This window comes from Oncorhynchus keta, chromosome 14 (assembly GCF_023373465.1).
Source record: "Oncorhynchus keta strain PuntledgeMale-10-30-2019 chromosome 14, Oket_V2, whole genome shotgun sequence".
NCBI classification, from domain to species: Eukaryota; Metazoa; Chordata; class Actinopteri; order Salmoniformes; family Salmonidae; genus Oncorhynchus; species Oncorhynchus keta.
In genome coordinates this window covers 62,985,268-63,129,446 of record NC_068434.1, presented here as the reverse complement: position 1 = coordinate 63,129,446, position 144,179 = coordinate 62,985,268, and the positions used below count along the sequence as shown (strand labels likewise).

The following is a 144,179-nucleotide window of genomic DNA, read 5'->3' as shown; positions in this document are numbered from 1 at the left end:
ACATTCATACACTACCTTTTGTCTGGAGGATGAACCTCTGACAGAGTTGTGACTGGTATTCAGTTATCCGGTGCCAGGTGAAGTATTCAACAGAAGAACAGGATATAGCCATTTAGATCTCCCTCTCTCTTTGTCTTCCCCCTCCCCATCACTCTCACCGGCCTAGCAGGATTCACAAGGTGCCTTTGTCAGGGTCCAGACCAGTAAGATGTTCAGCTGCTACCAGGGGTCACAAGGAGTAATTAGTGGAAAAACAGGTTGTAAATTGAGGCCTGTGTCACATCCTGTTTTAATTATCTAAATCAGTGGTATCACTTTTCTTTCTAATCATTAAGGGAATAATACTCTGGGTTCTGGGGTTATGAGAACAAATGCCTGTCATTTACATGAGTTTCCCTTTGGAATGTTTTGTCTGTCGACGTCTGAACAATTCCAATCAGACCCCTGCTGGATCCAACAGAATGACTTCCTCAGTTACAATGAGTTTTTATAACTTCTAAATCTATAACGCTGCAGCAATGGGAAATTGAGATACCAAATAAGAAATATATATATTTTTTAAATTAATTCATAATAATCTGGTAATGTATTGTGGCTCTGAACATTTACTGATTTGTCAGACATGGATATTAGCATTGCCGTTATTCATTTCTGCAGTGATGTTTGTGTTAAATCTCAAGACATTTATAGCTGGAGGTTGTTTGTTACGATGTCTCCTCCAGCACTCAAAATATTTACAGGCCTATGTAAAAATATATTTAGCATCTGTATGAAGTTAACGTGGAAGGGTTGGTGATGGATGAATGTATGTCCTGGCCCCACTATTTCACAACGTTAGTATTCTCCTCCTCACGTAACAATCAGGAACGTTTGGAATTTTAAACATCCTCTGACCAAGGGCTTCATGACAGACGCTTGTCGTTCTGTCTTTCACTCACACTTCTACTCCCTTGTTGACTGTTCATTCAGTCTCTCTCTCTCTCTCTCTCTCTCTCTCTCTCTCAATCCCTCCCCCCCCTCTCTCAAGTTTTTATTTATTTTATTTATTTCACCTTTATTTAACCAGGTAGGCTAGTTGAGAAGAAGTTCTCATTTGCAACTGCGACCTGGCCAAGATAAAGCGTAGCAATTCGACACATACAACAAAACAGAGTTACACATGGAATAAACTAAACATACAGTCAATAATACAGTAGAACAAAAGAAAACAAAAATTCTATATACAGTGAGTTCAAATGAGGTAAGTTAAAAAGAAATAAATAGGCCATGGTGGCGAAGTAATTACAATATAGCAATTAAACACTGGAATGGTAGATCGGCAGAGGAGGAATGTGCAGGTAGAGATACTGGGGTGCAAAGGAGCAAAATAAATAAATAAATAAATACCAGTATGGGGATGAGGTAGGTAGATAGATGGGCTGTTTACAGATGGGCTATGTACAGGTGCAGTGATCTGTAAGCTTCTCTGACAGCTGGTGCTTAAAGATAGTGAGGGAGATGTGAGTCTCCAGCTTCAGAGAATTTTGCAATTCGTTCCAGTCATGGGCAGCAGAGAACTGAAAGGAAAGACGACCTAAGGAGGAATTGGCTTTGGGGGTGACCAGTGAGATATACCTGCTGGAGCGCATGCTACGAGTGGGTGCTGCTATGATGACCAGTGAGCTGAGATAAGGCAGGGCTTTACCTAGCAGAGACTTGTAGATAACCTGTAGCCAGTGGGTTTGGCGTCGAGTATGACGCGAGGGCCAACCAACGAGAGCGTACTGGTCGCAATGGTGGGTAGTGTATGGGGCTTTGGTGACAAAACGGATGGCACTGTGATAGACTGCATCCAGTTTGTTGAGTAGAGTGTTGGAGGCTATTTTATAGATGATATCACCGAAGCCGAGGATCGGTAGGATGGTCAGTTTTACGAGGGTATGTTTGGCAGCATGAGTGAAGGATGCTTTGTTGCGATATAGGAAGCCGATTCTAGATTTAATTTTGGATTGGAGAAGCTTAATGTGAGTCTGGAGGGAGAGTTTACAGTCTTACCAGACACCCAGGTATTTGTAGTTGTCCACGTATTCTAAGTCAGAGCCGTCCAGAGTAGTGATGCTGGACGGGAGAGCAGGTGCGGGCAGTGATCGATTGAAAAGTATGGCATTGAAGCTCGTCTGGAGGTTAGTTAACACTGTGTCCAAGGAGGGGCCAGAAGTATACAGAATGGTGTCGTCTGCGTAGAGGTGGATCAGAGAATCACCAGCAGCAAGAGCAACATCATTGATGTATACAGAAAAGAGACTCGGCCCGAGAATTGAACCCTGTGGCACACCCATAGAGACTGTCAGAGGTCCGGACAACAGGCCCTCCTATTTGACACACTGAACGAGGAAATCATTTGAGAAACCAAGGCTGTCGAGTCTGCCAATAAGAATGTTGTGATTGACAGAGTTGAAAGCCTTGGCCAGGTCAATGAATATGGCTGCACAGTAATGTCTCTTATCGATGGCGGTTATGATGTTGTTTAGAACCTTGAGCGTGGCTGAGGTGCACCCATGACCAGCTCTAAAACCAGATTGCATAGCGGAGAAGGTATGGTGGGATTCGAAATGGTCAGTAATCTGTTTGTTAATTTGGCTTTCGAAGACCTTAGAAAGACAGGGTAGGATAGATATAGGTCTGTAGCAGTTTGGGTCTAGAGTGTCACCCCCTTTGAAGTGGGGGATGACCGCAGCAGCTTTCCAATCTTTGGGAATCTCAGACGATACGAAAGAGAGGTTGAACAGGCTAGAAATAGGGGTTGCATCAATTTCGGCAGGTAATTTTAGAAAGAGAGGGTCCAGATTGTCTAGCCCGGCTGATTTGTAGGGGTCCAGATTTTGCAGCTCTTTCAGAACATCAGCTATCTGGATTTGGGCAAAGGAGAAATGGTGGGAGCTTTGGCAGTTTGCTGTGGAGGGTGCCGGCAGTTGACCGGGGTAGGGGTAGCCATGCGGAAAGCATGGCCAGCCGTAGAGAAATGCTTATTGAAATTCTCAATTATAGTGGATTTATCAGTGGTGACAGTGTTTCCTAGCCTCAGAGCAGTGGGCAGCTAGGAGGAGGTGCTCTTATTCTCCATGGACTTTACAGTGTCCCAGAACTTTTTTTGAGTTAGTACTACAGGATGCAAATTTCTGTTTGAAAAAGCTTGCCTTAGCTTTTCTAACTGCCTGTGTATATTTGTTCCTAACTTCCCTGAAAAGTTGCATATCACGGGGGCTATTCGATTCTAATACAGAATGCCACAGGATGTTTTTGTGCTGGTCAAGGGCAGACAGGTCTGGAGTGAACCAAGGACTATATCTATTCCTAGTTCTACATTTTTTGAGAGGGGCATGCTTATTTAAGATGATGAGGAAGGCACTTTTAAAGAATAGCCAGACATCATCTACTGACAGGATGAGGTCAATGTCATTCCAGGATACCCCGGCCAGGTCGATTAGAAAGGCCTGCTCGCAGAAGTGTTTCAGGGAGCGTTTGACAGTGATGGTGGTCATTTGTTCGCAGACCCATTACAGATGCAGGCAATGAGGCAGTGATCGCTGAGATCTTGATTGAAAACAGCAGAAGTGTATTTGGTGGGTGAATTAGTTAGGATGACATCTATGAGGGTGCCCGTGTTTACTTATTTGGAGTTGTACCGGGTAGGTTCATTGATAATCTGTGTGAGATTGAGGGCATCAAGCTTAGTTTGTTGGATGGCCGGGGTGTTAAGCATGTCCCAGTTTAGGTCACCTAGTAGCACAAGCTCAGAAGATAGGTGGGGGGCAATCAATTCACATATGGTATCGAGGGCACAGCTGGGGGCAGAGGGAGGTCTATAGCAAGCAGCAACAGTGAGAGACTTGTTTCTGGAAAGGTGCATTTTTAGAAGTAGAAGCTCAAATTGTTTGGGTACAGACTTAGATAGTAATACAGAACTCTGCCGGCTATCTTTGCAGTAGATTGCAACACCGCCCACTTTGGCAGTTCTATCTTGGCGGAAAACGTTATAGTTAGCAATGGAGATTTCAGGGTTTTTGGTGGTTTTCCTAAGCCAGGATTCAGACACGGCTAAGACATCTGGGTTGGCAGAGTGTGCTAAAGCAGTGAGTAAAACAAACTTAGGGAGTAGGCTTCTAATGTTAACATGCATGAAACCAAGGCTTTTACGTTTACAGAAGTCAACAAATGAGAGCACCTGGGGGGTGGGAGTGGAGCTAGGCACTGCAGGACTGAAAAAGATGTAAAACTATATATACAAGGGACACGACAGGACAAAGACGTCTGACTGCTACGCCATCTTGGATACGAGATGTGTGGATACGAGAAGTGTGGTTTTAGATTAAAATGCACTGTAAAGAGCTGAAAATAGTATTTTAAACCTTTTACTATTGTCTTGTTTGCCATTGTCAGACTCTAGTGTAATGCTGCTTGATGCTGATGGGATTACAGTGAACAGTCAATCATCTCAGAGAAGCCTGTTAAATTAGATTTGGGATGAAAGAACTCCATCAGCAGAGTAGTTGGTTGTAACTGCGACAGACAGGAGAGAGTGAGGAGTGTGTCGTGGGTAGGCCTACCTACCTACATTGAACCCCACCCATTCTAACACACTGACTAGTTCACCCTCCAGTCAGCATTAAGCAGGCCTGTGATAGGCCCTTAGCACTGCCTCTTTCATCTCCGTTCCGCCTTTCAGCTTAACGTCTCTGAATACCATATTTACTGTACATTAGGAACACCGTCCTAATATTGAGTTGCACTCTCCCCCTTTGTCCTCAGAACAGCCTCAATTTGTCAGGGCATGGACTCTACAAGGTGTGGAAAGTGTTCCACGGGTATGTTGGACAATGTTGACTCCAATGCTTCCCACAGTTGTGTCAAATTGGCTGGATGTTCTTTGGGTGGAGGACCATTCTTGATAGACCTGGGAACCTAAACTGTTGAGCGTGAAAAACCCAGCACCATTGAAGTTCTTGACACAAACCGATGCGCCTAGCACCTACTAAGAAAACCTCTTCATTGGCACTTAAATATTTTTCTTTCCCATTTACCTCCTGAATGGCCTACATACACAATCCATGTCTCCATGTCTCAAATTGTCTGAAGGCCTTCTTTAACCTGTCTCCTCTCTTTATCTACACTGATTGAAGTGGACAAGTGACATCAATAAGGAATAATTTCTTTCACCAGGATGCACCTGATCAGTCTGGAAAGAGCAGGTGTTCTTAATGTTTTGTATACTCAGTGTATGTTTTTGTCCAATAATCCAATCATCATACTACAGTTTCCAAGACAGGATTGTGAAAGAGCTGCCTAGGTTACATAAGGACATGTCAAGCATACTGAGACAGACAGGCAGACAGGCGTCCAATCGCATCAATTACACAGGTGAAATGTTCTGCGGAATATGCAAGTCAGGGAAATGGCGTCTGGCTTACTTCATCTGGCAGGCCTGGCTATGTGGGGGCAGAGGAGTGGTGAGACACATCCCAAGCTGCATGGTGTCATTAAAAGAGCTGTGTGGCTTTGAGCAGTACCAAAAAAATCTCTGGCCACTGTTCATCCCTTACATCACAAGTTCTTCTACATCAACGTCACTATTAATAGCACTGATTTACTTCATGTGGTCCTTGGTCTAGGAAGTCTGGGATGATCTTCTTCCCCTCTTGTGACTTGTATATGGCTCTGAGACCTTTGTTTGGTTTCAATTAAGCTCATGTTTAATCCTCCCCTGTGTATATTTTCTAGTTTTCAGATGCACGTCCAATTCCTTACTTGGAGACAGACAATCTTCATCTTGAAGTCACATGCCAAACATTGTGGAATTGTTTGAAGAAGTGTGATTTAGAAAGATGGTTATCTCAATATCTATGTCAGTGTTCGTTTTGTAGATGACCTGGAAACGAGGTCACAGGCCAGCACATTTCTACATGTTTTGAATATTCCAAGTCAGTAGTACTGTAGTTAGATGAGGGATCTCAGCACTGGACTTGAAGCACATTCCATTGTTCAAGTAGAGATGTCTAGCTACTTGTTTTACAAAAATGATGTAAACACTGGTCTAAAAGAATCACTGCTGATACTAAGTAAAGTGCAAGAGGCAATTGCTTCTAGTTCGTACCATATATTTTGGGTAAGTTCAGAAAGCTAAGTGTACTGAATCTAAATAATTGTAGTAATCTGTAGACAACCGAAACAGCAGTATTAAGGTCTCTGCCAGTCAAGGCTTTAATCAGCATAAAAGCCTTCTAAGAGCACTGAGATGTGGGACATTAAACTAAATGACACAGGTAATGACTTTGTGTTACTGCATTACCTAAGGCGACTGGTGCCAACAGAACCCTGGATCTATAACACTGGCTCATTACGTGACCCATAATGCAATCAGACAACCTTTCCGTCTTAGGTCTACGTTCTATCACTCTGTGAAAGAAGGAAAACGGAAGAAGAGAAGTTCGTTGTCAGCTCTGATCTTGCTGTATCACACTGGCAGAAATGAATGCTGGTTTGTATAGTCCTGTGCCTGCAGTGAAGCAAAACTTCCTCCTTTGTCAGAGGAAAGAGGTATATTTTTTGAATTCCATAGTGTGCTAAAATGCCTCTTCATTTGAGTAGTATGACACTCTGTATGAGTCTTCCAGGCCTCTCCTTGTTATAACCCTACCCAAATAAGCATATTTTATGTCAGCTGCTGTCTCGCTGCAGTGAACCTGTCAACATTTTACTATGACTGTAATGTGTACCCATGATATGTTTTAGCACTTTTTTTTATTTCACTGTCCTACAGTCAATAGCTCTCTGTACTGAGTGCACTAGGCATAGAAAGAACAGTGTTTAGGAAAACACTGAGTTAGACAATGTTTGGGTGTGTCAAAGTGAAGTGGGCAGGAGGCAGTCAGGAGAACACTATTTTGATGTGAATCAGGTATAGAGAGTAACTAAGGTTTTTCATAACAGCATTACCGTAGGGAGAGGTGTGGCAGGGCATCACAACCCTTCAAACAGGCAAGCTTTATTAAAATATACCTTGCCTCTTGCAAGGTTATCAGGGGAATAATTTCTCTAAAAATAATCTATATTGTCCATACAGCTGACTGAACTGCAATTTCTCTGAGATTACAGATCTTGTCAGATGAAATGTCAGAATCCGCCCAAAACCCAGTATGTTCTGTAGTACTGGCAAGTATCTAGGTGTTTCTTAAAGATGGGAGCACATAATATAATACACTGATTTAATAAAAGTGCTGTCGCCACAGAGCTTTAAATAGTAATTTTCCCATGCGAGACATTTACTTTTTATATATATAACACAGTGTTTAATTTTAATTCAGTCTTTACTCTCAAGTGAATCTGTGCCAGCTTGCCATATTCATTGGACTGTTTATAAAATATCTGTAGATGAAGGAGATGAATGAGGACATTCTAGCACACTACTTAGCTCTTAACCCTGTCCACTACCACATCACATGCCACAAGGAGGGTCGGAGAAGTCTCTATAGATCCTCTATAGCTTTTCTTGGAAATTGTAACTAAATCAGTGGCTGAAAAAAAAGCAAAACCACCCAAAGGTCAGAATAAAGCTGAGAATTATTTCTCATTTTAAAAAAAACACAAATTTAACCAGGTAAGTTTACTGAGAACACATTGTCATTTACAGCAATGACCTGGGGAATAGTTACAGGGGAGAGGCGGGATGAATGAGCCAATTGGAAGCAACAGCAGCACTAACCAGCATTTCTTTAATATGAATGATGAGGATGATGACATTGGACACATAGCTAAGCCCAAACCCGAGGTATAAGGTTGCAGTATCACTGTACTGTGTAAACGGTTGATTTTTCAATAAAGTTCATCGCCTAACGCATTTCAACCAACACTTAAGTGACAATAATGTCCATTGATTATATGTCTTTGGATGAGTTACAGTAAGAACCTACACAATATTGTCATAGAAGGGTAGAAAAATAGGATGCCCTAGGACACCACTACTGTAACATACAGCATGTGTACTTAGTGTATTAGCTGCTATTTACATTGTGAGAGGTAGCTGAACCTGCAGTTATGTGCATGAAACAAAAACAAGACTTTGATTTGTATGTGCATCTGTAAGAAGCAATTTCAAAGAAGCCCGTAAATAGTGCTAGTGGAACCACTGGGACATAAATGGCCTCTTCTGCATAATTGCTGTGAGTCTTGAATTGTAGTACGCCTTGATTGCATGTTTAGTATGGGGTCCATTGAGACCTTCTATGTAATTTAGAAACTGACGATAACATAACATTTTTCTAAGACTATGAACTGGAGTCTTTTTTTCATGAGTCGGGAATAAAAGTCACCCTGTGATGGTGGCCCAATGAGGGGACCCATGTAAAATAGTGTAAAGAAAAATTACACTCTGAGGGGAAATGAAATTATATCCCAGGCTGCATCAGTAATTACACGCTGAGAGAGACTTTAGCATGTCGGAGGACATGGGGTAGATCCGCCAAGGAATGTCTCTGAAGCGCCTGGCTGTCTGCCTGTTTGGCTCTGCTCTGAGTGACACAGCGAGGGCTGGTCTTTCTCCGTGCTCCAGGATCAAAGATAGGCCTATCACATCATCTCAAGAGCACCAAGGAGGGAAGGGACAAAGGGGAGAACTTAATGAATATCAGGGTCTATGTAAATATGACAATAGGACATCTCTGGTCATCACTTTGGTCTCCCTCTCAAGTTGTCCCCTCACTTTATAATGCTCCCTACCGCTTCCCAGCTTGGTAAAGAAAAGTGCTGCTATTGAGCCTACAGCCAACTATTGGCAGGAGGCATAGTGTCTGCCAAAACCCGCTGAGAAAACCCATGGGGAATTTGGTGGGAGGTAGTCTGAAGGAGAAGAGAGATTTTCAAAGCTCACTGGTGCATTGATGCATCTCACCCCCAGCTGGGTATGTTGAGATAGACCACCATAAATAACCACAGGAGGGCCAGTATACCTGACTTCTGAAGATGGGGCACTGCAATAATCACCTGATAGTGATGACTAGGCTATTACCCTGCAATTTATGGTGCAATTCCACTAGAGGAACCAAACCGTGCTGGGTCGTGACGTGCCGGAACCAGCACTAACTAGCCTTGTTGGTTCTTTGTTGTTTTCCATTTGCAGTGGAACTGGAAACAGGACTAGGTTTAACTCATGGAAAAGATTCTAGTGACTGACATTTTTAAGTATGGAGGAGGGAGACATACTGTGGAGTTAGCTGGGCTATTTTGTGCCGTCCTTTTCATTTTTTTGGTTTGTGGGCAGCAAACGAGAGGAGACAGCTGAAAAGAGACAGAGAAACACACAACGTGTCATCATGCGAGGAGATGATTGCTTCAGCCGGTTGACAGACCAGTTTATGCGTCGAAAGAATTGCTCAAGGGAGGTATGTTTATCTGTTTGGCTAGCTGTGAATTGTTCAAAACCTTTTTGGAATGAGGACAGCTACAGTATTACAGTTTCTTTCAATAAGTTGAAGTCCTGCAAATACGGTATTACTCTTGCAGTATGCTGTGTTATAGGCCCCTAGGAGGTATGTAAAATGCATCTATTTAGCTAGTTACATCATGTGTATTTGTCTTTGTGACAGATACACTACATGACTAAAAATATGTGGACACTTGCTCGTCGAACATCTCATTCCAAAATATTGGGCATTAAGATGGAGTTGGCCCCCACTTTGCCTCTATAACAGCTTCCACTCTTCTGGGAAGGCTTTTACTAGATGTTGGAACATTGCTGCGGGGACAAGAGCATTAGTGAGGTCGGGCACTGATGTTGGGAGATTAGGCCTGGCTTGCAGTCGGTGTTCCAATTCATCCTAAAGGTCTTCGATGGGGTTGAGGTCAGGGCTCTGTGCAGGCCAATCATGTTCCCCCCCCCCCCGATCTCGACAAACCATTTCTGTATGGACCTTGTGTTGTGCACGGGGGGCATTGTTATACTAAAATGGGAAAGGTCCTTCCCCAAACTGTTCCCACAAAGTTGGAAGCACAGAATTGTCAAGAATGTCATTGTATGCTGAAGTGTTAAGAATTCCCTTCACTGGAACTAAGGGGCCTAGCCCGAACCATGAAAAACAGCCCCAGACCGTTATTCTTCCTCCACCAAACGTTACAGTTGGCACTATGCATTGGGGCAGGTAGAGTTCTCCTGGCATCCGCCAAATCCAGATTCATCCTTTGGACTGCCAGAAGTGAATTGTGATTCATCACTTCAGAGAAGGTGTTTCCAGTGCTCCAGGACCCAATGGCGGCGAGCTTGATACGACACCAGCCGATGCTTGGCATTGCACATGGTGATCTTAGGCTTGTGTGTGGCTGATATGCCAAGGAAACCCATTTCATGAAGCTCCGGACGAACAGTTGTTGTGCTGACGTTGCTTCTAGAGGCAGTTTGGAACTCGGTAGTGAGTGTTGCAAACGAGGACAGACAAATGTTACGCATTACGCGCTTCAGCACTCGGCGGTACCATTCTGTGAGCTTTTTTTGCTCCTAGACATTTCCACTTCACAATAACAGTGCTTACAGTTGACCAGGGCAGCTCTAGCATGGCAGTAATTTGACAAACTGACCTGTTGGAAAGGTGGCATCCTATGACGATGCCACGTTGAAAGTCACTGAGCTTTTCAGTCAGACCATTCCACTGTCAATATTTGTCTATGGAGATTGCATGGCTGTGTGTTATACACCTGTCAGCAACGGGTGTGGCTGAATTAGCCAAATCCACAAATGTGTATATATAGTGTACACATTGTACATACCTAGGCCTACATCATATACCCTATACTGCAAGAGTAATATTTCAGGACTGTGTAATAGCTAGTTGTCCTCATTCAATATTGCAAGAATAATTTAGTAGAGCATTCTTTTGAGAAACACTTCATGACATACATCAGACGATAATTAATCAACCCAATCAACTATATCAACTCTACCTATGCTATGGTGAGTTGATGTGTGTCCATTTGACAAAGAAACACAATGTTTAAAAAGATATATTTTTTCTTTCTTGTGTGTGATTTTCTCCCTCTCACAGGCACCAAACTCAACCAACACCCTTTGGACAACAAAGCGCCTGGACCAACAACAGAACTACTAGCATGACAGACCAAGCCTGGTACCAAGCTTAGGAAATATGTATATATAACAACATTTAACACATATTTAATACCTTATTTTTGTTGGCACCTCCATACATCCATTTGTTTCTGTGTGTGTTACTGTCAGACAAGTCCTGTGACACTTGTGGGGGTCGTAGAACAAAACGGAGAACACCATCGTTTTCGTCATAACCATTCGGACGCTACAGGCATTTTTGTGAGAAGACCGATTTTCGGGATGTCTCATGGTCTTACAACCATCACTGTATCTCGGCCACCTTCCAACGCAGATGCGGAAGGCCAACATACGTGGGTGGATGTGGTGAATTGAGATGCATGCTGATGTCTTTAGCTTGATAAAGTGCTACTATATACTCCTTTATGTTCATTTTACCATTAGACATACACTGTCACGCCCTGATCTGTTTCACCTGTCCTTGTGCTTGTCTTCACCGGTGTCGCCCATATTCCCCACTTATCCTCTGGGTATTTATACCTGTGTTTTCTGTCTGTCTGTGTCAGTTCGGCTTGATTGTTCAAGTCAACCAGGGTTTTGTCTCAGCTGCTGTTTTTCCCCAGTCTCCCTTTTCCTCGTCCTCCTGGTGTTTCACCCTTAACTGTCCTGACCCTGTACCCGCCCGCCTGACCACTCTGCCTGTCCTTGACCCTGAGCCTGCCTGCCGTCCTGTATCTTGACCTCTGCTCTGGATTAACGACTCCTGCGTGCCTTGACCTGTCGTTTGCCTGCCCCTGTTGTTATAGTTAACCTTGTTACTTCACACAGTCTTGGATATTACCTTGATTCCGTTCAAAAGCTTACACTCCAGGATGCTGGCCTTCTAGGCAGAGTTGCAAAGAAAAAGCCAATATCTCAGACTGGCCAATACAAATGAAATATTAAGATGGGCAAAAGAACACAGACACTGGACAGAGGAACTTTGCCTAGAAGGCCAGCATTCCGGAGTCGACCTCTTTTCTGTTGACGTTGAGACTGGTGTTTTGCGGGTACTATTTAATGATGCTGCCGTTGAGGACTTGAGATGCATATGTTTCTCAAACTAGACACTCTAATGTACTTGTCCTCTTGCTCAGTTGTGCACCGGGGCCTCCCACTCCTCTTTCTATTCTGGTTAGAGACAGTTTGCTCTGTTCTGTGAAGGGAGTAGTACACAGCGTTGTTGCCAGTTTCTTGGCAATTTCTCTCATGGAATAGCCTTCATTTCTCAGAACAAGAATAGACTGACGAGTTTCAGAAGAGAGTTATTTGTTTCTGGCCATTTTGAGCCTGCAATCAAATCAAAGTTTATTTGTCACGTGTGCCGAATACAACAGTGGACCTTACAGTGAAGTGCTTACTTACAGGCTCTAACCAATAGTGCAAAAAAGGTATTAGGTGAACAATAGGTAAGTAAAGAAATAAAACAACGGTAAAAAGACAGGCTATATACAGTAGTGAGGCTATAAAAGTAGCGAGGCTATATACAGACACCGGTTAGTCAGGCTGATTGAGGTAGTATGTACATGTAGATATGGTATAAGTGACTATGCATATATGTCACATTCTGACCTTAGTTCCTTTATTATGTCTTAGTGTTAGTTTGGTCAGGGTGTGAGTTGGGGTGGTTAGTCTATGTTCCTTTTTCTATGTTGTATTTCTGTGTTTGGCCTGGTATGGTTCTCAATCAGAGGCAGCTGTCGATCGTTGTCTCTGATTGAGAATCATATTTAGGTAGCCTGTTTTCCCCATTTTGGTTGTGGGTGATTGTTTTCTGTCTCTGTGACTCTACCAGACAGGGCTGTTTCGGTTGTTCTTTTTTTTACTTTGTGTTTCAGTGTTCAGTTATTGAATAAATTTAACTTACCACACTGTATTGGTCCGATCCTTCCTACTTTTCCTCAGAAGAGGAGGACTAAAATCGTTACAATATATGATGAACAGAAAGTAGCAGTAGCATAAAAGAGGGGTTGGCGGGTGGTGGGTGGCGGGTGGCGGGTGGCGGGTGGCGGGACATAATGCAGATAGCCCGGTTAGCCAATGTGCTGGAGCACTGGTTGGTCTGTCCAATTGAGGTAGTATGTACATGAATGTGTAGTTAAAGTAACTATGCATAAAGGATGAACAGAGAGTAGCAGCAGCGTAAAAAATAGGGGTTGGGCGGCACACAATGAAAATAGTCCGGGTAGTCATTTGATTACCTGTTCAGGAGTCTTGTGGCTTGGGGGTAAAAACTGTTGAGAAGCCTTTTTGTCCTAGACTTGGCACTCCGGTACCGCTTGCCATGCGGTAGTAGAGAGAACAGTCTATGACTGGGGTTGCTGTGCCTTCCTCTGACACTGCCTGGTGTAGAGGTCCTGGATGGCAGGCAGCTTAGCTCCAGTGATGTACTGGGCCGCACGTACTACCCTCTGTAGTGCCTTGCGGTCAGAGGCAGAGCAATTGCCCTAGCAAGCAGTGATGCAACCAGTCAGGATGCTCTCGATGTTGCAGCTGTAGAACCTTTTGAGGATCTCAGGACCCATGCCAAATCCTTTTGGTTTCCTCAGGTGGAATAGGCTTTGTCCTGCCCTCTTCACAACTGTCTTGGTGTGTTTGGACCATTCTAGTTTGTCGTTGATGTGGACACCAAGGAACTTGAAGCTCTCAACCTGTCATGACTTCCGCCGAAGTCGGCTCCTCTCCTTGTTCGGCGTCATTCGGCGGTCGGCGTCACCGGCTTTCTAGCCATCGCCGCTCCATTTTTTCATGTATCCATTTGTTTTGTCTTGTTCCCTGCACACCTGGTTTTCATTCCACAATCAATCGACAAGTCTTTGTGTAAGATTGTTTGTGTTACGTGTATTTTGTCTATTGGTGTGTTTGTTACGCGCCAGACATTTGTCTATGTTCCGTGTTTTGGGCACGTTGTTTGTGCTTTTTATATTTTACCGGAATAAAGTGTGCGCCTGTTCACTTCACTCTGCTCTCCTGCACCTGACTTCGCCTCGTGTACACATCCACTACAGCCCCGTCGATGAGAATGGGGGCGTGCTCGGTCCTCCATTTCCTGTAGACCACAATCAACTCCTTAGTCTTGGTTACATTGAGGGATAGGTCGACAGGTCGAACCCACAAATGCTGATGCTCAAGATACTCAACTAATCTCATCTAATCTAAAGAAGGCCAGTTGTATTGCTTCTCTAATCAGAACAACAGTTTTCAGCTGTGCTAACATAATTGCAAAAAGGTTTTCTAATGATCAATTAGCCTTTTAAAATTATAAACTTGAATTAGCTAACTCAACGAGCCATTGGAACACAGGAATGACGGTTGCTGATAATGGGCCTCTGTACGCCTCTGTAGATATTCCATTTAAAAATCTGCCATTTCCAGCTACAATAGTCATTTACAACATTAACAATATCTACACTGTATTTAAATTTTATGTTATTTTAATGACCAAAAAATGTGCTTTCTTTAAAAAACAAGGGTATTTCTAACTTTTGAATGGTAGTACACCGTCTTTTAAGTTTTTAGTTTTTATCCGCTGGGAACCCTACGACACTATTGTATATTCTATCTTCAACCAATGTGTGATTGTTGTTTAATAAAAGTGTGTAAATCATAGTATTTTAGTGTAGTGCAAATTTAAGTGAATAAAAACTATTTTAAGTATTTTACATAAGAACTTCAGCAAGTTTAGAATATTGAAATGTCGGCTGCTGGTGTCTTATGTTGTTTTATGGCTTGGACAAACTTTGCAAATACAGCTATGAAGCTGTTGTTAAACGACGCTGTCAGTCCCACGTAGCCACCCTGGCTGCCCTGTCTGCTGCGCTGGCTGCTGCCTCATCTTCACATAGATGATTGAAGTGCTGATCCTGCTGCTGACGCTGGGCCTCAAGTGTCTCCAGGTATGAGCCCTCAGTCTCCCTCATGAAATTCAGGTATTTGCTGGTTCTGCTTGCAGTGTGTTTTCTTTTCCTTAGGAAAATATATAGGCAGAAGTAATGGCATGTACAGTACAGGAATGATAAGGTACAGTGTCACGTCCTGACCTTAGTTCATTTTTTATGTCTCTATTTTAGTTTGGTCAGGGCGTGAGTTGGAGTGGGCATTCTATGTTTTGTGTTCTATGTTTTCTATTTCTAAGTGTTTGGCCTGGTATGGTTCCCAATCAGAGGCAGCTGGCAATCGTTGTCTCTGATTGAGAACCATACTTAGGCAGCCTGTTTTCCCACTATGGGTTGTGGGCAGTTGTTTTCTGTGTCTGTGTTTTCCATACAGAACTGTTTTGGTTTTCATTTATTTCTCTGTTTTTATTTGTATTCTGTGTTCAGTTTAATAAATACATTATGGACACTTACCACGCTGCGCATTGGTCCGATATTTCATACTCCTCGTCAGATGAAGAAGAAAATTGTTACATACAGACTCCAAAGCAAACCTGGGGGCAGCCAGGGTGAGTGCAGTTTTCTTTCTCCAACCATGTAGTGTCTTGTCAAATGTATTAAGTATTATCCTGCAAAGGCCAGCGCGGGGTCAACCAGATCTACCAACTAGATACATCAGTGATGCAAATAATAAAGGTCTTGGGTCAGAATATGATTAATTGAATCTATCAGGTATGAAGGTAAGACCCAGATGCAGACCATGTTGAATAAACAACAGTTTAATATCCCAACAGCAGGCAGGGGTCAGTAAACCAGAGGTGGGGCAATGGTACCGGGCAGCAGGCAGGGTCAGGGTGAGGCAGAGGTTGGTAATCCAGAGGGGGGCAAAGGTACCGGTCAGCAGGCAGGGTCAGGGGCTCATTTAGTATTTGGTAGAATTGTCTTTAAATTGTTTACTTGGGTCAAACTTTTCGGGTACCCTTCCACAAGCTTCCCACAATAAGTTGGGTGGATTTTGGTCCATTTCTCCTGACAGTGCTGGTGTAACGGAGTCAGGTTTGTAGGCCACGTTTTTTCAGTTCTGGCCACAAATATTCTATAGGATTGAGCTTTGTGATGGCCCCTCCAATACCTTGACTTTGTTGTCCTTTTGCCACAACTTTGGATGTATGCTTGGGGTCATTGTCCATTTGGAAGACCCATTTGCGACCAAGCTTTAACAGCCTGACTGATGTCTTGAGGTGTTGCTTCAATATAGCCACCAAATTGTCCATCCTCATGATGCCATCTATTTTGTGAAGTGCACCAGTCCCTCCTGCAGCAAAGCATCCCCACAACATGATGCTGCCACCCCTGTGCTTCACGGTTGGGATGATGTTCTTCAGCTTGCAAGTCTCCCCTATTTTCCTCCCATCAAAACAAGTATCATTTTGGCCAAACAGTTATAATTTTGTTTCATCAGACCAGAGGACATTTCTCCAAAAAGTACAATCTTTGTCCCCATGTGCAGTTGCAAACCATAGTCTGGCTTTTTTTTATGGCAGTTTTGAAGCAGTGGCTTCTTCCCTGCTGAGTGGCCTTTCAGGTTATGTCGACATAGGACTTGTTTTACTGTGGATATCTTCACAATGTGCATTGCTGTTGTTCTGGGATTGATTTGCACTTTTCACACCAAAGTATGTTCATCTCTAGGAGACAGAACACGTCTCCTTCCTGAGCGGTATGAAGGCTGGGTGGTCCCATGGTGTTTATACTTGCGTACTATTGTTTGTACTGATGAATGTGGTACCTTCAGGTGCTTGGAAATAGCTCCCAAGGATGAACCAGATTTGTGGAGGTCTACAATTTTTTTTCTGAGGTTTTGGCTGATTTAATGATTTTCCCATGATGTCAAGCAAAGAGGCACTGAGTTTGAAGGTTGGCCTTGAAATACGTCCACAGGTACACCTCCAATTGACTCAAATGATGTCAATTAGCCTATCAGATGCTTCTAAAACCACAACATCATTTTCTGGAATTTTCCAAGCTGTTAAAGGCACAGTCAACTTTGTGTATGTAAACTTCTGACCAACTGGAATTGTGATACAGTGAGTTAAAAGTGAAATAATCTGTCTGTTAACAATTGTTGGAAAACTTAATTGTGTCATGCACAAAGTAGATGTCCTAACCGACTTGCCAAAACTATAGTTTGTTAACAAGAAATTTGTGGAGTGGTTGAAAAACTAGCTTTAATGACTCCAACCTAAGTGTAATATAAACTTCTGACTTCAACTATATGTCACTCCCTTTGGTTCTTTCCCAAATCATTACTGTTTCTCTTTCAGTGTTTCATGTATGTACACTACTCGTCTTTCTTGTTTTATTCCTTGTGTTATTTTTTATTAAAGTCATTTCCTGTACTTGCTTCCAGACTCCCAGGGTACATATACATTTTTAATAAGAAATGATTCACTGGAATTAATCAATCAAAATAATAGTGATGACAGATGTGAACACATTTTTTATAAGGCCTACGGTTGAAATGGACATCGTTTTCATCAAGCCAGCTTCTTTCTATGGTGCTACCCTTTCCAGGGTTAGGATTTTCAGGACGACTTGAAAATGAGCCGCAGCTGAGAGGATCACCAAAACTGAATGTATTTTGGTTTCAGTGCATTTTCTTAACCAAAAAATGTATATAGACTATCAATGTGTAGGCATACTGTATAATAAAATCAAATAACTAAATAAAGGTTCAATTTAAATAAAAATAAATTGTGTACTAAAAACATTCATGTGTTTTTGCAGAGCATACATGTTTGCTATGAAAGAGGTTAGTTTTGCAATATCCTTATCATGTGTACGCAGCATTTGTGTGTTGGAGTCACTTTAAATTCTTAATTGATCTACCATTTCTATCATAGGCCACTGTAATCGATGGCGGCTCAGGGCAGTACCATTCTGCTCATTTGATGAAGATGCACATGGATCAGATTCAAACTTTGAAGACCGAGTTCGAGTCATTGAAGGCAGACCAGCAGAAAGAGAAACATTGTCTGAAGGCAGAGATACGGGCGACAGCTGATGCATTGGCAGAGAGCCACTCGTCATTGGCGGAGAGTCAAGCAGAGAATGACATGTTGAAGAGGGCGAGGAATGAGATGGAGTGACAATCCATGCCAGGCACACCTGTGAGCTCTGGAACGCCACCTCTGACAGGCAGAGTCAATATACGTGGCGGGTTCATCAGGTCGTCGGTTCACCCTGACATTTCCATTCCTCTTCTGACAACAGAACTTGACCAACTGCTCACCAGGCACAGCAAGGGCCGTCCGGACCGCTATGCTGTTCTACTATTCCAAGGATGTGTAACCGAAGAGAGATACCACGAGTGGACACAGAATACCAACAGGGATGGATCCCGAGGCAAATGTGGCTTGCCATTGAACCTCTGGGTGTTAATATCCATGACTGATGCAATCTGAAAAAGCATTAAAGACAGAGTTAATGAGTATTTGAGGTCAGAAGAAATTCTGGACATGGCCTGCTCACAGTTATGTCAGGAATTAGGCATTTTACCATGTTTACTACAGTATGTACTGTAGGCTATGTTTACTTGTCAGACTACACAGTAGCCTAATAAACAAATGCAGGCGGCTTCCATCTTCAAAATGCTTTAAATGCTTTATTATCCAAATGTTTAAAGTGCGTGTGGGCGACCTCATCTAACCCCAAACTGTTGGATAAGCATATACAGTACAGTACTATATTTATTCATCAGCAGCTTTATGCTTTCGTTCATAAAATAATGATAAAAATGCTGTTTCAAAATGCAGATGTTTATTTAGGTATGGATCCATATCAAATTACTATGGGAATAAATATCACTGAATGACAGAAATATTGGGACAAAGTAGGCTAATGAAGGTAACAAATTGTTGCTTACTGGAAAATCCTCTTTCAAACACACCTTGTACATCGCCATTATGGCTATAAGCAGGGCTATTACCAGGACCATAGACATGCCTAGAAGGAGGGTAGGGGGAGAATTCTATCATCAAATGTATTTCTTAGTTAGGTTGGCTGTATCACAACCGGCCGTGATTGGTTGCAATTTCAGTTTAATGCACCAGAAAACACAAAACAAATAATACATCAAATATTGTGGTTCAACTCAAATATACTAATTAAATTATTATTATTATTATTAACCCTGTTTTTCACAAGCGTAGCAGGTTGTGAATTCTGCATATAACATTTCTAGGATGGGCTATTGGCAGGACAGTATATATTGGACATATTGGTCATGGCTCCCAAGTGGTGCAGTGGTGTAAGGCACTGCATCTCAGTGTAAGAGGCATCACTACAGTACCTGGTTTGAATCCAGGCTGTATCACATCTGCCCATGATTGGGAGTCCCATAGGGTGATGCACAATTGGCCCACCGTCATCTGGTTAAGGGGAGGGTTTGGCTGGTCGGGATGTCCTTGGTTTCTCTCCCTCTAAAAACATATATCAATATTTTGGCCTTTATAAATATAATTTTGTTATTTTTTCAGATTACAATCACTCACTTACATTTTTTGGAGAATTATATAATCTCCAAAATATCGTTATATATAGCCTACCCGCTATTTCAGCATTGTTTCGTGCTACTCTGAGACAAGCATGGAGAAACAAAAATGTCCAATTATATTCCATGATTTCTTAAGATATATGTGTTGACTGAATATAAGCAGGTGATGTCTGCTTAATAATCAAGTTGATGGCACAGTCATATAGCCTTGGCACCTACATAAAGCTTAGTGACTCACTCATTCATGGCTTCAGAGACCTATTTCGGGTTAAGAGACCTATTTCGTTATTAGGTACAAGCACTCTGGTGAGACAGACTGGGAATCCTCTAATTCCCATCAACCGCACTCCTTTTTTCGTGATACTGCTGTGGGGAGCCCAGTCTAAGTCTCTCTGGGTGCTCATTGACTCTGGGGCTGATGAGAGTTTTATGGACTCTACCCGAGTTTCTGAATTAGGTATCCCCACTCAACTCCTCTCTGTTCCCATGGAAGCTAGAGCACTGGAAGGCCGCTGCATTGGCAGAGTTAGCCACTGTTCCTGTTAATCTGCGGTTTTCAGGAAATCACAGTGAGGCTATATAGCTTCTACTCATTGAGTTCCCCCATGTTCCTGTTGTGTTGGGATTTTCTTGGCTCCAAAAACACAGCCCCGTTATTGACTGGACCACAAGTTCCATCCTTTGTTGGAGTCCTGTCCTTCCCATTGCCTCAAAGCAGTGCAGACTTCCCCGAGATGGCCTCCTCAGGGCTTAAGTCAAGCTGCGCATTTCTCTGCCGCAGAGTACCATGACCTCTTGGAGGTCTTCAGCAAGGCACGGACTACTTCTCTTCCCCCGCATTGTCCCTACGATTGTGCATTTGACCTTCTCCCAGGCACCACACCGCCTCGTGGTTAGCTATATTCCCCATCCGGCCCAGAGACCAAAGCCATGGAGAAGTATATTGAGGACTCTCTGGCTGCTGGAGGCATCCGTCCTTCTGCATACCCTGACGGCGAAGGGTTTTTCTTTGTGTAAAAGAAGGACAAGACCCTGTGTTCGTGCATTGACTAACGGGGCCTTAATGACATAATGATCAAGAATGGTTACCCCCTACCACTCCTCTCCTCGGCTTTCAAACCTCTCCAGGGGGCTACCATCTTCTTGGACCTTCGGAATGTCTACCACCTGGTTCGGATACGCAAAGAGGATGAGTGGAAGACAGCCTTCAACACTGCCAGCGGACATTATGAGTACCTGGGCATGCCATTTGGACTCACCAACGCCCCCGCGGTCTTCCAGGCCTTGTAAACTATGTGCTCTGGGACATGTTAAACCGTTTCTTGTTCGTCTACCTTGACGACATCCTGTTTTTTCCCCGTTCTGCCCAAGAACACATCCTCCATGTTCGACAAGTCCTTCAGCGCCTCCTAGAGAACCAGTTATTTGTGAAAGTGGAGAAATGTGAGTTCCACCGTTCTACCCTCTCCTTTCTGGGATATGTCATCACTGAAGGAAATGTCCAGATGGACCCTGATAAGGTAAAAGCAGTAGTGGATTTGCCCCAACCTACGTCCAGGGTGCAGCTACAACGTTTCCTGGGGTTTTCCAATTTCTACCAGCGTTTCATTCGTGGCTACAGCACCCTGGTGGCCCCCCTCTCGGTATTCACCTCTCCCAAGGTACCATTCACATGGTCCCCAGGGATTGACAGAGCCTTTGTGGACCTGAAGCGCCGGTTCACTACGGCCCCCATCCTCGTCCATCTGGACCCGTTCCGTCAGTTCGTGGTTGAGGTCGATGCTTCTGACGTTGGAGTGGGGGCTATCCTGTCCCAGTGATCCATTCAGGACCAAAGGCTTCATCCTTGTGCCTTCCTGTCCCATCGTCTCAATTCTGCAGAAAGAAACTACGACGTGGGTAACCGAGAACTCTTGGCGGTCAAGATGGCACTGAAGGAGTTTGTCTTTTGTTACCCCGTACCCTCCATATTCACCCTAAGTTCCATGTGTCTAGGTTTAAGCCTGTGTCTCACAGCCCTTTGTCTTCTGTTTCCAAGCCCACCCCTCTGCCCCGTGTCATCGATGGCCATCCGATGTAAACGGTAAGGCACCTCCTGAGTGTTCGACTGCAGGGCAGGGGTTCCAGTACCTGGTTGACTGGGAGGGTTATGGCCCATGAGGAGAGGTGCTGGGTCCACGCTAGAGACATCCTGGACCCAGCTAACTCATCGCTGACTTCCACCGCCGGCACCCTGGTCAACCAGGTATGCGCCTGTGTAGGACGCCAGGTGGCGCCCCGGGGGTGGGGGTACTAAATTCTATTGTCTATCAGTTGTTGTCTATGTGTCTGGGTGGAGGAAATCACCCTCCTGATCTAGTCTAAATATCATTTATATGAGCAAATATAAGGTAGCAAATATAAGGCCCCCCAGGGCCAGGAGTTTTTTTAAACGATGTGATTAGAAAAAACTGTTCCCATCATAGCCCATACAAAAACATTTTATAAACTATTAATCACTGTCATACCTTATAGGGTCCAGAGTTTTCTTAGTGTCTATGCATTCCATGCCTATACCGTGGGTCTCCCATCCTCCTCAATGTTTCAAGTCACCAGCCTCCACTGATGTTTATATGACAAGTTGTCGACCCTGGTTCACGTCTCGCGCAGTGCTCACTCTCACACGCTACAGCTAGCTATGCTGAAGACATTGGTTGCTAGCTAGATAGTAATTTGTCTAAAAACAATGTATTACCATTCTGATCATTGCTGCTCGGCGTCATCATGGTTTCAAATATCTCTGTCTGATACACTTTTGTTGTTGTGTGGTCTTATGGTCTTATCTTTTTATATTCTTGTTTGAGTTTCTCAATTTCTTTTTAATACCTTTTCATCCCTGGTGGAAGAATCCAGTTGACTCTGGATGCTGGAGTCTGCCCAGGTGCGCATAAGCGTCTCCAACTGACCAATTTGCTGCTTCCATTATTCAGTTTTAGCTTTGGAGTTATTCATTAGTGTACAGTAGCTGTACCAAGTTCTGTCTGTGGCTGTACCGTTTTTTTTGTACTGTACCTATTAACAACATTATTGTGCGGGACCTATCATTGAGTACTGCCATTTGTAACCCCACCCACCGGCCTACTTGGTTTAAGGTCAGTATCCTGCTTGGTTCCAGGATTCAAGCTGGCCATGGGCACATGGAAATGAAAAGGAAACGCTGATATTCAAGGCCATTAAGAGCTACCGACGCATTTTTACTTCTCTCTCGTCTTTTAAGACTCTTAGCTGTAGTCATACCCTCTGGAGATACTTTGGCTTGGACAATTTATAATTTGAATTGCATTTTTTCCTTCTCTTATTTATGTAAATGCTACTGGAAGCCTCAGCTATTTTGCGTATTAGTAATATAAGCACATGAAAATGGATAATGGCAATAATAAGTATTGATTACTTTGCAATCACTGAACAATTTTGAGTGTCTTAATTATTCTAAAGCATAATTGCTCAGAGATTATAATGTTCTCCGCAAATACTAGGCACTTAGTAAATCATTTAGTGATGTCTAGCACATAATAGCAGCAGTTGAGAGCAGTTTCATAATTGTTAGTCTTTAAACTGTTTTTGTTTGATATTAAATACCTATTGCAAAGCTTATGAAAGAAATACTCATTGCTGGATGAGTTTATCTAGCATAATGTACCTACAACTAAAGAGAAACAAAGGAAGTGTCAGAGTAGGAAGTAAAATATATACGGTACATCCAGTTTTCTCCTATAAGCCTGATACAGGGTGTACAGAAAAATAAGTGTCAGCCTCTATCGGATTTAATTGAAAATCTCATAGCTCAGAGTACATCAACATTTTTCAATTTATATTTTAGTCGTTTAGCAGACGCTCAGTATTGAGTGCATACATTTTCATACTTTTCTACTGTACATGCAGGGGATAAGTGACAGAACTGCCCTTTATTCATTTGAAACTTGCCTTTTATTTCCTGATTTATTGATACCGCTAATGTGCCTACAAGGGTCCTTGTTTTATTTCAGGAGACGCTTTTCTGCAGGTTATCTCTCGGTATGAATTTTTTATTTCAAGCTGAGCGGATGCTCTTGTCCATAATGCACATATCTTATTAATGGAAGTTTTTCACAACATAGTTTTAATCGCTCCACATGCGGATGTTCGTCCCCCCCTCCCTCCATTCTGAGCCCAGTCCCTGAGAGTTATTGATGGCCATGGCACAGAAGGCTTTCAGCTGGTTTCCCCTACTGATTTGGGGACTGGACCTGAGCTACAGATTCTGCCCTGCAACCACAAACATCCCTGCCAGGGATTTAAGGCCTACAAATTAGAGACTACAGAATGTCTGAATATGAAGTATACACATTTTACAACTGTAATCAATGCTAACTCAAGACATAGAGGCTGACTAAACCTAACATTTGTGGAACGTCACCTCGTCTGCTATGCGAACCAGCAAGCGTACATTAAAGTCCTCTTCTAAAGACAAGAGTTGTTTGTGTGTTTGATTTATGTTCGTTACATGTGACTTGCATACAAGTTTAATTACAACTCAGATAAAGTGATGTGACTTTGTGGTACACCAATAGGAGTCAAACTTATAAGAAGGGATAGTAGGACTTCATCTCTGACTTCACCTTTAGGTATTAATCGATTTCTTTTACTGACACAATTCACCAAACAAGGATAGAAAAGAAGACACTTTTGGAAAAAGTGTACTCCCGCTCTCTCTCACTTTATCAGTCATGGCAGATGTCACACTGATCTGAGTGATAAATGTTGCCGTGCTGCCCACTCCAAAGGATGACATGGTAGAGCAGTCATTTCTCAGAAAGAGCTCTTACTGTGAGGAAGTTAGAGAGGACTCTCACCCCCCAACATATATCCAACAATTGGGCCGACCAACCAGTGCTCCCGCACATTGGCTGACCGGGCTATCTGTATTGTGTGCCGCCACCCACGACCCGCCAACCCCTATTTTTTACGCTACAGCTACTCTCTGTTCATCATATATGCATAGTCACTTTAACCATAGCTACATGTACATACTACCTCAATCAGCCTGACTAACCGGTGTCTGTATGTAGCCTCGCTACTTTTATAGCCTCGCTACTGTATATAGCCTGTCTTTTTACCATTGTTTTATTTCTTTACTTACCTATTGTTCACCTAATACCTTTTTTGCACTATTGGTTAGAGCCTGTAAGTAAGCATTTCACTGTAAGGTCCACTGTTGTATTCGGCGCACGTGACAAATGGGCCAGAAAAGATTCTACATTTTTTCAGGAATTCACAGGTTTGTAAGGATTTCATCTCTGGACCATGTTTAGTAACAAATAACTTTGTCATGAGACCAGGAACTATCTGTACATTACAGAGATAAGATATGAGGAATGAATATGAGGAATGCATCAGAGGAGGCCGAACCATCTGTTTCTTTCAGGTTTATCAGTATCACTGACCTGATGTTTCAGTGTAAATGTATTTCCCTTTTATGTCTCAGTGCCACAGGTTATCTATATTTTTGTAGCCTATGAATCTTGATGTTAGATGACTAGGCCTATATAATCTTGTATATTTTCTGTTAGACTGTGATGTAAAGTACATAAGTAAAAAATACTTTAAATTACTTTTTGGGGTATCTGTACTTTACTATTGATATTTTTGACAACATTTACTTTTACTCCAATACATACCGAAAGAAAATATGTACTTTTTACTCAAAGTGTGGAAAAATTTGCCTTTCAAATGTTCTGATTGGATAACATGGCCTGTGTCTCCAACTGGCTGCCCTAAATATAACTCAGGAAGAGGGACACTGGATTCAATTACAGTGGATGATGATGCACTGGTCTGTGCCAATCTCAAATTTTGTGAGGCTGCAGGCAGTATTCAAGTTAGACCCAACTAGATTATATTAGCATACAATCACTTTCACCATCTTCGACTCATGTGTCCATGTTGCATTTATACATCATCAAACACATCACAAAGGTCAATCTTCATACTGTCATACAGTTTATCCAACATGTTCTTTGAAAACTACAGACCAGGAGATTTTTTCTATTGAAAGTACAGGCAAGCAGGAATCGGTGATTAAAAGATAGAAAGGTCACTGATAAAAAAATAAAAAAAACAAAGACTGAAGTTCCTGCAATGAGAAAGTACTGTACTGTATGACGGCAAGCGCTCCAGCTCACCTTTGAGGCTGGGTAAGGCCCTTCAACGACCATTAAATTGTCTCTCCCTAGAAAACTATTTTGTCCACTTTGGTTGTTCACACATTGTGCCTGTTTTTGAGCAAATTGCTGTAGGTAAATAATGAAAGTGCACAAGATAACACCTCCCAGGAATTGCCTTTATTATTTATTATAACTTTTTCTGTCTTCAGAAAACACTGGTAAGTGGCAACACTGAGTTAATCTTGTGACTTGATGATGAATTCTCTACATTGATAAATGGATGTAGGTCATGCCAGGCAAGGGAACATCCAGACCTAAACTTAATTATGTCACGTCAAAGTTTGCTGCTTATATTCAATTTATAAGGGCACTGTTCGTTGTGATCACCAATACACTCAAGGCCAGAGTCATTCTTTCAAACTCAGTTGGCCACAGAGATAACACTTAAAGATTCAAAGGGGGTATAAAATCACTGCTCAACTGTGGTGAATTATTAAAGACGGCAGATTTTTGTGACTTCTGAACAACAACAAATATATTTCCCCCAATTGGGTCGGTGAGAGTGCATGGACGAACTTGCAATTATTTCACCTCACAGTTATGTAAGTGAATATAAGTTGGTCAGGTAGAAAATACTTTCCCCAGTGATTTATTCTTAAATATGCAATTGTCTAGAAAGTTAACTAACTTTTAAGCTTATTTTCTGTGGTATGTCTTAAAGGGCCAGTGTGTGGGTAATAATTAAGTAACTTACTGTAATCTTATTCTATTCAAATGGTAAAAAGTAATCAAAGAAGTGGATTAACCGAAGTTCATCACGAGAGTAAAGGGGACCAGTGGGAGACGAACTGTTTATTGTCAATGAGGTTTTGAACTCTTTGCTATTGGTCTGTTAACTTACACAGCCTGGTGATGTCACCAGTCAAGCCAAAACTCCACCCATGCAAAATCTGCTGATTTGAATGTCCTGTGTATATTGTATTTTCAAAATTATTATTATTGTTTTTAGTATGTAACCTTTTTTGAACTAGCCAAGCCAGTTAAGAACAAATTCTTATTTACAATTTACAATGCCGGCCTGCACCAAGCAACTAAGAAAGAAAATAAATAGATTATACCATATATCGAAACAATATCTCTTGCAGGTTATTGTTGAGTCATTACACAGCAAGGCATGACTGCATGGCCAGGCACGACTCCAACACCATCATCAAGTTTGCCGATGACACAACAGTGGTAGGCCAGGTCACTAACAACGATGAGGCAGCCTATAGGGAGGAGGTCAGAGATATGGCCATGTGGTGACAGGACAACATCCTCTCCCTCAATGTGATCAAGACAAAGGAGATGATTGTGGACTACAGGAAAAGGAGGCCCGAGCACTCCCCAATTCTTATCGGGCAGCGGTGGAGCAGGTTGAGAGCTTCAAGTTCCTTGGTGTCCACATCACCAATAAACTATCATGGTCCAAACACACTAAGACAGTCGTGAACAGGGCATGACAAAGCCTATTCCCTCTCAGGAGACTGAAAAGATTTGGCATGGGTGGTCAGATCCTCAAAAGGTTCTACAGCTGCACCATTGAGAGCATGGTTGCATCACTGCCTGGTATGGCAACTGCTCGGCCTCCAACTGCAATGCACTACAGAGGGTAGTGCGTATGGTCCCGTACATCACTGGGCCAAAGCTTCCTGTCATCCAAGACCTCTGTACCAGGCGGTGTCAGAGGAAGGCCCTAAAAGACTCCAGCTACCCTAGTCATAGACTGTTCTCACTGCTACCACACGGCAAGTGGTACCGGAGCGTCAAGTCTAGGTCCAAGAGGCTTCTCAACAGCTTCTACTCCCAAACCATAAGACTACTGAACATCTAATTAAATAGCTACCCAGACTATATGCATTGCCCCCCCCACCACCACGCCCCTTTATGCTGCTACTACTCTCTGTTATTATCTATGCACAAGTCACTTTAATAACTCCACCTACATGTATATATTACCGCAATCACCTCGACTAACCGGTACCCCCGCACGTTGACTCTGTACCGGCACCCCCTGTATATAGCCTCGCTATTGTTAGTTTACTGCTGCTCTTGAATCATCTTTATTTTTCTTCAGGTATTTTTCTCATAACTGCATTGTTGGTTAAAGGGCTTGTAAGTAAACATTTCACTGTAAGGTTTCACCTGTTGTATTCGGCGCATGTGACAAATACAATTTGATTTGATACAAAATTTCAAATACTGTTAAATGTTATTTTATTTGCATACCCAAAATGCCTATTATTTAGAACGCCATTGACATTTGTGAGTGGTTTAAAAACCAATGATTAATTCAACGCTGTATATATGACATATGCTTTGTATCAGATTTCAACATGCATTTTTTACATGCCAGAATAAAATGGCAGGACAATTCCTCTTCCTATCTGGACACGAGGGAGCCTGTGGTCCACTCAAACGGATCCTTTAAAAGTGATATTTGCTTTCAAAGTGGAAAACCAACAAGAGAGGATGAGTGCAGATTAAGTCCATCTCCTTCCATCTCTGTTTATTTATCCAAGTGTGCACAGCCATTCGTGGACAAGGCTGCAGAAGGAGCTGCATGGGGCAGGAAGCCTTCCCTTGGTAGAAATCTTCCGATTATACGCTTGTTTTGATTTTATGCCCCTAGAGCTTATACCTCTCTCTCTCTTTGCCAAAGGCCTGGCTACATGATGAAACGTATTTCAATCATGACACACTGATTGTTGAAATTGCGTGGCAAGGTCCTCCCTCAGAAGCTTGACAGTCTCATAAAAAGGTTCCCATTTCAAACGACGAAGCTGTTGTTAGGCAGTGTGCGTTACAGAGGGAATTAAGCCGATTGCTGTTAAATGACCATGTCAAAACAATCCGTTTTGGAGACATTTCTACAAAATCCCGATTTCACTCTTGACAATAACACATTTCTAAACTAGTATATTACCTTGGATTATTCTGTTTTTACAAAAAAAGATATCTGGACATCCTACAGTAGCTACAATTTCGACCATCGACAAACGCCAGCCAGCCCCTGCAGGTAGAATCAAATGGCTCTACTTCATTGTGTTCTTCATTGTATTCATGGTTCTTCTGATACGTGTTTGATTAAGGACATGTAAGATGGACATGTGTAACACATCACGTACCTATTATATTACCAATAACTATTATATCACTTCTTATGGGTCATAAGCTAATTTTGCTGTTTTCTTACATGACCGTGAGACATGAACACGTGGCACAATCCAAATATTTATATAATCTTAATTCCGCTCATCCAAATATTTAGATTTATCTATGTCTATTCCTTTACTTTAGATTTGTGTGTATTCTTGTGAAATTGTTAGATATTACTTGTTAGATATTACCGCACTGTTGGTGCTTGAAACACAAGCATTTCGCTACACCCGCAATAACATCTGCTAAACATATGTACAGTATGTGACCAATACATTTGATTTGATTTGACAAATCACAGTCGGTAAATATGTTTAGCTTCTAAATGTGGTCTTTGTCTCAGGCACTTAGTATGCACGTCATGATCGCCTTGGCATCACAGGTGAATCTTTCGAGCGTGGCCATTGATCACCTTGCGGTAGTTCCACCTGGGCGTCTCTCCATTTGTCTCCTGTCCCCTGCTGCTGATCCCCTGAGCCCAGTAGGGATATGCTGATGTGCTCTGCTCTACCCTGGCTCCCCTGGCCTGCTGGCCTGCTGCTGTGCATCATGACATCTTTGTCTGCCTCTCATCACTTACCTTTACACCCCTCACCGATGGTCATGCACCCAGCACGAAAGGCAGAGTGGGTGTGAATGCTAGTGGTGTTAGCACCCTGATCTTCTTATCAAAGAGATTCTTCGAATGCACAATTAGATGTACTGTGTTACATAGGGTAGTAACAGTGTCCAGACAATAAATTATTAAATATCCTTATGCACAGGTTTCAAATACAAAGCCTGAGACCATCACAAAGGTAGGCAATGGGGGATGAGATTACAGAGTGTTTTCTTAGCCTCAGCAGAAAGAGCTTTGCACATGGTTGATGGATCCCAATACATGTAATTCATATAGGACACCAGTGCCTAGGTTCAATACCAGACATCGTGAATCAATACTGTGCCCCATGGTCAACCAACTGGTTCACTTTACATTGGAGAACTAAAATCGATAGATGAGTCCAAGATTACTCAGACACCTAGGCCCCATTGGTAGAGTGAGTGGTGGGAAGAGGACATGTACATTAAAAATGAGAATTGGTGCTTCTGATCACTGATGAATTGTGGTATTGGGAGAATGGTGGGATTACTATTTAAAGATTACAGTAATCACAAGATACATTACATGACTGTGACGACCCTCCCACTCTGTCTGCCGTATTATTTCTCTTTGCTCTTCTTTTCCTTATTAGGATGTCGGCGACATGGGACACACCTGGGCCCGGGTGTATCCCGGGATAAATACACCTTTTCCCCATTAACTGAGGAGACTCTCTCCATGCAGACACACTGATAGATTTTGGTTGTGGCATTTTTGTGGCCTTTTTGTTTGTTTGCCTTGGCACCATTCAACACCCCTCATTATCACATTTATACACGCAAACACTCACTTACTCTACTGATTACTGACTACACACACCATTGTTAATTGTATTTTGTTTACTTCAGTTAATAAATATATTTTGTATTCCTTATCTCCATGTTGTCTCCCTTTTTGTTACAAACTTCGAGACGATTTGTGACATGACCAAAAGTATGTGGACACCTGCATGTCATCTCCTTCCAAAGTCATGGGCATTAATATGGACTTGGTCCCCCCTTTGCTGATATAACAGACCACTCTTCTGCAGAAGGCTTTCCACTCGATGTTGGAACATAGTGAGGTCGGTCACTGTTGTTGGGCGATTAGGTCTGGCTCGCAGTTGGCGTTCCAATTCATCCCAATGGTGTTCAATGGGGTTGAGGTCAGGGCTCTGTGCAAGCCAGTCAAGTTCTTCCACACCAATCTCAACAAACAATTTCTGTATGGACCTTGCTTTGTGCATGGGGGCATTGTCATGCTGAAATAGCAAAGGCCCTTCCCCAAACTGTTACCACAAAAACAATTATGTCATTGCATGCTGCAGTGTTAAGATTTCCCTTCACTGGAGCTAAGGAGCCCGAACCATGAAAAACAGCCCCAGACCATTAATCCTCCTCCACCAAACTTTACAGTTGCCACTATGCATCGGGGCAGGTAGCATTCTCCTGGCACCCGGCAAACCCAGATTTGTCCGTAGGACTGCCACATGGTGAAGTGTGATTCATTACTCCAGAGAATGCGTTTCCACTCCTCCAGAATCCAATGGCGGAGAGCTTTACACCCCTCCAGTTGACGCTTGGCATTGCGCATGGTGATCTTAGGCTTGTGTGCGGCTGCTCGGCCATGGAAACCCATTTCATGAAGCTCCTGACAAACAATTGTTGTGCTGACGTTGCTTTCAGAGGTTGTTTGGAATTCGGTAGTGAGTGTTGCAACCGAGGACAGATGATTTTTACACGCTACGTTCCTCTGCACTCGGCGGTCCCGTTCTTGTGTGGTCTACCACTTCACGGCTGAGCCATTGTTGCTCTTAGACATTTCCACTTTACAATAACAGCACTTACAGTTGGCCATGGCAGCTCTAGCAGGGCAGATATTTTAAGAACTGACTTGTTGGAAAGGTGGCATCCTATGACAGTGCTATGTTGAAAGTCATTGAGTTCCTCAGTAAGGCCATTCTACTGCCAATGTTTGTCTATGGAGATTGCATGGATGCGTGCTCAATTGTATACACCTGTCAGCAATGGTTGTGGCTGAAATAGCCAAATCCATTAATTTGCAGGGGTGTCCACATACTTACAGTGAGGGAAAAAAGTATTTGATCCCCTGCTGATTTTGTACTTTTGCCCACTGACAAAGAAATGATCAGTCTATAATTTTAGTCTATAATTTCCCTCATTAAAATGCAAAACAATTTATAACATGTTTGACATGCGTTTTTCTGGATTTCTTTGTTGTTATTCTGTCTCTCACTGTTCAAATAAACCTACCATTAAAATTATAGACGGATCATTTCTTTGTCAGTGGGCAAACGTTGCCAAGTCTTGACCTTAGTTCCTTTGTTATGTTTCTTGTTTAGGTTGGTCAGGGTGTGAGTTGGGGTGGGCATTCTATGTGTTCTAGTTTTGGTTTTCTATGTGTTGGGCCTGGTAAGGTTGTCAGTCGTTGTCTCTGATTGAGAATCATACTTAGGTAGCCTGTTTTTCCCACTTGATTTATGGGTAGTTGTTTCCTGTTTTGTGTTTTTTCACCTTACAGGACTGTTTCGTGTCGTTCACTCTGTTGTTTTTTGGACATTCAATGTTCCGTTTATTTAATTAAATTCACTATGAACACTTACCACGCTGCTTGTTGGTCCGATGATTCCTATTCCTCATCATCAGACGAAGAGGAGAGCCGTTACAAATGTACAAAATCATCAGGGGATCAAATACTTTTTCCCCTCACTGTATGTATATATAGTGTATATCGACCAGACCAATACATTCTTGATTAAGCCATTATGATCAAAAATCATCCGATGCGGGTTTATTGGAAATTTCAATGGAGAACATATTATTATCAACCATTATTATCCATTATTATCAACACTATATACCTTTGACTTAAAATTACATTGCTGAAAGCTTGAGTAATGCATCTGGGATAAAGCAACTAAATAGGATTGTTTCTAATTAACAGATGTGTGGAACGAATGGCCCCACAGTGTTGCCTCAAAATCTGTCAGACACAGATGGCGATAAAGGCAAAAAATCAGTAGAGAGAGATGTTTAGAGAACATGATATGCTATGTGTTTTGTGTTTGTGTGTGTGTGTGTGTGTGTGTGTGTGTGTGTGTGTGTGTGTGTGTGTGTGTGTGTGTGTGTGTGTGTGTGTGTGTGTGTGTGTGTGTGTGTGTGTGTGTGTGTGTGTGTGTGTGTATTTATGTACAGTTGAAGTCAGAAGTTTACATACACCTTACCCAGATACATTTAAACTCAGTTTTTCACAATTCCTGACATTTAATCATAGTAAAAATTCCCTGTCTTAGGTCAGTTAGGACCACCACTTTAATTTAAAAGTGAAATGTCTGAATAATAGTAGAGAGAATGATTTATTTCAACTTTAATTTCTATAATCACATTCCCAGTGGGTCAGAAGTTAACATACATTCAATTAGTATTTGGTAGCATTGCCTTTAAATTGTTTAACTTGAGTCAAACTTTTCGGGTCATGTCATGCACAAAGTAGATGTCCTAACCGAATTGCCAAAACTATAGTTTGTTAACAAGACATTTGTGGAGTGGTTGAAAAACTATTTTTAATGACTCCAACCTAAGTGTATGTAAACTTCCGACTTTAACTGTATGTATGTGTGTGTGTGCAAGTTTGCTTGTGTGCTTGGGGGGAGCAGGATCATTAACCAACTAGCTTGTCATTGTAAAATATTTGAGGGAAAAACATTTTTTTTGTTGTTCTTACATTCAAAACCTTTTGGTCTGTTTGGTTTTCGAAATATTCTTCCTGTTAAGTTAATGTGTTGCTTGAATCTGTCTCTTCTTTCAACTGCGGGGCATAGACGGAGACAACGATCAGATTGAATAATTCTGAAGCCCATTGGTGTAACTCTCCTCGTTGGGAGATAGAGAGGAGGACCAAGGTGCAGCGTGGTAAGTATTCATATTCTCTTTTAATGAAAACTAATACTCAAACAAAAACAACAAAACACGAGAATGAAATGAAAACAGTCCTGAACGGTGAAATACAAACACAGAACAGAAAATAAACACCCACGAAACTGGGATAAGGCTACCTAAGTATGATTCTCAATCAGAGACAACTAACGACACCTGCCTCTGATTGAGAACCATACCAGGCCAAACGCAAACACAACACAGAAAACGGAACATAGACCACCCACCCAACTCACGCCCTGACCAAACTAAAACAAAGACATAACAAAAGAACTAAGGTCAGAACGTGACAATTGGGAATTTACTGGTGTTTGTCTGTTACACCCTAAAGTCTTTAAAGGAGTGAGAAAATCATCATTGTCTTCTGCAGTTAGGAAGGAGATCATCTGGTGCTTGCCCCACTCTGATGGTAAGTGTTCCAGCTTGACGGAATCAGATCTGACTTTTTCAAGTGACTTTCTGGATATACCTGACTGTCACTATTTATTTTACTCAACTTGATGATGTGCCACCGTAGCTTCTCCAGAGGTATCCTCTCGCTTTCAGACGCACGACAAATAGTCCCTGGTGAGTGACGAATACCTTGTAGGATTGCCAGGCTTCTGTTGGATATATCTTTGGCGCCCGTTGTTGGATATGTCTTTGGCGCTCTGTAACCCGTTTCATCACGCTGGCAGACAGCGGCAGTCCCTATACAAGATGTAAGGAAAGCCATGTCAACCCAGAAGACTCAACTCAAGCTGACAGTGAAGATTCAGTCTCATGCTAGTTGAGTTATTCATTGGCTCTTTATGGATTTGTATACCCATAACATTTATAAGTACTTTCATAATCGAAAAAAGTCGGCCTACTTCAGCTACACATGCACAAAATATAACCCAGTATGTATATTTTACATCCATCATGTCCCTTGAGTAAATATACATTCAAAGATATTATGGAAAGAGAGAGAGGGGGGAGGGGGGAAAGGGAGAACTCCCAACAGCCATGACATGTTGATGCTCGATAGTGGGAGAGTTGTTTCTTTTAGCAACACATAAAAAATGTGGAACAGGAAAGCTGTGACATATCTGGTGACAGGTCGCAAAAAGCTTTTTCCTAGTGAAGAGGTGGGGGCTTCACACTGGACACAGGGTGCCTGTAGTCTCATCGGAGGACTCCCCACTTCCCTCTGACACCCCACCTCCCCCTTCCACTCAGCTGCCTAGCAAAAAAAAACAAACAAAAAAAAACAGATAAGGAGAAGAGGAGAGATGTGACAACCAACAAGCAGTACCTTTCGTAAGGCCTTGGTGAACTGCTGCATAACAGGCTTTTAAAAGCAAGGGAGCAGCACTGAAATGGGCAGCCTGAAAGGCTGGCTGTACTCTACACTACCTCTGATTCAGCTGCCAAATGTGCAATTTGCACAAGCTGTGAAAGAAAATTCTACTTGAATGCATCAAAATAACAGGCTCTAAGGCAACAGGATGTGAAATCTGTGCAAGGAGGCCAAGTATTTCTTTAAACTTCTGATAAAGGTTTTACTATGGTAATCAACAGTCATATCACCCCTGTCATAGCCACCATCTGGATCACCTTAGCTCACCACTCCACTCCAACCCACCCTAACCCATTACTCTCTTCCCCATTTTTCTTCCCTTCAGTTTCCATGCTGGTTTGGAGATGCTGCCTATCTGGAGCTGTTTTCGATGTGTCCTGAAAGCCTGTCAGGGGGAAGACTCTAGCTTCCATGGCATTAAATCATCAAAGGAGGGTGTCTGATGTTCCGAGAACAGAGGAAGACATTGTACACAATGGGCCAACACAACCCCAACATTCAGTCCCAAACCCATCCAATGAATCATGTATGACTCAGTTTGTATCTCCTAGCATGCTCACATAATGGGACGAGTGATATAACATTTCCCTTTTCTCTTACCGTATTTATACTGTTGGAAAAAATATCACACATACATTTGAAATGGGCTTGTAATACTGTACATACAATTCTTATTATAAAACTCCTGTGCCTCTATCCCACTAAATTCCTCTGTTTGAGAGTGAAAGAAGGCTTTAGATCCAGATATTACATTTGAAGAGTTTCTTGTGTGTGTGTGTGTGTGTGTGTGTGTGTGTGTGTGTGTGTGTGTGTGTGTGTGTGTGTGTGTGTGTGTGTGTGTGTGTGTGTGTGTGTGTGTGTGTGTGTGTGTGTGTGTGTGTGTGTGTGTGTGTGTGTGTGTGTGTGTGTGTGTGTGTTTGTCTGCCCTGAAAGAACTGACTGTTTATGCAATATGACATCCTCATAAGAAGACATTATTGTACCTCTAGGTTGCAGGGCAAAAACAAGATGCATCTTGCATCATTTTATCCCTAGACATCCCTAGTAGTATGTGGTATCGGAAGATGCAATACATGTCCCTTCATACATATGGGTTTGATATATGTGAAATGTAAGCTATGAGAGAGAGCATCAAGGACAAACACATGAGAAAAGCAAATCAATAACCTTAGACTTATGATGGCTTGAGTGATGCTTGTTCTTACTGTGGGATTTGACCAGATCAGCCATGCTGCCCACTCACATTAACCCACTTCGTAGAGTAAGGAAGAGTGTGGTCGGTCTTTGAATGTGAATGGGGCCACGCATGCACGTGACATCTCCTTAGCAGCTGTGCGCCCAGCAAGCGCACACTAGAGAAGTGCTCTGTGCCCTCGTCGGCATCGGATGCAATTGAATAATTTAAAGCAATTAACGCTGGCAAAGGCCGAGGCCTGCAGCGTCCATCTTCCACTGAGTGTGCTGCTGTTTGTGTCACATAAGAATCTCTGTTTCCCCAGCACTCGCAGCTGGCCGCGAGGCGGCGAATGTGTAATATCAGAGCCCACGTTACCAGGCTCAGTAAATGGATGCTGGCAGGGGGCCTGTGTTTATCAGAGCTACCACGATAAAAGACATGCCTCACATGTTTCTGTTTGTTTTAGCATACTAGATGGCATTCATTTTTGCTCAATTGACACACGTTTGCATGAATACGTTTTATTTTAGCATGGCCTAAAACATGGTTCCCCTACTAGTGGCCTACAGGCCGATTTTGTATTTAAATTTTGTATTTATTCATTTGTATTTTTTTTTTTTAGCATTTTCATTGTTGGACATCCTGTAAAAGACTGTGACAACACCAGGAAATCGGCTCCAAGTGATTTAAATTTAGTAAATATGTTCCCAAATATTCACAAGCATTATAGAGACGTGATCACAATATCATGTAAGCAAGATTTGAAATGATGTTTAAGTCAAATATACTGTATGTTCCGGAACCCTGACCATCCGCTCAATAAATAAATTGGCCCACGGCTGAATCGAATTGATGATCCTGAGCCTAAAACCACCTCTCTAACCATGTTACTATACAATTGTTTACCTTGGTTGTGTATTTGACAAATAGGCCTAACCCAAGTACAATATAGATATAATTATCACATGGGTTATACTTATTCATAATGTGGACACTGTGAAACAAACATGATTTATACTAGTGTACCATATGTCTGATATTCCTAACAGTGTCTTCTGATGTCCAATCCTTGAATGGGAATATTTCCCTACCTAAACGACCTAAACAACATAATTGTGTGTTATCTACTGTGATTAGTGTGTATTGTGTATTGTGTTGTTTCGTTCTCAACTAGGTATCTTCACTCACTATGACTTGGGCAGGGAATTATTATGGCAGCCCTGAAAGGTCAAACCTTACCAGACTGTAGTAGAACACTAATCATCTCTGCCAGCCTATTTCCCACATTGACATTGCCTCATTTGTTTTGAACCATCCATTCGCTTCAAAGTGCTGTGGGCCACAAGCGGTGTTTTGCCTTTGCCTCTTAAATAAGAATGAGGGAGTCTCATTCTTATTTAACTTAAGGAGAGAACACGGAGAGTAAATGAGAAACAAATACTCCCGCCAATGGCCTTGTCTGTAACATGAAATAGAAGGCCAACCTTATGCACAATTTATTTAGTCTGTCTTGTAAATGTCCACTGGAAATGCAACATGTCAACTGCAAGACTGGTGTCCTGCTGTCTGAGTCATGGCTTACCGATTTTTATTGTCTCTCAGGCAGAGCCAATATGAGGTATGACTCACGCTCTCTAACCCTCTCATGCTTTGCGATTGGATGACACCATCACCTGCCAGAGTCGCGTCCGTTTAGATTTTGAATTGATTTCAAAATGTAATTATGAAGAAGGTGTCTGTGTTACATCAACCTCAAAGATGATGGCTATACTGGTGGTTGTAGCAGGAACAGTTATGGTGGTAGTTGTAGTAAAAGTCAATGTAATGGTAGCCACAACATTTTAATTCATTTTATTTGTATTTTTATTTCACCTTTATTTAACCAGGTAGGCCAGTTGAGAACAAGTTCTCATTTACAACTGCGACCTGGCCAAGATAAAGCAAAGCAGTGCGACAAAAACAACAACACAGAGTTACACATGGGGTAAACAAACGTACAGTCAGTAACACAATAGAAAAATCTATATACAGTGTTTACAAATGTACTAAGAACATGATGGTACCCATACTGTAGTAGAGTATCAGGTTGCAATAGTAGAAATTTGTGTAATGTTATCTGTTTCTCTGTTCTACTCCTATATATAATGTCCTTATAATAGCAAGCAGCCCTCACTTCCTGCCCCACTAACAAGATCCTACTACTGAAGATGTCTACCTTCAGCAGTACACTGGTGATTAGACATTCAGAACTATTACAGAGATGTCAATTTATGTTATAGAAATTCATATGATTTATATGTTTAAGGTAATGGTAAGATAATGACAAAATGATTTATACGTTGAAATTAATGATACGGTAATAACTAACAGTATTCCTCCCTGTCACTGTATAATGGAGTGAAATGTGTTTGGATCATAAGACTAGAATTCTTATATGTACAGTGGGGCAAGAAAGTGAGGATTTGGATGATCCAGAAGAAGATTGGGAGAATGTCATATGGTCAGATGAAACCAAAATATAACTTTTTGGTAAAAACTCAACTTGTCGTGTTTGGAGGACAAAGAATGCTGAGTTGCATCCAAATAACACAATACCTACTGTGAAGCATGGGGGTGGAGACATCATGCTTTGGGGATGTTTTTCTGCAAAGGGACCAGGACGACTGATCCGTGTAAAGGAAAGAATGAATGGGGCCATGTATCGTGAGATTTTTCCTCCTTCCATCAGCAAGGGCATTGAAGATGAAACGTGGCTGGGTCATTCAGCATGACAATGAACCCAAACACACCGCCCGGGCAACGGAGGAGTGGCTTCGTAAGAAGCATTTCAAGGTCCTGGAGTGGCCTACCCAGTCTCCAGATCTCAACCCCATAGAAAATCTTTCAGGGGAGTTGAAAGTCTGTGTTGCCCAGCAACAGCCCCAAAACATCACTGCTCTATAGGAGATCTGATTGGAGGAATGGGCCAAAATACCAGCAACAGTGTGTGAAAACCTTGTGAAGACTTACAGAAAACGTTTGACCTCTGTCATTGCCAACAAAGGGTATATAACAAAGTATTGAGATACACTTTTGTTATTGACCAAATACTTATTTCCCACCATAATTTGCAAATAAATTCATAAAAAATCCTACAATGTGATTTTCTGAAATGTTTTCCTCATTTTGTCTGTCATAGTTGAAGTGTACCTATGATGAAAATTACAGGCCTCTCTCATCTTTTTAAGTGGGAGAACTTGCACAATTGGTGGCGGACTAAATACTTTTTTGCCCCACTGTATGTGCATATGAAAAGAGGAACTATTAACAGACAAGGAACTGTGGCAGACAACTTGTGTCATGCTCTGACCTTTAATATCTCTGTTTTCTTTATAGTTTGGTTTGGTCAGGGTGTGACGAGGGTGGGTATGCTAGTTTTTGAATTGTCTAGGGGTTTTGTATGTCTAGGTATTTATATGTCTATGGTGGCATGATATGGTTCCCAATCAGAGGCAGCTGTTTATCTTTGTCTCTGATTAGGGATTATATTTAGGTGGCCATTTTCCCTTTTGTGTTTGTGGGTTCTTATTTAATGTTTAGTTGCCTGTCTGCACTATTCATATTAGCTTCACGGTTCGTTTGCTAGTTTGTTCAGTGTTCATTCTATTAAATAAAGAAGAATATACGCATACCATGCTGCGCATTGGTCAAATTCATACGACAAACGTGACAGAAGAACCCACCACAAAAGGACCAAGCAGCGTGTTCAGGAGGAATGGACAATGGAAGAGATTCTGGATGGAGTGGGGGAGTATCGCTGTCCTAAGGAGGTGATAGAGGCAGCGAAAGCGGAACGGCAATATTACGAGGAGAAATACAAACGAGGCAAGCACGAGAGGCAGCCCTAATAATCTTTTGGGGAGGAGGCACACGAGGAGATTGGCTGGGTCAGGTTGGAGACCTGAGCCAACTCCTCATGTTTACCGTCGGGAGCGTGTGACTGGTCAGGCACCGTGTTATGCAGAGATGTGCACGGTGTCTCCAGTTCGCATTCATAGCCCGGTGCGCTCTATTCCAGCTCCTCACATTTGCTGGGCTAGAATGGGCATCCAGCCTGGACACATTGAGCCAGCTCTGCGTTCCAGATCACCAGTGTGCCTCCACGGTCCAGTATGTCCTGTGCCTCCTCCCCGCACTCGCCCTGATGTGCATGTCACCCTGAGTTGCGTGTCTCCAGCCCGGTACCACCAGTGCCGGCACCACGCACCAGGCCTCCAGTGCGCCTCCAGAGTCCAGTACGTCCTGTGCCTCCTCCTCGCACTCACCCTGGGGTACTGTCACGCTCTGACCTTTAATATCTCTTTCTTTATAGTTTGGTTAGGTCCGGGTGTGATGAGGGTGGGTATGGTAGTTTTGTATTGTCTAGGGTTTTTGTATGTTTAGGGGTTTTGTAGGTCTAGGTATTTATGTCTATGGTGGTCTGATATGGTTCTCAATCAGAGGCAGCTGTTTATCGTTGTCTCGGATTGGGGATTATATTTCGGTGGCCATTTTCGCTTTTGTGTTTGTGGGTTCTTGTTCTATGTTTAGTTGCCTGTCTGCACTATTCATATTAGCTTCACGGTTCATTTTGTTTTGCTAGTTTGTTCAGTGTTCATTCTATTAAATAAAGAAGAATGTAAGCATACCACACTGCGCCTTGGTCCGATTCATACGACGAATGTGACAACTTGTGACCACTGTGAAACTGATTACAGGGAAGAAGGTCTCCCCACCCAGGGAGGGGAGAAACAGTTAGGCTTGCAGTAGATTATGCAACATATTGAAGCACTGAATTTGTTGGAAATTTCTTGTCAACAGCATTGACAGTGTTAGAGGAGGAGGGGCATTTATATGACCAAATGTGAGGTATAAAAGGCTATGTGCGTTGTATGATTTTTAAAAATTTTATAGAACGTTCTCTGAATAAACTTTTGACCTATTGCAGACTGGGACTTTGTCTAATTCTTCATTAACCAGGGATTTACAACCCCTGGGAATTATTCAAAGCTTAAGTGATAGTTGAGTTTACAACATTGGGATAAAAATTCTCATGACAATTTACCAAAGCATAGCGGAAGAGGGGGGCAAATGGAAAATGATCATTTTACTTTGATTAAGACCAGAGAGCCACGGATAAGTGAATGGGACTTCAGAGCTTCATGTTTTGTAACTGAGGTATCTCCCAGAAGATAGACCCTATAATCAGATATGTTCCTACAGGATAGGGCCCCAGGCAAACCAGGCTTTAACATTTGGACCAGACAGCAACTCTGATCGAGAATCTGCTGCTTCGCCTAAACCCAGATGTAGGAATTATCATAATTGTTATATATACTGATGCTGTATTAAGCCTTTTGAGACAGTGAGACTGTTATTCACGCCAGTGTGTGCAGACAGCAGGCTGAATGAGTCGGTGTATATAGTAAATGGCTCTGAATTGAAGGTTTGCTGCTATGTAGTTATGACAGTTTGGGGGATTGAAAAATGCTAAGTTATTAACCTTAGTCAGCAGATGTCAGGATCAGAACTCCTCCCTCTCCGCTGGTATAGCCATTTCTGTCTCCCATCATTGGATTTCCTGTCTATCGTCAACAGTTGCACAGTAATTCTTAAAAGCTCTCTTCTTTACATATACTTTCTTAAAATAATTTGTATACCTTTGTTGCAAGGATATTTTTCCGGAATACACTGGATTTGCTGCGTGCATTCACTGCAGGAGACTGAAATAGTTTGTTTTTGTGTCACTTAGCCAAGTCACCTGGCATTCCAGTAGGACAGAATGAAACAAAAAGGCCAGTCAACAAGGTCCATAGACATTGATCGATTGGACTCATTTTAGTGTCCCTGAAGGTAATTCAATTATCCAATTGTCTTGTTTTGGAGCCTGTTTAAAGGAAACCTAAAATGCAGCTTCAGGGTAACAAAACATTTGCTGCACACATGTAGACATACATTTCAGAACATAAACACAATCCCCTTTGAGTCAAATGCAGAAAGTTCTCAAGTGTAACACACAATCTACTACAAGAAAATCTCTGCTCTTCCTCTCTGTCTCGGGTATAATCTGTGTGAAGAAATCATCTACTTGACCCTTCCCCGGCGGTGAAGGCTGATTGAAGCCCACCAGAGACCACAGTGGAGACGGAGCCCTGTCTCTCTGCAATGACATTAGACTCAACTTGCCTCTCAAACAAACAGGCAGACATCTGTGACATTAGTGTCCTCTCTCCACTCAGATGACCACAGTCCCTGGGGCACTGTGCATCTCTGTACCTGCCATTGGACATATTGAAAGGGGTTGAACATATTTATTTTTGAGGGCTCTTCAGAGACTTCCTTTGTGTGCTGTGGCTACAAGCCGAAGGACAAAGTGGCTCTCTCACTCACTGCTGCAAAATGTGATTTACAGTAGAAGCTACAGTATATCACAGAGTTTTAAAGATTTAAGTTTCAATGTAGCATATTTATCATTTGTAATCCTTGGCAACATTGATATTATTTGGGTTTGTTTAGAACAGGGATAGGCAACTAGTGGCCCGCAGGCTGCATGACCCCCTTTTGTAGGCTTTCCAGATTTGGAACTCAGAATCGTCGAATACACAATGTGCAATTTCGAAATGTGGCTGTGCATCAGCAGTTTTTCTGTTGTTATGTCAATCAATGACAGTCACTCAATTAGCCAATGTCAGCAATTTATTTTTAGATTGTTAAATTAGTCTAGCGGCCAGCTATATAAACATGTAGTGATCATGGTCGAATTACAGACTGGGGGGGGGCATTGATTTTGTTAGTCCCTTAGATATTATATTGAAAACTGCAAACATTTCTATCCACCCTGTGCCGACAAAATGTTGCTTAGGGCCGGCTCTGACTGCATGTGTGGGTATGGGCTCCTGAGTGGGCCAGTAGTCAAAGACACTGCATCTCAGTGCAAGAGGCGTCACTGCAGTACCTGGTTTGAATCCAGGCTGCATCACATCCGGCTGTGATTGGGAGTCCCATAGAGCGGCGCACAATTGGCCCAGCGCCGGGGCAGCCTATCATTGTAAATAAGAATTTGTTCTTAACTGACTTGCCTAGTTAAATAAAGGTTACATTTAAAAAATAATGGATGTGAGATGCTGCGGCCCCCCATGATTTTTGGTGACCCCCATTAAAAGTTGCCCATCCCTGGTTTAGAATCTTAATGGACATTTTCTAATGAAAACCCATGCACACTTCAAAGCCCCAGTTACACACATCTGTTGTAGCAATAATTGAATGTGAGCAATCAAAAATTGACATCTGAGTCTTTGACCCCTAATTATGGTGATTGAGAGATTAGGGAAGCAGGTGACCAGAAGAGATCAAGATGCTCTTTCAAAAAATGCACAACGATCAAACAACAAACTTGGCAGCAACATAAACACATCCATCTTGAGCACAGATGAAACAGCTATTCTCACGACACATGAACAGTCACACACACAAGTGAACAATTACACAGTTGAAGCTTTGATTCACTGTTAGAATTTCCGGTCTGTTTCACTCCACATATGCTTAGTTACACCCATGCCATTTTGTGTGGCTTTCATTTCTACCATATGTCTTAAACTGCCACCAATAAAAGCATAGCTCAGTAGCATGCTTTTTCCTCTGATGCCTCCAGCTGTGGAAGTTAAGAGCACAATGCAGGTGTTACAAATCACAAAGAAGAACTGAGAAGGAGCAATGGGATAAAATATATGACATTTTCTTCACTGTTTGAATGATGCACATAAAATCATTACACACACTAACCCTAAATATAGAACATCAGTCCATTCCAACTTAAGTCAGTGACTAAAGGGGTTGGTTGGGGAGACAGAGGGATATGACTAACATGTCTTGGAGACGGTTTCTCAAGTCTAGTCCATGAAATGGCTATCCCTTAAAAATGTGGTCACAAAAGCAAATTACATTTTGTCATCCGCCAAATAGTGTTCCTCAAATTATTTTAGTAAGACCCAGCAAAACAAACTTCCTGTATCTGGCTCGTAGCTCCCAGGCAATGATATTCATTTATGAATTATTAAATGATTGTCCTGATTATGTGTACTGAAATTATGTGTACTGTGTTTGGCAATTGTCCACATTTCGTAATCTGTTGCAATGTGTATTCTTTTGTAGGTTTGTTCCCTTATAGCTAATAGGAAGGGTTAAACAGTCTGTATATGTATTTTTTTTTTATCCAGTCCAGCATTCTTGATAAGTGAAGGAAATATTTCATGCATAATAATAAACATCGTACTGTATGTGACTATGTAGCAAAATTTGAAATGTATTTCCAAGCTAATTTTATCTGGAATTTATCATAAAAAAAAACAATTGGGGTCCACGAAATCCTACTACATCTATATTAAAATATGCAGTGCGGAGTGGAGTGTGGTCCCTGTTCACGAGCTGTTTAATCTCTTTGGGCTTGACATTTGACATTTCCTTCCCCACCTCTTCCCTATCTCACCAAAGAGAAGTGATATGGGCAAATCCAGCATTGTTGTTGCATAGGCTCATGTCTCAATTGTAAAAATCACCCTAAACCATTGTCTACTGTTAATGCCATTTCACAATACAGCACAAACGCCTCTTATAAATTCATTATGCAAAAAAAACAGTATAGAGGGAAAGAGGAGGAATTCTCTGAATAGCCTTGCTTAATTTGACATGAAGAGTTCAGATTATTCTACAAAACGAATACAGGACTCTGAGTCATAAGGAGTGTAAATTAATTTCAGGGAACCCACGAGGATATTTTATTGTTACCTAAGAATAACTAAAGACAGAAAAATAAAGATAAAGGAAACTATGGTCATACCCCATCACCCCCTTCAGAACCCTAAACAAGAGCCCATTTCAACATTGAAAATCATCCATTGTGAAAGGTCTTCAGAAATTGCAGTGTAAATATTTACAGAGACGTTAATGATGCATGGGGCTTGGACACTGTCTCCAGTGAGGTTTATATTAAACAGAGCTGCAGAGGTCATGATGGATGTGTCAGATTACTTGGCCAGCTTGGGTATGAATGAGAAAGAAAAACGCTGTTTGTTGTCGGTCTGGAGTAGCATTTGTTCTTGTAACAATGTGGAGGATGTATCGTGTTACAATATGTGTGGCACATTATTGTGAGTGTGATGGATGGGGTAGGGTGAGGGGCAATGAAAGGGCCTAATGTGGTCCAGTCCAGGGTCCCCAACTGGGCAGGATAATGCTTCTGCCTCTCTGTCTAAACCCAGCACCAGTAATTGACAGGTATGGCTCAGGTGATATTTGGGCTGATTGAGATGGCTTCCAGCAGAGCGAGAAAACTATCCTCCAAGGTTGAAATACATTGAGAAACCATGGAATGATGGTTTCTTTGTTTTACTTAGCATATCAATGACTGAAAGCTACTTTAGTCACATTACATAACTACTAAAGTACCACATTTTAAACAGACAGGATTTATATAACACTTTGCCAAGGGGGAACTAACCTCATCCACTATCTATATAATGTAGCAGACTCCTGGGGGATGTAACTGTGACTGTGTCCATTTTGTGTCAGGAAGCCCACCACCACATATCAAGCATCTGTGGAGATATGAATAGATATAGGAGTGAATGAATTCATGAATGTGCCCTTGGAACCAGTTATACAACTCTTGGTGGGAGAGGGCTGAACAGCTTTCCGTGTGGCTTTGTTGTGTTTAAGCTGTACCTCCAGGTCTGGATCTCGTCAACCTAAATAAGATCTGTCACTGACTTAAACAAATCATGTGTGGTGCTTTGTTTGTCCCTTGTGTGGAGATGCTTCAAAACTTTGTTTACTGAAGTGGGGAATGTTTGCCTCTTATCACGGGGTTCGGAGAGAGGTGAGAATGCAAATGATTCTGGTTTTATAATATTCTACATGTGTTAATACACAAGTGTGTAGTACAGACCGACAGCTTACTGACATATCCAACTTTTTTTTTACAGTATGCATATCATATGAGCCAAGTCATAATAATTAATTAAATGAAATACAGTCCTTGAATGTATTTCAGTGACCATCCATCTCTGTCAATAAATGGAGGTTATGTTTGGGCTATCACACCACAGGAGATCAGATTAGCAGGCCACGCATGTCAAAAGGAGGAGGAGATAGTAGATAGATGGTAGATGGTAGATGGTAGATGGTAGATGGACTGGAATGGGTTTCCCTCTAAAAGGTCCATCTAAGGGTCCTGCCCCCTGCCCATGATCCAGCAGGCAGATCCCTGAAAGGATATATCCTATGTACTGGATATCACCAACGCAGCAGCCCCCGCCGCCCGCCTGGCCCACACCCCCTGTTTGGTCTGTGAGATTCTCATTTCTGCCCAGCAGCTTGTTTCCTTTCCATTAGCTGGCGCGGCACAGGCCCCACGTTCATTCAATTACATCTGCTGTACCTGCCAATGGCTCCCCTGCTCCCCAGCAATGCACCGCCAGCCAGACCATCCATCGCCGCAACCTTATCAAGCCAACTGTCCATGGCACCACTGAGTATCCCCATTCAAACGCAGGATCTGTCACCTATAAGAATAAAGATAACAAAGAACAAGAGACAAAGGCACTCTTACCACCAATACTTTATTTTTATTCAAGTTTAACATTGATGCTGCCCTAGTCATTATGTTCAAACATGATTCTTCTTTCAAGGAGTAGTCAGTAGTTATACTAAATTAAACATCAGATTAAATCAAACCTTTTTTTGTGTATGTGGACTTCTTTGAATGCAAAAATTGAGTCTACTTTTTATTGTAAGGATGCCAGTTGCTTTAACTCTGATTAAAGCATTCTTGGCAGATGTTCATACATTTAGAAAGGCAATGTCTTTCTTCCACTGACAATATCTAAGAGCTTGTCCTGATACATCTGTCAAACACTGCATCTATTTAACAACTCAGACACTAATTAGCCTAAATTTGATCAAAAAAGGTTGACATCATCAGAAAAAGAACATCATAGACATGATCAGCCCTGCTTTTAATGTTTGCATATAACCTGTACACTCCTTCACGTAGAAATTATTTTAGAGTCAAACATTTATTGGTGTTCCCGTGGAGAGGCATTGCTCTTCACGGGAGAGGTTACCGAAAGGTTACTGGATCGAATCCCCGAGCTGACAAGGTAAAAATCTGTGGTTCTACCCCTGAGCAAGGCAGTTAACCCACTTTCTCCAGGGCGCCGAAGACGTGGATGTCGATAATGGCAGCACCCTGCACCTCTCTGATTCAGAGGGATTGGGTTAAATGGGGAAGACACATTTCAGTTGAATACATTCAGTTGTACAACTGACTAGGTATCCCCCTTTACCTTTGTGAATAATTGTGTAATAACATCAAAATGAACAAAGCAGTTATAAGCAAGAATAACTGTTTTTTTTTCTGGCCATGTGACCTGACCATGAAAAACCTCAAATGTCCTAAGTTACAAAATAATGTGAGAAGAAAGTGATATTGGTTGACTTTTTAATAAACCACAATCTTAGTTGCCTACACTGCCTGTGAAATCCCTCTGTTTCTTTAGCAATTACGCCCTGGTGCGATTAGGTCAATGATGCAGTACAGTTTGTGTTTTAACTGTCACTAAACACAGTGGGGTACCCTCCATCTCTCTCTCTCTCTCTCGCTCTCTCTCTGAGAGGAAAATCAGTCCATGCTCCAATGCCCACTGACTGATAAGGTGTCAGATATCTTGCTCTCTCCATATGATGGGAGCTGCTCTGTTTTTGTTTAATCTGAACTCCCACAGCATAAAAACATTTGAATCATCCTCTTTAACATGCTCTGTGGGCTGTCTGCTGAGGCATCAGACCTTGCAGCAGAAATCAATCTTTTTGGATGGAGACTTCTAAATGGGAACCAGACAGAACAAACACCATATGTATATAATAAAAAAGTCAACATGGGGTAGCTATATTCTTCAGAAGCTATGTTCATAGCTATAATAAATAACTATATTCTTCAGAATTCTGATTGTAGGCCGATTTGGTTCTACATTTGATTCCTGATCTTTGGGAGTCACAAAGCCTACATAAGCCATTCAGTATTCTTCAAGTAACCATACTAATGTATCCATGCATACCTGAAAATAAAGGCATTTTTTTTGTCATACAGAATAAGTGTTAGTCCAAAGTTATTTGCCCCATACCTTATTTGTTGAAACTGTAATTGGTTCTATATATAGAGCAATGTCTGATGTGTGTTATTTTACTTAGATCACTGGCCCAGTTCCTACCAGACTCAAAAGAGAAGCAAAATGGTGGTTCACATCGCAGCCAATAAAAGGAGAGAAGGAAGGTGTTGTTCTCACCCAATGACTAATTTGTGCTTTTAGAGAACTGATTAAAACCTGCCACACTTGCTGATTGCTATGCCATCCACCAGTGTCACCTCAGACATGGTATCTGTTTTTCCTTCCCTCTCCCTGCTTTAGTCTGCTAAATGCGTCTGTGTGAACAGTGAATCCATTACCCCAGCGACAGCCACATTCAATTATTAGACGGGCTAATAATCTGACCGAATTGATTGTTCACTATATTCCCAGACAAATGGCCAATGCAGGAAGGATCATGTTTGATATTCCCTGCGGTAGGACAGGAATAGGACTCTGTGGCTGAAAATGAGCTTTCACCGCCCAGAGTGGAGGGGCCACTGTTCTACTTGTAATCAGAGAAAATTGAATACTGATAATCAAACACGTTGTTTGATTAGGCTCTGTTTATTACATTATATGTCCAATGTAAAGAAAAAAATGCAAATCTGAGTCTTTGCTTCATATGCCAGGTAAATATATGTATGCAGAAAATATATTTGTTCCTATGAAAGCCCATTCCTGCCACCAATGGGGGTTCAGAGTTTTTCCTGATTTGGTAAGCTAATGTAACCAGGTAAACCTCTGGATCCTAGTTCTAGGGTATGACATAGTAATAAATCAGCTGTAAAACGGTTTATGTGGGCTATGATGGCTACGGTTCCAGATTTTCTGGAAACCTGATTTCCCGTGGCAAAAAAAGAGCGAGATTTCTTGATCAGTGATGAATGGCTTTGTCTGCTGTAGCCTACAATCTTCATGGTGTACACAAAGGACATGATCAATATATTCCACCTACTGCGTTCCATTCCTCAGTAGGTCATTAAGCATAAACTCGATTTCATGCACTTTTTTGATAAGGCGAGTAAGGCTACATGCATCTTTTTACATGTTGTCAACAAAAGACAATCAACATGTTCGTACAAACTCGCAGATACTGTAGTTTTTTTCCCCAATGCAAAACTCAAGTCGGGAGTTATACTAAAGTGTACAAAACCTTAGGAACACCTGCTCTTTCCATGATATAGACTGACCAGGTGAATCCAGGTGAAATATATGATCCCTTATTGATTTCACTTGCTAAATCCACTTCAATCAGTGTAGATGAAGGGGAGGAGTCAGGTTAAAGAAGGATTTTTCAGCCTTGAGATAATTGAGACATGGATTGTGTACGTGTGTCATTCAGAGGGTGAATGGGCAAGACAAGACATATTTAAGTGCCTTTGAACGGGTATGGCAGTAGGTGTCAAGAACTGCAAAGCTGCTGGGTTTTTCCTGCTCAACAGTTTCCCGTGTGTATCAAGAATGGTTCACCACCCAAAGGACATCCAGCCAACTTCACACAACTGTGGGAAGCATTGGAGTCAACTTTGGCCAGCATTCCTGTGGAATTCCTTTGACACATTGTAAAGTCCATGCCCCAACGAATTGAGGCTGCTCTGAGGGCAAAAGGGGGTGCAACTCAATATTACCAAGGTGTTCCTAATGTTTTGTACACTCAGTATACATGCAGCTATCTAGGCAGCATTTCAAACACAAGCAAGACACAGACACACAGTCTAATTAGTGATTTAATGTTCTTTTTTTGATCATCTTTGCAAACATTGGCTAAGCAGGAGGCAGACAGGCAGTCAAAGTAATAGTGTTCTTTTTCAGCAACTCTGGCTAGCAGATATATGGAAATATGAGGCAGAGACATAGGTTACATCATCATGGTTCAGAAGAGGGTGAGTAAAGAGGAAAACATTAAGGGAAGGGCAGTGTGAACAGCATCTACGTAGAAGAAATGTGTGTGTAAAATAACACATGCGCAGAACCTGTATTTGCACAAAAAGCCTTTTAAAAACTAGACAACAACTGTGATTGAACAATAGAACTAACAGGGCTGGGCTTGCTTTATGCAGGGTTGCATAGTGACATTTGCATCTGTGATTAAAAAGTTACTCACACAGTATGTTATCACTATTGTGTTGATTAATTTATTCCAGTCAGTCATTTTGGATTGATAAGGTCTAAATAGCCTAGCCAACTGAAGTTTGAATATACAGTACCAGTCTGAACAGTTGATGTTGAGATGTGTCTGTTTCTTGAACTCTGTGAAGCATTTATTTGGGCTGCAATTTCTGAGACTGGTAACTCTAATGAACTTATCCTCTGTCTTTCTTTCCTGTGGCGGTCCTCATAAGAGCCAGTTTCATCATAGTGCTTGATGGTTTTTGCGACTGTACTTTAGGAAACTTTCAAAGTTCTTGACATTTTCCGGATTGACTGACCTTCATGTCTGATGGACTGTTATTTCTCTTTGCTTATTTGAGCTGTTCTTGCCATCAAGACAAATAGTGGCTCCTTTGAAGAATCTAAAATATTAATACATATTTTGTTTTGTTTACACTTTGTTGGTTACCACATGATTCCATGTGTTATTTTATAGTTTTGATGTCTTCACTATTATTCTACAATGTAGAAAATATCAAACGTGAATCAAAAGTGTGGCGACAAATGCAAGCTCCCCAGGCATTTTATGGCAGCCCTGCTATGCTAATCTCAACATGGCCAGATGGAAATCACCACATAATGCTACAAAAACACATTTGTATAAATTTTTGCAAATGTATATATTAAACAAAATAACATGACCCTTTACTCAACACTTTGTTGAAGCACATTTAGCAGTGATTACAGCCTCTTGGATATGACGCTACAAGCTTGACTCTCCTGTATTTGGGGAGTTTCTCCCATTCTTTGCAGATCCTCTCAAGCTCTGTCAGGTTGGATGGGGATCGTTGCTACACAGATCTTTTCAGGTCTCTCCAGAGATGTTAAATCGGGTTCAAGTCAGGGCTCTGGCTGGGTCACTCAACGACATTCAGCGACATGTCCCAAAACCACTCCTGCTTTGTCTTGGCTGTGTGCTTAGGGTTGTTGTCCTGTTGGAAGGTGAACCTTTGTCCCACTGAGAGTTCTGAGCACTCTGAAGCAGGTTTTCATCAAGGATCTCTCCCTACTTGGCTTCTTTCATCTTTCCCTCGATCCTGGCAAGTCTCCCAGTCCCAGTCTCTTAAAAACATCCCCACAGCATGATGCTGCCACCACCATGCTTCACCGTAGCTTTGTTGCCACGTTTCGTCCAGACATGATGCTTGGCATTCAGGTAAAAGAGTTCAATCTTGGTTTCATCAGACGAGAGAATCTTGTTTCTCATGGTCTGAGATTCCTTTAGTTGCTGGATTACATCTGGCCACTCTACCATCAAGGCCTGGTTGTTGGAGAGCTGCAGAGAAGGTTGTCCTTCTGGAAGGTTCTCCCATCTCCACAGACTAATTCTGGAGCTCATGCGTCCTTCACAGAGACAAATCTGCCCGATTCCAGCCTTGCTGAAGCACCCCCTGATCATCACCGATCCTCCACCAAATTTCACAGCGGGTGCGAGACACTGTGGCTTGTAGGCCTCTCCAGGTCTCGCATGAATCAAGCTTCGTACAAGGTTGTCCTGGAAGAAAACTTTCTTCCTTCTGCTCTGACAATGTTCCCCAACTCTGAGGATTGGTTTTTCCAGCAGGACAATGCTGGGGCAGCTCTAGCAGGGCATACATATGACAAACTGACTTGTTGGAATGGTGGCATCCTATGACGGTGCCACGTTGAAAGTCACTGAGTATTAATATGTTTTTTCTTTTCAGGGGTGCTGCACAACCCTCACCACCCCTACTTCCCGTGGCTATGCCAGTAGCTATTTGCTACAGCAACACTATTAAAGTCATTTGAACCACTTTCAGTCATAGGCCTATTGTGGTTGGAGATATGCATAGCTTCATTCACCTTGTTTCGGTGTTTGTTTGATTTCCCCTTCATGTTAGTAGGCCTAGCATTCGATTTTTAAACACAGTCAGCCCTTAGTTTACATGGTCCGCTAACTATTATACATTTTTCAGTTATTAAAAGTAATATATTACTCGCTTTAGTAACGTTTATAGCATTTGTTACAATGTTTCCCGCACGTCCGACGTTGACTTCCTGGTCCTAGGCGGAGGGGACGTTGGGTGCCCAATGCCCATTCATGCCCAGTTTGGAGGTTCCAATGGCACAGGGGTTCAATTTCTCCCTGTTTGTTATTCTGAGAATATAAATGTATGAGCTCTTCATTATTTCTGCTTTGAGGTATGCACAATTTGTTCTATGCTGATTCATCTTGGAATGTCATGCCATGGTTATGAGTGTAATAAGCCTACGAGGATGTATATCCGTGTCACTATTTGAAAATGGAACTCTCCATTGTTGGAAAAGGACCCAGCATTTCACTGTTAGTTTACACCTGTTGTCTACGAAGCATGTGACAAATACAATTTGATTTGATTTGATTTTAGAGCGATAACATCACCTCTCTGGAGAAGTGAGTTGGTATGACCAAATCCAGGTACAAGGGTTGCCAACTGATGGCCTATTTATGACAGTCTGTTTCAGACCTTAGGGTTAGAGTTAGGAGGTGGACTGCTAAAAATAGCTTATATTTTCTGGATCCATTTGTGTATATACAATTCGACTGCTGAACACCGATCACCTGGCTTTAAATCAAATCTGAAAGACTTGTCCAGCACCTACATGCCACCCCCCTTGGCCGTGAGACACCATGTTAGTGTACTTCACCACAGCTCTCAATGTTGCTATGCAGTTACAAAGCTAATACTAAAATGGTATGCAATTGCAGGTTTATTACCTAATAGCAATGTAATATTATGTGTTACCATACGCTACAGCTATAGGTTTATGTTTTTCACTTTAAAAAAATGTATTTCCCTACAGCCCAATTAAACAGTGGCTCAACCATTGCAACGTAGGCCTACAGTAGGCTGTAGGGGTAATAATGAAGGGAAGCTAACCTGTAATTGGAAGCAAAACTGTTTTGTCATGAAATGGAATACTTTGTAACTATATCACTTTACTCATGGAAAGTTTTTATTTTCATGTGATGTACATTTATTTTGAAGATGAGTTTTGTCTCCATCTCCCTTGAGTGCTCTCGGTTCCCAGTGAGGGCTTTACTTCCACCCGCCTGTTTTGATTGGACGAAGATTTCTTAACCTAGTCTAACCGTTCGCGCTGTTCTCTTGCACTGTCTGGGTCTGGGAACGTGCGACAGATGAGAAACTGCTTCCATCTGGTATCGCAGGGAAAAGAGGGTGATTCTACTTAGGCGCCCTCGGCAAGACATCCTGTTTGCATTGCTACTAAGATCTGCAAGCTTCGTTACGTTTCACTAGAAAGCTGGAGAGGACGTGCGCTCCTAAGCGTCTGCACCGGATTGATCGTTGGGGATGCTACGGTTTTAATCCTTCACTCATTCTCATTTTCTCATGATACTATACTCGCCCTAGGCGTCTAGTTCCACTGTCTTCTCAAACGGTCCACGGTATTTCTCTTATCCAGCGGAACGCACAAGAGGAGAGGCGCTTGGACCAGGAGTGATAACGCAAGGACCGGTCGAGTTGGATGTTCATAGCCATAAAGAAGTGGTCATAGTCTGGAGCTGCTAATGGGACAAGCAGTGGACTGACAACATTGAGTCTGGTTTTACTTCAAGCAAGGTAAAGGATTTAGCCCATAGTTATTGTCCTGTCAATTTATTTTAGTACAGTTGTGTTGTGCAATTTCTGGAGTCATTTGAACTGGAAAATGTGATAGTCCTGCGATTGGACCGAAATTGCTTTTCCAAATGATAAAACCTATCTCTCAGAAGCGACATTTTTGAAACATTTAATACGCAGTCTGAGTGGACTGTGTCCATTGTATGTCCAGCACTTTAAATGTAGTAAATTAGGGCTATAGGCGACTTATTTTGGGGGGTTATTTTGATTTTCATCAGAACGGTAAACATAGCCTATATCGAATTATCTCTTGTCGTTAATTTTTTTATCCTCTGTTTCTAATCGGAAGCCTTGCGGTCCAATTACATACATTCACGGCTTGTTTGACACACGGGTTGGCTATACTACGTATTTGAGCCATCGATCCATTTTCAGGTTTTTGTGACGAATATTCTACACGGTAACTTTCTCTGCAAGTGTAGGGTATACATTTCCTTGAAAGTGTTTGTAGTTAAATAGCTAATTGACCTGAATGGATGAATAGCCAAGTCATATGTATATTGTATTCATTGTAATGCGGACGATATTCCACTTTCTCTCCGTCCTGCATTCATAATATAATTTATTATATTATCTTTTAAAGTCAGTTTAATTTTCTTCAAATGTGTATGTTTTGTATTTGTTGCTATTTAATAGCTGTCGTTTGAATCTTTTTGTTTAGCCTACTTCTGGGTCACAGTTTTATAGTGATAACAGGTTGGTGTATCATTTACAACTGAATACAAACTGAACGGGGCAAAACATATTTTTCCCCTTGTTGCGTCTCTAACCAAGGCGATATAGCCTAGTGCACATTTTTTGTTGCATTGATCATGGACATCTTATTAGGCTAAACTACTCAACAATTCATGTGAAATGTGAATTTCGGAATTCACAGACATTCTAACATGTTTTCAATAGGTTTTATTCATAGGGAGAAGGAAGCCTAAAGAAGACAGCGTGCGTAACTGGTTCATTGCATTGACTGTGTGTATTCACATAACCCTCAGTATTCATGTCCACAGCTCATGATTGCTGCTTGCGAGAAGAAAATAACCCCCCCACCCCCCACCCACTACCCTTCTATACCCCCACCGCACTGTTGCTCAGCGAAATGTCTGTTCAGCTTCCCTTCATGTGCTCTTGTGGGAACCATTCATATAATCATTTAACGTTCTCCTTCTTGAACATGCTTTTACTGATATTATTGGTCTGTGTTATACCCTATAACAAGGTATTGAAATGAAAGAATGCACATCAAAGGGTTTATCATTTAATTGATTGTATTTAATGGTGATTTTACCCCTCAAAATTCATTCCCAATGCTTAATTTGATGAAACAATAATTCGTGAATTAAAAATGAAAGTGTAATAATGCTTGAGGGTGAAATCTTTTGAGCAGCATAACCAGAAGTGAATGACACATCAGAGAAGGCTTAGCTCCAGTCACAACTGAGGCATTGGTGTGTGACATGACTGCTGAAAATAGTTGAGATATACATACATCAAAGAATTGCATAGATTGTTTCATCTCTTATTCCATAGCCTATTTCAAATTTACTCAAACGTTTTAAAATCAGTTTTGAACAACAACAAAAACATTTCAGAATCATAGTTAACTGAAAGATCCGTTTAGTTTCTGACTGACTGACCATACTTAAATAGTTGAATGACAAAACTGAATAGACCTCTATAACTACAGTTACAGGCAACAGTCTTGAAACCCCCCTAGAGGAAGAAAATACATGTATTCAAGGAATCAATAGAGGGTGCTGTTGGTCTGTGGACAGCTGGCCCAGTTTGCTTACCTCGGGCACTAGTCTCTGAGGGACACTCAAAAAGATGGAGCGCCACCACCGGTGTTGCCCATGGTCCCAGGGGACGGAGAATTCAATCTAACAGAGGCTCTGGCTAATGCTGTGGCACTTTGTCAGGATTAACATCTTTCTAGTCAGTGGCTTCTGTTACCTTCGGTGTCACGTTACCACCTTGGATTTCTGGGGAGGGGAGAAAAACGAGGGCCCGGTTTCCTGCTCTGCTCCACACGGTGCAATTCCAATTCCACATTACTGTGAGTCGATAGAGGAAGAGGCTCCATCATTTTCAACAAATAAAGGCATTTGTTATTTTGACTGCCAGCTAGAGCTTTTCAAGGAGTTCTTTTTCTACTTCGAAAAAAAAGGAAAGATGCCAAAGTGTGCCCTTTTTAAAATGTAGACTAAATGCACATCCGTCAGCTAAATAGAAATAAACAGCGCGCAGTTTGCTGATTTTGAGCTGGGAAAATATCTGAATATTGTCATCGATTTTGGAAGTAAAGCAAGACGTTCTTGTTTGGCCATGTGTCCTTCGGTATGGATTCTAATCGTAAGGTAGTCTACAAATGACTTGACATAACAATATTACAACTTTTAAACACACAGTACCTGGATAATTATTAGTGGATGCCACCTAGGCCTTGGTCCTCCTGGGGGCGCATGGCAGTCTAGTTAAGGCATCAAGTTATCTTAATATGTGACACTTCTTCTTAACCGTGCTTACATGTCACTGTTCGATAGTATGCTAATATGGGACGTCTGTGTCTCTCCATCAGCAGCTAGTAGGGTGAGAGATTGGATTGAATCATTATCCTCATGTCATGGGACAAATGGTGGGGTACCATTTCACAATCCAAGACAGTAGATATTCCGTGTCTACTGCTTGGTTACCACTAGGCTTCTTTTCATTCCCTGTGCGTCTCTGTTGTTTACATGTCATTCAGGTCATGTGACAGACATTAAGGTCAGGCGAGGTGGTTTTTAGGCAGTCCCATGGTATGCCCACGCCATCTATCTCACAAGCAATGGGACATGAAAGGAAGGTATTACGGCATTGCTGGTTGAACCTTAGCCTTGGACTTTTCTTCAGACGGATATTTACGGTGACTTTGAGGACGAATGAAGATAGTAATAGTCAGGTAGTAGAATAACCAGCAAGTCTAATTTAATGAAGCATTCTGGACAAAAATAATCTTGAATAGTGGTGTTTGAATCTATTTTCATTCACTAATTACGGCATTGATAGTGGGTGGACAATTATAGAGATTTAATGAATAGTTAGAGAATTATGCAGTACTAATATTGCTTGACACTGATGAAAGTATGACCATGGCTCAGTTTATTCAAAGCTGTTCTTATTGTTGCACTCTACTTATTGATGGGTAAATCACTATGTGGGTGCACAGAACACTGTCACTTACCCTCAAGAGCATCATTGATAATGATTTCATGTTCAAGCAATATAAACACAAGTTATTTAAACTTATGTACATATTTGCTGAATAAGACAATCATAACACATGTAGGAATGTCCAAGTAAAATACATGCTTATTCTTCAGTCTGAAAACAACAGGAACACTTGGGCTGGTAGACTTGACCCTGAGTGTGTTAAGATACTACAAGACCAGAACACCATGTTCCTTCCATGCCACCTGTAGTGTACAACGTTGTAATCTGAAAGGACTCTTCGTTGAAGGCCATATGAAGTATTTATTTTCTCTCTTCACCCATAAGTGCAAGGCAATGTGTGAGTCAATGTCTATTTCAAAGGGTGTCAACATTGAGGCCATATAGTCCCCTTCTCCTTGGGCTACCTTTTTGTGACAGTATCTTGCCTAGAAATATGTTTTGCTTTCTGACATGGTATTTTAATGTTATGCTTCTGATTAACATACTTTAGGGGTTCTAATACTCTCTGGAGCTTGTGTATAGAAGGGTAGCTTTGAGAAGGGAATATGTCAGAATCTTATTGCTGGTGATCAACTCTGAAGCTGTGCACAAGCTGTGTATATGATACTGTATGAGCATCAGCGTCTATGTGAGTGCGGATATGTGGACACATGCTCAAACTGTGTCCATATGCGTGTCAAACGCACAAGCTTAACATACTGAAGGCCAACATGCCAAATGCTGCATGAAGCTTAACTGATTATGGGGTTGATTTAGGTAGGGCCTCATTTACACTACCCAGCGTTGCAGTCTGAATGATCCACTCATTAAAACAGACCTCTCAGGAACATTCTAATGCCTTTATCAACCTTCCTTCCTCTGTTTCCTGGAGGGGACATGTTGGCTGAACTGGATTTGATGTCTGGCAGCAGCATGCATAGTCTTTCTCTGATGTCAAATTCACACTTTGATCAAATGACGCATTACCCCATTGCTTTCCTTTAAGCTTGGTGCTTGTCGTGATGTTCTAACACATTTCCCCTCGTAACTTTTGTGTGTATACATTTTTGGATCACATGCACTTGGGAAAAGGGGGTGTCGAAGTCACACAAAGTGAAACAATTCCATAACTTTTGAGAATGGCAAGTTTTGTACTGTACATTTGCTCTGAGTGCATTTTGTGAACTGGAAAGCTTTTTGTCATGAGTGGGTTTGGCTGAATTTCACCCTGACTTTCAAAAAACTAATAACAGACTTTCCGATTACATTTACATTCTAGTCATTTAGAAGGCTCTTTTATCCAGAGAGACTTACAGTTAGCGCATTCATCTGACGATAGCTAGGTGAGGATATGATAGATATAGTATAGATATATACATACAGTAGTGAAGACAGTATCTATCTATAACATCCTAGCGGTTGGCAGGCTAAGGCTACTAACGTATAACTCCACTGCAATCAGCGTATCCTCAACAACATATCAGCATTCTTTTAACATTCTTTGAAGCTGCATCCATCTTCCCTCTTTCATTTAAGGACCCACTGAATGTGAATTTCTGGCAGGCTCTTTGTTGCATAAGAATGAGTGTGCTCATGGAGATACTGTAATGGGATATACAGTGCTTTTGGAAACTATTCAGACCCCTTGACTTTTTACACATTTTGTTACGTTACAGACTTATTCTAAAATGGATAAAATTGCTTTTCCCTCTCATGAATCTACACACAATACCCCATAACGACAAAGCAAAAACAGGTTTTAAATAATATAAATAAATATTCAGACTCTTTACTCAGCACTTTGTTGAAGCACCTTTGGCAGTGATTACAGCCTTGAGTCTTCTTGGGTATGACGCTACAAGCTTGGCACACCTGTATTTGGGGAGTTTCTCCCATTCTTCTCTGCAGATCCTCTCAAGCTCTATCAGGTTGGATGGGGAGCGTCGCTGCACAGCTGTTTTCAGGTCTATCCAGAGATGTTCGATCAGATTCAAGTCTATTTTCTGTTTGGGCCACAAATTCAGAGACTTGTCCCGAAGCCACTCCTGCATTGTCTTGGCTGTGTGCTTGGCATTCAATCCAAATAGTTCAATCTTGGTTTCATCAGACCAGACAATCTTGTTTATCATGGTCTGAAAGTTCTTTAGGTGCCATTTAGCAAACTCCAAGTAGGCTGTCATGTGCCTTTTACTGAGCAGTGGCTTCCGTCTGGCCACTTTACCATCAAGGCCTGATTGGTGTAGTGCTGCAGAGATTGGTGTAGTGTAGTGCTGCAGAGTCCTCCCATCTCCACAGAGGACCTCTGGAGCATCGCGTTCTTGGTCACCTCCCTGACCAAGGCTCTTCTCCCCCGATTACTCAGTTTTGGAGGGCAGCCAGCTCTATGAAGAGTATTGGTGGTTCCAAACTTCTTCCATTTAAGAATGATTGAGGCCACTGTATTCTTGGGGACCTTCAGTGCTGCAGGCATGTTTTGTACTTTTCCCCAGATCTGTGCCTCAACCCAATCCTGTCTCGGAGCTCTACGTACAATTCCTTCAACCTCATGGCTTGATATTTGCTCTTACATGCACTGTCAACTGTGGGACCTTATATAGACAGGTGTGTGCCTTTCCAAATCATGTCCAATCAATTTAAAGTACAATAGGTGGACTCCAATCAAGTTGTAGAAACATATCAAGGATGATCAATGGAAACAGGATGCACCTGAGCTCAATTTCGAGTCTCATAGCAAAGGGTCTGAATACTTATGTAAATAAGGTAATTCTGTATTATAATTTTTTTATGTGCATAAAAATCTAAAAACCTGTTTTCACTTTGCCATTTTGGGGTATTGTGTGCAGATTGATTAGGAAAAAATGTAATTTAATTTAATACATTTTAGAACAAGGCTGTACCATAACAAAGTGTGGAAAAAGGAGGGAGTCTGAATACTTTCCGAATGCACTGTATGTACATCTGTACCACAGCTGAAATCCCTACAGCTATTTTTTGTCTTTCAAGAAACAAACAATAGACATTGACAATATTCTCTTATATAAACTCAGAAAACAAATAATTGTCCTCCCACTGTGTCAACTGTGTTTATTTTCACTAAACTCAACATTTGTAAATATTTGTATGAATATAACAAGATTAAACAACTGATTAAACAAGTTCCACAGACATGTGACTAACAGAAATAAAATAATGTGTCCCTTAACCAAGGGGGGGGGGGTCAAAATTAAAAAGTAACAGTCAGTATCTGGTGTGGCCACCAGCTGCATTAAGAACTGCAGTGCATCTCCTCCTCATTGACCTCACCAGATTTGCCAGTTCTTTCTGTGAGATACCCCACTCTTCCACCAAGGCACCTGCAAGTTCCCGGACATTTCTGGGGGGGAATAGCTCCTTCCCTCACGCATCGATCCAACAGGTCCCAGACGTGCTCAATGGGATTGAGATTCGGGCTCTTCGCTGGCCATGGCAGAACATTGACACTCTTGACCTGCAGGAAATCACGCACAGAACGAGCTCATTCTGCAGGAAGGATTCCACATGAGGGAGGAGGATGTCTTCCCTGTAACGCACAGCGTTGAGATTGCCTGCAATGACAACAAGCTCAGTCCGATGATGCTGTAACACAGCGACCCAGACCATGACCAGACCCTCCACCTCCAAATCGATTCTGCTCCAGAGTACAGACCTCGGTGTAATGCTCATTCCTTCGACGATAAACGCAAATCCGACCATCACCTGAGGTGAGACAAAATCACGACTCGTCAGTGAAGAGCACTTTTTTCCAGTTATGTCTGGTCCAGCGACGGTAGGTTTGTGTCCATAAGCGAGGTTGTTGCCTGTGATGTCTGTTGAGGACCTGCCTTACAACAGGCCTACAAGCCCTCAGTCCGGCCTCTCTCAGCCTATTGTGGACAGGCTGAGCACTGATGTAGGGACTGTGTGTTCCTGGTGTAACTCGGGCAGTTGTTGTTGCCATCCTGTACCTGTCTCGCAGGTGTGACGTTCAGATGTACCGATCCTGTGCAGGTGTTGTTACACGTGGTCTGCCACTGCGAGGACGATCAGCTGTCTGTCCTGTCTCCCTGTAGCGCTGTCTTATTCATCTCACAGTACGAACATTGCAATTTATTGCCCTGAACACATCTGCAGTCCTCATGCCTACTTGCAGCATGCCTAAGGCACGTTCAAGCAGATGAGCAGGGACCCTGGGCAAACTGGATGCAGTCTATCACAGTGTCATCTGTTTTGTCACCAAAGCCCCATACACTACCCACCATTGTGACCTGTACGCTCTCGTTGGTTGGCCCTCGCTTCGTACTCGTCGCCAAACCCACTGGCTTCAGGTTATCTACAAGTCTCTGCTAGGTAAAGCCCCGCCTTATCTCAGCTCACTAGTCACCAGAGCAGCACCCAGTCGTAGCACGCGCTCCAGCAGGTATATCTCACTGGTCACCCCCAAAGCCAATTCCTCCTTTGGTCGTCTTTCCTTCCAGTTCTCTGTTGCCCATGACTGGAATGAATTGCAAAAATCTCTGAAGCTGGAGACTCACATCTCCCTCACTAGCTTTAAGCACCAGCTATCAGAGCAGCTCACAGATCACTGCACCTGTACATAGCCCATCTGTAAACAGCCCATCTATCTAACTACCTCATCCCCATACTGGTATTTGTTTATTTAATTATTTTGCTCCTTTGCACCCCAGTACCTGCACATTCATCTTCAGCCGATCTACCATTCCAGTGTTTATTTGCTATATTGTAATTACCTCACCACCATGGCCTATTTATTTCCTTTTAACTTACCTCATTTGAACTCACTGTATATAGACTTTTTGTTTTCTTTTGTTCTACTGTATTATTGACTGTATGTTTTGTTTATTCCATGTGTAACTCTGTGTTGTTCTATGTGTCGAATTGCTACGCTTTATCTTGGCCAGTCGCAGTTGCAAATGAGAACTTGTTCTCAACTAGCCTACCTGGTTAAATAAAGGTTAAATGAATCAAATAAAATAACAAATTTATTTTTGTGTTTTTCAGAGTCAGTAGAAAGGCCTCTTTAGTGTCCTAAGTTTTCATAACTGTGACCTTAATTGTCTACCATCTGTCAGCTGTTAGCGTCTTAACGACCGTTCCACAGGTGCATGTTCATTATTAGTTTATGGTCCATTGTGAACAAGCATGGGAAACAGTGACAATAAAGATCTGTGAAGTTATTTGGATTATCCTTGATAGACAGGGTCCTGAAAAATTTATGTTTCTTTTTTTTGCTTAGTTTACTCTGCTTGCATACCACCGCTAGTCCTTGAATAAAAATTCAAATATATGAATGTATGCAATAAGTCCTGTATTTTCTGTGCAAACTTGATTCCTAAATGAGATTTTTCATGGCACAATCGAAAGAAACTGCTTTGATAAGAGCAATGGCCAAGCTGACCTTTAAAAATAAAACACAGTCCATAAGGGATTTGGCTTCAATATACTGTATGTATGGTAATATGGCTGAGTTCTCTCCCAGGCCTTAGGAGACCTTCTTAGCCCTACTTTCCTGAGAGCAGAGGTGCATATCTTTTCCATTTCAAAGACGAAAAAAGTTTATATGCTGTTTGTTGGGTATTGTCTTTGTTTTTCACGGACAACTGACAGTCACTGCATGGTGCTTTTCTTCACTGTTGCTCCAAGGCATTAGCAGATGTGTTCTGAGTATTTCTGATAGGACTTTGCACTTGACATCTAATGCCATTGTACTGTAGGTTCAATAAGCAAGGGCACTGAGGGGAGCGATGGAAGGGGCAAATAAATTAGCTTGCTGAACAAAAGCAATTAGCTTGCTTTTGACCTTTTTAATAAGATACTATTACTCAGAGGATTATGGTCTCGGTTTACTATGGAAATGCTTACAGCTAAGCATATACAGAAAACACTGTTGCGTTGACCTAAGACCGAAGTATAAATGCAGACCCCTGGTTGAAAACAATAATCTTAAGCATCTCGGAAGTGCACCTTGTAATCAACCTCACCATTTACTTTCCTTTTTAGCCCTGTAAGGGGTGGAGGAGGAATTGATTAGCAATGACAGGCACCATTACACCCACTCTACATCTGCAATAACCCTATTTGCTGGTTGCCCACACACCAACCCAGTCAACAGAAAGCACCTAAACATAAAGAGGACAAGGGGAAAGCGTTTCTGTTTAAAGGAACCACTAAGATGGAATACACAGGCACTAAATGTGCAGCCCATCCTCCCCCTTGCTCTAATGCTAAGATAACATATTTTTGATTTATAAATCACCTGTAGTCTGCAATCAGAGTGCTAAGTGCACTAGGTTCATTCATTATTTGCTGTCATATACATTTGCATAATCAGCTAATGCATACTCTAGCTCTCTTCCTTTTATCATTTGCTGTGACTATTGGCAGTGTGAGATTCAGGGCAATTCAACTTCTCAGTGATGTGCACTCTTCGTTAAATAGTCTAATTATACGTCTTAGACGATCCTGAAAGAAAGAATGAAAGCGAACTGAGAATCACAACCTGCTTGTTGTTACATTTTCTGTTGATGTGTAGCTATTTGAAAGTTGTGTCTGTAGATATGAAAAGAGCCCGTGTTAATCACGGATGCATATTCCATCTTTGAATGTGTATCAGTTGCTTCAGCAGCCTGTGAAATTAGCTGAATTTAGCAAAGTAACAGAAAATGGCAGGTGGAAATAACAGTGTTTCACAGTGTCTGGTTCTTTTGCATCCGTTTGTATTGCCACCTTTTGCTTACTAGTCCAACACTCGAACCACTAGGCTACGCTGCCACAATAAAACATATGAAATTGATTGGAAGCTTGATAGATCAAGACTGTAAGCGGCAACATATTTCAATAGGCCTTTTCATTTTCGCTGTCTTTATTTTCTGCATTGTGCCAGTTTATTAGGTACATCCATCGTACCAGGTCGGACCCCCTTTTGCCTCCAGAACAGGCATTATACAAGGTGTCGGAAATGATCCGTAGGGATGTTGGTCCATGCTGAAGTGATGGCATCACACAGTTGCTACAGATTGGATGGCGGTACATTCATGGTGCGAACAGCCCGTTGGATCTCATCCCAAAGATGCTCTACTGGGTTGAGGTCTGGGTCCTGCGCTGGCCACTCAAGTAAACTGAACTCCCTGTCTTGTTCCAGGTTATGTTTTTCCACTCCTCAATTGTCCAGTGTTGGTGATCGCGTGCCCACTGGAGCCGCTTCTTTTTGTTTTAAAGCTGATAGGAGTGGAACCCGGTGTGATCGTCTGCTGAAATTGTCCATCTGTGACAAGGTCCTACGAGTTGTGCGTTCCGAGATGCCCTTCTGCACACCACTGTTGCACTGCGCTGTTATTTGTCTGTTTGTAGCCCGCTTGCATGATTCTTTCCATTCTTCTTCGACCTCTCTCATCAACAAGCTGTTTTCGCCCACAGGACTGCCGCTTATTGGATGTTTTTTGTTTGTCGCACCATTCTCTGTAATCCCTAGACACTGTCTTGCATGAAAGCGCTGGAGGGCGGTTGTTTCTAAAACACTGGATCCTTGCGCGCCTGGCACCGACAATCATACCATGCTCAAAGTCACTTAGGTCACTTGTTGTCCCCATTCTAATTTTCAATTGAACAGTAACTGAATGCCTCGATGCCTGTCAGCCTCCTTGATAAAGCAAGCCATGGCCACGTGACTCACTGTCTCTAGGAGTGATCCGTTTTTGTGAACGGGATGATGTGTCTAATAAACTCTCCGGTGAGTGTATATTGTGGAGGTGCTGCTTGTAATAAAGTGAAGGCCAAGAGCTGTGTCCGGCTTCTTCCCCACTCAGAGTAGGACTGTAAATGTCACACTGTCTGTAATAAAGGATTGTGAAACTTATCCCATTGTATCTCAGGCTGCCTGGCTCTACTTAGTGTTGTCCACCTGCTACCTCACTACTTCTACCTATCTGCAAACTGTTACTTTAAAACGTTTCTTCTGAGAATAATTTTAAGTATTGAGATTATATTGTTGGTAATTGAAAGCGGTTTGGCAATCTTTCCATGGCCTTTGTTTCTTGGGGGTTTTACAGCAGGACAGAAATTACTACATGGGTTAAGTGGCTGACATTGTGGGTGGCCCAGAGATAGGTACCCATTAAAGGGATACTTTGGGATTTTGTCCCTCTACTTCCCCAGAGTCAGATGTAAACCTGGATAGCATTTTTATGTCTCTGCATCCAGTAGGAAGGAAGTTAGAGGTAGTTTCACGAGCCAGTGCTAACTAGCCTTAGTACAATGACTGGAAATCTATGGTCTCTACTAGCATGCTTGGAGTTACCATAGACTTCCATTCATTGCGCTAACACTTGTTAGCAACTTCCTTCAAATTGCACACAGAAACATAAAATGCTATACTCTGAGGAAGTACAGTACAAGTCAAAAATCTGGACATACCTACTCATTCAAGGGCTTTTCTTTATTTGTACTATTTCCTACATTGTCGAAAAGTAGTGAAGTCATCAAAACTATGAAATGACACATATGTAATCACGTAGTAACCAAAAAAGTGTTAAACAAATCGAATTATATTTTAGATTGTAGATTCTTCAAAGAAGCCACCCTATGCCTTCATGACTGCTTTGCACACTCTTGGCCTTCTCTCAACCAGCTTCACCTGGAGTGCTTTTTCAACAGTCTTGAAGGAGTTCCCACATATGCTGAGCACATGTTGGCTGCTTTTCCTGCTTTTTCTTCACTCTTAATCTCAGGCTTCCCTTCCTCTCTGAGCTCAGCCGCAGCCCTATCAGCCTGTTCTGTCTGAGCTGAGGCTTCTTCACTTGGTATTATCCCTCATCAGTCTGTTAGCACCCTGCCAGTCAGCCAGGCTCCCCTCTCAGCACCTTTCACAAAAAAAATACTGGATTTAATGTGTCTGTGTGATGTAGGCCTGTCTTCCTTGGGGAATCCAAGATCACTTTGAGATAGGCCAAACACAAGCTACACTAGACCAGGTGTCATCTTATCAGTCACAGCTGGAGGACAGTAAGACAAAACAGAGCCCTAAGGCCTCCATGCTATAACTGGGATATATGTGGTCTTAAAAGCTTTGGCAATGTATACTAATACTGTCAATCCTACCGTTAGACAATTCCATGGTAAGGGAATAATCAGGGTCTGCTCCCAGTTGTCTCAATCCTTTGGTAACCCTTTTCCTCAGAAGGGGTCATAAGGTTTAAATAAAAGTTTAAACAAGTTTAAATAAAATGCTCTAACCAGAGGCCAATTAGGAATTCGCTGGAGAATATAATATCATTTTATTGATATAAAAAAACGATTAAGTCAACCTTGGACTGGCTGCATATGATCTTTGACTTCCAATAGTGAGCATATATTTCACAGTAGAGGGAGTTGGCGAGACAAAGGTTTTTGAATTCATCGGGAAGTTAGCACACATGTAAGGGGAAGTGCAGTCAGCACATAACTGTAGAAGCTGTTAGGGCATCATACGCCTTAACACACTGGGGTGAAACAAGGAGACCAGATGCTGCACTCATAGTCTGTTGACTCATTGAAAACCTTTATGTGGTCTTTGGCATTCACAGCTTTGTTCCAGCGATCTTCCGAGCTTCAGAATTACCCATGGAAGGAAATCTGTCTCATATGAATTATGAAACAAAAATACCCCCCGCGGATCATCATCAGTAGTTTGTTTACTTCTTGTGGAAGAGGGATGCAGGCTATGTACTGTGGTATAATGTGGTCCTTGCTTCCATCCTGGATGCATTAAAATTGTATAGGTATGCAAATTATTTTCTCCCATTTCTCATTTTAGATTTTATTTGTCATTATAATAAGAAATGGAGTGTCATTGATTGCATTTGTTTCTTTCATTTTGCACATCTAAAGTTCTAATTTCCTCCAGGGGAAATTGTATGGGAATTAATAGGTTAGGGGGAGAGGCTGTATTCATGTGAATCCCATTGTGATGGTACATCTGGTGGCCCACTCAAATGGTTTCTCTGCTTTTGACGTGCAGATTCTTCTAACCACACAAACCAGTCAAACTCAGTGACACACAAATGCTAGAGAAAAACCTTACCACCACATGTTTTCAAACTGATGCATGGCACTTTTTAATCAACTTATTTTTTTTTACTCAGTCATGTGGTCATGAAGACAGTTGTATTTCTTTTTTAACCATTAAGAACAGTGAATCTTTGAATAATTTATTTAGTTCTGCTTCTAGTATTTCTGCTAATGGGGAATTATTTGGTCACAAACGTATATATTTGTAAATGAGGCTGATAAACTTTTGGTGCAGAGTTTTGTCTGACACAGGAATTCTCTTGTCCACTGTTTAGGTTGTCAAGTGTTTAGGGAAGGCAGGATATGTACCAGGGCCCTTTCATACAGGCGTCTCAGATGCTGGGATATTCAGTCCTGCCTCTATTCACAGTGCCCTAATCTCTTTATCAGCTCGCAACAATGAAGGATTGAGCCCCCCCCCCTCTTCTCCCGAGCCAGACCCCTTGATTCAGGACACTGGAAAGGGGAATAGTCAATACTGACCACACTCTTCCCCTGGACAGCAGCAGACTCAGCACTGTCTGTAAGAGTTTGAAGTATGTTGTCACTTTCCATTTGACTCCATGGGTAATAAGGCAGACAATGCTAAAACCAAAATAGGGAAAAAAGAGAGAAAAGAATGAAAAAAGTTTGCATCTATTATGTGTTGTTCGCTTGGGTTGTTTCAAACTGTCAGGGTAGCTTTGCATCAGTGCACCCATTCACCACTCTGGAATTGGCACCTATTAGACCCCACCATCTCCTCCACTGTGTCTGCAGGGAAGCCATTTTGATTTCTGTTCCAGAGCTGTTTGTCAGCCTCCAATGAGATGGCTTTTCCGTGACTGGAAACCCCTCTGGGTCATTTCTCATTCTGTGTGTTTGGAAAGTGCATTAAAGTATTTTAGGTCCCACTGATTGGTATGAGGCCAAGTTTCAGCTAATTTCCTACCTCTGTTTTAACTCCCTCATATCTAGGGATTTCTTTATAACTGTTACTTTAAAACTTTTCTTCTGAGAATAATTTAAAGGCTTGAGATTATATTGTAGGTAATTGAAGCAGTTTGATAATCTTTCCATGGCCTTTGTTTCTTGGGATGAGTTTTACAGCAGGGCAGAAATTGTTACTACATGGGTTAAGTGGCTGACATTGTGGGTGGCCCAGGGGTAGGTACCCATTAAAGGGATACTTTGGTATTTTGGCCGTCTAACTCCTGGATACCAGTTTTATGTTTCTGCATCCAGTATGAAGGAAGTTAGAAGAAGTTTCAAGTGCCAATGCTAACAAGCATTAGTACAATGACTGGACATCTATGGTCTCTACTAGCATGCTAGCAGTTACCATAGACTTCCAGTCATTGCGCTAACACTAGTTAGCAACTTCCTTCAAACTGCATGTAGAAACATAAAACATAAGCAACGTTTGGACACACCTACTCATTCAAGGGTTTTTCTTTATTTTTCCTATTTTCTACATTGTAGAATAATAGTGAATACATCAAAACAACGAAATAACAGATAGTAAACAACAAGAAATTTTAACCAATCAAAATATATAGCCACCCTTTGATGATAGTTTTGCACTCTCTTGGCATTCTCTCAACCAGCTTCACCTGGAATGCTTTTCCAACAGTCTTGAATGAGTCCCCACATATGCGGTGCACGTGTTGGCCTCTTTACCTTCACTCTGCGGTCCAACTTTTCCAAACCATTCCAATTGGGTTGAGGTCGGGTGATTGTGGAGGCCAGGTCATCTGATGCAGCACTCTATCACTCCCGTTCTTGGTCAAATAGCCCTTACACAGCCTGTGTGTGTTGGGTCATTATCTTGTTGTAAAACAAATGATAGTCCCACTAAGCGCAAACCAGATGGGATGGCATATTGCTGCAGAATGTTGTGGTAGCCATGCTGGTTAATTTAGCCTTGAATTGTAAATAAATCACTGACAGTGTCACCAGCAAAGCACCCCCACACCACCACGCGTCCTCCTCCATGCTTCATGGTGTGAACCACACATGCAGAGATCATCCGTTCACCTACTCAGCGTCTCACAAAGACACGGCTGTTGGAACCAAAAATCTCAAATTTGGACTCATCAGACTAAGGACATATTTCCACCGGCCTTATGTCCATTGCTCGTGTTTCTTGGCGCAAACATGTCTCTTCTTCTTATTGGTGAACTTTAGTAGTGGTTTCTTTGTAGCAGTTTGACCATGAAGGCCTGATTCACCCAGTCTCCTCTGAAAAGTTGATGTTGAGATGTGTCGGTTACTTGAACTCTGTGAAGCATTTTTTGGGGCTGTAATTTCTGAGGCTGGTAACACTAATGAACGTATCCTCTGCAGGTAATTCTGGTTCTTCCTTCCCTGTGGCGGTCCTCATGAGAGCCTGTTTCATCATAGCGCTTGATGTTTTTTTAAAGTTTTCCGTATTGACTTACTGTCGTTTCTCTTTGCTTATTTGAGCTGTTCTTGGACTTGGTATTTTACCAAATTTGACCAAATAGGGATGTCTTTTTTCACCGCCACCTTGTCACAACACAACAGATTGGCTTAAACACATTAAGAAGGAAATAAATTCCACAAGTTAATTTGTTGTTGTTGTTGTTGAATTCTACCCCTTTTTTCTCCCCAATTTCATGGTATCCAATTGTTAGTAGCTACTATCTTGTCTCATCGATACAACTATCATATGGGCTCGGGAAGTCATGTGTCCTCCGATACACAACCCAACCAAGCCTCACTGCTTCTTAACACAGCGCACATCCAACCCGGAAGCCAGCCACACCAATGTGTCGGAGGAAACACCATGCACCTGGCAACCTTGGTCAGTGTGAACTGTGCCCAGCCCACCACAGGTGTCGCTGTTGCGCGATGAGACAAGGATATCACTACCAGCCAAACCCTCCCTAACCGGGACGACACTAGGCCAATTGTGCATCGCCCCACGGACCTCCCGGGTCACGGCCGGGAGGTCGCCTGGGCTCGAACCCAGAGTCTCTGGCGGCACAGCTGGCACTGCAGTACAGCACCCTTAACCACTGCGCCACCCGGGAGGCCCACCTGTTAGTGTGCAAAGTTAGTTAGTGCGTTATTTCATAGTTTTGATGTCTTCACTATTATTCTACAATGTAGAAAATAGTAAAAATAAAGAAAAACCCTGGAATGAGTACGTGTGTCCAAACTTTTGACCGGTACTGTAGATAAAGGGCTTCATTGCCAAAATCCTGAAATATCCCATTAAGGAAATCATTTTTTCTCCCTTTATAATTGAGGCAGTTGAGCATGAGCAGCACAACCAGTGAAGGACCAGGAATGTCATGGCCTGCTCGATGGAAACGGCTGTGGGCTGAAAGATGCCTGTCACTCCCGCAAGGACATTGGGGCTGTAAACTCCAGGAGGGCTGTCATTAACATGACACTCAGATGGGTGTAGTAAACGAGGACCTGATCGTAATGGAGGGCAGGAGTGGGAGATGGGAAGGCATGTCTCCTGCTGTGCCTTCTACCAGAACACCAGGCCCCTTACCATACCATAACCCTGTCACCCCCGACACTCCCACCAATACACACAAGAGAGCAAACAATCCCCAGCTTCTATTTTCTGTCATGTAAAATGGTAGTCTTTTCATCTGCTGCCCAAAAGGCTTGTTCAAGTTAGTACTTAGCCATCCCTTCCCAGCAATCAAACCATTCGCCTTTTATTTATTTTACACTGGGAGGAAACCTACTTTACGTTTGAAGGCCAGATGCATTATTGCAGGCCTGACAGCTGCTTCCATTTGAACTACTCTCCTTAGTTACAGCAGAACGCTGGTTTATTCAATGGCTTCCTAGATGATGCCTATACGATACACTGTAAACTTAAGAATCCATCTTAGGCAAAGCGTGGCTCCTTTGAAGAATCTAAAATCTAAAATATATTTCGATTTTAAAAAAATACTTTTTTGGTTACTACATGATTCCATATGTGTTATTTCATAGTTTTTATATCTTCACTATTATTCTACAATGTCGAAAATAGTAAAAACTGAGAAATACCCTTGAATGAGTAAGTGTGTCCAAACATTTGACTGGTACTGTATGTTACAGCACTTTGGTTTCACGGATGAATACTGTATGTTGAAATGGAACTCAATGATCTGTTTCTGTCTTCTGTCCTTTTTAAATAGGATAGATGGGCTATATTGGCTACAGTATAGGTCTAATGTGATAGTCTGCCTATAACCAGCCTGAGTAGGCCTATAACTTCATTCCTATTCTATTCATAGTTTAGAGAAATTAATTGAATAGGAAACAAGCTATTATCAGGCTGATTAATACTATGCATGTCTGTTGAATTTGGAAAAATCCACCCGCTCTTGGTCCCGCCCCACCTACTCAGCTGCTACTGCATTGTGGCTGTGGCACACTGCATACTTTTTACTAAAACAGTATGTGCTAAAAAAGTATGCGACAATGAGTACATGGTATGCAGTTTAAGTATGTAGTACGCTTAGTATGGAGATTCAGACGCAGCCAGTGTCTGCTGTTGTTTCGAGAGAGGTGCAGCAGCCTTGGTCTCAGCACACACATCCACCTGAATAAAGCATTTCAAAAACAATTTGCCAACGTGGCTTTGAAGAAGGAGGCGCTTGCATGCCTCACAGTTAGATTTGTGTTTGGCGGAAACGCTGACGTTTCTTGTTCCCTCGTCCTTGGTGCCTTGATCTGTCAAGACACTACTTGATAAAAAATGTAAAGGCTCACCTGTTAGGCCCATAAATATGGCAGGTGTATAGTAGCTCATACTGATGGCTGTATCTTTTTTAAATCCTTGAAAAATGTGGGTGTAAATGATCAGGGGTTATGCTGAGGTGGGCATACAGATTGACTTATTTTTCCCATTCACAAGCCACTAAACAGTACAGCACTTGGACTACCACCTGCACTTAATATGAGCAATTACATGCCTGACTAGAATGTGAGATCTTAGTTTTGGGGATTTAGTTGAGTCTCTTGGGTGTTTCTATGGGTTGATAAGTGGCCCTGTGATACTGTGTGTGGCTACATTAGGGACTGAAGCTCGAACTGCACTTGGCATTAAAGACAGGCAGATGTGGCCATTTATCACCAGCCTTCGCTCTGCAAGCAAAGCAGCACCTGGGGGCCTCTGCAGGAGGGAGAAAGACTGAGGTAAATGAAGAAAGAGAGATGGAGGAAGAGGGAGAGAGAGAGATCGAGGGTCAGACAGAAATGTGCATGTCTGCCGAAGCCATTAGAAAGTGAATCTGCTCGGCCTCGACTGAGATTTCTGAATGGATTTGCACAGATATGACATTGATACTAAATTGACTTCATTTTTTCTCCTGCTATTAACAGCCGTTTTCAAAAGAGCCAATGTAAAAATGCAGCTTCTTCATCTTACTCTAACTTAGCTGATACACAAGCATACATGCATCCAGTGAGACTTGCTGGGTTCAGTTGGTATCTGGGTTTTGCGAGCCCCTGCTTTGATAATGTGTCAAACAAAGTTGACCAGTGCCGCTCATCGCCCATTTTCCCCAAAGCGTCAGTGTTCAGAATGTAGCAAACATAGCCGGTCAGCCCCCTTAACTCATCTTATTCTGAAATGGCTTTTCCATTACAAAGTGGAGCTGCAAGGGAAAGGAACTTGACAAAACCTATGACCATTTATAGTGCAGCTCCATCATATCCTGCCCAATGTCAAATCAGCCTGGATAGTTAATTTAGAAGAATTTTTAAAAAAAAAGTATAATCGCACATGGTTTCAGGGAAACAATAACAGATTATGACTGGCCAGTGGCAGTTCTCGAAGTCGTGGGTTTGACTTGAAAAAACTAAGATTGAGAAGAAAAATATAATCACTGTGGGAGTATGTTTGAGACTGGGACTTTCCAGTATTGCTAGGCAGACAGGGCATAATGTGTGTGTGTGTGTGTGTGTGTGTGTGTGTGTGTGTGTGTGTGTGTGTGTGTGTGTGTGTGTGTGTGTGTGTGTGTGTGTGTGTGTGTGTGTGTGTGTGTGTGTGTATGGACCTGTTTAACTATTAGTAAACAACCAAAAATTGTTTAGGGTTAAGGTTAAGGTTAGGGTTATGGTTACGTAAGAGTACAGGTTAGGGTAATAGTATTTTGAATGTGACTGCATTGCATCCACACAAGGTTAGCTGTACAAGACTGTGTGTGTGTGTGTGTGTGTGTGTGTGTGTGTGTGTGTGTGTGTGTGTGTGTGTGTGTGTGTGTGTGTGTGTGTGTGTGTGTGTGTGTGTGTGTGTGTGTGTGTGTGAGTGTGTGTGTGTGTGAGAGAGAGAGAGTCAGAGACTGTGTGTGACTTAGGTCTAAGATAACTGCATAATTGATTGTCTTGACCCTTATTTTAAGGTCAGACTTTTCATTGATTCTAAGTGGTTACCAAGTGGAATTACGTTGAAACAAATGGAGTGTTTTTTCTCTAATTAATTATTGTTAGATTAAACATGGTGAGAGCGGCTTTGTGCTGTCTGGGTTTTCTCTGGACGATCTCTGTGCCCATCGAGATCCTATACTTCCATTCACATTTTTGTTCACACATGCCTAAGCATATAGGGCATTCATTCAGACATTGGAAATTACGCCTTTCTTACGCACACCTTTCCTACGCACTTGGTATTCAGACTTACTGTATGAAGGTGCATAACGGGCATTGCAGGCATGGTTCCTTTACACGTGCTGAATAATTGTAATTCAACTGCTGAAAACCCTCCCTCTTGCTGGCCCACAGATTTTCTAATTGAGTTTTCATTCAATATGGTTTTCAGTACATTTATCTTAAGCCTTTCCTTTAAAGAATTGTGTACACTTCAGTTTGAATATTACGAGAGAATGGTTTCAGAATATTAGGGATCAATGAAAGCAAGCCGTTTCAGCACCTTTTGCTAAATTTGAAAATACTCTGATCTTGTAGATGATTTAGGGTTAGGAATGTATTTATGAATCATAAAAATCAGGTTTGGAGAGCTTTTATGCGCGAAAGAAAGAAAACGTTGGTTTGATTCATTCTGAATATTTCTTTATTTAACCTATTGTGATGTTGGAAGATTAGTGTACATAACATTATCATAGGGAGAAAAGTCTACAATAGTAGGATATACCCTCGTCTATTGCGTGCAGTAACCATGGAACTGTGTACTGACACAGCCAAGTATTGCGCCATGATTTGGGTTCAAACTGTTACGCTTGTTCTGCGATTTGCTCCGTAGCGATTTAATTTGCCTACTTGTCTTTTTTTAATATTAACAACGGTTACTAATGATCCTCCGCAACTACCACATGGCTGTGACATTGTTTACAGGGGAAGCAAATGAAGGTAAACAAAACAATGTAATTAAATGGCATGATAATGTAGGCTATACCAACTGAAGGGAACTGACAGTAAATTGGAAGTTGAATATATGTTGTTATTAGGCCTACCGACGTTTGGTACAGATAGTTGCTAATATTTTACACGATAGAAACAGGAAACAGAGAAAGTCGGGGTAGCCTATAATTAAAACATTCGAGAGTGCCCATTCCTGCAAGTTAAAAGGCTGTAGAATTTAAATTCTGCATAATGACATTTCATAAAGTTTATATACACACACATACATATATATATATATATTGATATGCTTCAGTTTACTACCATATGACTGGTTTCACATTTTTCTGTAGCGAATATAAAACCAAATATATCTAAAACAATTCATATTTACAAATCCCTTATCTGAACAGATTACTCAATATATCTTACCAAGTTGTAAATTACATTGCGTGGAGAATGGTGTTATTTCTATTGGGAAAAATGAAGTCTATATTTTTTCCACTTGGAACTGGTAGGTTCGCGAGACCTCATTCATGGTTTTCTCCTGCGTAAAGGCTGTGGAATTATTAGGAAAGGTCAGAATACAGCGTATCTGTAAACACACCTCTGCCACACCTTAAATTATTAGATCTCCACACGATCAAAACGAATAGCAGGTGAATAGCACGCTATTCTCATGCTTAAGTTCACGGTCAGCATTTTTATACATGACCCTAATCGTGATGGGATGTTCATTGCTTAATTAACTTAAGGAACCACACCTGTGAGGATTTCATTTGTATCTCTCATTTGCTCAAGTGCTTCCATTATTTACTAGGTAAATAATTAAATTCAAGTGGTAATGAGGGTCTACACAGCTGGCATATATTTTGTACTAGTAATAATACAAACTTGTCCCATTGTCCCTCCCTTCCAAATAGATAATGAATTGTGTTTACTTCAGCTGTTATCCAATTGAACTTATCCTATTTTGTTGCAAGAAAAAGTTAATATGCAACCATTAACCATCAGAAGCTGGAGAGCAGGGCACATTGAATGGAAATTATTGAACAATGCATTATTTAAATAGTGAGGAGTCGAGCTCAGCTGGCTGGCTCAAACCATTTTCATTATGGTATGAATTATTTCACATTGTAGTCTGTGCAATAATCAAGGGCGATGGTGAAAGAGTGAGAGATAGAGAGTGAGAAGATACTGTAAAGGAAGAGAGAGGGGACAGAGAGTGAGGGAGGTCGAGTCTGAAAGCGAGGAGCTTATTTCACACTGGATCGAGCTCACCGGAACTAATCAGCCATGATGGAGTTGTAGGCAGAACGCACAGAAATCCTCATAACATTGAAAATGACAGATTTAGTCATTAGTGGCAGAGCGGAGCGTACAGTGGGAAACCTACATCTCCTGGTCCCCTCAGTGAGTGGGCGTGTGTGGGGGGAGGAGACTAGCCAGCATTGATGAATGAGCCCCAACTGGGTCCGATTATACAGCGTACAGGCTGGCACAGAGGGAGAGAGGGAGAGGTAAGGGGAGGGAGAGGTAGGGGGAGGGAGGGAGGGGTGGTTGGAGGAGAGAGTCCTTTAGCATCCTGCTGCAGCTAATTTAGTCCGCACCAATGATTCTTAACACCTGTAAATAAGCCCATGCCAAAGCCTTATTTATCAAATGATTCAAAGTGATCGATTTCTCCCACCCATGTAACAGGGTTTGTGGGGAGTTTGCAGTGTGTGGGCAAATTGTGAAAGTCCAATCGGAGGGAATGAATTAGTGGCATAGAGAGCGAGCCAAGCGATGTTTAGTATTCACCAAAGTAGGCCGGAGCCTCTTTTAATTTGGCAAGCGACAGCGGGTGTATGTCAGCGCCCCCCGCCTCACCTCTGGCCAGTGTGCTGTGAAGAAATGGCTGTTTAAATGAAGAAGGCGACTCTAATGGAAGAGCATTTTTTTTCCCGGAGCTGCTCCCACTCTGACTCATGTCACTTGATATTCATTGGAGGCTGTCTCAGCGCGACTAGCTCAGGGCTTACTCCTATCAAGATAACCATTCGGTGGCCCAGCTCTTTTGACTACTCCAGGAAATAAAAAAAGAGATACTATAGGTTATTTACCAATGACAACAAAAAAGCAAAGAAGAGAAATTGCACTTCCTTCTCATTAGAAGAGGAAGATTGTTGTCTTATCCTTTAGGACTGATGGTTCCAGCCTGCCATTAGATACATGCTCGATACAAGTGGAGAGAATGGTGAAAATATTAATGCAAATCATGCTCAACATTTTTATTGACTATTGAAATTTAGAGTATGGCAGATTACCCAAGGGCTTATCTCATTAAATGCAGTTGCTTTTTCTTAAATAGGGCGAGTTCTTCAAACGTCCACCACCACACTAATTATCTATTATGTATTGCATGGCTATTCAATTTTATGCTATTTTTTACACAAATTAATCTCCTCCACAGATAGAACTGCAATATCATAAACAAAGAAATACCAATGTCTAAATAGCACTTTATCATTTTCACAGCATGTACTCTACTCCTATGCAGTTTGAAGATGTATGTGTCAGGACCCGGTTATGAACCCGGGTCGCCGGAGTGAGAAACAGTCACTTAACCAACTGAGCCACGAATAGTCGGCAGAACCCAGAAGATGAGGCAGACACAGCAGTACTTGAGACGGTGTATTTAATGAAGTAAAAAATGAAGTTCTTCAGGAAAACATGTAACTCCACAACCTCAAAAGGAATCCTACAAGAACAAAGGTAATCCTCCAAGATAAAAAAGGTAAATCCACAAGGTGGAAGGTAAAGCACAAAAAGCCTCAAAAGATACTCAAAAAAACAAACAAACAAGAACAAAAAACAGAATTCCACAAGAGAGTCCACCGGGATCAACAAGAGTTCTCAGAGTACTAGGGCTGGGTGCTAACATACAAACACAGAGCAAAGAACAGAGGAAAACAAAGGGTTTAAATACAATCAGGGGAAACTAGGCACAGGTGCAAATAATAATGGGGATCAAGGGAAAACAAAAGGTCAAAAGGCACAATGGGGGCATCTAGTGACCAAAAACAGGAACAACCCTGGACAAATCCTGACAGTATGGAGATAAATTGATGCGATCTAATATCAGCCGCTACACATCCTATTAGTCAGCACTGGTGAAAGACAAAATCATTTGCTTTCGGTTGTGAAGTAAAATAGTATGGTTTATAAACTGAAAGACGGACTTAAATGATTTGATGTTAATTTTTGTTCTCCTGGGTGAAACATAGATTTTGAATCTGACACCCATGCTACTGAGGCTAAATGTATGTTAAAAGCATATTGAATTTCCCTCAATTGCAGGTTTTCTACACAGGTAATACGATGCAGTGGCAGCATCTCCTTCAGAATGAATCACCAGTCAAGGAGGCAAAGTGGAGGGATTTAATTCGGGCACAAGTAGGGTGCGCGTCAACAGAGGAGGTCAGCGACCTCTATCTGGATAAATAAAGGACGGTCGTTTGGTGGCAAAAGCTCATAATCTGGCAAATACATATTCATCAGCTTATCCATATACATCATCCACAAGAGGTGAGCACTGCTCTGAATATCAACTTACAGGGGAAAAGATTCAGGCTCTGGGATTGAGCGTTTTTATCTCCTAACTGTCCAGGCCTAGTTTATGTCCCTCCTCCCTACTCCCACTCCCACCTCTCTCGACTCTAAATGTATTACCTGTGCAATTTCACTCTGGCTCTCCTGCTGTCATTACACACACAGGCTCACTCACCTTGGCTAGGTAATCTTCTCTCCAACCATGGAAAAATGCTGAGTATTGTTGATAAAGAAGGGGCAAGGTCAAATAAATGGCCCTGGAACTCATTACGAGGGTGTGCACCTATTGTATAATTCATACAAAATGCAAAAAGAAAAACTGCCGGGGTGTTTTCATCTCCCTTTCCCTCCGTCTCACATATTTATTGTTTTTAAAAGACTGGAAAGAAAATACAGCTGCTGAAAAGAGTGACAGGAGAGTTGACTTGAATAATGTCATTTGTCATTATCAACAGCTCAATGGGTGTGTCAAATAGGGGCCACACAAAGGGTAGTCTGTTATCAAAGCCTAGTGGCTCTGAAAGGAAGAGTGGGTGAATGATGCTTGTCGAAGCTGATGTTCTGATAGGCTTTTCTACTCCAATGACCTTATTTTTGTTCCCTTGCTAGAATGGCATTGATATATTCTGTTGGGGACTGATATTAAGCCGATCCACTCTGAATACTGGATTTCATCCAAGCTGTTTTGAGCCACCATATTCCTTAGTCCAGCGCTGCAATGCGTATTATAAAATGTAAAATGTTGCTTATTTTGATTCTGTATTGGACAACCCCCTCTGGCCCTCCTCTACTCGATAGTCCTGTCAGATGGCTAGAAGGATTGTTGTTCTTGGTTCACTAAATCAATGTGTCATGGATAATGCTAGTCTCTTCTGTGGAGATTTACTCTGATTCCGTTCAATTACCTTTTGCACTTGCTGTGTATGGTGGCACATGTTGTTTTGTGGTGACTTATTCATTCAGTTTGTTCTCCCACGTTTCATTTTGAAGTGGGTGAAATCAAGCCTATACAGAGCTGTCAGTGATGCCACCACGAACACATCTCCGGGGGATTGCAGCAGGTTTGTAGTACTGGGTTTCTTTAAGGTGGTTATTGTTACGTTACTTTGCATTTATATTGACTTTGGCAATTTGTTATTTTTCTATATATATTTTATGTCTACATTTACATTTTGCTTGCAGAACACACCGTGTGGGCAGGTGTTCTTGTCGAGCGTGTGTCAAACTCATTCCACATGAGGCTGAGTGTCTGCAGGTTCTCGCTTCTCTCTTGTACTTGATGAATTAAGGTCACTAATTAGTAAGGAACTCCCCTCACCTGGTTGTCTAGGTCTTAATTGAAAATATAAAGCAAAAACCAGCAGACAATAGGCCCTCCATGGAATGAGTTTGACTTCCCTGTTGTAATGCAATAAGCTGTGAAATATCTGCTTCTGTTATGTTCAGCAAGCTATCCTTAGGCTTTTCTATGAGCTTCTCTTACAATGGTTTTAACCAGAGGAACTGTGGAAAATGTGAGAAGTTGAAGGACATTTCAGAATAGCCTATGATTTATATGTACCAGGAATGTGTCCAGACGTGCTCAGTGTGTGTGTGTGTGTGTGTGTGTGTGTGTGTGTGTGTGTGTGTGTGTGTGTGTGTGTGTGTGTGTGTGTGTGTGTGTGTGTGTGTGTGTGTGTGTGTGTGTGTGTGTGTGTGTGTGTGTGTGTGTGTGTGTGTGTGTGTGTGTGTGTGTGTGTGTGTGTGTGTGCATGCGTGCGTGTGTGTGACTAGAATGACTAACATCTAATGTAGAGGAAGTGGGAAACTGTTATCTAGGGTAAATACTGGCCCTAGTGCGCCAGGATGAAGACGTGTCCTTTGAACATCTCTGCCTGGCATCATTTGACAGTCCTCTTAATCAGACTTGCAGAATAGATGAACTGAGTCTTTCTGCATGGACATCTTTTTTGGTGTGGTTGTGGCCTTGTTTAGCTACGCTGGTCGTGTGTGTGTGTGTGTGTGTGTGTGTGTGTGTGTGTGTGTGTGTGTGTGTGTGTGTGTGTGTGTGTGTGTGTGTGTGTGTGTGTGTGTGTGTGTGTGTGTGTGTGTGTGTGTGTGTGTGTGTGTGTGTGTGTGTGTGTGTGTGTGTGTGTGTGTGTGTAAGGGACTTCGAAACATTGGCATCGTTGCCACCTGTCAACTCCACACAGCTGTGGCCTGCAAAATCCTCCCGAAAGCGGGTATAATTCTGTTTCTGCCTGAAAGTCCTCTCATTGATTCTGCTCATGCAGCCATGCATCGCAGGTAAGAGCATAGTAGAGTATAGGTTGGGTCCAATAGCACTCGTCCTGCTCTCGCAGTATCAGAAGTCAAGGTTCTGTTGAGGTTGAATACCAAGGCCTGAAAGGAAGCTGCTGTTACAACACATAATTCTAGAGACATAGATCTCAATTTCATTTGTGTGCCCTCTCCTATGTCCGAGCAGTCACCCATAACCGATCTGACCAAAAACAAACCTTATTTCAACAATATCTTGTTCCTTCTTATAATAATTGCTCTGTCAGACTGCTGTTTGCTGGTAATCCCTATCTCACAGTAGAGGATTTGTAGAATCACAGACCAGGGTGAGTTGACCTCAGGAGGCCTCAGTGGCACAAACATTTAGAGACATACACCTACTTTCACTGTGTTGTGTGAATGTTTTTCCAAAGGAGCCTATATCGCACCATCCATGACCATCTGTCGTGGCTTTGTGTTGTCAGAGTGAATCAGATACCAGAGATCCACTAGCAATAATATTCTTATGTTGAAGATGATCAGTACGATGATGTGCTGTATGCAGATACAGTGCCTTCAGAAAGTATTCACACCCCTCGACTTTTTCCACATTTCGTTGTGTTACAGCCTGAATTAAAAATGTATTACATTTAGACTTTATGTCATTGGCGTACACATAATACCCCATAATGTAAAAGATGAATTATGTTTTTGAAATTTGCACCAATGAATTAAAAAGGAAAAGCTAGTCAATGTGTATTCAACCCTTTTCTTATGGCAAAGCCTGAATATGTTCAGTAGTGAAAATGTGCTTAACAAGTCACAATACGTTTCATGGACTCACTTTGTGTGCAATAATAGCGTTTAACATGATTTCTGAATGACTATCTCATCTCTGTACCCCACACATCAGTCGAGCAGTGTAGTTCAAACAGATTCAATCACAAAAAAACAGGAAGGTTTTCCAAAGCGTCGCGAAGAAGGGCACCTATTGGAAGATGTGTAAAATAAATAAAAAAAATAAAAAACAGACATTGAATATCCCTTTGAGCATGGTGAGTTTATGAATTACACTTTGGATGGTGTATCAATACACCCAGTCACTGCAACGATACAGGCGTCCTTGTTTCCAGAGAGGAAGGGGGCCAATGGTGACATCAAAACAACTACAGACTTTGGATGGATGTGATACAACTGACAATGTATTGACTCAGTGGTGTGAATAGTTATGTAAATAAGATACTGTATTTCCGTGTTTCATTTTCAATACATTTGCCCGCAAAAATGTTAACCAGTTTTCACTTTGTCGTTATGGGGTATTGTGTGTAGACGGGTAATTTAAAAAAAATAATAATAATATTGAATCAATTTTGAAATTCAGGCTGTAACACAAACAATTGTGAAATAAGTCAAGGGGTATGAAGGCACTGTATATCATTTAATATGGAGAGAAAAGAGGTGGATGATCACCACAAATGTGGTCCAATATACTGTATCTTAATCAAGAGTGAAAACCACATTATGGAAATGGTACCAGTGTTTGTATGCAGACCATTGTCATTGCAGGGTCTCAAAGAACGACTGAGATGTGAAATATAACTTTTCAATTTTTATCAAAGTTCCTCAGATGGAGGTGCGTAGCTGATCGAATTGTACTGCATTTCAATGTGGAGAGCTCTTTTGTGGTCTCTTCGATGAGAGTGAATGTCTACGGACATACTAACGGTGCACCTTAGAGATTTGTGTCTGATTGATGTCGTCTGTAAGGCTGATGGTGTTGTCATCAAGGGGGAAATTAACTCTTTGTGGATTTGATAGTTCTGTGTGTCATCGTGTGTAAATAATCTGACTTTTCAGTGTTTAAAAGACAAAGCAAGAAATAATGATTGCTGTAGGGTGAAGTCGGTGTTGTGTAACTGTTCCTTGGGAAGAAAATGGAGATCTACTCAAATCCCTTCCAAATGTCCTTGTAGCTTGATGCAATTTATTTCATTGCTACAGTATTTAGAAAAAGTATTCCTCCCTCACTGCTGTCTTATACGTAAGTAGTATATGCCAGTTTTACATCATTACAGTGAAATAAATCAAGTATGTGAGTGAGAGGTTTTATGTGACTAATAAAAATAATTGTAAGAATGTATAAGCAAAACTTTCTGGTATTCAACCTGATAATGTAATGTAGACTGTTGGAGTGTGCAGTTACTGTACACTCAATCACGGGAATACTTTTATTAAACAACTTAATTTTGTATAGTTTAGAGAGAACAGTTGATGATAACTCATTACAGAGAATCAAAAACGAGAGGATTTTCATATCTGGCCAAATTCAATGGTAACAGAATGACTCTGAGACTGCTTTTTCACTTTAAAAGTATGGCAAAAAAAAAACATTGATTGCAAAGTTAAACAAAGCATACAGCTCTATGCACAATAACTATTTATTCGAATTTCCATAGAACATTTGACAAAAATACGTTCACTCGAACAGTGCAGATGTAAAGTTTGGCAACGGAATGGCAGTATAATCTTCCTCAGTTTTGTATGTGACTATATTTTCCCCTGAACTCGGTTATATAGCTACTCGGAATTAAGATTCAAAGATGTCTGCAGAAATAATGGGGTGTCAGCTATGATAAGACACGGGTTTGAAAAAAATCTATTTTGGTTATCGAACTACAGTAAGTAAAGTCGATTAACACCCGGTAACAGAATGTTGGTAAGATAATTTCATCACGAGTCCCTGATCTGTACTATACAGAAATGCATAATTGTGAATGTCATTATCTTCCCGGTGATGCATCCTGAAAGGTATACAAAGGTAGAACATTTTCCTTTGCATGTTGGGGTATTATTATTCTGAGTTCCACCCCCAAACAAGGCCACAGAGAGAGGGACGGGTTGTCCAGACAGTTTTCACACTCTTGCTTTGACAGAAATAGAAAGAAATCAGTTATGAGCTGAACACAACAGTTTGCCACTGGAAGGGAGGACAGAAGCAGGTGACCCAACTGTGGTTTGTGACTACTATGAATTCCCATTGTTGCCAATTCAGTTGCAGTCAATCTGTTACAGGTTTTTTGGTCAATCTGTTACAGATTTGGTAACAGAATAACACCTAATAAATCATAGACTGGGACATTTTCAGCTTCCAGAAATTGTGTACAGATCTTTGCGACATGGGGCCGTGCATTATTATGCTGAAACATGAGGTGATGGCGGCAGCTGAATGGCACAGCAATGGGCCTCATGACCTCGTCACGGTATCTCTGTGTATTCAAATCGCCATGGATAAAATGCAATTGTGTTTGTTGTCCATACCATAACCCTACCATAACATTGACATCAGCAAACTGCTCGCCCACACAATGCAATACACGTGGTCTGCTGTTGTGAGGCTGGTTGGACATATTGCCAATTCTCTAAAATGACGTTTATGCTAGAGAAATGAACATAAAATTCTCTGGAAACAGCTCTGGTGGACGTTCCTGCAGTCAAGCATGCCAATTGCACCCTACCTCAGAACTTGAGTCATCTGTGGCATTGTGTTGTGTGACAATACTACACATTTTAGAGTGGCCTTTTATTGTCCCCAGCTCAAGGTGCACCTGTGTAATCATGCTGTTTAATCAGCTTCTTGATCTGCCACACCTGTCAGGTGGATTATCTTGGAAAAGGAGAAATGCTCACTAATAGGGATGTAAACAAATTTGTGCAGAACATTTGAGAAAAATAAGCTTTATGTGAACATGGAACATTTCTGTAATCTTTTATTTTAGCTCATGAAACATGGGACCAACTCTTCTTGCGTTTATATTTTTGTCCAAATTGACTCTTAGCTTTCATTTGACACAATTGTATGCGCTCCAATGAACTTCACATGTTAGTGCTCACAGGGCTTTTTACATGGGAATGCCCATTTCTAAAAGAGAGTGAGATGACTTCTACAAAAAGGCAATTGATTTGACCTTATTCAAATATACAACTTTGTGGATTCGCTGCAGCACTGTAACATGTTTGAGGGTACATTTATTAATTTTCCAGATTTTTGATGGACTTCATGACCATTTCATTAGGTTGGTTGACTTATGCTATGTGATTTTCTTGTCATATGGAATTCATGCTACATCGATAAATAGAAGGCATGGCCGCCACAGAATAAACATGGTTTGATTATAACTGACTGGAATTATGTAGAAACTGTGCTTCATAACATCCCTTGGTGTTTTGAAATCAAAAAGTGTGTAAATTGTCTGTGACACCCACTACTCAGATAGCGGTATAGAATTATTCAAAGTCACTTTTTCCACACTGAAAAGAATCGGAGGAGACATGTTGTTGCCGCCCAGCCCCTCTGTGAGCAACACTAATTTGAGAAACACGTGTATTATATATATTTTTTAAATAATGTATGATTTCGAAATATTTATCTAAATGAGATGTAGTTATTAGGATTGTGTCCCTGGGTGACCTTATGTCAGAGAGTACCAGAGTCTCTAATCTTAGAAAAGTCCTGCAATGTGAGAAAAAGACAGACAGCATGGCAGCTGTTTTAGCTACAAGGCAAGGCAGTAGGACGTCAATATCTCCAGCAGAAGGCCTCCCCTCTTAGCTCTACCCCCTGACCCCTGGTCCTAAAGCCAGATCCATCAGCGATATAGGGACTTTTCTTTCAGCCTTAACTCTTTTGAATATGCAGATTATTTATATTCTTCGCAGACACATTTAGGGTGGAGCATCAGCTCTGTGCACATCCCGCACAGGGACAAAAGAGCTTAGCGTCAGGGCTTTCAGCTGCAGATTACTGCTTCAGCCACGCTACACAATTACTTGTTGTCTTGTTGCCATAGTAGAAGACTGATTTTCTTTTAGTGTTTAGTTTGTCACTATAAATAGATAAACAGCCTCCCTCTGTCTGAATACCTGGTTCTGACTGGCATTGCCAAATCCATCTCCTTGTTGGGGCAGATTTGCTGGGATCTTTCCTGTGCCACTGCTGTGTTTTATACCCAGTAACACTATTGATTGTTACCAGGAGGTTTGAACAAATGTAGGGTAGAAAACTGACAAATCAGTACAAACAGTAAAGTTAAAGTAGCAGCCGGATATTTACTGTATTTCACTGTGCAAATGAATTGAATTAGCTAAACATTGAGTGACATGATGTAACCAGTTTTCCTTATTTATTTTTTTTACAATTCATTACAAGTTTCCGTATTTCTTGGGACTTAGGGCATTGCAATACTTGCAACAATCCATCATCTAAATCCAAACCTGACAGCAAGGTCAAACGGTGAAATTATGCCTCGATACTCTGATCGACTGGGCATCAAGGTCACCTGGAAGAATTAGAATTCTGTCTGGGTTCCCAAATCAAACCAAATGTTTGCCAGGCTCCAGTGACACAGATCAAAGCAATATTGATGCTGTCCCAGTGCAAAGGGAAAAAAGAAGCTGAACTCACTTCCTGTGGGATTACCATGGTTCATAAATCCCAAAGGAATCAAACTCAGAGATACAGAAAACAAATGTAAGCCCTTGAGGATTAACAATCTAATTTCTCTGCTTGCAAGAATGAAAAGAGGATTTCTATTCCTCCTTTGATATGTGTCATATTAATAATGTATTAATTTCTGCAATTTATGGGATAAAGCATAGCCCTGTGCATCAGAGCCTAGACAGCTCCGGTCAAAGCGATGCAGGGCTACATTTCTTTTTTGTCTCCTTTGTGCGTTACCTGAAATGGCGGATTGTGTGTAGAGGGTGAATTCCCTGTCAGGCATGTTTTTCCCCCTCCTTCCATTGCCTGCAGAAAAGAATATCACTTTATATAAAGGGAAAAGGATAAAGCAAAGGCCAAGATACAGATACAGTAATGGTGCATTAAATGTTGGATTAAACCCAGAGAATACCTAGCCTAGGGCTCTGGGGCTCCGGGAGACAGACCTGATGATAACGCTATATCGCCTTCCGCCTCACAACACTGCCAAAGGTCACTGCTGTCACAGGCTGCAGAGAACTGGGATTTTATTAACCATGGCCGACTTCTTTAGAGACAGGGGTTAAGGGTGCATACAGATCATTGTCATTGTTGTGTTATCAATGTGTCCATTCATGCGTTGGGTTTTTGTAGCACGTTTTTTAGTACTGTGTAAAATACAGTCTATTCACTTTTCCTCCCTGTGCCCGTATTCAAAAGTAGAGCATGTGTGTTGATTTAGGCCCAGCACATTGTGCTGATCCTGAGATGATGAGAGCCCCTCATCCATTATTGGTCTGTGTGTTATAGTTTAAATGCCCCCTTTTCATACCTCTGCTCGGAATTGACACAATTATCTTTTGAGGACCTTGATGGAGTTGAACATCTCTGTCAATATCTCATTTTAAATGAGCAGATATCCTGCCAGTGCTCAATCTTCACAGGATCTTTAGAGACAGGTCATAACACACCATCGTTCATTTTCTCTCCAATTAGTCTCACAATCATGTGCTATGAGAGGAGAGGGTGATGGGTAATTTCCTCAATGGTGACTCCCACAGGCTTGAGTTGGATATAATTGACTTTAGAATGTGACTCATTAACCTGCGTCTGTGGAATAGATGATATATGGGATTTTTATTCACAAATAGACATATCAGTCCCAGACGTAAAGGATATTTCTAATTAATGGTGGCTGGACTGAACTGCCAAGACCCGGTAAGATTGATAACACGTGGGATCACATTTCCTGTCTCTTAGCTTCCTTCCCTTGTTTATTTCCCCTGTTGGCCACTCTGTTGTGTCTAAGAGTTATTATCCTCTTGCTTGGCTCATTTTTACTCACTTTCACTGAATCAGAAGAAGGGATTAAGCCTATCAACTGTTGTTGTCATACTAATGTTTCTTAAGGCGGATATGGTCAGTTTAGTCAGCAGCGTGCCGTTGTAGTAGCACTTGAACAGTCCCATCTCTGTTTGGACAGAAACATTTGATACAGTAACATATCACAACATTATTTTTATTACAATATGATATCAATATTTGACTCCAAGCATCGATTTGTAACATAAAATAAAAACATGCATTTTATTTTTTTGCTACTTTAGGTAGAGTCAGCTAAAGCTAGTTCGCTGTACATGCGCCAAAACTCTTGCCTCTCTGCAGCAGATATAGTGAGCAATATGTTTGGAACATTCAATCGTAATGAAATCGCAGTTTTAAATCGCAATACATATAGAATTGTGAGAATCGTGAGGATCGCAATAAACATCGTATCGGCACCTGATAATATCATATTGTGAGGTCCCTGGCAATTCCCAGCCCTAATTTGTATGGAGTTTTAATGGTATAACCTCCGGTAAATAGCCTACATTTATCTTCAGAATAATGACAAAAAATTTCACCCATGTAATGGCCACATGTACTTTTAAATGACCACCATGGTACAGCCAGAAGAGGACTGGCCACCTCTCGGAGCCTCTAGGTTTCTTCCTAGGTTCTTGCCTTCTATGGAGTTTTTCCGAGACACTTTGCTTCGGCATCTGCATTGCTTGCTCGTTGTGATTTTAGGCTGGGTATCTGTAAAGCACTTTCCCACTGGGCACAGACGTCAGTTCAACGTCTAGTTTTCCGTGGCCGACGTGAGTAAGACATTTAAGCGTGTTAACCCTCGCAAGTCTGTCGGCCCAGATGGCATCCCTAGCCGCATCCTCAGAGCATGCGCAGACGAGCTGGCTGTAGTGTTTACGGACATATTCAATCTCTGCCTCACCCAGTCCACTCTCCCCACATGCCTCAAGATGTCCAGCAAAGATAACTGAACTAAATGACTATCTCCCCGTAGCACTCACTTCTGTCATCATGAAGTGCTTTGAGAGACTAGTTAAGGATCATATTACCTCTACCTTACTTGACCAAGTTCAATTTGCTTACTGCCCCAATAGATCCACAAACAATGCAATCGCCATCGTACTGCACACTGCCCTATCCCATCTGGACAAGACGAATACATATGTAAGAATGATGTTTATTGACCATAGCTCAGTATTCAACACCTTTGCACCCTCCAAGCTCATCACTAAGCTCGAGGTCCATGGTCTGAACCCCGCCCTGTGCAACTGGATCCTGGACTTCTTGACGGGCCACGCCCAGGTGGTGAAGGTAGGAAACAACGGCTCCACTTCGCTTATCCTCAACACTGGGGCCCCAGCGAGGTTGCGTGCTCAGCCCCCTCTTGTACTCCCTGTTCACCTATGACTGTGTGGCAATGCACACATCCAACTCAATCAACAAGTTTGCAGATGACACAACAGTAGTAGGCCTGATTACCAACAATGACGAGACAGCCTACAGGAAGGAGGTGAGGGCCCTCGGAGTGTGGTTCCAGGAAAATAACCTCTCACCTAACGTCAACAAAACAAAGGAGCTGATCATGGACTTCAGAAAACAGCAGAGGGAGCATCCCTCTCTCCACATCAACGGGACCGCAGTGGAGAAGTTGGAAAGCTTCAAGTTCCTCGTAGTACACATCACTGACAAACTGAAATGTGCCACCCACACAGACAGTGTGGTGAAGAAGGTGCAACAGAGTCTCTTCAACCACAGGAGGCTGAAGAAATTTGGCTTGGCATCTAAAACCCTCACAAACTTTTACAGCAACATTCTCTGGCTGTATCACCGCCTGCTACGGCAACTGCTCCGCCCGCAACTGCAGGTCTCGCCAGAGCGTGGTGAGGTCTGCCCAACTCATCACCTGGGGCAAACTACCTTCCTTCCAGGACACCTACAGCACCCAATGTCACAGGAAGGCCCCCAAAAATAATCAAGGACAACAACCACCCGAGCTACTGCCTGTTCACCCCACTATCATCTAGAAGGTAAGGTCAGTACAATTGCATCAAAGCTGGGACCGAGAGACTGAAAAACAGCTTCTGTCTCAAGGCCATCAGACTGTTAAACAACCATCACTAATTCATTAGAGGCTGCTGCCCTATATACACAGACTTGAAATCACTGGTCACTTTAATAATGGAACACTAGTCACTTTAATGATGTTTACATATTTTGCATTACTCATCTCATAGGTATATACTGAATTCTGTCCTATTCTACTGTATCTTATTCTATGCCGCTCTGACATTGCTCGTCCTAATATTTACATATTCTTAATTCCATTTCTTACTTTAGATTTGTGTCTATTGTTGTGCAATTGTTAGATATTACTTGTTAGATATTACTGCACTGTTTGAGCTAGAAACTAGAGGTCGACCAATTAATCGGAATGGCCGATTAATTAGGTCCGATTTCAAGTTTTCATAACAATCAGTAATCAATATTTTTGGGTGCCGATTTGCCGATTTATTTTTATACCTTTATTTCACTAGGCAAGAGAGTTAAGAACACATTCTTATTTTCAATGATGGCCTAGGAACGGTGGGTTAACTGCCTCGTTCAGGGGCAGAACGACAGATTTTCACCTTGTCAGCTCGGGGAACCAATTTTGCAACCTTACAGTTAACTAGTCCAACGCAATAACGACCTGCTTCCCTCTCGTTGCACTCCACAAGGAGACTGCCTGTTATGCGAATGCAGTAAGCCAAGGTAAGTTGCTAGCTAGCATTAAACTTATCTTTAAAAAAACAATCAATTATAATCACTAGTTAACTACACATGGTTGATGATATTACTAGATTGAGCATACATGACTGAGCATACAAGCATACAAGTATCTAAGTATCTGACTGAGTGGTGGTAGGCAGAAGCAGGTGCGTAAACATTCATTCAAACAGCACTTTCGTGCCAGCAGCTCTTCGTTGTACGTCAAGCATTGCACTGTTTATGACTTCAAGCCTATCAACTCCCGAGATGAGGCTGGTGTAACCGAAGTGAAATGGCTAGCTAGTTAGCGCGGGCTAATAGCGTTTCAAACATCACTCGTTCTGAGCCTTCAAAGTAGTTGTTTCGTTAGCTTTCTTAAATAGCACATATTGCAATTTAACTTTTTTCTCCAACACTTTGTTTTTGCATTATTTAAACCAAATTGAACATGTTTCATTATTTACTTGAGGCTAAATTGATTTTATTGATGTATTATATTAAGTTAAAAATAAGTGTTCATTCAGTATTGTTGTAATTGTTATTATTACAAAAAAAAAAAAAAAAGATCGGCCGATTAATCGGTATCAGCTTTTTTTGGTCCTCCAATAATTCGTATCGGTGTTGAAAAATCATAATCGGTCGACTTCTACTAGAAACACAAGCATTTCGCTACACAATAACATCTGGAAAACACGTTTATTTGATCCCCTGCTGATTTTGTACATTTGCCCACTGACAAAGAAATGATCAGTCTATAATTTTAATGGTAGGTTTATTTGAACAACGAGAGACAGAATAACAACAATAATATCCAGAAAAAAGCATGTCAAAAATGTTATAAATTGATTTGCATTTTAATGAGGGAAATTATTTGACCCCTCTGCAAAACATGACTACTTGGTACTTGGTGGCAAAACCCTTGTTGGCAATCACAGAGGTCAGACGTTTCTTGTAGTTGGCCACTAGGTTTGCACACATCTCAGGAGGGATTTTGTCCCACTTCTCTTTGCAGATCTTCTCTAAGTCATTAAGGTTTCGAGGCTGACGTTTGGCAACTCGAACCTTCAGCTCCCTCCACAGATTTTCGATGGGATTAAGGTCTGGAGACTGGCTAGGCCACTCCAGGACCTTAATGTGCTTCTTCTTGAGCCACTCCTTTGTTGCCTTGGCCGTGTGTTTTGGGTCATTGTCATTCTGGAATACCCATCCACGACCCATTTTCAATACCCTGGCTGAGGGAAGGCGGTTCTCACCCATGGCACATCCATCGTCCCTTTGATGTTGTGAAGTTGTCCTGTCTCCTTAGCAGAAAAACACCCCCAAAGCATAATGTTTCCACCTCCATGTTTGACGGTGGGGATGGTGTTCTTGGGGTCATAGGCAGCATTCCTCCTCCTCCAAACATGGTGAGTTGAGTTGATGCCAAAGAGCTCTATTTTGGTCTCATCTGACCACAACACTTTCACCCAGTTGTCCTCTGAATCATTCAGATGTTCATTGGCAAACTTCAGACGGGCATGTATATGTGCTTTCTTGAGCAGGGGGACCTTGCGAGCGCTACAGGATTTCAGTCCTTCACGGCGCAGTGTGTTACCAATTGTTTTCTTGGTGACTATGGCCCCAGCTGCCTTGTGATCATTGACAAGATCCTCCCATGTAGTTCTGGGCTGATTCCTCACCGTTCTCATGATCATTGCAACTCCACGAGGTGAGATCTTGCATGGAGCCCAAGGCAGAGGGAGATTGACAGTTCTTTTGTGTTTCTTCCATTTGCGAATAATCGCACCAACTAATCGCACCAACCTTCTCACCAAGCTGCTTGGCGATGGTCTTCTAGCCCATTCCAGCCTTGTGTAGGTCTACAATCTTGTCCCTGACATCCTTGGAGAGCTCTTTGGTCTTGGCCATGGTGGAGAGTTTAGAATCTGATTGATTGATTGCTTCTGTGGACAGGTGTCTTTTATACAGGTAACAAACTGAGATTAGGAGCACTCCCTTTAAGAGTGTATTCCTAATCTCAGCTCGGCACCTGTATAAAAGACACCTGGGAGCCATAAATCTTTCTGATTGAGAGGGGGTCAAATACTTATTTCCCTCATTAAAATGCAAATCAATTTATGACATTTTTTACATACATTTTTCTGGATTTATTTGTTGTTATTCTGTCCCTCAATGTTAAAATAAGCCTACCATTAAAATTATAGACGGATCATTTCTTTGTCAGTGGGCAAATGTACAAATCAGCAGGGGATCAAATACTTTTCCCCCTCACTGTATGTGACAAATAAATTAGATTTTTTGATTTACATTTGGTTGAGTTGTCAACTAATGTGTATTCAATGTGAAATCACCATGTCATTGGATTTAGGTCAAAATTTGGGTGAGAAAAAGACTAAATGCCCTTACGCTGATGACTTTTTTCAAATCCAATCAGTTTTCCACATTGATTCAACGTCATCACATACATTTGTTTTGGTTGAAATGATGTGGAAACAACGTTGATTCAACCAATTTGTGTCCAGTGGGTTGTGACAACTGCTTATGGAAAAAGCCAACAAGGTCAGTGTATTTTATGGGTCAACTGAAATCTGATCCGGAAACTAGAGGTATGCATTCAATTTGAAATCTCTTTCTGTGAATTGACATTGTTGTCTTCATCATCAATAAGGGGAACTTTGAAGCACTGAAGTTGTCCCTGACATTCTGTGTGCTTTCCCTTTGACTTCTCTTTGCTCATCTTGATCACTTTGCTCTCTCTCTCATCACCTTGACGTCTTCTTTGTTTGTTTAACAACCATGGAGACTGTTTCAGGTCTGCTGCTCTTGACCATGAAAGAAATCAGTTCAGTGGCTATGAAATTGTGAGTTTAGTAATGTTTTTTTTTCTCCTCGGCTGCTGCAAAGGCAGATTACCAGCCAGTGGTAGCTAGATGGTTTGTGAGATGCTTTATGGATTCTACTGATTCAATATATTGATACATAACCCACAGTGTAGACTATCTTCTATATCGTTATTCAACCTGGCAGATTCATTACCACTGACGAATTACTTACTTTTAGCAATGGCTAAAATTACTTATTATGCTGGCTATGACATTAAAACTATGGATGGTCAGTCCTTGCATCCATAGCTCTGTCAATACATTTGAGTGGTTACATTTTTCAAGCCCCAGCCCTCAGCTTTTACCAAAAAATAGTGGTGGGGAGATGCTTTGTTATTGTTTCAAATGTGGATTACCTCTTTAATAGGAGAAGAGATTTTCTATCATTATAGAAAATCCAAGTTGGAAAGCTGTCAATCAATTTGTTCATCAAGGGAATACATTGCACAGAAGATAATATATATATTTTTTCAAATTAGTTAAGTTCAAGTATGACAGTTATGAAAAGTAAAGTCTGGTCATACAGTCTGGTGCAAAGGTGCTCTCCCCACAAAAATATTTAGGTATTTTTTTCCTTCTGTGCATACACTTTGTGTATGAGGCTTTTCTCCAAACATTTCTGGTCTCCATTTTCATTCTGGGCATTCCAACACAGAATTAACTAACAAAACCCCCACTCTATTACAGTTTCTCACTTTGCTCCGTCCTTCTCGTGTGTCATCCCCCAGCTATAATGGTTGGGATCTGGGGCTTTTGTCTCCTGTCCCCTATCCTTAAGAATCTGAAGTATTTTATTTTCCCTTTGCCTCAAATCACTTCCAGACACCACAGTTTCCTGCTCCCTAGATCAGGCTGGCTGGACTGGGCCATCTGAAACTCCAGCTACTCCTTCATTTCCAGGAATAGGAGAAGGCTGGGGAGTTTGGGGCTTTGGAAACTGACAGTTCCACTGTTCCACAGTTTGAGTGTAGCTGTAAAAAGACATTATGCTGGCAATTCCTCTTTTTGTGACTAAAATACTAGCATCTCGTTGCTAGACAAAAGGGAAAAGACAGGATTTTTTTTATAAACCTCACACATTATAATTATGGTTAAATTGTCTTGTGGGTGATTGAATAGCGGAAGAGATGCAGATGTCTTCAATTATTTTTTTTCTTACTTTTTCTATATATCGAGTCATTAACATTCTTGGATACACAGCAATGAGGCATAGCAATTAGACTTGCATAATAACCAAAGACATAATTATTATGTTATGGATGTGACACAAAAAGAGAAACCCTGGTTCTTACTAATTGGAGCTACCACCATAGCATGCGTTGTCTTCTGACGTCTGCTGGTTGTCAGTAGTGGAGACCCTTTGTAAAGGTTTTGAGTACATGCCATTTAGTTTCACATTCAGTGGAGAGATTTCAGATTGGTGCTTGCAATTACAGTCTATTTAGCTATTTCCGATTCAAATGTCTTACTGCTTTTTTGTTTCTTTAATTGTATTCTCAGCTGTTTAGAAAGTATATTTTTGAGCTGAATAGTAATTCAGCATTTTCTTAATGATACAACTCTTTGGTTAATGGTATTGTTGTGCAATTGCAACATCAATTCAGTTTTGCTGACTGAAGTAAATGTTCATTAAGAAGATGCATAACTTCTGTGCGCACCTAACCATTTTCGTCATTTACAAAGATAGTCTTTCCTCTGCTTTATTCATTTTAAATTGAAGATACATTTACTAAATGACAGAGTTTGTGGATACTGGCATGAATAAGTAAAATTTCAGACTTCCTAGATAGGCCTATTATTAATGCTGTTTGTGTTCATATACATAATACAGTGTACTCATGTCCTCTGAGACTAGGATTACTAGTCTATGAACAAACTGATGTGGGTACTTGTAGTTAATAATTACTCCTTAACTTTATGTAGTGGCTTAAGAGAGATCCGATACCCCCTACTCCACCAGATACATGCAACACACATGAACACACATAGTCAGAAGCTCCTGTGAAGTGGAACAATCATGTTTGTCTCGCTGAACCTTATCATTCCCTTTGTGGTTTGTCTGTGACTGCCCTTTGTTCAGGCTGTGTATGCACTGTACTGTTTCAGCTGTAGCTTCTTGTCCTTCTCTTACTCTCCATCTTGTTTTCCTTCCAGTTTGTTGTAGTCCTGAGTGACAGGTGCATCCTACCTTCACAGTGCTCTATCAAACCCCTTCCCACCCACACTCCTGTAGCCAAGTATACAGAAGAAGCACTGTGGTTGACATGTGCAGGGCTTCTAACCTTCAGATATTTCAAGGTAACTTAACCTGAGTGCTGAGCCTTGTTTGCCACAGTAAAATGATACCCAGTCATAAACCTTTCAACTCCAAGGGCATGCACTGCCTTCCTGAGCACACGAGAGAGGAAAGAAGCCTAGGGCTGATCTGAAATATCATCACTTTTAGTGCAGCTCCTCTGTGATACATACCTCCTCCTCCATTTCCATCTCCATCCCACAGCCAGCCGTCTCGGTAACGAGACTCCTACCATCGCTTCAAGCTCAGCTGCATCCTCTGCATCCTCTCCCTCGCTCTTTTTTTTTGGTTGCTTTCCCTTACTCCCATAGTGCAAATGACTGGCTGCTATCCGTGGAATCAGTCGTTTTCCACGGCTGTTAAGATCCCTCTGAACAACGGCATCGGCAGCAACACGAACAGCAGCATGCAAAGGCTGTAGCAGCAGTAACAGTATCTTCTGTACATGCACTCTTCCTTCACCTGTAGCTGTGACGCCACATTGTAGATGATGGCTTTAGCATATTATTCTGACTCTTGTCAGCTCAGAGGGAGAAAAAAAGCGGGTGGATCACTCACCTGTTAGAATACTAATGACCTCTTTGTTTCTGAAGTGCAGAAAGCCAGACTGGGGTATTTTGTTTGTGAAACACCTACACTGATTAGTCTGTGTAATTGAATGGCAATTAAGAGTCAGGATATGTCCTGGGAGCACAGTCGTTGGTTTCTTTTCTCTATTTCGTTGCTTATAAAAGCCACAGGAAGCAGCCCACAGTAACCAGGAACCAAAGACCACTTTTCCTCCTTGCAGTGCGGCTTCAAAGCCTCTTTCCATGCAGTCGTATTGAGTAGAAAATCGTTTTTTTTTGTTGTTGTTGTTTATCCTCTTATGTCTTCTTTTAAAGAGTTTAGTCCGTCAAGGCCATGAAATCTTTTGTAGATATACTAGCATGTCTTTTTTGTGAGGCATTGATTTACAGAAGCCGTGTCGTATACAAAAGGTAAAAACAGGACAGTATTTTGAAAGTTGACAAACTTGTCAGCAGGGTATATGTGACACAAGTGGTTGCTTAGGGCCCCTGGCCAATAGGGACTCAGTCGGTGTCTCAACTTACTGTTGCAACTTAGAATAGTCAAATTTGGTTGCGCTTCAGCAGTTTTTCTCTTTTTTTTGTCAGTCACTAAATTTGAATGTCAGCTAACAATTCTTTGCTTGGTAAGTTAGTCTAGCCAGCTAACTACACTTGTAGTTATCATGTCCGAATTGAGACTGGGCAGGTGCCCAGGGGTCCTGTCTGCCAGGGGACCCCCACTGATTTTGTTAGTCACTCTCACCCAGCTATCATTAACATGGCCTACGTTTTGGCAAAAGTGTTCTCTACACTCCATGGCAAAATGGGTAGAATTGTGTGAAATGTGTTATAAGATTGCAAAATGTTTGCTCCCCCATGGCAAAATGTGTAGAATTGCAGAAAGCTTGCTTTAAAACGGCAACATGTTCTCTGCTCCCCATAGCAAAATGTGTGGAATTCCAGGATATTAACTTTAAAAGAAACTAAATGTCTCTCTCTAAAATGAATAGGAGAATAGCAGAGAACCTCCTGATCTCAAGAGTCCTCTATGGTAATAGTGTTGGAGCAATTACCTGTCAGAGTGAGAAGCAGCATGATGAAGCTCTGAGGACTACACAAGACTACAGTCCTGATCACTTGACCCTGATCTGCTTATTTCAACACTGTAAGAATAGGTGGTGACGGTGGTGTTATTTCTATTTTTTTTTTATCCAAACAAAGATTTTATGTGTGCAAGGGGTTAAGATTCCGAGAAAGCTTGAGTCCTAGGAATAGAACCACCACTCAGGCGGATACAGGGGTCATGCTCCAAAATACAGCATTGTTAAAGGGAAACACTCAGCACCTATGGTGTAATATACAGACTGCAGTGCACCTTGTTTTTCCATGAAAGTGGCGTATTGCAGAGCATGTGGTTGGCTTAGAGGGGTGGTTGATGTTCATTATGATATGGTCTGTCTAACAATCTGCCGTGATCATATGGCCACTTTGTGTTGAGTGCAAGCATTTTCTTATCCTTATAACCTGTACAGTACCGTGCTTGTATCTTTAACGGATGCATAGCCTACTGTTCAGAGGTGCCATCTTATTCCCTGTATTTAACATTTCTTGGAACTTGAATGAAAATACATTTGGCTGTATATTTAATGGTATTTGTTATTGTTGTAATGTTCATTATTTTATTCCATATAGATTAGGTAATTAGGATGAGAAATGATTCAATATCGCATTTGAGCAGTGCAAAGGTATGTCACACATGCCATTCTTAGAGCAGAAATACCTCCACTCTTTTACATCCCCTGAAGCTGCACAGTAAACCAAGCACTAAACCCTCCTCCACTGCTCCAGTAAGTGCTTCAAAGCTGGTCACGAAACGGGAAGGCCAGGATGCAGGCAGCACATGGAGAATTAATTCCAAAGCGGCTTGCATCCCTCTCAGCAACCCCATTTGTAACGCTAGACTGGAGTCTCTACCTCTCTCTTTCTCCCTCGCTTTCTCTCTCTTGTATTTCTCTCTCTGTATTTCTCACCCTCCCTCTCTGTATTTCTCTCCACCCTCTCTCTCTGTATTTCTCTCTCTCTCTCTCTCTCTCTCTCTCTCTCTCTCTCTCTCTCTCTCTACCATGTTGTGTTGTTGTCATAGGTCTCTCTTTATGTCGTGTTGTGGTGTATCTCTTGTCATGATGTGTGTTTTGTCCTATATTTGTATTTTTAATCCCAGCCCCTGTCTCCGCAGGAGGCCTTTCACCTTTTGGTAGGCCGTCATTGTAAATAAGAATGTGTTTTTAACTGACTTGCCTAGTAAAGGTTAGTGTAGGCAATTCATTGTATAATGACAACACCCAATAAATATACTGTTTGCCCACACCATTCACACAATCAGTACATGTGCACACTCAATAGACATACTTTGTGCACACACACACACACACACACACACACACACACACACACACACACACACACACACACACACACACACACACACACACACACACACACACACACACACACACACACACACACACACACACAATAGTATGACAATACAGTCCTAAACACTTGTGAGAACAGTGGAGCCTCCAGGGTTCTGGAAGACAGGGGCATATATCAAATCTACACAGACATGAATCACTTTTATTGCTTTAAACCAATTCCATCTATGCCTATGTGTGACTGGACTTACAGAATTAAACTGGCACTAGAGAATAAGAGAGAGAGAGAGAGAGAGAGAGAGAGAGAGAGAGAGAGAGAGAGAGAGAGAGAGAGAGAGAGAGAGAGAGAGAGAGAGAGAGAGAGAGAGAGAGAGAGAGAGAGAGAGAGAGAGAGAGAGAGAGAGAGAGAGAGAGGGAATGGGAGCCAGGGAGAGGGAGAGAGAGAGAAGAAAGCCCCCTTGTACAATTTTAATGGTAGGTAAGCTGAACCCCTCTGCACAGGGAGGTTCGGGTTTGAGCATACAATTCCATCCTCTGTCTTCTGTTAAAATGCATTTGTTTTGCTTGCGATGAAAAAATGATAGCTCCAATAACCATTGGGGAGGGATTGTGCTTAATACTTAAAAAAAGAAGAACACATCTCCCAGCTGTAAAAACCAAACCCCAACCCCCACATGCACCTTCAGAGGCTGAAGAAATGCTTTACTTATTGAGGACATCATTTGACAGGCCCCCTTTCTACTGTGTGAAAATCACGAGATATTTGATTCTTATTATAACCCTAATGAAGCCCTGCATTGAACCAGTAAAATATTTTTTGTATGCGCTGCTTAATGATATTTCCTTTGAGGACTATACTTGCTGGTTAGAGTTCAATTATGTAAGAGCCCCACTGAGCTGATAAGTGCTTTTTGGGGTTCCCCCCAATCAAATGGTGTGGGATCGTATGCCTTTTTAGAGTCTATTGATGTGTTGCTACTCAATATGAAACGTCAGCATGGAACGAACTCAAGTATTCGACTTTCCCCTTGGTTCCATTTAAAATAGTCCTATTGGCAGTGCACTAAGACGTGCTGTTACAGCACCTCTATGAGATACTGAAGTCACTTGCTTAATGTCAAAAAGACTGCACTGAAAGAGAGGGAGGATTTCTCTGCCCAGTGCCTCTCTCCTGATCTTCTCTTTTTATGGCTGTGATAGTGTGAAGTTACTGGCTACTTTTAGAATAGCGGAGACTTGGAGAAAGACTAGAGGGATTGTTTTAATTGTCCCTCACTGTCAGGTCTCTCCATTTCTCCTCAGACATCCCCTCTCCACCACTGTCCATGGCTGGGCTTGAACAGTAGAAATAGAGCCGGAGTCACACACTACAATTAAGAAACAAGGATATTTGTAGCTAGCAATTTAGTATCTTCTGGAGCACAAGCAATTTTTTTCCCCTTTTCCCATAATTATTGTCTCTACGTCTCAGTAATAATTTTGCACTTACAAGCAGCTGTGGCATTTTCTTACCCCTCATTAAGTTATTTATTCAAGAGGAACAGGATACTCTTCTTTAACATTTTTCTTCATGAATCTTGTTCTGGAGGCAGCGCAGAGTGGTCACTAGCTGGCACAGCCTTAAAGTCATAAAATCTGATTTTAAACCTAACCTTAACCCTAACCTTAACCACAACTGCTAACCCTAAAAAAGCAACAAAGAAAATTCATACATTTTCACAATATAGCCAATGTTCACTTTGCAGCTGGTCAATTTTGCTGCAGTCGCTCAGTCCTGCCTCCAGGGCAAGACTCATGACAGTAAACCTGCATATATTACAGTCTGTAGCTATGGCCTATCCCTCCTTTTACAATATTTATAAGATGCTATAGCGTGTTGATATACACGTGAGTATATAAACATTAAGAACACCTTCTCTTTCCATGACGTAGACTGACCAGATTAATCCAGTTGAAAGATTTGATCCCTTATTGATGTCACCTGTTAAATCCACTTCAATCAGTGTAGATGAAGGGGAGGAGTCAGGTAAAAGAAGGCTTTGTAGGATTGTGTATGTGTACCATTCAGAGGGTGAATAGGCAAGACAAAAGTTAGGTTTGTGTCAAGAACTGGAAGGCTGCTGGGTTTTTCATGCTCAACAGTTACTAATTTGTATCAAGAATGGTCCATCATCCAAAGAACATCCAGCTAACTTGACACAACTGTGGGAAGCGTTGAAGTCAACATGGGCCGGCATCCCTGTGTTATGCTTTCGACACCTTGCAGAGTCCATGCCCCGACAAATTGAAGCTTTTCCGAGGGCAAGGGGTGGTGGTGGGGGGTGCAGCTCAATATTAGGAAGGTGTTCCTGATGTTTGGTATATTCAGTGTATTTTTCCATATTCACAAATTCTCACCATTCCATAGTGGTGCTGCATTGAAACATTTAGCTGTCTAGCCATCCACTGGAATACTTAATACATGACTCACAATCACTGTATTACTGTAACAGATGAGAGATTTTGCAACACTTACCATCAATTAGTGACTTTGGACCAGACTACTTATTCAGCACATCTGTCTTAGCCAAGATGGAAGCAAATGGAGATCGATCTGGAGGTGAATCATGTATTAGAACCCTCTTGATTCGTCTTGGAGTGGGGATGCATTTGAAATCAAATGTAGGCAAAGTTATAGGACTGCAATTTTTTTACATTTACATTTCAATCATTTAGCAGACGCTCTTATCCAGAGGAGCGACTTACATGAGCAATTATTGTTAAGTGCCTTGCTCAAAGGCACATCAGCAGATTATTCACCTAGTCGGCTCTGGGATTTGAACCAGTAGCCTTTCGGCCACTGGCCCAATGCTAGGCTACCTGCCGCCCCTATGTACCACATGGATATTGTTGCAACATGTTGTGGGTGGAAGCTCACTTTTTCAAGTACCTCTTTAGAGGACATACCAAGAGAAATACTAACATGGAGTGGGTTTCATTTCACCCAATGTGGACCTACGAAAGGTGTGTGAGTCAAGCTTAAATCCTGTGGAATGTAATGGAATATCCAGCGTTGATTAGATCCTAGTCACGTAATTTCATCATCAAACAAGTAGGACTCTTGTGTCTCAGACTTCTGAGTCGGCTGTTTGAATCTCAACTCATTTCCTTTGATTTGACACAGATTGAAAATAACTGCTTCAGCATAGGAATTTCCGACATGATAGCATAGAGCTGCATTAGCTGTCCATTTTTTTTAATGTACCTCTGCAGAGTGGGCCTATAGGAGCCATCTGGATTTACTGGAAAGGAATGAATGCCTGTGATTCCCGAAGCATTTAAATGGGAAACACTCCCCTTGAGATGATGGGGCTTCGGAGGCAATAAAACCACTCCTACACACACAGTTTGCTGACATTTTGGTGGCCAGTCAATAATGAAAGAAAGCATAAAATGTATTATTTTTCCAGAGTAGCTGCCAATTTACAGCTGAGACACTGGAAAGCATGAAGCGTTATCAGACGTTCATTATGGGGGCTGACAGTGGAGAGGTCCAGCTGAGTTAGGGTGCCATTTCCCTACTTCACTGGTGGATGCGCTTTATTTGGACTTTATTTATGAGCTCTGTCACACAAGCTGGAAATTTGTTCTGTTTTTTTCTCTTCTCTCCCTCCCTCTCTTCCCTGCTGGACTGTGTGTTTAACTGGTTCCAGTGAGAGGCAGCTTTAAGCAGTGTGTTAAAGCATTATTGTTGTGGTTGGGCTTCCAGCTAGCATCGTTGCTGAAGGTTCTTAGTGGCTCACTGAATGGGAAAACCCCCCGCAGGGCCATTTGTTCCTCTGTCCATCCATGAGCAGCCAAGTAGGAAGTGATGAAAGCCAATCATGGGACTGACAACAACACCTCATCTGGTTAATTGTCGGATGTGTAACATAACCTATTGGCATGTGATAAAGCCTGCTTTTGGTTGCAGTTGTGACTGAGAAAAATCAACTATTAGACTATTCTCTTTTTAGCTCCATTGTCACGTTGTTGACCATCGGTGCATGGTCAGGGAATGAAAATTACGTGATGCATTTTATCCAAATAAGAATTTTCAAGGAAACAATTTCACGTTTGCTCTAATCACCTAATGTAATACTACAAGGGACAAAACATAGGCAACGTTTCAATTTGAGAACACCAGTGGCTTGATGTCTAATTAAATAAGAGCAAATGAGTTTACAACCTCTGTCACTTAATTAGAGCGAGATACAGAGTCACAAAATGAATTAATATGTCGAGATTTAGAGAGGAGTCAATTAAAACTTTGGTTGGAGTGTGGGCTGACGATAACTACTCTTGTACAGAACTGTTTTGTCCCCTGTGACTGACTGTGAATTTTCATTTCAGGGCCTACGTCGGGAGGAGAAGAAGGAAGAAGAGAGAGAAGAAGAAGAAGGGGGCTGTGATGAGTAACTGCATAAAGCAAAACCAAAGGATCCGGTGAGGCTTAGGGTCCAAGTCCCCAGGCGAGTGAGTGAGTGGAGTGAAGCCACCGTCCAGGAAGGACCTCAGAGGAAGGTTTTTCCCAGGATTATCTCTGGGTTGTGCCTCTCAGGGGACACAGGCACACGTGCAGGAAAGCCCAGAGGAAGGTTGGAGTAGCGTTGGTCAGCAGGCAGCAGGCAGTAGGTAGCAGGATGTGGGAGGGACTAGGACTGCAGGTGTTCCTGATGTGCCTGGGCGCCGGGCTGTGCAGCGCTGTGGCCGCTTCGGCACCCCTGGAGCACAGCCACCGCCACCGCCTCTCCCTACACAGGCACCGGGAGAGGACAGGCAAAGAGGGACAGGTCCTACACCGCTCCAAGAGAGGCTGGGTCTGGAACCAGTTCTTTGTCATTGAGGAGTACACAGGGCCAGACCCAGTGTTAGTGGGCAGGGTAAGGTCACTGTTTTAAATTCTTAATCATCACCTTCCCACCTCTCTTTTCTCTCCCATTCTTTCCCTCTCTTTATCTGTTGACTGCTGAATTAGAGTCACAAGGGGTTTTCATTACCAGCAGAGACCTTGCAATATCCTCAATTTGTTACACAAAAGCAATCAGTGGCCCACTTGATTAAAGGTTATGAATTGGATTTCATTTTTAATATCAAAGCATCCCCCAAAGACACTGACATCTGGGAAACAAGCGATTTATGGGTCCACAGAAATGATGATTACAAATGGGGACCTAAATTTGCCTCTAATTCCAGCAGTGACAGAGATGGTATTGTTATTATTGGTTTGGAATATCAATCATGACATCAATCAACAACAAAAACAACATGCATGCAGAACAGGCTTCAGAAAGTTGGTAGATATTGCAAAATTAAAATATCGTTCATATATGCGTTTGTGGGAATATAGTTCTACGTGTTTTGAATTGCAGAAATGAACCAATCAACTAAGTGACTAACTACCTGATAAGGTGACAGACCACTAATTGTAATGTTGCTGTGTTGCACCTAATGTTTATCATCAGAGCAAATATAGATTGATTCTCTGTGTTGAAACATATTGGTTTCAAGGCAGTTTAGCATAATCACATTTACATGAATGCCTGGGCTGAATGTGCTTCTCCTTATCCATGTTCCTCCTAGTGATCACACTACATGTTGGAATGTAGTATTTTTAAATGGTTTTTAACATATTTTCCCCAAGTAATTTTGCTAAAATGTTCTGCTGTCCATTTGTTTCCAGCTCCACTCAGACGTTGATGCTGGAGATGGCAATTGCAAGTACATTCTCTCAGGGGAGGGTGCAGGCACCATTTTCGTCATTGATGACAAGACAGGCAACATCCATGCCACCAAGACACTGGACAGGGAAGAACAGGCCCAGTACACCCTCACAGCTCAGGCTGTGGACAGGGCCACCAACAAGCCTCTGGAGCCTCCGTCTGAGTTCATAGTCAAGGTCCAGGACATCAATGACAACCCACCTGAGTTCCTACATGGACCATACTACGCCAGAGTGCCTGAAATGTCCAACGTCGGTGAGTCTGGCTGGGGAATGGACCGTGAAGGATTCCCTACCCTCTGTCTAATTCTCCCTTCCTCAGACTGTTTACCAGTGAACAGCTTGTTTCCCATGCATTATTCAAAATGACTGAAATCTGACCGGGGGAGGCAAAGTTGGAAGTGTTCCTGTTGTTGTGGTTTTGCAATTTCCCTCTTCCGTGTGTGTGTGTGTGTGTGTGTGTGTGTGTGTGTGTGTGTGTGTGTGTGTCTGTGGGGTGGGGGGTCACACCTTGTAATACTACATCCTTTATGCTGGCCTGTCACAGAGTAACAATCTGTTACCCTGTGATTCCGCCCGCTGACAACCCAAATGGTGCTTCTGGGGCTCAGACTTGGCAGTTTAAACCAGCCCAGCTTCAAATATGTTCATAAACCATGAAACTGCTAGGCTTTGTGTGAATCCCAAAACCATGAACACTTAAGGACATTATAACCATAGGAGGGATGCATTCCGGTTAAGATTAAGTCATTTCTAGAATGGCAAAAACTTCCAGCATCAGGAGCTATGTAGCAGGAATTTCATTTGACAAACATAGGATTGGCTCAAGCTAAATGCCATAATGATTTTTTTTTTTTCACCTTTATTTAACCACTTAGGCAAGTTGAGAACAAGTTCTCATTTACAATTGCGACCTAGCCAAGATAAAGCAAAGCAGTTCGACAGATACAACGACACAGAGTTACACATGGAGTAAAACAAACATACAGTCAATAATACAGTATAAACAAGTCTATATACAATGTGAGCAAATGAGGTGAGAAGGGAGGTAAAGGCAAAAAAGGCCATGGTGGCAAAGTAAATACAATATAGCAAGTAAAACACTGGAATGGTAGTTTTGCAATGGAAGAATGTGCAAAGTAGAAATAAAAATAATGGGGTGCAAAGGAGCAAAATAAATAAATAAATAAAATACAGTTGGGAAAGAGGTAGTTGTTTGGGCTAAATTATAGGTGGGCTATTTACAAATTGCAGGTCTACTATTATGTTGGGTAAATAAATGGTGTTAAATGGTGTTGTGTCCTCCAGGTACCTCAGTGATGCAGGTAACGGCCACAGATGCTGATGATCCCACCTACGGGAATAGTGCCAGACTGGTGTACAGCATTCTCCAAGGCCAACCCTACTTCTCAGTGGAACCACAAACAGGTACCCAACCTCTGTCCTGCCTTGTTTCATATTCATCCAGGTAGCATAACATTATATACAGTTGAAGTCGGAAGTTTACATACGCTTAGGTTGGAGTCATTAAAACTTGTTTTTCAGCCACTCCACAAATTTCTTGTTAATTAACAAACTATAGTTTTGGCCCTACTTTGTGCATGACAGAAGAAATTTTCCCAAAAATTGTTTACAGAAATAGGTACAAAAGTATCTATATCCACAAATATCGAAAAAACCTGAAAGGCCACTCAGCAAGGAAGAAGCCACTGCTCCAAAACCACCATAAAAAAGCCAGACTATGGTTTGCAACTGCACATGGGGACAAAGATCGTACTTTTTGGAGACATGTCCTCTGGTCTGATGAAACACAAATAGAACAGTCTGGGCATCATGACCATCGTTATGTTTGGAGGATAAAGGGGAGGCTTGCAAGCCGAAGAACAGCATCCCAACCTTGAAGCACGGGGGTGGTAGCATCATGTTGTGGGGGTGCTTTGCTGCAGGATGGACTGGTGCACTTCACAAAATAGATGGCATCATGTGGATGTAAAACTATGTGGATATATTGAAGCAACATCTCAAAACATCAGTAAGGAAGTTAAAGCTTGGTCGCAAATGGGTCTTCCAAATGGACAATTACCCCAAGCATAATTCCAAAGTTGTCGCAAAATGGCTTAAGGACTACAAAGTCAAGGTATTAGAGTGGACATCACAAAGCCCTGACCTCAGTCTTATCGAACATTTGTGGGCAGAACTGAAAAAGCGTGTGCGAGCAAGGAGACCTACAAATTTGACTTAGTTACACCAGCTCTGTCAGGAGGAATGGGCCAAAATTCACCCAACTTATTGTGGGAAGCTTGTGGAAGGGTACCCGAAACATTTTACCCAAGTTAAACAATATAAAGACATTGCTACCAAATACTAATTGAGTGTATGCAAACGTCTGATCCACTGGGAATGTGATGAAAGAAATAAAAGCTGAAATAAATCATTCTCTACTATTATTCTGACATTTCACATTCTTAAAATAAAGTGGTGATCGTAACTGACCTCGTACTTTTTACTAGGATTAAATGTCAGGAATTGTGGCTAAGGTGTATATAAACTTCTGACTTCATCTAGCTAGCTAGATAGCTAGATAGCTAGCTAGATAAATAGCTAGATAGATAGCTAGATAGATATATAGATACATAGAAAAGTTTTAGATATTTAGATATTTTTGTCACAAGTTACTAAGGAGTACTGAAGTAATATTACAAGTATTTCATAAGTGTCAGGGCTTTTATTGACAATTACATGAAGTTGATGTAAAGAGTTAATATTTGTAGTGTTGACTCTTCTTTTTCAAGACCTCTGCAATCCGCCCTGGCATGCTGTCAATTCACTTCTGGGCCACATCCTGACTGATGGCAGCCCATTCTTGCATAATCAATGCTTGGAGTTTGTCAGAAATTGTGGGTTTCTGTTTGTCTACCCGCCTCTTGAGGATTGACCACAAGTTCTCAATGGGATTAAGGTCTGGGGAGTTTTCTAGCCATGGACCCAAAATATCGATGTTTTGTTCCCCGAGCCACTTAGTTATCACTTTTCCCTTATGGCAAGGTGCTCCATCATGTTGGAAAAGGCATTGTTCGTCACCAAACTGTTCCTGGATGGTTGGGTGAAGTTGCTCTCGGAGGATGTGTCGGTACCATTCTTTTTTCATGGCTGTGTTCTTAGGCAAAATTGTGAGTGAGCCCACTCCCTTGGCTGAGAAGCAACCCCACACATGAATGGTCCCAGGATGCTTTACTGTTGGCATAGCTTTTTTCCGGATGCCCCAAACAATCGGAAAGGGGATTCATCAGAGAAAATGACTTTACCCCAGTCCTCAGCAGTCCAATCCTTGTACCTTTTGCAGAATATCATTCTGTCCCTGATGTTTTTCCTGGAGAGAAGTGGCTTCTTTGCTGCCCTTCTTGACACCAGGCCATCCTCCAAAAGTCTTCACCTCACTGTGCGTGCAGATGCACTCACACCTGCCTACTGATATTCCTGAGCTAGCTCTGTACTGGTGGTGCCCAGCTGAATCGACCCGCAGCTGAATCGGTCCTGTCGCTTGCTGGACTTTCTTGGGCGCTTTGAACCCTTCTTCACAACAATTGAACCGCTCTCCTTGAAGTTCTTGATGATCCAATAAAGGGTTGATTTCGGTGCAATCTTACTGGCAGCAATATCCTTGCCTGTGAAGCCCTTTTTGTGCAAAGCAATGATGACAGTACATGTTTCCATGCAGGTAACCATGGTTGACAGAGGAAGAACAATGATTCCAAGCAATGATTCCTTTTGAAGCTTTCAGTCTGTTATTCGACCTCAATCAGCATGACAAAGTGATCTACAGCCTTGTCCTCGTCAACACTCACACCTGTGTTAATGAGAGAATCACTGACATGATGTCAGCTGGTCCTTTTGTGGCAGGGCTGAAATGCAGTGGAAATGTTTTTGGGGGATTCAGTTCATTTGCATGCCAAAGAGGGACTTTGCAATTAATTGCAGCTCATCTGATCACTCTTCATAACATTCTGGAGTATAAGCAAATTGCCATCATACAAACTGAGGCAGCAGACATTGTGAAAATTAATATCGGTGTCATTCTCAAAACTTTTGGCCACGACTGTATGTCTCGTATCAAAACGGTCATGTATTTAAATGTATCTTATGATAATCTGTCAATTCTCTGATTTTGTAACCGTGCCAAGTAAGGGGCGTTGAGGATCAGCCCTGTCGTGCTTTGGGATTTCTCCAATGCAAAGTCTGAGTGTACCTGTCCTTTGCCAAACAGAATGAACTCACGGCCAGATTAGGCAAGCAATATCCTGGTTGAACTCTAAATATCCTGGGAGCCAAAGTACCCCCAGCCAAACAGGTAGATCTCAGAGTGAGAGAGAGATCGGAGAGAGAAAATCCTGCTAATAAACCAAAGCTGGATATTTCATTGGATCCTGTCCAATGCTCACATTTCTAATTTGTTTTTGGCTTATCTGCGTTTCATGCACAGGCTCATCTAAATATCACCAGAGAACAACCATCCCCATCATATTCTCCTGTGATGTGAGAAGCGCCCGTTTCCTCACAGAAAAATAAATAAATAAACAACTGGCTTAAAAAAACAGTTCCTCACTGTTGTTCTGAGCATTGTTCTGCAGTTTCCAATGAAACAAGTCACTTCTTTGTCCCTTTTATATATCACACTAATTACCCCAATATTAGAAAATGAGCCTGATGAATGAGATGGCGATGGCACTTGTCACAATGTGATCTCACGTTTCAGTGATGACCCAACATGCCCTGCTCCTCCCAGTAGGCCTTGCAGAGTAGTAGGCTGTTGAAAGGTCACAGGCAGCTCCTTCTTGAATTAAAGCCATTTTCCTCCTCTCCTGTCCCCAGGGATAATCCGGACAGCTCTGCCCAACATGGACAGGGAAGCGCGGCAGGAATATGACGTCGTCATACAAGCGAAGGACATGGGGGGACACATGGGGGGACTGTCAGGGACAACAGAAGTGAAAATCACCCTGACGGACGTCAACGACAACCCACCCAAGTTCCCTCAGAGTAAGTGAAGAGTCCTGTCTCTCTTTCTTTCACTTTTTCTGTTTTTTCTTTTCTTTTCTGTTTTCTTAAGCTGACTGAGACCCTGAGATGGTCTCTCTTCCCGCCGTCACTGTCCCTCTCTGCTGAGGTACGAGCAGCATCATCCAAGAGGGACAGGTCTGCTTTTAGCCAGTCTAGCGCTCTCCCAGCCCCTCAAGCCTCAGCTGACATATTAGGATTGACACTTGAAAATATGGATCGCTGCTGGCCCCAGAGGCCATGCAACACACGGTTTATGCAGGGTGTAGATGGTAAAGGGGAAATATTGAAGCTTAATTATTAAACGGTTTCATTGCGCTCATAGGATATGTGATGACAGCAAGTATCTTAAGCCGATAAAGAGTTGTGAAATATTAACAGTGTTTGTGTCAGTATTTCTGTTCGACAGGGGGGGAATGGAGGGGAATTCTTGTAGCTCTAAACCGCAAGCTAAACACAGATTTATGTCTCATATAGTAGAAATGGCCTACATCAATTTCCCCCTACTTCTTGAGAGTAGAGCCTGAAGATTTGTCCCAGAGAGCCCCACTCTTTCCCCTACTATCAGCAGCCTATGTAGCCCTGCTAACAGTGGCTCTTGGATGGAAAATTAGCTACATATTTGGGGTAAACTAGTCCTGGGTGGGGTGAGAAACTGGTTGAGTCATTAGGCTGACTCAACCACGTGTCACAATGTCAACTATTTCCCAGATGATGAAAACTGGAACATTGTTCAATAAGTGATGACATACTTTTTGAGATGACATTCACATCAGTATTGTCATATTGTTCAGCCTATGATATGATGTTCATGTTTATTCCAGGTCAGAGCCATTTTAGACTGGGAGGATTCAGTAAAGTTCTCATGAAAATATGCCATAGTTTTCTATGTAGTCTGATTGAAGTAGCAGCCCTTTGTATCATCAGGCCATTTTTAAAAGACTCCTTCCCATGCCAGAGTTATTTTTAAATGCAGCTGAAGCGTTTGGCTCTGAACACTTCAATAGGTGGAGCAGATAGGGGGGAGAGGGCATATGGCCCTGGCTCGGCCACAGGCAGGTGCATGCAACCCTGTAGACACACACTCACACATGCAAATACAAACACAAAACACTGACTGCTCATTGGCTGAGGCCTTCAGGTGCTGGGCAGCTGACCTCCACAGTTATCTCTTGTGCTCCATTATTAGATCTCTCTCTCTCTCTCTCTCTCCCTCTCCCCGGCTCCCATTCCCTCTCTCTCTCTCTCTCTCTCTCTCTCTCTCTCTCTCTCTCTCTCTCTCTCTCTCTCTCTCTCTCTCTCTCTCTCTCTCTCTCTCTCTCTCTCATTAAGTGTAAATGCAGAACAGTTAAAGACACACTGTTTTTCAAAGATGGACCACGACATGTACTTACACTGTAAGCCTTCTCTTAAAAACATTGTAGAATGCACAGTAAAATACCACAAATGTGTTTTACAGCATTACAAATGAATGGAAACAGCAGCTAACTCCAACTTGCCTAGTTAAATAAAGGTAAAATAAAAAATAAACTGTAAATCGCCATATTGGTATTGTTGCATCATCATTTGGAAAGTTTAAGAATTCCTGAATTTACTGAGACGATGACCTCAGCGTGCATTAATGAGCATACTTTTCTGGTGTCAAACCATATATGAAAACATGATACAGATTTTGAAAGCTGAGAAACAGCCCTTTCAAATGATATGACATTTGATAGGACCACATCAATGAAATGCTAAAATGTGTATCTTTGTCACGTCCTGACCATAGAAAGCCTTTATTTTCTATGGTAGAGTAGGTCAGGGTGTGACTAGGGGTTTTGTCTAGTTTATATTTTCTATGTGGGGTTCTAGTTTGTTTTTTCTATGTTGGTGTTTTGGTATGATTCCCAATTAGAGGGAGCTGGCTATCGTTGTCTCTAATTGGGGATCATACTTAAGTAGCATTTTTCCACCTGTGTGTTATGGGATATTGTTTTGAGTTAGTGCACGTAGCATCTCGTTAGTCACGGTTCGTTGTTTGTTTCTTTATTTGTTTTGTTCTAAGTTTTCACTTTAATAAATTTTGTGGAAACCATATCGCGCTGCAGCTTGGTCCGACCATTATTACGACAAACGTGACAATCTTATATGCTTTTGTCCCCAAACAGCTGCCATTGAAGATAGAGAAAAACTAAGCATATTTAGTCATTCTTATATTTTGTAAAGATTGATTATCTGAAATCCGAACAGTAATATACTTTACTGTGAATTAGTTACAGCCGTTTTCTTGACTAGTAGTATTTTTCTAGTATTCTATGGAATGTTCTATGACCAGACACTTTCTTATCTGGATAGTATTTTAAATACATACAGTGAGCTTCACAAGTATTGGGACAGTGAAAATGTTTTTGTTGTTTTGACTCCGTACTCCAGCACTTTGTATTTTGACTGGGCCATTGTGACAAACCTCTTAAAAGAAAAACCCAGAATGGTTACGTGTGTATTTATCCTACTGTTTTTACCAAACAAATGTCAATCATAATAAGTGTTATGAACAAAACATTTTCTCTGTCCCAATACTTTTGGAGCTCTCTGTATATGCACCAAAACATATTACAAATGGCATTTAGTTTTACATTTGATAAGGAAAGACATACACAATATAATATTTAAAAAACATTATTGAAAGAATAAGGTTGGGAGGAATACATTGTCTCAATCAACCCTAAAAACAAAGTGCAAGTTGCATCATGCTATCAGAACCATAACATATATATATATATAAAACATTAATCTCAGTGATATAGATAGGCATCTCAGTGCTAGAAGCACCGCTACAGACCCTGGTTCAATCCCAGGCTGTATCACAACCGGCCATGATTGGGAGTCCCATAGGGCGGCGCACAATTGGTCCTGCGTCGTCCGGGTTAGGGGAGAGTTTGCCCAGGGTTATGATAAAATGTGTTCTTAACTGACTTGCCTTGTTAAATACATTTTATATAAAACATGTATATTGTCATCAAAATGTTACTGGAATTATAAAATGTTTCAAGAATAAGGCATATAATAACAATAATTGGCTTTTACAACTTCAATTTCTTCTAACATACATTCCCCAAGCCTATAGCCTAATACAGGAAGAGAAGGGGATTGACCAGTGACAATCTGAGCTACTTGGTGAAGACTAGGAGCCTCTTTACTAGTACCTAGCTATGTACTGTCGGTGCATGTATCTAACTATATACAGCTGCCCCCACGGTGACAAGGATAGACAGGGGCTCATTTAAAACAAGATTACATGAATGCAGTGGAAAGTTGGGTGAATGTTATTCTGTACCTCAGAGTAAGTCAAAGCAGGCATCAGGCATCGAATACAAGTGTGAATTATATATATTTTTAAAATTGTAACAGTTTCTATTGTTTCTCCCCACAGGTGTATACGCCATGTCCATTTCAGAGGACAAGGTTTCGGGTGAGGAGGTGGGCCGTCTGAAGGCTAAAGATCCAGATCTGGGGGAGAATGGACTTGTGTCATATCGTTTCATCGAGGGCGATGGGATGACTGTGTTTGAGATTACCACCGACACTGACACCCGTGAGGGTGTTATCAAACTGAGAAAGGTGAGAAGGGACTGAAGGGGATTTACTATTCCATAAAAATGATGGAGGAATGAAAGGAATGTGTGAGACAGTCTATAGAGTCATCTGCATCGAATCACCCTTTTTGTTACTGCCCTTTCACTAACATTCTGAGGACTAAAATGATAGCCTCAATACGTAACATTACTTGATACACCTGTGTGCGTCTGTGCGTGTTTGAATATGTAAAGGTGGCTATATGCAATTTCTGTGTGGTAGAGAGAGAAAGAGAGGGGAAAATAGAAAGAGAGCGTGTGCCTGTGTGTGAGACTGAAGCACACACTGAGCAGGAGAGAGAGAGAGAGAGAGAGGGGGGGGAGAGAGAGAGAGAGAGAGCGAGAGAGAGAGAGAGAGAGAGAGAGAGAGAGAGAGAGAGAGAGAGGAGAGTGATTTTTCACCGTTCCACTCTGTGATTGCAATGACACCGCCTCAGTTTCTTATTACGAGCATTGACTTTCATGGTTGGTTCTCTGGGAGAGGAATCTATGCAGTCTGACTGTGGGTCGGCTGCTAGCGTGGCACTGCAGCTCTGCTGTGCTCCAGGGCTGGGATTATACCGACGTTCACCAACCTGGGGAGGTCAGCCTTGCACTGCACTGCACCGCGCCTGGGCTGCCTCTGGGTGATCACTGGCACCATTGCGCCTGGAGCCGCCTGCCTGCCATGGTTAGGCTTAGCCGGGCCTCCAGAGGAGAGAGAGAGAGGCACTGCTTCCCTCCCTGGTCCCTACGCAGCAGGAGCAGCAGCCTAGACGGAACATTGCCACCTGGTGGTGCTTCATTATTTAAAATCCCTCAACTGTCTTTCACAGCACAGGCTCCCTCACACTCAGAGATCAGCAGCAATCTCACTCACACTCCTCTCTACTCCTCTCCAAAACTAACACAACTCTGAGAGAGGGAGGCCTTTGCATGCGTGTCTGAGAAGTAATCATATTTTCTCAAGGGTTTACGCAAGCTGGGTAATTTTGTCAGTTCAGTGGAGTGTGAGTACCAGTGTGTAGTCTATGTGCTGAAAAATGGCGCTGTTCTATTAATCATGCCTGAGGATTATACCAGGTAAGCCACGACAGCGGCCATTGAAATGTGGAAAACGGCCATGTAAACAACTTCCTCTATGGCCAGATGAACCCAAGTGGGATCAGACATCGCTGCTCAGTGCAGATCCCCTTCATTTCCATAACAGAGAGGGGCACCAATCATAATAAGTCTTATGAACACCGGATAATACAAATTGTAGCTGGGGAAAGTGGAAGAATTGAATAAGAGGAAACAATGGCTTGACGCTGAGTAGAGAGAGTGGTGGTGGGTGGGTTGTAATTCTTAACAGTGTTTGACTATCACAAATACCAGGACCCAGGTCCCAAATGAGAACATTCTGCCTGCTGATTAGGCTGGGTGTGGCGTGTGTGTGTGTGGGGGGGGACGACAATACAGTGTGCCGACTACAATCAGTTTGATGTAGCCCTGCTCTTCTCAATAACATAATGCCTCCACTATACACCTCTCGGGAAATCATCACCTTTTGCTCTTCAAAGCATGTTGAAAATTAAAGTCGAAATTACTGTCGGAATTGCCAGAATTTTAATCAAGTATTCTGTTTCAACTGCGGGCTACCAGGCGCAGGCTGAATGCTAAGAGGAAGTCTGGCATTATTGTGAATATTATCTACCGCTGATTAGTTTCAGCTGCAAATTATTAAGTGCCAAAATAAAAGAACCGAGAGAGAGAGAGAGAGAGAGAGAGAGAGAGAGAGAGAGAGAGAGAGAGAGAGAGAGAGAGAGAGAGAGAGAGAGAGAGAGAGAGAGAGAGAGAGAGAGAGAGAGAGAGAGAGGACGGAGGAAAAGAAAAGAAAAGAGAGAGGAGGGAGAAAGAGAGAGAGGGAGACAGAGAGAGATAGAGGGGGAGGAAAAGAGTGAGACAGAGAAGACCACAGCTTCAGGAGACAACGTCAGTGAGGAACATTCACCGACCTGTTAAAGGAAAGAACTGGGTCATGACTGTTCCCACCGTTGGCAGCTTCATTAAAGACATGCAAAAAATACTGAAGGATGAACAAAAAAACTGAGATAGGAAAACAACTTCAAATCAATCACCATCCAGGCAGAGATAGATAAAGTGTGTGTGTGTGTGTGTGTGTGTGTGTGTGTGTGTGTGTGTGTGTGTGTGTGTGTGTGTGTGTGTGTGTGTGTGTGTGTGTGTGTGTGTGTGTGTGTGTGTGCGTGTGCGCATTCTGGTATGCTGCCCCCTCAGCTCCGGTCGGTACTTTAAAGTCTCACTTGGTAATTTGTGGGAGTGATGGCTGCCGAGTGAATCAGGGTAACAAGAAAACAGGTGGATATGTGAAAGCAGTAGAAGGCAGGGTGTAGAAGGATGAGGGTTGTTCACACTAAATGGCCATTAACTATTTTTGAGCATAACTGATTTGGGAGTGTCTTTCCAATTTCTTGCAATTAAATGAACTGGTGGTGATTGAGGCTATGACTTAGAAAAAAAGCATCCACATGGGTTCTTCGGCTGTCTCCATAGAATAACCCTTTTTGGTTCCAGTTTAGAACCCTTTTTGGTTCCAGGTAGAACCCTTTTGCAGTAGAACGGGTTCTACCTGGAACCAAAATAGTTCTACCTGCAACCAAAAAAGGATTCTTCAAAGGGTTCTCCTATGGGCACAACTGAAGAACCCTCTAATGTTCTAGATAGCAGTGTACAGCTACAGTAAATCATTTTTATGATGCAGTAATAGTATTATTACTAAATCCACCCTGCTCCCTCTTTCCAGCCTGTGGACTTTGAGACTAAGAGGGCATATACCCTGAGAGTAGAGGCATCCAACACACACTTGGACCCCCGTTTCATCGCCTGGGGCCCCTACAAAGACACAGCCACGGTTAAGGTTATGGTGGAGGACGCAGACGAGCCGCCTGCTTTCATGGCAAGTAGCTACAGCTTTGAGGTGGAGGAGAATGCCCGTGATGGGACCGTGGTGGGCCGTGTACACGCTAAAGACACAGACGTGGCCAACAACCCTGTCAGGTAGGCTACTTGGAACACTCTGTCTCACTCTCTTTGTTACACATTTGTGTTTGTTTTTAGCGCCGTTGTCTGATTATCAACCCCACTCCGTCTCATAGTGTTGTAATACATCCTTTCTGTTTTAAATTGACCATTTTATGTTGATACCTAGATGATATCAGTTTCAAAGGCCTCACCTTGTCACTATAAAATACTGCAGGGCCCGACTCAATCAGTAAACAAAATAAATATCCTATATTATTTCCTGCTCTGCAAGAACAAATATTTAAATTAATATGCAGTTTCAAACTATAAATATTGTTCCATCGAATACATTAATCCAAACAGTGCAAAACATGCATTCTTACAGCACAAGAAAAATTGGGCTTTTGTTTTATCTAAGGAACCAGGCCCTAATTGAATACAGTTCATGTTTACTTATCACTACTGTTCACTGCAGGTACATGATTCCCCGCTACACGGACGTGGAACAGTTCTTCAGTGTCGGCCCAGAGGATGGCATCATCAAGACCACCAGACCGTTGGACCGGGAGACACTACCCTGGCACAACATCTCTGTCAGCGCCACTGAGATTGGTACGCCACCCTCCACCTTGGGTTTCAAATTAGAGAGTAGCTGTGAATACCAGAGACGCTCTCTTATCAGGGATAATTTGATGCATCAAAAATGTATGTCTGGAACTTTAGAGATCAAGCAGTTCTGTTGTATTATGCACAACACTCATCTGACAGCATCATTTCCAAGCATTCAACAACCTACATAATTTCTTATACAATAAATAGGGTCATACTGTGCTGTCTTCTCATTGTGTTTGCAGTGAATTTCAGAGGGAGCTGGTTTTGTTTTCCTAGCAAGCCAAATCCCATGAATGCGCACTGAATCACTAACTTGTTTGTTATTCATTTTTGTCATTCTGCACAGGGGGACATCACCAAGATACAAAAGTACGTGTCAACATCAAAGTCAAAGATATGAATGACAACGCCCCTGAGTTTGCCACACAGAACGAAATCCTTGTGTGTGAAAATGTCTCCCCTGGCAAAGTAAGTCTAATCATTTACAATGTATATTGTACTTTTTCCCAAGTCACATTTAGAAAAGACAGATCTTTATGCATACTAGTAACCATCATGTGCAAAAATATATTTCTATTTTATTGAATATGTTCAGTGTTTTGGTGGACTCTGTCTGTACTAACTCTTGTGGGTGTTGTTCAACTCAGCTCATAGAGACAGTCAGTGCAGTGGACAAGGATGAGATGGTCCACCGACAGTACTTCCACTTCAGCATCGCCCCAGAGGCTGTCAACAACCAGAATTTCTCCCTGAAAGACAACAGAGGTGGGTGGCTCAAGCATTCTATTTCCATCAATGAGAAGAGCGACTTCTGTTTGGACACTTTTACTGTCTTTATAGTGGCTACTCGGCACTCCAGGACTCCAGTCAGTGAGATAGAAAACCACTGGGTATTTTTCCTTCTTTACATCAATTCAGGTTTCTCTACATCCAGATGGGAAGTGATTCAGCAGATCTTTGTAGACTGAAGTTTGATTTGAAGCTAGATCCAATAGAGCTCCCCACGTAATAATTACCACGGGTGTCTCTCTGGCGTCCTAGCCTCTGCATCGGTGAACTGCTGCATGTAGGAGACTGAGCCTGTTGGATCAGTTTGCAGTGTTTGCGATTGCATTAGCTATCCCTACATCACACTCTGACTGATCAGCCAGAGGAGAGAGAGAGAGAGAGAGAGAGAGAGAGAGAGAGAGAGAGAGGAGAGAGAGAGAGAGAGAGAGAGAGAGAGAGAGAGAGAGAGAGAGAGAGAGAGAGAGAGAGAGAGAGAGAGAGAGAGAGAGAGAGAGAGAGAGAGCTAATAATGGAGCACAAGATATAACTGTGGAGGTCAGCTGGCCAGCACCTGAGGGCCTCAGCCAATGAGCAGTCAGTGTTTTGTGTTTGTATTTGCATGTGTGAGTGTGTGTCTACAGGGTTGCATGCACCTGCCTGTGGCCGAGCCAGAGCCGTAGGGCCATATGCCCTCTCCGCCCTATCTGCTCCAGCTGAAGTGTTCAGAGCCAAACGCTTCAGCTGCATTTAAAAATAACTCTGGCATGGGAAGGAGTCTTTTAAAAATGGCCTGATGATACAAGAGATGATGTTTGGGGGCCTGGCTGTCTGGTGACTCATCCCAGCTGTCCTTAAGCTCAAAGCCCCTGCCAGTCACAGTGATGGAGCGGCTGTTTAGGCGAGCTGATCAGAGAGAGTACCTGTTACATTCCATTTCAACAGATGAGGCACAGTGGTATTTATCCCTAGAGGATGCCATCTCTCATCAGAGGAGAATTACTCATCATGGGGATAGCGTTCATCAGCCTTGTTTATAAACTCCTGGATTAAAGATAATGAGAAGCAAAAGTTAATCACAGAGTTTTGACGCCATAAAAATACTTGATTAGACTTGCTTATATCCATAGAGATTGCTCAGTACCATGTGACAAAGCTATTGTAATGACTATGATGGAGACATTCAACAGCTGCTGTGAGTAGTTCAGTCAGCATTGCCATCTTTGAACAAGCAATTACATGACACTTCTCTTAATGACATGCATCCATCAATATTCTCTTCTACAAACTTAAGCCAACTTAAGCTCTTTTTTCATCCTCTGCCATTGCTTTAATACTCGTCCCGACCGTGCCGTAATCACAAGCTACTTCCAAGCATCTCTCCTTCTGTGATGGAGGAGAATGAATGAGGGGGAATGAATGTGTTAATTGCAGTTTAATGGGATATTTTTTTAAATCCCCAGATAAAGTCATATCAGACTGTTCCAAGCAGTGCTTCAGTGACTATATAGCAGCCAGCATGGCAAGGGATGGCTCTCTACCCGTTTGATCTGCTTTAATGAGAGTCAAAATTAGTGCTTTTTAGCAGTGTTTTCAAAAAGCCCACAATATGAGCAGAACAGATAACAGCCCCTCTGATTTGTTGGGTTTAAAGAATCCAAAGCATCCTTTGAAATGGACAGCTTTCTAATCTAAATGTATCTATGTATTTTCTCGTGATTTTCAGAGTTTGCGGTGTCTGTCTGAGACAGCAGGGGCTATTTCGTTTTTTCTTGCGCTATCATATCTGCAGATGTAAGAACATTTGCTCAATTTAATTTTATGAAGAAAATGTTCCTTAAAAGTGGCTTCTTATGAAGTGATTCTTTCAGCCATACTACCTTGTAGGATATTTAAGTTCTCATGGCTTTAGACTGTGTTCTACCTCAACCCTTAAAAGATACTCTACCAGGGCAATGATAACCTTTCTTAGTATGATGTAGACCTAGAATGAATAGCACAGGATTCATAGAGCCCATTCACCCTTCCATTCTGTATGCACAATAGCCTTGTCATGAGAAACCTTTTCTGAAAAAGGTGCAGTGGGCTGAGGACACCGCTGTGAGAGAGGGAGGGAAAATGACTAAGCCACAAGCACCTAAATGAACTCCATCTCTGTTCTGAGAGCGACCTTGCACTGCGTCAGGAGAGTGCACTTGGCCTCCTTCCACCCTCACCCAGCCCCAAATAAAACCAATACAGCTACCTCCGCTAGAGCTTTGATTACACTTCCAAAAGCTAATAAATGTTCACAATATTACAATAATTTAATATCTGGAAATTCACAGCTCATTGCTTTTCCCCCGCGGCTATACGTCTGCCTTCAGCCTTATGAACTCGTTGGATAAGTAAAACTCTTCGGTTATAACTGTGATTGTGTTAAGCAGTCTGTACACTACCGGAAATAACCCCCCCCCAAGAGGAGATATTTAAAGGACCCTCTTTTCCCTGTATTTTACTTCGGCTCCTCTCTTGTTCCCCACAGACAGCACAGCCAGCATATATGTGACCCGGAGGGGCTTCAGTCGGATGACCCAGGATGTCTACTTCCTTCCCATTGAGATCAACGACAACGGCATTCCTCCCATGAGCAGCACCAACACGCTGACCATACGAGTGTGCAGCTGTGACAGTAAGGACACCATCCTGTCCTGTAACGTGGAGCCTTACATCCTGCCTGCAGGCCTCAGCACCGGAGCTCTCATCGCCATACTAGCCTGCATCGTCATTCTCCTGGGTGAGCATCAGCACTAAAGAAAACATCAACTTGCATTCAATCTGTTGTTGATCTAATATTTACTCATGTTTGATCTTTTTTTCCATCCTGAGTGGTGCTTATCCTTAATGTTTTCAGAATAGTTTAATGTATTTATGGAACAGATGCTTGACAGAATATTAATAGTGTGCGTTATGATTATCTACACAGGCTCAATTAATTATTTAGCTTGCAATTAACACTGTTTAAAAAATGTCAGACAGATTCATACCACCTGTAATACTGTATATTTTTGCACTTCCAATCCAAATGATCTGTTAAAGCCTGTCTAATTAGACAATGTGAAATGCTAAAGTTATTTTAAGAGCTATAAGAGCTAGAGCTTGTATGATTGGCTGACTGATATGTTTCTCATGGCAGCAATCGTGGTGCTGTTTGTGGCCCTGCGTCGTCAGAAGAAGGAGCCGCTCATTGTCTTTGAGGAGGAAGACATCCGTGAGAACATCATCACCTATGACGATGAAGGTGGCGGAGAGGAGGACACAGAGGCCTTCGACATTGCTACGCTGCAGAACCCTGACGGTGCCAACGGCTTCCTACCCCGTAAGGACATCAAGCCTGAGCTCCAGTACCCAATGAGGCCTGGCGGGCACCCCGTGGCCAACAGTGTGGATGTGGATGATTTCATCAAGACCCGCATTAACGACGCGGACAACGACCCCACGGCCCCTCCCTATGACTCCATCCAGATCTATGGCTACGAGGGCCGGGGCTCCATCGCTGGATCCCTCAGCTCCTTGGAGTCGGTGACCACAGATTCAGACCTAGACTACGACTACCTCCAAAGCTGGGGCCCGCGCTTCAAGAAGCTGGCCGACCTTTATGGCACCAAAGACTCTGCCGATGACAACTCTTAACGTTCACCCATTTCCCTGACCATCTCCTTGCACCCTTTCTCCAACCTTCCACTGACTTTGTGTGGTGCTTGAAGTTTACTATAAGTATACCACAAGCATTTTTATTTATAGTAAACTTTGTTATTTGTACGTGTAAAGTATACTTGCAGTATACTAGATACCTGTTGGGGATGTTTGGTAAGGAAGGACAGAGGGAATTGAGGAGGTGGCAACAAAAGAGAGAGAGAGAGAGAGAGAGAGAGAGAGAGAGAGAGAGAGAGAGAGATATAAAACACATTAAAAACATTTAATAAAAACACCTCTGTGGGATGTACTGGTGTGTATGGAAAATGAAGACATGCTTAATGTTTGTGGTGAGAGATCAAATAACACTCGGTATTTCAATTTTTTATTCATTTTGTAGGTTACTACGGTTTGGGGTTGGAATGTGGGTCACAGAGAGACATGTAATTGTTGATACTGTGAATGAGCTCACAAAGAGGAGAATAAAAAATTGTTGCCTTATATCAATGAAAAAAACGATGAGAAAACCACAACAGCAAACTGAGACTGGTCGCTCGTGTAGCACCTCCATCTTCCTGAGGAAGATGAATTCAACAAAAACAGAGACAGTGCTTTTTCACAAATCCAGTGAAAAATCCCCCCTTTCAGCCCAATTTCACCAATGATAAATCACAAGGAAAGACCTGTGAGCTCAAAAATCGCCTTAAGTAATGGACACTCTTGCATCACAGTGCATTTTTTGCAACTTGAAAAATATATCCTAAAGCAAGCTAAGGTACATATAACGTATGTACAGTACAATGTGCAAATATGTCTCTTGAGGATCAAACGTGCGCCGATTGGTTCTTGTAAATGTCATTTTTTATGATAATGTTATTATGATTATTATGATTTTTTTAGTTCTCTTCATTTTAAAAAATTTTTGGGGGGGGCGTATGTTTTTCTCCCTTGTTGAGAAAATAGCAATCTGTCCTGTTGTAGTGAATGACGCCTAATTTCTATGTCGAATTTATGGTACCTATTTGTACAATTTTAAAAGTTCTTATTTTAGTACACATGCAGATATCAGTATTTCAACATGTAAGAAAATGTTACAGCATCACACTTATATTTTATGAACATTGTACTGTTGCTTTATTATGTGCTTCTATCTAAGAAGCGAAAAACTTTGAAATAAATGCTTTTTATAAAATGATTGATGGTGTTAATAAATCTGTAAGAGCAAAAGAGCAATCTGTTCTTTCCCTAGAGGTGATCTACGTTATGATATTGAACGGTGTCTACTGGATGATGCTGGGAGGACTTAGAGTAATAAAGGAGTTCAATATACATTCACAAATGGTGCCACAGAACAACCAGTGACATCTTGAATATGCACACACACACACGCACACACACACGCACGCACGCACGCACGCACGCACGCACGCACGCACGCACGCACGCACACACACACACACACACACACACACACACACACACACACACACACACACACACACACACACACACACACACACACACACACACACACACACACACACACACACACACACACACACACTGCACATTCATGTATGGAGCTTTTCACTGGTATGGACCCAGGATGTCAGTGTTCCCATTGACCATTTCCTGAGATTAACGTATCTCTCCCAGGGATGCTCCATAGCAAACTTATTCAACCTCTCCAAGGGATGCTTCCCAGCTAAAGGTCAATGCGCACTTTAACTTCTTAAGGATGACGCAGAACACAGTTCCCATGCAGGAACATCACTCAGCGGAATTTCAGAGCGCCACCTATAGTTTTTGATAAAACTCAAACTTTCATTCAACTTTCATTAAAATACACATTCAAGGTAGTGAATTAAAGCTACACTCGTTGTGAATCTATCCACCAAGTCAGATTTGTAAAATGCTTTTCAGCGAAAGCATGAGAAGCTATTATCTGATAGCATGTACCCCCAAAATACTGCAACGTCACCTAACACGACAGATTTTGCGTTAGCCGGCGCTACCCAAAACGCAGAAATAAAATATAAAACATTCATTACCTTTGACGAGCTTCTTTCTTGGCACTCCTAGATGTCCCATAAACATTTATTTGGGTCTTTTTTTAAATTAAATCGCTCCATATATAGCCTAGATATCGATCTATGAAGACTGTGTAATCAAGGAAAAAACTGAGTTTGATAACGCAACGTCATTTTTAAAAATTAAAAAAGTCGACGATAAACTTTCACAAAACACTTCAAAATACTTTTGTAATGCAACTTTAGGTATTAGTAAACATTAATCATATGCATATACTATATTCCTGGCATGAATAGCAGGGCGCTGAAATGTTGCGCAATTTTTAACAAAAAGCTGCGAAAATTCGCAGCCTCGCCAGGCCTGGAGGGACTCCACTTTGAGCCATTTTGACAGCAACATTCTAACTGTCTAATAAGTACATTTCACATACAGTGCCTTCAGAAATTATTCACACCTCTTGACTTTTCCAAATGTTGTTGTGTTACAGCCTAAATTTAAAATTATTTAAAATTATTATAGTAAAGTATTAAATTGAGATTATTTGTCACTGGCCTACCTGATATACCTTAACATCAAAGTGGAATTACATTTTTTTAAATTACAAATGAAAAGCTGAAATGTCTTGAGTCAATAAGTATCAACCCCTTTGTTATGGAAAGCCTAAATATGTTTAGGGGTAAAACATGTCTTAACAAATCACATGAGTTGCATGGACTCTGTATACAGTACAATACTGTTTATAATATATTTTTTAATGACTACTGTACCCCACACATATAATTATATGTAAGGTCCCTCAGTCGAGCAGTGAATTTCTAACACAGATTCAACCACAAAGACCAAAGAGGTTTTCCAATGCCTTGCAAAGAAGGGCATCTATCTATATTTTATGTTCTGAATACAAAGTGTTATGTTATGGGGCAAATCCAAGACAACTCATCACTGAGTAACACTCTTCAAATGTTCAAGCATGGTGGTAACTGCATCATGTCATGGGTATGCTTGTCAATGGTAAGGATGAGGGAGTTTTTTTTATGATAAAAATAAATGGAATAGAGCTAAGCACAGGCAAAATCCTAGAGGAAAACCTGGTTCAGTCTTCTTTCCAACAGACACTGGGAGACAAATTTACCTTTCATTAGGACAATAACCTAAAACCAAGGCCAAATATACACTGGAGTTGCATACATTGAATTTTTCTGAGTGCCTGGTTACTGTTTTTACTTAAATTGGCTGGAAAAACTATGGCAAGACTTTAAAATGGCTGTCTAGCGATGATCAACAACCAACTTGACAGAACTTGAAGATTTTTAAAATAATAATGCACATATTGTACAATCCAGGTGTGCAAAACTCTTCGAGACTTACCCAGAAAGAGTTAGATATCTAATCCCTGCCAAAGGTGTTTCTAACATGTATTAACTCAGGGGGTTGAATAATTATTAAATCAAAATATATTAGTGTTATATTTTTTATAATTGTTTTACAAGTGTTACATTTGTCATCCACTTTGAAATTACAGAGTATTTTGCGTAGATTGTTCACAAATTAAATAAATCTTTATCCCACTTTGTAACACACCAAATGTGGAAAAAGTCAAGGGGTGTGAATACTTTCTGAAAGCACTGTAGAACAATGTCCTGGTGTAGAGAGGAGTAGGCAGGAGGCAGTTGTAGTTTTAGAACTACTGAATTTATTTAAGCACTATATATCAAAGTGGGACGAAACCCAATGCTGTTGTCCTCAAAATATATCTTCATAAACAAAAAGGCACAGAGCGAACCCAAAGTACAAAATATAAAGTACTCAGGGAATAGTAGGAGAGATTCCTCTCAGGAAAACAAGTAACATTTACAATGACCGACAAAGACAAATGGCAGAGTGAGTATAAATACAGTGACAGAGTGAGGATTGGAACCAGGTGTGTGTAATGATGACGAAACAAGTCCGGGGTTGATGAGTGAAGGGCGTTTGCCAGCAGTAGGTTCGGAAGCAGTTAGAAGGCCGGCGACGCTGAACGCCTGAGCTGAACAGGAGGGGAAGCGAAAGCTAAGGCTGGGGTGACAAACACAAATAATCCTTTGGTTGTGTTTATGAAGGTCTTGGGTAACATTAGAACACATTTTTTTTTCATTAGTTTATATTACCATGTGTGGAGTGCAAGGAACAGCAGTTATTCTTGGAAATATATTTTGCTTTGATTAGTGCTTTTTGAGGTCAAATATTCTGGTTTGTGATTTCGGTTCCGATAATAATTTTTTAACATTAAAATCATTATGAAATACTGACATTAAAATGATTTTAGAGCTTTTTATTGAAAATTCCAAAGCCATACATAGTGAATATTCAATTTCCAAAACATTTAAAATATCCATTGTCTATGAAATAATAAACATTTTCAGTGGTGTATGTTACTTATTTTTTATTTTATTACTTATTATTTTTCATTCCTTTAGTCATCCTATTTAGCTAGGCTAGCCAAGCGTAAGCATGCAGTAGAGTTGTCTGAAAAAAATAATTTGACTAGTTCTTCAAAGTAGATAAGACGTACTTTCACAAACGTTCACTATCCCTCTCGTAGTTGTGTACATTCCTCCCATGCCGTCTATGCGGTCTTTGTGTATCTAACCTAATGTATCAGGTGTAAAAGTGTGTCCATCTCTGTCTGAGTTTTTCTTTATTTTAATAATTTTCTACACTGTAGAATAATAGTGAAGACATCAAAACTATGAGATAACACATATGGAATCGTACAGTAACCAAAAACAGTGTTAAATAAATCAAAATATATTATAAATGTAGAGTTCTTCAAAAAAGCACCCATTGCCTTGTAGACAACTTTGCACACTCTTGGCATTCTCTCAACCAGCTTGAGGTATTCACCTGAGGTAGTCACATGGAATGCATTTCAATGAACAGGTGTGCCTTGTTAAAAGTTAATTGTGGAATTTCTTCCCTTCTTAATGCATTTGAGCCAATCAGTTGTGTTGTGACAAGGTAGGGGTGGTATACAGAAGATAGCCCTATTTGGTAAAAGACCAAGTCCATATTATGTCAAGAACAGCTCAAATAAGCAAAGAGAAATTAAAGTCAATCATTAATTTAAGACATGAAGGTCAGTCAATATGCAACATTTCAAGAACTTTTAAAGTTTCTTCAAGTGCAGTCACAAAAACCATCAGGCGCTATGATGGAACTGGCTCTCATGAGGACCACCACAGGAAAGGAAGACCCAGAGTTACCTCTGCTGCAGAGGATAACTTCATTAGAGTTAACGGAACCTCAGATTGCAGCCCAAATAAATGTTTCATAGAGTTCGAGAAGAAAAGACACATCTCAACATCAATTGCTCAGAGACTGCGTGAATCGCGTCGAATTGCTGCAAAGACACCATAAGAAGAAGAGACTTGCTTGGGCCAAGAAACCCAAGATATGGACATTAAACTGGTGGAAATCTGTCCTTTGGTCTGATGAATCCAAATGTGAGATTTTTGGTTCCAACCGCCTTGTCTTAGTGAGACGCAGAGTAGGTGAACGGATGATCTTCGCATGTGTTGTTCCCCCCCATGAAGCATGGAGGAGGAGGTGTGATGGTGTGGGGGTGCTTTGCTGGTGATACTGTCAGTGATGTATTTAGAATTCAAGGCACACTTAACCAGCATGGCTTCATAGCATTCTGCAGCAATACACCATCCCATCTAGTTTGTGCTTAGTGGAACTATCATTTGTTTTTCACCAGGACAATGACCCAAAACACCTCCAGGCTGTGTACGGGCTATTTGCCTAATGATGATCTGGCCTCCACAATCACCCACCCTCAGCCCAATTGAGATAGTTTGGGATGAGTTTGACTGCAGAGTGAAGGAAAAGCAACCAACAAGTGCTCAGCATATGTGGGAACTCCTTCAAGACTGTTGGAAAAGCCTTCCCCATGAAGCTGGTTGAGAGAATGCCAAGAGTGTGCAAAGCTATCATCAAGGCAAAGGGTGGTTACTTTGAAGAATATAAAATATATTTTGATTTGTTTCAAAGGTTTTTGGTTACTACGTGATTCTATATGTGTTATTGCATAGTTTTGTTGTCTTCACTATTATTCTGCAATGTAGAAAATAGTAAAAATAAAAAAAGACCCTTGAATGAGTAGGTGTGTCCAAACTTTTGACTGCTACTGTATGTGTGTTAAATAGACTTATTCAGGAAAGGACAGAGGGGGCATGACTTTAAAAATGGCAGATATTTCCATTATAAATGCATTGGCAGGAAAAATGACTGCCTCTGCGTATTTAGTGTTGAAAAACTATGGCGAAGAGAAAGGGAATAAAATTGAACTTCCCTCCACCTGAATGAGGCTTACGACCAATTTGCCCTGGGAGGTAACTGGAGGTAAACAGAAGGATACTCAACCTTCTTCCCCTACCTGAGTCTCAAACTCCTACCCCTCCCCTACCTGAGTCTGGAGGGAGCCTGGGATTCAGCCTCTGGTGGATGGGCAACACATAGAGAAACATTCAGTTAATCTCACATGGACCATAAAGTGAGTGAGAAAAGCACTGTGTGAGCATTTTGACCTCTGAATTACTGTAGTTATACACTCTACGGTGTGTCCTTCAATATCATGGTTGTTTGGGATAAATAAATATATTTCCCCAGTGCTATCATTGCCATTGGGCTATGCATTACAATCTTAAAGCTACAATATGTAACTTTTTGGGCAACCTGACCAAATTCACATAGAAATGTTAGTTATAGATATGTCATGCTCGTTGACACCAGGTCTAAGAAGCTGTAGACCTGTTCTATGTGCACTATTTCTATGTTCCCATTCTAAAATGTTGTTTTTGCGTGTTATATTTTTGGTTTTGTACACCAGCTTCAAACAGCTTAAAATACTAGATTTGTGGTTATGGAAAATATATTTCACTGAAGTTTAGATGGTACAATGATTCTCTACACAATGACTGCTTGTTTTGTCACATAAACTGAAATTAGGCAAATTATTGGCAGAACAATTTCTGCATATTGCACCTTTAAGTGTGCAAGATTACCTTTGACCCATTTTCTTTTTAGAGCAAAAACAAGGCCAGCATTTCAAGCTGTATCCAGAATGAAGACAGCAGCAGAGTACATTTAATCAGGGTGATATTGCTTTCGTCATGTTTGCTTTAAGCCTTAACCACAGTCATCTTGTCAGAGCGGATGATAACATGAGAGTAATCTGAAATGTACAAGCGGCATGAGGCAGCATGCCTGGTTTACTGATCGACAATATCTTCAATGAAATTACAATTTGTGTACTTCTGACCCTTGGATGAATGTCAATCACTTTCTTGTGTTTATTATCCCTATATTGCGGTTAGCCTTACACGAAAGAGACTCCTTAACCCTTGTTTTTTTTAAATGCAGATGCCATTGTATCCTCAGTGTTTCAGGATGTCAACCCTGTTTAAATCCGGAGAGTAACGTCCCATATCTGTTCAAGCTGCAATGCTGTTGGACCTGAGAAATAACATGTTTAGAAGAAAGACTACAGGTCAGCATGCTGTACCAAGATTACATTACATTACAGGTAGATACAGCTACTGTTGAGCATACTATGTAAATGTCTGGATAAATATACATATCACCATTGGGCCCGTAAACTTGATGTGATGTATGAGAGAGAGGTGTATGGATCAGGTGTCAGACTGTATGGATGTGGCAGGGCAGAGTAGGCAGCTGGTCTTACTCACCTGTCACAGGTCTGTGGGTGGCCCTGCCAACGGTCTGCCCCCTCTCCCATCTCTCTAGGCTGAGGAGAGTCCCTAGCTGAACTCTCTTTCCATTAACCAAGCCACTGAGGTGATTATCCTGCACACCCAAGCCCCTGGAGGGCCTCTCTAATTCCTCTCTCAGGGATTGGGCGGTTGCTTTGACCTCCCTCTCTCCTCCACGCGCCAGAGAGGGAGGAGATGATGCACTCCAGCAGGCTGCAGGGTTTTCTCTAATCTCTGGGATCCACAAAAAAATGTCAGATTCTTCCTCTGGAACCATGAATCAATAGTTTCTTTCTGACACTGGTGCTGTAGACATTAAGTGTTGGTACCAAACACCACCTGAGGCCGGAAGAATAGGAGGGAAAGGGAGTTTGGAAAGTATCCAATTATCTAGTTATCTAGTTTTGTGGCTACAATTGCTTTGTGGGGTGTGCGTGCATGCCTCTGTCTGTGTGAATTCTCAATTGAAAGCAGTGGAGGTGAATGTGAAAACACACCTCTTTGTCAAGTACAGTATGTAGTTGTATGTTTAGAACATCCAAATGTGTGTCAAGAACCACTGAGTTTGGGGAATTCGAGACAACTTCTAACTCTGTACTACAGAGGTCAGGGGACAGCGCTCTGTGCAGTCCCACAATTTACTTTTTATATCCGGTCAGATGTGCGAGATTGTAGACAAGAGGGCGAGGGACTCCTTGTTTTATCATTACAGACTACGAATGCAACCTGTTTGTCTCATCTTTACAGTTGTCCCTGGCTGCAGATCAGAGTAATAAATTATGCACAACCAACATGACAGCAACATGAAATCTGACCAAGGCAAATGACTCAGTCTGTGTGTAATTGCTCACAGATAATTATGCATTGTACAGTAACTGAGTAACCTTAGACTTGGAACATAACACTGACTGTCAGTTGATTGTTATATTGTCTCTCTTTATTATTTTCCTCTCTGTGTTGATTTGGTGTTCCATGCCATTACATGGTGCCATGATCATGCGTTTTTTTTGTGAAACAGGAGTGCTTGAGTAAATCCCTCTGTACCTTCAGCTTAAATTGTTTTCAACATTATACCTTGCAGTTAGAGGGGGGTGGGGGGGGCATGGCCGCCAACTAGTGCAGCAAATTACTTTAACTTTAAGCAACCACGACAGACTATAGAATGGAAGCTGGAAAATATTTGATAAAAGTGTATAAATATGACATTTCATGTTAGCTATACCCCCCCCCCCAAAAAAAAATAGGCCTGCTTGCTTGTTAGCTAGGTTATGTAGCTATGTACTCCAGTAAAAACGCTAACTCTCTGGTTAATTAGCCAACAAATGAGTTAACAAATATCTGTGAAGGGACCACTTCTCCTTTTGAAAAAGGTCAAAGGTAATTGAGGAGAGGAGGCAAAGTAGAGGAAATGTGGAAACCAATGCTCTTTTATGAAATTAGTCTCTCCTTCTACACGTCAGGCACATTTACAAAATATATCTGTATAATGGTTCAAAAGAAATGTAGCTGGTTGTGCCAGAAATTGTATAGATAAAATGTCAGTAGAATATTGTTTTTAAACATGTGCATAGTTTTCTCTCTATCATACATATGCCGATCATTTATCGGTTGCTGGGTCACGTAGGAGACCACGATGGAGGAGTCGAGGAGAGCAATTCATTAATTCTCCTTACCTGATATGTTAATTATCCTAACCTGATACATGAATTATCCTAACCTTCTGATTTAGTTCTCCTAACATGCCACCTCTCCCTGTAGCTGTACTCCATCTAGACAAAACTGGAGAGGACCGACTTTTTCCCAATTGAGAATCTCCCGACAGACCAACCCCACAGACAATCGTCAAAGTAAGTTCAAATATAATTTTATTCAAAATTTGTTTCAGACAAGGGACGTTTAGGTTAATTAAGGTGTGTTGCTACAATTAAGGTATGTTGCTTTACAGTCAATGGAAAGCATCGCCACAGCGGGTCTAAGGCCTACTGTGCTGTTGTTAGCTTCCAGCTACGCTATCCCTCTTTTGCATGTGACATGTCATATGTTTGCTATTATCGCGTCGGGGATAACAGTTGTTGACAACTGTAGCATTTAACTAAGCCTAACCCGAGCCCCTTTCTTAACCTTAACCTCATTCTCCTAATTCTCCTAACCTGTGGCATTAATTACCCTAACTTGCGCCGTTAGTTCTCCCAACCTGCTACATAAAGTCACTTCTGTCCGTAGCTGAGTTATACTTAGCTAAAATGTTCCAGCTGTCCACAAACCATTTTTTACCAGAAATTGCATCCTCCAACAAAAATGGTTAAGTAATGTCCCTTTTTATGCCACTTGTTAAACAATTGTCACGTCTTGATACGTCAACGAACTCAATAAATATATTTTTGCAAATAATTATCTCCCACAAATTAAGCTTCTAAGCATGCAGATTGACTTTAAAGTATGTCCACGGCCAACACTTTTCTGGTCTACAGCAATTGACGTGCAGGTGTCGGTCTTCACCTCAAAATGTAGAACTTTGTTGTGTACTGTAAAAGTTACCTCATGAAAATGTGGGAGGAAAAATAAATAAATAAATAAAAGCTGGACATGCCTGGTGATTTATTGGACGTCAGAGGAAACTAGCAATAGTTTAGCTTCCATAATTCACACCAGGATCCTAACAAAGCTTCAGGGTCATATTGCTTTTCTGGTCCATGTCCCTCACCCAAATAGGAAATGGGAATAAATACATATTTTGCTTCAACAGTTTGTCTCCCTTTCCAATTTCATACCAAACACCTGGGACTCTTGAAAGGGCAGGTAGTGTTCATGCCGGCATTGCTGCCTTAATCCTACTGACTTCTTTAAAATAAAATACAAACTATTCTAATTATATTTCAGTCATTTAGCAGACACTCTTATCCAGAGTGACTTACAGGACCAATTAGGCTTAAGTGCCTTGCTCAAGGGCACATCAATAAATTATTTTCATGTAGTCAGCTCAGGGATTTGAACCAGCAACCTTTAGGTTAATGTCCCAACGCTCTTAACCTGCCGCCCTCAACTAATTACATATTTATAATAAACTCAGAATATTCAGAATCAATCATGTGTGTTAACTTATGTACTATTGAAGTTACCTGCCTAGCTTAGCATTTAAGGTACAAATGAGATCAAACATATGCACTGCATGTGTTTATTGATTACCTCCACTTGTTTCCATCACTGTTATTGATTACTGCCCTGTGGGCCTTTAGAATACAGGAATATTGGTATTACTAAAAAAGAACACTTGAGTTGGCATCAGAAAGTTATAAGAGTAGCTCTTGATATTGTTATTTTGTCAAGTCTGTTGTGTAATGTGTTGGAGAGTTTGTGTCTGACACATTGTTGAAGTACTTTCTGCTCAGTTCCATGTGAGCATGCACATTCGGAACTAGCAGGTAAAGCTACTATATGTGGCAGCAACTGGCAAGGGAGCATGTAAGTAGGCCAGCCTAATACCTAGTATGTAAGATTAGTTAAAAAAAAAAAAGATTAAAAAAAGCTTCAGAATTATTTTAGTACCTACACAGGAGAGCCTGTAGGAAAACAATTAGGATTCTTTTGCCACTTTGATTAACATTTTACTTCTTTTTTTTTGTCTCTCAGGCTTAACTCACTAGAGGTATAGCTAATTAAAACATATATCTTTTCAACTCTTAATAAGTAGGTTCACTGTGCATGCTGAAGTAGTGGAGCTTGTTCCATATATCTGATTTCATTCGATTTTGCTGTAGTAGCTAATAAGGTACTGTTGTAAGTTTATGATACAGGTATACACAGTAAGATGTTTTGGCTTTAACTCTATAGAGTTTCATTAGATACTGCATCTCATTAAAAAAATAAATATGATAAATGTGCATTATTTCCCTATAACGAACTGCTTTTGAAAGAAAAAGGTAAATTGAAAACGTATTATATTTCCATAATGGCAAGCTAGGTCTGATGAATTGGTTAGCTAAATTAGCAAGTCTTTTTGTTTGGTTACCATGGTAACTACTGTAGCTATCTAGTAAACCTGCGAGCTAGCTACTTCAGTGGATGTTGAACACATTTTTACAGGCTAATTCATAAACACATTAACACATGTGTTAAATTATAGCTATGGTATAAAAGGGATAATCAACTCGGGACTATATGTCACGACTTCCGCCGAAGTCGGTCTCTCTCCTTGTTCGGGCGGTGTTCGGCGGTCGACGTCACCGACATTCTAGCCATCACTGATCCATTTTTAATTTTCCTTGTCTTGTCTTCCATCACACCTGATTCCAATCCCATCAATTATATGTTGTGTATTTAACCCTCTGTTTCCCCTCATGTCCTTGTCGGTGATTGTTTGTTTTATTTATTGGTGCAAGTTATGTTCTTATTTTATTTTGTATATTTTTGTTTAAAAAGTTTTTTGTATATTTATTTAACTGCTCCGTTTATACCAAGTTCACTCTCCTGCGCCTGACTTCCCTGGCACCAGCACGCACCCATTACATTATATATGCGTTCTCTGGAAAATAATGCAGTGTGTTAAACACACCTTCCACATTGCTCATTATTTTCCATAGAACGCATAGCCCCTCATTATTTATCCCTTTGTCACGTTCTGATCTCAGTTTCTTTTTTGTGTCTTTGTGTTAGGTCGGTCAGGGCGTGAGTTGGGGTGGGTTGTCTATGTTCTTTTTTCTATGTTATATTTTATACGTGTTTGGCCTAGTATGGTTCTCAATCAGAGGCAGGTGTCGTTCGTTGTCTCTGATTGAGAATCATACTTCGGTAGCCTTTTCCCACCTGTGTTTTGTGGGTGATTATTTTCTGTTTAGTGTTTTCTGCACCTTACAGGACTGTTAAGGTTTTTTCACGTTGTTATTTTGCTGATTGGTTAAAACCGCATTCCAGCCGGTGTCTATTCCACAAGTTACCACCGGCTAAATCTATGACCTTAAAATGCCTATTTACTCTGTTTCATCTGACTGCGCAATCTACTGTCTCTTCAGCCCAGCCAGTATAAACCTGGCTGTCTGTCTCTGACATTTGCAACAATGTTCCAATATTCACATTTGATCTCCTGCTGTTCCATAGTAATGAACTTGTGATGAGACACATAGGCAGCTTTTCTTAGCCAGTTGAAATCATGAATCAGCTGGCATCCTTTTTATGGATATATACAAAAAAAGGTCAATTGAAAAAAGGTAAAACTAAACAAAGTGCAGCTAGTTTGCAGTCTCTTCAGCTTCTGTTTGAAGTGATTGTGTTACTATACTGTAGCTGTGTTGTTGGCTAGCTTCTCTGAACAACAGTATCCTGAGGAGCGAGCAAATTTTCTATGAGAGGCAAAATCGCACCTCATTAGCTCATTGTTATGGATGTATCCAAATAAATGTCACTAGAAAACAGCTTAAACAAATGCAAATGCAGCTACTTTATTCTGGCTGCAATGTTTGACATTACTGTAAATTAGCCGTAGTCGGCTAGCTAGCAAGCAAGGAAACAGAATGTTGCCAGCCAGTATGTCAATGGAACATTTATAACGAACGACTGGGTCACGTCCAGATACAGAACAAAAAGACTGAACGACTGAGTCTCGTCTCTGTCAACCGAACAGAAAGAACAAACAATCAGCCGGCTTGGGTAGCAACCATAGATTTGTGTCGGGACGATATCTTGTGGAAGGATGAAATAGTATGAATACATTAATTAAATACATTTTTTTATGACATATGGAAATCATTATTTGAATTTGTTGGTAACCCGTTGTATTAAAGTGATAATGCCCTCAAAGCCGGTGTTTGGAGGATATATTGGCACGGTTTAACAACACCCGTGTGAATATGTTCTCCAAACACCGACTTTGAGGGCATTATCACTTAAATTTCATGAGGCTGAATGTATGATAATCTTGATTTAACCAGTACGCTGAAGTGAATTTCATGTAGTTATGGTGAATTGCACAACATTTATCAAATAATGGTAGTCTGTCGAATTAGGCCATTAATTAAAATCTAATAACATTTTATTGGTCACATTCACATACTTAGCAGATGTTATTGGGTGTAGCAAAATTCTTCATATATTTATTAAAGACTTGTGTATAATACAATTGCATATTTATGTGAACATTTAAATGTCTCAGGCTCCCTGAATTTCTTGTTTGAAAATGTGCAGGATTATCTTTGAATAGTATTCATTAACCTATTTAATGTACATATATTTAACCTAAAGGTAAGATATCTTATTTTAAACCACTAAATATCTTCATTTGCATACTACTGCTGTGAACTTGTGTCTCTAAAGTAGAGGCCAATAGTCCCATTTGTAACCTCATTTCTATATGGCCGTTTAAAATTACCACACATAATTAGGTTAATTAAAACAAGAGTTCTATTATTTCCTTCAACTTTAAGACAGATACAGCATTCTGCTTTTCAATTATATCAAAGGCACAACCTTTGTGGTTCAAGGACAGCCAATATGATACATTATCTGTACCTGTCTATGTGTGTGAAACTAAAATAACCCAACCTTAGCTTTAGCTGTGGATGTCTGACACCTGTATGCCTATCCTGTCCTGTTCGAGTGCTGTCTTTTCTTCATAAACAATGCGGTCCTTTTTCAAATATATCAAAATGGTATCCTTACCCCTCTCATGCTCACTCTCTATCGTTTGTGCATGATCATCCAGGTAGGCAACAAACTAAACGTTTGGACAAAGCCATCATGGTTGGTCATCTTTGACTCTTACACTTTTCTAGAAAACAATTGACTAGAACTGTCTGTGAGAGACAACTACAGCCTACAGGTTACCATGAGGATGTGTTGACAATGGAGAGGGGAAATCAGACCCCACTGTCAGAGCGCTACTGTTTACTCCAGTGCTCAAGCACACAACGCAGTCAGGAAGTACTCTTATCCACAACGACATCTAATCACACCCTGAGGTGGTGATGGTGGCGGTGCAGAGCGAGTACAGGCAGCTGGAGCAGTGCTCTCGACTCAGTAGACAGGATCGGATCACTCACTGTCATCAAATAAAAATGGTATGAAATCCTCTTCCTAATCCATTAAAGAAGTAGTGGTGCATCACATTGTAGTTAAAGCGTAAGACTAATCACGTCAAGTACAACGTAATCACGTCTGTTAAAGGGACTCTCTCCAGTCCTTATAGAGTAGGTAGCCTATTGTCAACTCAAATGGTTGCTTGGGTTTGTTGTGGATCAGTGCTCAAAAGTAGAGTGGGTAGATGCAGATCAAGACAAATGAATGCAGATCATTAACAAATCTTGAACTATACTTCAGTTCAGCCTATCTCTCCAGTATGATTCAGGCACTTTTTGTATTTTTTTTTTTTTTTTTTTTATTGGATATTGAATATCCTAAACCTACAATATACTTGCAATGAAGCTGCAATGAAACTACACCACACCAGTCATCCAACAGACTCCCAGTCAGAGCGACACACAGAAGCATCCAAGGTCAATGCCCTGCTCAAGGGCACGTTGACAGATCTCCCTCCAAGATCCCCCAACTCCCCAATAGCTGTCGCTCAACCATTCGAGGCCCCTCCCACAGTCCCCCCAAGAAACATAAAAAATAGAAAATACAATTAATTCCATTCCCCACCCCCAGGAACCCCCCCAATGCACCAATAACCGCGAAAATGAACCAAAAGAGAAAAAAGAAAATGACAGAAAACAAAAATGCAAAAAAAAACAAGAAAACAAAGGACATCAAGGACAACTAAAATCATAACAGCAATGCGAACTGTATATGTTTGTGTGCATGTCTGGCACTATTACATGTATGTGCGTTCTGGTATGCGTTTATTTGAATGAGAGTGTGTGTATATGCATGTGTACAAACAGCTACACGGCATCAGCCTCAGGCAAACTGGCATTAGTTGTAAAAACACTGCCCCTCAGTGTCATTCAAACATACTTTTGATTATGTTTAATTTTGACTTTATTTTTTACTTTTATCTTTGATCATCATTCTATCTCCCGCACAGCAACTCCACTCCCACTTGTCTACAATTCCACATTCAGGCACTTTGTTGCCTTTTCTATTTCTTAACCAGGCCCTTAGCTTTCTGTATGTAGCCTATGCACTCTGCAGAATGTGGCTTGACAACAGAGTACCAGTAAAGTGGTTGAAGAGGAGGTATGGGTGTTGGGGGTCCCAGGCTGCACCTTTCAGTCTCACAGCAGAAAACCGTAGCTTTTTCTAATTCCACTACAGTGCATGAGTAGGTTCTCTATCAAGAAGGAACACAAATCATATTTGGAAAATTCCCTTCCACTTGTAAAATTAGGAAAAATCAATTGAAGGTTTGATTCTGAAACAAATCAATTCATACCATTATTTTTCTGAGGATAAATATTGTTGCTATGTGTAGGTGTATACAATAGCTGTTAATTAAAATAAATCACTTTTAGGAGATGTTTTCTGTAACCAGGACGAGACGCAATGATTTACAGAGTGTATTGTATAATGTAGATTAATTACTTCACTTTATGAAACTGTAGTGTGTATAACCTGATTGAGATATGGAGCAACACATGTGGGATAGATGATCCAGGTGGGAATTATGATCCAGAATAGGAGCCCATGCTCTGGTCAAAGCTATCCCACAGGTGATACACTAGCTCATTGTGGGGTATCGTGGTGAAGTAAGCCACCATCTGTATGGACTGCAGTAAGGAACCCTCTCCCATTGGCACCAGGTTGTCACAGCTCTGGCTAGGGTGCAACTCATCAGAGGCCTGGCACCCAGTTTGGGTACAGATGAAGGCTCCTCTACAGATGTGGGCCCAATCAATAACTGGATTATTACAAAATCCACCTAACTGTGACCTGAATATAAATTAACACAACTACTTCAACCATTGCTCTTAGAAATATAACTAAACACCTCACCAACACCAGATATACACTAGCATATACTGTACTGTAACAAATCACCACTTATTTATCTATACTGACAAAACACCAGACACACATATGCATATCAGGATTGGTCATGTTCACAACTGTGCTGTGTGCTCCTTGATGAAGGATGTTGCTATGCAACGCCAGCTAGACCATGTTGATCAAGAAAATCCACAGGCATGAAAAGACATGTTAGTGATCTCAACCATTCCTCAGCGAATATCCTCTGTGTAAACAGTCCCTTGTTAGCATATGTGAATTTTGCTCAATTTCTGATTAGTCAGATTTATTCCCTCTCTAAAGCTGAGAGAAGAGACTAGAACTTATCATTTGGTATTTGCCAGTGGCCATCTTGGTAATACAGCTTGAAACCTGGAGCAGCTGTGTATCTAGAGGCCTAGAGGAGGCAATATATATTATCTCTAGGATTTGGAGATCCGGGAACCCTGTATACCAGGTTTTGTTCACATCTATTTAATCATGCTAAGCCCACCCTTGTAGATAACAACAAAGATAAAGGTAGATGAGGGACTTATGTGGGGAAGGACTTCAGAGTGGGGCCACGCAACAGTGATTCATTGTGGAGAATCAAAGCTCCCTTTCACCAAAAGAAAATCCTCTATCTTCACTACAGGCTACAGTTAGTGGTAATCACCAAGGTTCACTCTCCTCATGATGAGTTACATCTGCATTCAGGTTCCACCCCTCTACCTTAATGCAATATCTCAGACAAATGGACTGAAGTCATTTATTATATGGTCATGCTCCACAAGTTTAATTAGAACGTTACAATCAACTCAGTCTCATCATAGAATTATGATGTGTTATTCAAACTAATGAGATAGTCTACCATCTACTCAAACATAATATGCAAATATTGTTTTTGGTGCAGTCGAATAGAAGCCTTTTACCATGTCAAGTTTGTGTAGTTTTCAGAATTATTGCCGATATTCAATTGTGTAATGTTATTGTATTGCCTTGAAGAAAAAGTTTACATTCTCAACTTTATTTTTCATGTTCACAATTTATTTGATTTTGAATGCAATACATATGGCGTGAAATTGACCCCATACTTTTTTTGTTAGATGAACTCGTCTGTGACTGACGCGGTATCAGTTCGATAGGCAAAAGCAGAACGGAACCATCCATACTATTTGTATTTAATTCAATTGCAATCCCAACATGATAAATATATTGTATGGACCATATACAACAAAAATTGCTATTACGTTTTTAACCTCTTGAGTTTATAATTGTAGATTGAACAGTAAGAGGAGTTCAGAGGTATTCTAACATAAACAATGCTGGGTCAACCACTTTGTCAGATAAAAGCACTTGAGGGGTTGAAAACATCAAAACCCTCCTTTGAATACAAGTGAGGATTAATGGACAGAGTGCATTCACAAAGTCCTTGCTGCACCATGGAATGCAAGGACACGGTGTTCCTTAAGTGAATGGGTTGTGCTTGAACAATTCACTTTGTTGTTTTTCTCCACCCACGACAAGCATTTGCAACTAAACACATTCACCTTCAATTGAAAAAGGGCCATAGTTTGCATTCAACACATGACTTCTCCTTACTCAACAAATCTCTAACTACTTCCTCTAGCTTGCTGTTCATAGTTGATTCTCTGCCCGTTTTGTACTAATATTTGTGCCTTGCCAATTATCGGTGCCCAAATAGATTTCTGAGCACCCTATTTCATACATGGTTTAATAACAATGATTAATGTCCAGGGTAGATAATCAATCTCTTCCAAATTTCATCAGTTTCTATGTAGTAAAAAAATGCATTAAAGGTTAATGCTGCCCTTATCTGATTTAATTCATTACACGGCTGACTCAAGGTAATTTACTGAACAACAAAACAGGGCATGGAGCCAATTTTGTTGCAAATGAAACAGTTTACGAACTATACTTTAATGTCCATAACATGATGCTTCACTCATATTTTGCTATTCAAAGTCACTGTGACAAGCATTCTTCATAAATTACGGTTTTCTTGCCATGCATTTATGCTGATTAAAGTTCCAATTAAAATGTGAAATTCTACAGATTTTGGTGCATTTTGGAGAAAAATACATTACGAGGACGTGACAGTATCCAACTAATTGTCACTTGTACTGTACGACTTCCACCGAAGACGTTTCCTCTCCTTGTTCGGGCGGTGTTCGGCGGTCGGTGTCACTGGTCTTCTAGCCATCGTCGATCCACTTTTCATTTTCCATTTGATTTGTCTTGTTTTCCTACACACCTGGTTTCCATTTCCCGCATTAAGTGTTGTGTATTTTAACCCTCTGTTCCCCCCATGTGTGGAATTGTTTGTTTGTAAGTGCTTGTGCACTATGTTACTGGTGCGCGTCGAGCTTTGTGCCCATGTAGGTTCTTTTGTTTATTGCCGTTGGTTTTGAAATTAAACTGCTCCGGCTATTACCTATTTCTGCTCTCCTACGTCTAACAAATATGATAACCTCAGGAATAACCTTTTGTCCTCAACCAGCCCCAACTAAACTGTCCATTGGAGAATTGTGATACATTTTCTATCAATATCCCAATGTACTAGTGTAGCCATCGTGGTAATCCACTATATGCAAAGCCCTAGTGATTATTCCTCCACAGTCCTTCCATTATTATTCTTGTATAGTCTGCACTGAAATTAAGCTGCTGTCTCTACAATGAGCTTAGGTGGAATTACATTTGCAAACAAAAACAAGATACTGTATTAGAAATTATTTACTATGGGCAGCCATAAAAAAACAAACATTTTATTTGAAAATTCTGTGCTTAGATGTTCTCACAAAAGAATGCATTGGGGTTCTAATCAACATTTGGTGACATGTAGGTCACATTCCACATTCATAGCAAGGGTGACTATTCTCTTGGAGAGCTACTGGGTGTTCACACTTTTGTTGCAACCATACTCCAATCCGACTTATGGTACTAATCAGCTGAATCAGGACAACAATCCCTAATTTACAGTATCAGAAAACAGATTTAATTTGTCCTTTTAATACTCTTTCACTATTGCAGAATTCAATTGAAACTATGGAGATGATATTTGACTTTGGGACTAGCAAAGGAACAATGAAGTTTGCTGTGATTAGCGCTAGCAATGCATTTAAAATCATAAGTTGAACTAAATCCAGCCATCATAAATAGCATGCAGAATTAAGATACAGCATAATTGATTTCAGGCTACCTAATCTGACAATGTCACGTTATGACCATAGTTCTTGTGTGTTTTCCTTGTTTTAGTGTTGGTCAGGACGTGAGCTGGATGGGCATTCTATGTTGTGTGTCTAGTTTGTCTGTTTCTGTGTTTGGCCTGATATGGTTCTCAATCAGAGGCAGGTGTTCGTCATTGTCTCTGATTGGGAACCATATTTAGGTAGCCTGTTTTGTGTTGGCTTTTTGTGGGTGATTATTTCCGTGTCTGTGTTTGTTTCACCACACAGGACTGTTTTCGGTTTTCACATTTAGTGTTTTGTATATTTGTCGAGTTTTCTTGGTATTCGTCTTTATTAAAGATGTTTAACCCTAACCACGCTGCGTTTTGGTCCACCTCTCCTTCCCACGAAGAAAGCCGTTACAGACCCAGGTGCTAATGACTTAAACAAAGCTGTTGTATGACATGACGAAATTAGCATTTGTTTTGTAAAAAGCAATTTTCAACACTGAGCAGTTCCATACTTTCCATTGTCCGACAGGCTTTCGTCACCTCCGACATGTCAAAGAGAAAGTTGTTATCCCTTTCTCCAGGGGGGGCAGGGTTCAGCCATCTTACAGTGTGAGACAGCAATGGAGGTTCTACACATTTGTTGAAATTGAAAAGCAGCCGTGCTATTTGCTGTGCTATTGCGGTGCTATTTCTGTGCTATTGCTGTGTGTGCTAGTGTGTTTCCAATATGGGTGTATAATCTAGCAGCGTCTGGTGATCAAACCACCTCAATGGAACTTTGAAGGGACTTGGTACGTAGGCATTTACTGATCCAAAATCTTTTGAAGCAAAAAGAAAAGGTTTAGCTTTACAATGCCAGTTTCAAACAAAGTGCCCACCAGCCCATTGAGCTAATCTGTGTTTATTGATGTGACAGGGGGAGTATTGTGACACACCCTTCTTTCACCACCACCCATCATCTGAATATGAACAGCGTTTCCCATTAGAGGGGTCTGCGACCTAATTTATTCACTAATGCTGCTAGATGTCCTTTTCTTCCCAGGGTTAAAATGATTTGTACACAGAGGCATTGGCTAGCAAGGTTCTTTCATCCCCCATTGTATTGGAACTCAGCCATCTATTTGTAATTAGTTGGGTCTTTGTATATCCCTTTGAAATGCTAGTCAGATGGCAAATCCCTACATAATAAGAAATTGTATACAAAAAAAGGAGAGATTTAGGAATAAGACCAGGTTTATGATGGTTTTCACGCCCAAATAATCAGCAATGTTTCGGAGAGATCGTGACGTAAATTCTTGGGCAGCTGGGGGACTCAGTTGTGCCATTGTTGAACATTATTTTTGTATCCAGGACAAACGTTTCTTCAAATGACTAACTTTAATAATAAACTACACCCAAGTCCGTCTGTGAAATGGTTTCCAATCTGATTAGACTAAGGAACTATCGTTGGTGGTAAGTCGCTCTGGATAAGAGCGTCTGCTAAATGACTTAAATGTAATGTAATGTAATGGTGGTAAAGCATCATGGTTCCATTTTCTTCATCTAAATGCAGAGATCTCTGAAAAATGTAACTCATAAATGTGCCTCTACTGTATGCTATTTTAGTACTGCATATTACTGATTCATAAACCATCTTTAAACCACTGACTATGCTAAAAAGTTTGTAAAACATTGAAAAATATTTGTACCCTTTACAAACCCTTTAACAGGTAAACCCTTTTGCCAGCGAGCCTTTATTTGCTTATTTTCAGGTCATATAAGTGTGGATTATTTTGATATATTCAGGATAGATCATATACATGTTTAAAGGGAAAAGGGATACTTGACACATTTTTCTGGTGAAAGCTTTAAAACGTCCTCATCATGGTCTCTATTGTAGCAGTAAGACGGAGTGATGACTTTGTGAAAAAAGGGTAAGATTTATGGACACTTGCAAACTGAAGAAGGGGACCTCAATCACAGTAAAAAGGTGTTGAGAGCCAGACGGAAGAGTAAGAATGTTTCTGGATGACATTCACCAAGAGTATAAGTGGATGATGGCCCACCTCGTCTATTGAGTTAGGAACCTTTTAGACAGCAAAGACAAAAAAAGAAAAAGAAATGTAAGAATATGTTTTATTGTTCAGCTTTGGCTTTAAGTACACAGGACATACTGATACAGATGGATATTGTAGTTGAACGTCCCCTTAAAAAATAGAACATTTTAAGAGTTTCCAATACAAGCTTGTGTTTAGTTTGCTGTTGACCTTCTGGTGTATTTGGAAGAGAGGTCGTCACTGGAGAGCTGAGAATAGTGGATCTAAAGAGCACTTATTCATATCTGCTACATTTTGCATTCAGTTCAAGAGTGGTTTAGAAGCAATTTTTCATGGCAGTCAAATCTGAATAATAACTGTCCCTGGTGAAAACATATAATTACCACAACCTTGTGGACCAACAAAAGGGTAAACTACTTATCCTAAACCTTTCAATGGAACATTATATGACTTTGAAACTTCTTCAGTTCAATACAATTGAATGATTTGAAATTATTTAATGAGAGTGAGATATTAGACTTGCTCAAGATACTGGCTTTGTACTTCGGACATCAAGCTCTAAAGCGGGGGAAAGAGAATTTGAAAAAGGAAATATTAAATCAAACATTTCACCATAGCTCATACTAATACTGAAGCCATTTTATGGAATCTTCTTGACTGTATAATGACTTGGGTGTTTTTAAACAGAATAGCTCATCCTATTCAAATTACAACTTGTTATTCCTCTTCATTGTCAGCGTGAAGAGGTTTGTTTCACTGTTTAGCAGATCCTAGAATGTCATGTGATATGTGCTGCTCTGCAGCCATTATTTACAGTAAGGTTGCTGTCTGAGACATGTTTGATTTCAAAAACAGCACTCTAGAGGATAATGGAGAAGTGAGATTAATTTAACTTCAAAGCCCCCACATAATAATTTATGTGTGTTTGATGCAACTATATGCCTTTGATTTTAGTAATTACTGCAAACAAGACAGCAAAGGGAGAAAAGAACACAATTGATCAAATTAGGAAAAAGTGGCTTTTAAGATTAATAAATGTCTAGAAAGGTTATATTCTCATAGCTGTGACACACATAAGCATACCATTCTGAACTGCAATTATTATGTTTCTACATTGGGGCAAAAAAAACGTATTTAGTCAGCCACCAATTGTGCAAGTTCTCCCACTTAAAAAGATGAGAGAGGCCTGTAATTTTCATCATAGGTACACTTCAACTATGACAGACATAATGAGAAAAAGAAATCCAGAAAATCACATTGTAAGATTTTTAATTGATTTATTTGCAAATTATGGTGGAAAATAAAGTACAATCCTACAATGTGATTTTCTGGATTTCTTTTCCTCATTTTGTCTGTCACACACACACACACACACACACACACACACACACACACACACACACACACACACACACACACACACACACACACACACACACACACACACACACACACACACACACACACACACACAGGCACACCCTTTAGACCACATATGCTCCTTTGAGACAGTCAGTCACTGAGATCTCTTTTTCTAGCCATGGTAGCCAAAATAATGGGAAACTTGGCATTTCTGTACATGACCCTAAGCATGATG

The 144,179-nt window shown here is 41.5% G+C and overlaps 1 protein-coding gene across 2 annotated transcripts; it reads left to right on the top strand.

Annotated features, from left to right (window-relative positions):
• Positions 1-53,463: 53,463 nt before the first annotated feature.
• LOC118393754 (cadherin-11-like) lies at positions 53,464-121,842 on the top strand. 2 transcript variants are annotated; one of them, XM_052462089.1, is made up of 13 exons: positions 53,464-53,687; positions 53,792-53,949; positions 102,555-103,084; positions 103,885-104,179; positions 105,232-105,351; positions 108,793-108,960; positions 112,394-112,581; positions 115,378-115,631; positions 116,071-116,207; positions 116,554-116,675; positions 116,855-116,972; positions 119,497-119,748; positions 120,148-121,842. In XM_052462089.1, exons 3-13 carry the CDS (start codon positions 102,845-102,847, stop codon positions 120,642-120,644), a joined length of 2,391 nt encoding a protein of 796 aa, XP_052318049.1. In that variant the 5' UTR covers positions 53,464-53,687; positions 53,792-53,949; positions 102,555-102,844; the 3' UTR covers positions 120,645-121,842. The 2 variants fall into 2 exon arrangements, with proteins under 2 accessions (XP_052318049.1, XP_035642688.2); XM_035786795.2 differs by having other exon boundaries at positions 53,464-53,949.
• Positions 121,843-144,179: the final 22,337 nt, after the last annotated feature.

Excerpts from the sequence above, each read along its gene's own strand:
- LOC118393754 (XM_052462089.1), top strand. The coding sequence starts at position 102,845 with ATGTGGGAGGGACTAGGACTGCAGGTGTTCCTGATGTGCCTGGGCGCC. Across the intron at positions 104,180-105,231 it reads GCCTGAAATGTCCAACGTCG|GTACCTCAGTGATGCAGGTA; the intron begins GTGAGTCTGGCT and ends TGTGTCCTCCAG. Across the intron at positions 105,352-108,792 it reads CTCAGTGGAACCACAAACAG|GGATAATCCGGACAGCTCTG; the intron begins GTACCCAACCTC and ends TCCTGTCCCCAG.